Below are 144,179 nucleotides of genomic sequence, written 5' to 3'. Positions count from 1 at the left end.
TAACGCATTATAAATACATAATATGAATATTCAAGACTATGTTGAAAGCAGAGGACTTTGCTGATATATTAATATATATTATGTATAATACATATTATATGCCTCTGATTTTATGTATATATTGTAACATATCACAGATCCCAAACGTTTTTATACACATTTTCATCTGATGTGGCAAAATATCTACTGTATCCAATCAGTTACTTAATGATTAGAAAATTTTATATTTTTAAGGAGGTTCACGGACTCTTATTCTTTTTTTTTTTTTTTTTTTTTTTTTTTTTTTTTTTTTTTTTTTTTTTTTGTGAGGCGATCAGCCCTGAGCTAACATCCGCCAATCCTCCTCTTTTTTTCGCTGAGGAAGACGGCCCTGGGCTAACGTCGGTGCCCATCCTCCTCCACTTTATATGGGACGCCGCCACAGCATGGCTTACCAAGCAGTGCGTCGGTGCGCGCCCGGGATCCGAACCAGCGAACCCGGGCCGCCGCAGCGGAGCGCGCGCACTTAACCGCTTGCGCCACCGGGCCGGCCCCTCTTATTCTTTAATATAATTTTTAAAAAGCTACCCCAAGGCATTTCTGACTTGATCATTCTAAGTTCAATAACTCCCTTCTCCACTCTTCCTCATTATGTTTAAAATTCGTTGTGAGGTGATTCAAAGTGTAAGAGCCCGCAGCTATGTTTAAATGAGAGAAATATTTATATGGAGAAAGAGTTTTCTTGCCCAGTCTAAGTAACTGCCACAGTCCTCAAAATGTTGTTGTTGTTTGTAATAATCAATACAATGTGGCGGTTAATAGCCCTTTCATCGGGACTACACTTACAAGGTACAACAGAATACCCACATGCGATCACATGTGACTTTTAACATACTAATCAGGAACAGAACAATCCTCGGCAATTTTACATTCTTGAGAATGACTTCGCTTTCTGTGAAATAGCTAAACATTAGTCTCTGACAGAACACTGTTTCCTAGACACCAGCACACGCTTGACAAGAAATAGAATCACAATAAATAAGCATAAAATATCCCTCTAAATCTGTTTGTAAGTTCTGAAACTAATATGTTTTCCCAGCATCTGGTTGTCAAACAAATCGAGAGATTGCTTTTTCATTCGGTGCCTTTATTCTATATTTCCACAGCAGTATTTTGTTCCTCTTTTCTTTAGGAACTTTTTTTCTTTAGAATTGTTCTAGCTCTGCTCTAATCCATTTATACACACAAAAAATCCATTTCTACATTCAAAAAAGAAATTAAACAAAAAAGAGAAGTTAAGGGGTCGGCCCAGTGGTGCAGCGGTTAAGTGCGTGTACTCCGCTCTGGCAGCCCGGGGTTCGCAGGTTCAGATCCCAGGTGTGGATGTACGCACTGCCTGTCAAGCCATGCTGTGGCAGCATCCTATATAAAGTAAAGGAAGATGGACATGGATGTTAGCCCAGGGCCAATCTTCCTCAGCAAAAAAAGAGGAGGATTGGCTTTAGATGTTAGCTCAGGGCTGATCTTCCTCACACATACACACAAAAAAGAAGAGTTAAAACAAGTACATTTAAAAGGATATTCAATTGAATCTAAAAATCATAATTTGTATCTCTAAATATATACATTTACAAAAATTGATACATAAGAAAATATGTAAATATCTACACTAGTTAAATTTTATGCTAAAATGAAAGTGAAAAGTAGTACGTATTTTCGAATGTCTTAGAGAAAATAAGTTGGATAATGTAGAAAATAAGAAATAATACATGAAAAAGTAAGGATATTTATTCATCCTGACCACATTTCTAATCCTTCTATGACCTACTTTTTATGTTACTGGCAAAAGTCTAAGCTTTTTCCTAACAGGTGTGATTACACAGCTATCACTGATCTATAACTGTCCCAGAGCAGCCTACCAGGGTTACTTAAATTTCCCTTTGCTAGAATAAATTACCCCCAGAGAATCCCTAGCAAATGTTAAGTGTTTTATTGGAGTTCTCCCTGAACATTGTATCATTTGCTAATGTATTCCATGAGTATTATTATACATGTGAGTATTAATCAAATTTTGAATTTTTTTTAATCAGCAGAAAATTATTCAATATCCAAAGAATATTTAACAAACAGAACCTTTGAAAAGTAAAATTTTATGTAACATGCAATTAAGAGATACAGCAGTTTGATTAATGGAAGAAGCCTTGAGCCACATCAATTATCTTCCTTTTATTCAACAGCAGCCTCAGGGACACTTTAACCAAGTCCTAGACAGGGATAAAATAAGGTTTGAAAATGACTATATTAGATGTTTCGATTAGACGGCTGTTACTTAGAACAGAACAGACCTCATTCAAAAACGGATGTGTGAATGGATTGTCTAGAGACATGAAAGATACAAAAAATGTATTACCTTAGGTTATTGTTAAAAGTTAGGCCTAAGGGGGTTGATAATAGGTAGTCCTAATAAACAAAATGCTCCCCAGACATTTGAAAGAAATGTGTTTGCAGTCCATTTGACCTAGACAGCAACTGACTATTTTTGCAGTTTGCCTCCAGCCAACTTCCTCTCCTCCTGCCCACTCCTACCTCACTCTCCACAGGCAGTGCACTTCTAAATGGAGCCTTGATCAAGTCTGAAAGGTACCACTAAACAGTGCTCAGATATGAAGAGATAATCATCAAAGGATAAGCCACATAATTTTTGGAGTTCATAGTAGGATTGGATAACCCTGTCTTTAGCAAAGGAAAACACATTCACAGAATAATTGCAATATGGATGTGTAGTGTGTATGAATCATATATAAAAATATACAGAAAAGAGCCAGCCCTGATGGCCTAGTGGTTAAAGTTTGGCATGCTCTGCTTCAGCCGCCCGGGGTTCGGTTCCTGAGCATGGAACCACACCACTCATCTGTCAGTAGCTGTACTGTGGTGGTGGCTCACATAGAAGAACTAGAAAGACGCACAACTAGAGTATACAGCTATGTACTGAGGCTTTGGGGAGGGAAAAAAAGGAGGAAGATTGGCAATAGATGTTAGCTCAGTGTGAATCTTTCCCAGAAAAAAAAAAAAAAACTTACATCTATCTATCTCTATATATAAATAATATATTTAAATAATGTCTCTAAATCAGATTCTTTTTTTGACCTCCAGCCACCCCCACTTACATACTTAGGGGGAAGGACATTTAATATCACTTTTTATTGGGGCTGAGCTCCACCTCATGGACACATTAAAAAATCCAATTCTTAAATGAAGTCAGGAAACTATCAAATGGGTTTAGTCCTTGATCTATAGAGATTGTCATCCTCATAGTTGCTCCTTCAGCATCAAGACGCCATCGTTGAACAATTGTGCTCTGTAAGTCTATATAAGACTAGACTGAGAGAACTAAAAAGTACCCCCCATGGTGGTCCATCCTCTTACTGCAACTATTTCACAGAAGTCCCATACTCATCTTTTCTGCAAATGCATTGATATCAGTTTCATGGTGCACAGGGTACATCCTTTTTTCAAACTTTTTTTAGCATGCAAACCTGCCACCTGAGGGCCTATTGATACACAGATTCCTGGGACCCAGTCCCAAAAATTCAAATTCAGTAGGATGGGGAAGGACCTGAGACTGCTTTTCTAACACATCTCCCAGATAACGCTGACGCTGGAGGTGTATGGATTGTATTTTGAGTAGCCCTACTCTAGAGGAATCCTCTTACAATTCTCCATCTCGGATGATCCATGCAAGTAGGATAGAGTTTTCCGTCATGTGTAAAAACGTTTTCTTTGGTGTCTTCTCAATCTCCATCATGCCCGTGTATTACTTCAGTGTCTTTGGACACCAGGCAGTCACTATCATCTCCTTGCATTTAAAATTTTGCCCCCATCCCCTCAACTGAATCCTCTTAGATGGGTCTGAAACACAAAAGTTCTTTACCTGTTAAGGGATGAGGAGTTTTAAGGACCTTGAGAAATAAATTATTGGGCTCTTGTCAATAATGTGTGTAGGGAAAGAATATAATAGTTGAATGTTTCTTGATGAACCAAACTGTGGGATGTAGAAAATACAAAATTCAAGTAGGAGTTAGAGCTGGAAGTTAAAAATCTAAGTGCAAGAAAAACAATTTCTTCTGAAGTAAAGCTTTACATTAAAATGATCTAAAAACTATAGGGCATTAAAGAGACGGTATGAGAACAGAAAAAGAGCAAAATCATTTTAGAAATGTAAAACAATTTACAAAAAGTAATACGTAAGATCAATGCTTTTTGAAAAAAATGAATTGTTGTATAGGAAAAAAGCATAAAAATGAATAAATACAAGTGTGAGCACACTGGAATAGACTAAAGAAATAAAAGTGATAAATTAAATGTAGGTTAGACAAAACTTGTGTATAACAACTATTCCTATGGAATAGAATGCAATGAAAACTCATCACAAACTAAGGATGGTCACTTTGTATATAGAAAAAATTATAATAATTAAGTCATGAACACAGAGCTATATTGCTCATTCTCCCAATGAAACTGAGTTCCTGATATCTAAAAATACTAAACTTCTAGAAAAAAGACTGTATCTTACAGATGTCTAGGTAGAACAGATACAGTCTGTAAAGCTAGAGGGAAAATGAGACTGGCCCCGGAGTTCTCATAACATTAGACACCAGAATATAACAGGAAATCTTTTTCAGAGTTTAAAAGCAAAATGGACAAGTTGACAATTCTTCACCTAGCCAGGATAGCCCAAAAGGAGCGGGATATTGTCCATATACATGAAAGATGAATTATAGTATTCAGTACTTGAAAATTTTACTTGAATCCATGCTTCAGGAAACAGTTGAGTTGAAATAAAAATTTATAAGTGAAGTAGTCATGAAAGAGCTGGCTGCCCTTTCAAACAATATTTTCTTTAAATAATTGTGGCAATTATACTTACAAACTGAGGCCTAAAATTTATTAAGTCAAAGGTAGGGAATATATGTTTTAAAAAATTATACTACTACCAGCAGGAAATACCTATGAAAATGCACTGAAGATTACAAGGTAGAGTACTTACTGAAACAACCATATTTATTTCTATGAAAATCCATAAAACAACCAGAAGAAAAACAGTTATATCTTGTCCCTGGAGGGTATGACATACTATTTACATAAATTGTCATTTAACCTATATCAATGAGTTCAAATTTCTTAATTAAAACCAGAGAAGTTTCTAATCAAGACACATGGACATTAAGGTATGTGAGAGCTTGGTAAATAACACCCTATTTCTGTTGTTTTTTTTTCCCTTCCAATTTTGAATCCAGTTACAGATTGTGCAAATAGCCACAGCTGTTCCCTTTCTTATACCTACGTCTGGTTGCAGTGTGAATTTTCAGTTCTTCCCATAGGTAAACGGAGTCTGTTTCCACACTCCTTGACTCTAGATTGGCCTTGTGACTTGCGTTGACAGATAGAACTCATCAAAATTGATAGCTTGCTGAGCCACTCTGTGACCAAGCTCCAGCCACTCCTATTGGAAGATGAAATATTATACAGAGGAGAGGAAACCTGTCCCAGAGGAGGCCATCCTAGGCCAGCCTGCCCCAGCTGACACCAGACACACGAGCAAGCTGAGCTGAGGTCAGCCAAACCCAGCACAGACCAGAAGAACCATCTCCCAAAGCTCAGTCCAAATTTCTAACCCACAGAATTGATTTAAATAAATGATTGTTGCTTTGATCCACTAGATATTGAGATGTTCACACAACTGGTAACTGAGTCAACGGTTATCTGGCTATTTGCAAGGTTTAAAATCACAGTCACATCTGTATCCTTCCTGTGGCCATAACCACGCTATGCTTACGCTTCTAATGAGCTATGCTCATGGGAGTCTCTTTCTCAAACACAATTGAATTATCTTTTCATTATACTTTCTATACCCAATTTCTTCTTCTCCTTCAAGGTAAACATATTCTGTGATGGTTTTCTATGACCCCAGGTCACAAACGCCCATGAGTTTTTGTGCTGAAATCTGAAGGATAAAAAGAAGCAGACAAGAAAAAACCTAAAATGACGGGTAGTTGGATAAGAAATCTTCTAGCAGAGAAAACCAATACATAAAACATCCCAGGAATAGAACAAAAGGCACTGACTGCAGCAGAATGGCCTCAAGGCAGGTGACAGGAGTTCAGAAAGTTTGGCAGGGCAAAATCATACAGGTCTTTGTGGACCATGGTTAACATTTTGGTATTTATTGCGCTAGGTAGCAATTAGAACGTTTTAGATAACGGAATTTGCATGACCTAATACATATATTTCAAATATATGTCTGTGGTTGTTGTATGTTAAATGAATTTTAAGTAGAAATAGAGGAAAAGCTAAATGTCTCTTCCAGTAGTCCAAGAGAAAGAATTTGATGACAATTTGGACAAAATTTTGCCAATGACTATAAAATAACACTAAGATGTATTTTTGGAGATAGAATTGGCAAAACATGTTGGTGGATTGGATTTGTGGAATAAGAGAAAAAACAAAAAAGAATCAATTCAAGTTTCAAGCTTAAGCAAGTGGGTAAATGCTACCACTCATGCCTTAAGAACAGGTTTGGAAGTGGGAAGGACAGTCACGTAAAAGACTCAAAACAAAACTTGACCATGAAGTTGACATGTTTGCAATGTGTTCTGTGATGAATCAGGTTAATACTGCAGTCATTTGGACTTGGTCACCTATTAAACTGTCTTATTGTGGAAATGCCTCCATGGAGAGTACAAATTACATAATAGGCAACGTGCTCCACGACTGTAAACTCTGTAAGAAAAGATCTCATGTCTCTTTTATAACTATACCTAGAACATGTAATGAACAGTTGAATGTAATAGTTGATTATTGATTTTCTTTGCATGAAGGAAGGAAAATGAATGAGAAGTGTATAGATAGATAGATAGATAGACTATCTTCAACTGAAAGAGTGAAATGTTTCTCATATCTTGATTATTATTATTATTTTACTTGAAGGAGATTGCAAAATATCTATCCTATAATGATAATTTCTTTTCATCAAAACATTTGTACTGATACTTTAAAACCAATAATTAAATTGAGTTGGACTCACAGCATCAGTTTTCTATTGCCTGTCGTGAAAGCTGGTCATGGAAAATAACAATACCCAGTGAGACATTGTTTCAGTGAGAATAAATAGGACGCCTGCAGGACCCAACTTTTACTAGCAGTAGTTTAATCTGGGCAGATGAACACAATTGTCATTCATAGTGATATTTGCTAATTGTCAGGGTATATATTAAAGACCATTTTAGGACAACTTCTGTAACTATTTTATACTAAGACAGAGCAGTTAATGGTGAGCAATTGTTGATAGCACCTGTAATTCGATCCATATACGCTGTAAAATGTGTCCAAGAAGAGTCCAGTCACATGTGTTACTGTTTCTGAATCAAAGGAATTACTAAGTGTGTGAAAGTTAGTGATAAGAAATCTCCGTGTCAGAGTCTAAGTGATTGCGGGAAGGGAAGACAGAGTCTAAACGATATTCCCTTTCTGATGATGAGGGCTGGAAGTTGAGACCTTGTCAGAACACTGTGTGTAACGTTAGCCATTCTCGATGCAAGTGTGATGTGTTCCTTCTCACTGGAGAGGATTTGGTGGATGTGTTTTTTTTCTGAGAAAGCATATAGAGCCCTCAGGGTGGGCTTGTCTTTTCCAGGTGGGTACCTGGCGAGATGCTGCTGCTCAGGGGTCAGCAATACTCATTTTTCTGTGGACTTCACAGGGGAGTACTTAGCAACTACAGCATCCTTGGTTATCTCTGGACAAGGCCGTTAAGGCCATTTGTCAAACCACATTTTCTCTAAAGACTTCTTTCCCCTTCTTTTTTAACTGGAATGGCTTCAGTTCTGCAGAGCTATATAAAAATTGTTATTCTGAGACAAATAGTGTCTAGTCAGACCTATTGACCTTTTCCTCCTTCACATGCTAAGTATTAAAGTACTACCATCATGAATCCCAAATCTTTCTCATACACAAGGCCAATACTTTTATACTCAAAGAGTGCAGGACAGTAGGGTTTGGGGAAGCCCTATTATTCATAGCATGATTCTGTTTTGAATATAAAACAAGAAAACTGTATTTGCCTTAAGACTTTTAATTGGCTATAACAGTTACATAGTTTGAGTATATTTATTCTTTCAATAGCATCATAGATTCTCTCAAAACCCACGTATAATACTTTTTGTTAATTTGTCTGCTTTTCCCTTGTTCTTACATCTTCCTTGGTAGTCTAGGTAGTTGAGATTTCCTTCACTTGCTTCTGCCTCCCTTTTCTTTACTGGTCCTGAGATTTTGTGTCAATCTTTTCCTCTTTATTTATAATGAAGTGTGTAATATAGAAGTACTATTTCTCAGGACCCATTTCCTATATTTCCTCTGGTTATTGTCTTCATTTTAGCTCATCCAGTTTTCTCTTAGGAGAGAATGGAGCCCCCATTACTTTACAATTGCATTTCCATGAGCAGAGAAGAACTAATATTTGTCAAATGTCTTCTGTGTGCCAAGTTTTCTGTAATTAGCATGATAAAGTCAAAAGCCTGTGTTTTATATCTAGTCATTTATATTTTTATGTTTAATGAGATACTACTTATTCAATAAATGATTCTGGGCAAATCGGCCCATATTCCATATATTTCGGAAGCTACACTGAGCAAATCTTTACATATAAGGTGTACAGTCTGTTGCAAAGCTTAATACAGAAGTGTCACCTGGGAGCTTCCTAACATAAAAATGCCTTGACCATCCTCAGAGATTCTGATTCTGAAGCCAGAATTTTGCATTTTTAATAAATTATCCAGATGATGTATATGTGGATGGTTTAAAGCCATACCTTGTAAATATCTAAAGCCTATCATATTTGCTCTCTCTCCCACATGTCAAATTCAACTCTATTTCAATAGTGCAAGGTCATATTCGGACAATCACATGTCATGGTTTTATAGAGATCTTACACTCTCTAATCCTCCCATATACAATTGTCCAAGTAGATGGAGGGCATGGTTCAAACTTGCTATCCTGTAGTATCTTCAAACTCAGTGTTTGAACATTTCTGGGATAATTTAGGTGATCTGTAAGTTATCTCTTTATTATTGTAGCAGAATACTATTTCTCAGTATTCGAAGAGACAAATTAAACTATAGATTAGCTTCCTGGAATAGGAAGGGAATGAACATCTTGCATCTAGATATAAATTAAAATTACAGAATGTCTAGATGGATGTTTGGTAGGCAGAATACCAGCCTCCACAGATGCCCATGCCCTAACTTCCCAGAACTTGTAAATATGTTACATTACATGACAAAAGGATCTGTGCAGATGTGATTAAGATTAAGGACCTTGAGATTGGGAGATTATCCTGGATTATCCAAGTACTCACGTGAGTCCCTAAAAGTGGAAGAGGAAGGTAGAAGAGTGGGTCAGAGAGATGCGACAGAGGAAGAGGCAGAAGAGATCTGAGTATAAGAGGCACTCAACTCCATTGCTGGCTAGCTTTGGAAATGGTAGAAGGTGGCCATGAACCGAGGAACATAGTGACATCTAGAAGCTTGGAATGATCTTCAGCAGACAGCCAGCAAGGAAATGAGGACCTCAGTCCTACAACCACAAGTAACAGAGTTGCCAACAATCTGAATGAGCATAGAAATGGATTCTACCCTAGAGCCTCTAGAAAAGAATGTCAACTGCCAACACCTTGATTATAACCTGGTGAGACCTGTATTGGACTTCTGACCTACAGAATATGAGATAATAGATTTTTGTTGTATACACAACACATTTAGTGGCTTATAAGCTACTAAATTCATCATATTTTTATGGCAGAAACAGAAACCAAATACAGTGGAGGGAAAGAAATGTATTGAAATACATAATAAATGTTATGATTTTCTCTTGAGTGAAATCTTTATAGCATACTCGACAATTTAATGTCAAATGGTCAGATTCCATTTTTGTGAGGAATCAATTTCCACATCACTATTCTGTTCTTTTCCCTGTATATGGCTTTCTTTAAGTTTCTATTTAATAATTGTGGAATAAATTAGGAAAATATCTTCATCTATCATTTTGGAGCCCTTGGCATACAAAATGTTTTAGAGAATACGTAAACTGATTCTAAAGATTAAGCCAATTCTTTGAGGGAGAGGGATGGAGTTCTGAACTGAACTACGTAGAGATAAAGTGAAAAAGCCTCTGTAGCTGATACGAAATTACATTCGAATTGAATTTCAGTGCATCATCTATGTTTTACTTTTCTGGAAGTCAAAGTAGCCAATCTACTCTCTAAACAATGCAAATTGTCTTCTATATATTGTGCTTTGAGAATTAAGCTTATTCTTCACAGTGAAATAATTTGGAGAATTGTGTTATGTGGAGACATTGATTTTTTTTTTTCCTGTTTGTACATGTTGAATCATCTCTCACAGTTAGTCAAAGAGAGTAGAATTATTCATCAAGCTTCCTTTTCATTCTTCGACACTCTGGGACTTATACTTCGAAATGTCTTATTGTGTATAAATGGCATACTGCTATTTGTGCTGTAACTAAACGCTATTGTGCTTGCTACTAGTTAGAAACCAACTGGTAAAGTCAATAAATTGAAAGTAGACAATTTGAGAAGGGACAAATATATTTTATTTCTTGGCATTGCTGTTGTTTTGTCAAAAAAGTGATACATCTTAATCTGATATTTCAGTAATAAACTCAGTTTTATATCATCTCTAATTATTGTTCTATGCATACACGATTGTCTTAAGTAAAGTAAATGAGGTAATAGGCTAAAAAAAATCAGTCCTGAATGTTTAAGAACTTAAACTGCACCATTTTTTTGCTTTTCTTTTTCTTTTGAGAGATTTTGACTCTATTTTCAGAGTATTTCAAAATGAAATTTTCATTTGTAAATATTTATTTTACTTTCATTTGATGGTTACAGACTGAAACAAGGATGCTTGCTTTCACCATTTCTATTTATCATTGTATCAGAGGCCCTGGCTAGCACAATAAGGCAAGAAAAGAGATGAATGTGATAATGAAAATTGGAAAAGAAACAAAACTCTCATTACTCACTGATGCCATGATTGCCTACATTGAAAATTCAAAAGTGGACAAACTTTCAGAAATAATAAATAAATGTATCAGACTTTCTAATTACCAGGTCAATATACAAAATTTAATCATGTTTCTATATGCCAGAAGCAAACAAATAAAACCCCAAATTAACAATATCCCACTTACAATAGAATTCATCAATATCAAACATTGGCAAAAATTTTACAAAAGATGTACAAAATCTCCATATTGAAAACTCACAAAACATTGGTGAAAGAAATTAAAGAAGACCTAACTGAATAGAAGAAAAAATATATTTAAAGATTGAGAGATTAAATATTTGAAAGATGGAAATTCTTCACAAATTAATAGATTCAAAAGCATCTCAATCAAAATCCTAAGAGTTCTTTGGGGGAGGGGACACACATTAAAAAAATAATTCCAAAGTACTCATGGAAAAGCTTACATTCAAGAGCAGCCACTACAATTTTGGAGAAGAAAACTGGAACATTTATACTATGTTTCAAGGTCCTATCAATGTTAATCTCTATTGTGCAGATTTGGCACAAGGACAGACTAAGTGATCAATAGACAGTAAAAGAAAGTCTAAAAGCACGTATATTCCGTTAGATGATTTATGACAAAGGCGACACTGCAGTGCAGTAGGGAAAGTGTGATAATTTCAATAATTGACGATGGATCTATTTTCCAAATGTATCTTGACTCCCAGCTTATACCATACATAAAAAAAATCCAGATGAGCTGAAGATCCAAGTGTGCTGCCACGACTTGGTATTATGAGAATTTTATATGTTAGACATTCAAATAGGTGTGTAATGGCATTTCATTTAGTTTTAGTTTTATTTTCCCTAATAAGAAACTATATTTAGCATCTTTTCATGTAATTATTTGCCATTCACATATATTCTTTGATGAAGTGTCTTATAAAACCTTTGCCAATTCTTTTTTTTTTTAATTTTTGAGTTGTATGTTTTCTTATTTTTGTGACTGTAGAATGATTTATCTATTCTGAACACAAATCCTTTGTAAGACATATGATTTGCATATATATTCTCCCACCTGTAGCCTGACTTTTCATTTTATTGAGTGTCTTACACAGAGCAAAAGTTTTAATTGTGCTGAAGTGAAATTTATAGTTTTATTTCTTTTATAGATCATGCTTATGTCCTATTTAACTCTTTGCCTAAACCAACGTCATGAAGATTTTCTATCTATTCTTCTAAAATAGTTCATATTTTTACATTTTATAATTAATGCTATTATTCATTTGAATTGACTTTTCCTATAAGGTGTGAGGAATATGTCGATGCTCATTGCTTTCCATCTGATGTACAGTTTTTCCAGCACCACTTGAAAAAACTATCTTTCGTCCATTGAATTGTCTTTGCATTTTCTTCTCAAAAATCATTTGACCGTATTTATATAGGTCTATTTTGGGGTACTCTGTTCTTTTTCACTTATTTATTTATTTGTCCACCCTTTTACCAATACCACAAGGTCTTGATTATGGTAACTTATAGCAAGAGCTGAAATTGATTAATGTGAGCTCTATATGCTCTTCTTCTTAAGAACTGTTTTGGCTGTTCTAGTATTTTTGTCTCTCGATATACACTTTAGAATCAACTTGTAGATATTGCCAAATAGCTTGTTGGGATTTTGATTGGAATTGTGTTGAGTATATAGATCAAATCTGGGAGCATTGACATCTTACCAATATTGAGTTTTCTAACCTATGGATACAGAATGTATAGTTCTTCTTTATTTAGATAGTCTTTGATTTCTTTTATTAATGTTTTGTGATTTCCTGCATATAGTTCTTACATATATTTTGTTAGATTTATACCTAAGTACTTAATTTTTTGGAGATAGTGTGAAAGGTATATCTTTTTAATGCCAGATTCCATTTCCTCAATGCTAGCATATAGGAAGGCAATTGACTTTTTTTGGTGTGTGTGAGGAAGATCAGCCCTGAGCTAACATCCGTGCTAATCCTCCTCTTTTTGCTGAGGAAGACGGGCTCTGCGCTAATATCTATTACCAATCCTCCTCCTTTTTTTCCCCCAAAGCCCCAGTAGGTAGTTGTACATCATAGGTGCACATCCTTCTAGTTGCTGTATGTAGGACACGGCCTCAGCATGGCCGGAGAAGTGGTGCATCGGTGCGCGCCCGGGATCCGAACCCAGGCCGCCAGTAGCAGAGCGCGAGCACTTAACTGCTAAGCCACGGGGCCGGCCCGGCAATTGACTTTTATATGTTAAACTTTACCTACGACATTGCTAAATTCACTTACCAGTTTCAGGAGTAATTTTGTAGATTCTTTGGGATTTTCTACATAGACAGTCATGCCATCTACAAATAAAGACAGTTTTATCTCTTTCTTTCTGATCTGTATGACTTTTTAAAAATTTTATTTTACTTATCTTATTGCACTAATTAAGACTTTCAGTACAGTGTTGAATTGGAGTGATGAGAGGAGACATCCTTGCATTATTTCTAATCTGACAGGAAAAGCAGATTCTACCATTAAGTATGATGTTAGCTGCAGGTTTTCCACAAATATACTTTATTAGATCAAATTAAAATACCCTTCTGTTCCTAGTTTTCTGAGTTTTTATCATCATGAATGTGAATTTTGTTGACTAGTTTTACTTACGTATTAATGTAAGTTTATATAACAATTTTTTTTAGCCTTTTAAATTGGTGAATTGCATTAATAGATTTTTTTCATTTTTGAGTGAGCTTTACATTATGATGTATTGGCCTTATAATGTATTGCTTGATTCAAATTACTAATATTTTGTTAAGGATTTTTTTCATCTATGTTCTTGAGAGATAGTAGTAGTTTAAAATTTTTTTTATATTTATTTTTTGGAAAGTCTTTGTTTTGTTATAAGAATACTACTAGCTGCATAAAACAAGTTGGGGAACACTTCCTGCTTTTCTGTTTTCTGGATGAGAACGTGCAGAATTGGTATTATTCCTTCCCTAAGTGTCAGGTAGAATTCATCTGTAAACACCTGGGCCTGAAGTTTTCAAGTACATATACAATTTTTGGATGTGCTTGGAGAGCCCTGACTGCTGTTCTCCCAGCCTCCCCCAGGCCCCTAGTCGCTCAGCACACATTCTGGATAGGGGAAGGAAAACCGAATCTCTTTGGCAGTGTCCCACTGAGCTGGGGAAGCCAGGGCTCCCTCACACACTCTCACTTTCCCCCCTGGGAGAAACTGCAGGCGAGAAGGATCCTCTGGGCACTGAGCTGTGCCACCTTGGAGAAGGGGTGACACAGATTAAGTGAAACTACTTCTCTTACTCTCTTCAATGCATTTCATTTTGAAATTTTTTTTGGGGGGGGGGTGCTTCTACAGTGTTCTGAAACTTCTCTGCTGGACTCCCAGACTTCCATAAAGGCACTCTATCCATTGGTGAGAGTCAAAATCCGTGTTCTTTGGGAGAAGATGGTTGTAAACTTCTATTCTGCATTTTGCTGACCTCACGCCCCCTTACAACATCTCACTGTTAGAGATAGCAGCGTTGTAACCAGTCAGCTCCCGGTGAGGGGCATTTAGTTGTTTGCAATTTTTCTCCAGAATGAACAGTGCACCTGGAGGTAAATCCCCAGACAACTGGACCTCAGTTTGCTCTCGGTACAATGGGAACAATCAGACCGCTGGCGGGAGATCCTGGCAGAGGGAGCTGACTTATAAACGTCAGGAGTTGCTTTATTTCTCCTCTTGGTGACGGCCCCACCCTCAGCGTGGAGCCCAGAGTAGGCGCTCCAAAAACGTTTCCCTTTAATTTCTAGTTTATTTCCATTGTGGTCTCAAAGCTTGCTTTTACAATATCTGTTGTTTTAAATTTGTTAAGATATGTTTTATGTTCAGAAGATCTATCTTGATGAATGTTCCATGCGAACTTGAGAAGAACATGTATTCTGCTACCATTGGATGAAGTATTCTATAAATGTCAATTAGATTAAGTTAATCGATAGCGCTGTTCAGTCCATCTCTATCCTTACTGGTTTACATCCTGCTTTACGTATCAGGTACTGACAGAGGGTTTTGAAATCTCTATTATAGAGGATTTGTTTATTTCTCCTTTCATTTTTCTCCCTTTTAGCCTCACATATTTTGTCTCTATGTTGTAAGATTCATACACATTTAGGATTGTTATGCTTTTAAAGAATAGACCCCCCCCTTTTTTTTTTGTGAGGAAGATTAGCCCTGAGTTAACACCAGATGCCAATCCTCCTCTTTTTGCTGAGAAAGATTGGCCCTGAGCTAACATCCGTGCCCATCTTCCTCCACTTTATATGGGACACCGCCACAGCATGGCTTGACAAGCAGTGCGTTGGTGCCCACCTGGGGGGCAGAATCTGCCAATGGTGGCCGCTGCACTGGAGCACGCGCACTTAACCACTAGGCCACCGGGCTGGCCCCCAAGAATAGGAGGCTTTTATCTTTATGTTATCTCTCTTTATCTCTGATAATTTCACTTGTTCTGATGTTGGCTTTGTGAAATTAATGCAGTGATTCCACTTCCCTTTTGATTTGTGTTAGCATGGTACAGCTTTCTTGACCTCTTTACTTTTCAAGTATCCGTATCTTTGTGTTAAAGTGGGTTTCTTTTAGGTAACATGTAATTGGATCTGTTTCTTATCCATTCTGGCAATTTCTGTCTTTTAATTGATGGATTTAGAGCATTTATATCTAAAGTGATAATTGATAGATTTGGATAATAACCATGTTTGTAACTGCTTTCTATTTATTGCTAGAGGCTTCTTTTTTCTGCCTTCTCTAGTTTTAATTGACCATTTTTATGACTGCCTTTAATCTCCTCTTCCAGCATGTCAATTATACTTGTATTAAAAAACAGTGGCGGCGCTAGAGTTTATAATATACCACTTTTACGTAATCTGTGTTCACCCTCAAATCACACTGTTCCACTTCATGTGTCATGCAAGCATCCTATAACGGAGTATTCCCAATTCCTCCATCCCTCCCTCTATTATATTCTATCAATCATGTCACTGATCCATATGTTACAATAATCCAATGCGCTGTTACCATTGCTACGTGAAACAGTTATTTTTTAGATCGACTAAGAATAAGAAAGATGAAAGACTGTTTTAACCTTCATTTATTCGTCTTCTGATGCACTTCCTTTTTTTCTGTAGGCCCATGTTTCTGACCTATATGATTTTCCTTCTCCTTCATGAAAAGTCTGAGCATTTCTTACAGGGCAGGTCTTCTGGAGATTAACTCCCTCAGCTTTGGTTTGCCCAAAGATATCTTTATTTCTCCTTCATTTTTGAAGGATAGTTTCACTTCAAATGGAACTCTAGGTTGGTGTTTTGTTCTTTAAACTCTAAAATTTCATGTCCCTATTTTCTTGTTTTCATGGTTTCTGGTGGGAAGTTTACTATAATTCTTTCCTTCTGTGGTTCCCGTGTCTCCCCACTTTCAAGATTTTCTCTTTGCCTTTCCTTTTTAAACTTTTTAATTTTATTTATATTTTTGCAGTTTTAATATATGCTTACATGCAATTTTTTTAGGATTTTTTTCTGCTCTGAGCTTCCTAGATCTGTGTTTCTTGTCTGTCATTAGTTTTGGAACATTCTTGGCGATTGTTACTCCGAATATTCCTCTGTTTCATCTGTTCTTTCTTCCCCTTCTGGTATTCCAATTATGCATACACTGTATCTTTTGAAATGTTCCTGAATGTTTTCTTCTTTTTTTTTAATTATTTTTTTTCTTGCATGCTAGTTTGAGAAATTTCTGTTGACGTATCTTGACCCTCACTGATTCTTTCATTGGTTGTGTCAAATATATTCATGAGATGGCATTCTTCCTTTCTGTTACAGTGTTTCTGATTTCTGGCTTTTCTTTTTACTTTGTTTTCAGAGTCTCCATTTCTCTGCTTAACTTACCCATTTGTTCTTGCAGTTTGCCTATTTTTTTCATTAGCATCCTTAACATATTATTCATGGTTATTTTAAATCCACTTATTTTAAGTCCATTATCTGATAATCCCAACCTTTTTGTCATATCAGAGTCTGGTTTTGATACTTGCTTTGTCGCTTCAGACTGTGCTGTTTCTTGCCTTTGGTGTGTCTCGTAATTTTTGTTGTTGTTGTTGAAAGCCATATATGTTGCACTGGGTAATAGAAATCGAGGTAAATAGGCCTCTAGTGTGAGGATTTCTGTTCATCTGTCTAAGAGTTGTGTTTGTTTAGTGATTGCTCTAACTCGAGGTACCAGAGTTACCAAATTTCTCCAATGTGCTGGTTTTTGCCTCGTCCTTTGACTTTGGGCTTTCCTAAGTGCTCCTCCTCAGAGAGAGTCTGTGTCTTGCAGCTGCTCCATCTGTATCTACTATTATTATCCTGGAGCCTTGTTGTTGTAGAGGTAAAGTTTCAGGGAGGATACCAATTAAGTCCGATTAAATCTGAGTCATTCAGGGGATCTGCACCTCTGGTCTGTGACCTTCACAAGTGTTTCTTCTTGTATAGCTCTCCTCCTACCCCTACGTAAGTCTGGAATGTTAGCAGGGTCTGAGGTAAGAGGAATGCCCTTTCCCTGCAGCTCTGGGACAAGGCTTTAGAAAGTCTTTTCCCCTTGAGAGTAGGCATTTTTTTATGGAAAACACTCTGGGTGTGTTTCACAAGGATTATTCTTCTCCTTGCCAGTGACAAGAGGATATCTTTTGGGGATTTCACTGTGAAAATCTATTGGGGTTTCTGGAGGTAAAACCTATGAATGTGTGCCCCCCCCCCCAAGACTGTGGGCCCCAGGAATTTCTCATTCTCATGCTAGTTCACACTCAGCCTACAGCAATATGTCAAAATTACCATTTAAATGTTATTCCAAATTTATGACTCTAGTGGCTTCTGTTCCAGTTAAACATATCTTGTCTGTGTTTTTGTGAATTTGACTGTCTTTCCAGATTCCTAATGGTAGTTTGCCCCGGTAACTCAGTTCTCTGGTGCATCCGAGAAAAGTAATTGATTTTCAATTTGTCCAGATTTTTCTTGTTTTATGTATGGGATGGACAACTTTCAACTATTTTTCATCTCTGAGCTGTGATCTGAAGTCCCTGTAGCCTTTTGCTTTAGTTGTAGTTCATGGTAGGCTAACCACACAGAGTCTACTAGATAATTTTAGCATGTTTAAAGTCTAATTTGTTGCCTCCAATTGTAGCACTAAGAGTGGGCTCTTTTTACTTCTATCCAAGTGTACCCTAACCCAGTGGAAACTAAATGTTACAGCTTTCTCACTACTTGTTCTATATGACTGTCTGCCCAAGTAAGAAAGCTAGAGGATTTTTAAAAAATTGGGCTGAATGTAGATATCAAGACATCAACAGCATCTGGGCATTTATAAGGTGAGAACTGAAGGAACACCTACCTGGCCATTATTTAAATTTGTCATGAAAATCAATCACACTCTCAAACTCAATTTAGCATTTCAAACTAACGTAAAATATTTTACTTTAGCTAAGTCGCATCATCTTACTTGAAACCAAAAATTATAGGCCTCAAGAAATTTAGTGAATAATCTGGTAAGCAAAAGGAGAGCATATTTGTTATAGGTGCAGGACCAAAAATGGGCACTTCCCAAACATCATAAACAAAACAAGTACATAAGAGTTTTTCTACAAAAAAAATTTGTTGCCTCAACATCATATTGCAAGTATGATATATTTTGTTTATTAAATTGAAAATATGTCTTCATCATGTAGTATAATTTTGTATGGACCTGAGTCTTTCTGGGCTCTCCATTATTCTCAGAGTCTACTAGCACAGCAGTTATTTTTATATTTCATTATTTTTACGGCAGAGAAAGTCTTACCTTATTACTCATTTGTTTTCAAAACATTTTTATACCTTTTTTTTTGGAGAAACTTTGTAGACATTCCTTCAAATTCAAAATAAAAATTATATTAGGAGTGTATTGAATTTATGGGCTAATTAAAGGAGAATTATTATTCATATAACATCTTATAACAAATTGGAAATTTCCATCCTAGAGAATCACATCTCTCTCTTGACTCAAGGCCTTTTTATGTTCATTCATGCATAGATCCTTCCTCTGTTTATTGTGTTAGTTCTTGATCTGTTTTTTGATCAGGTAAAGTTTCTTCTAATGTCATTGAGTAAATACTTTCTTTAGACTGAAATTCAGAGCAACCGCATTTTGTTTTGTGGATATGTCCAAAGACTTCTCCAAAAGTGGAATATTGACAATCATACTGGACATACAAATTTCTTATGATATTTTTTCCATTATAAGAAGCCTATATTGGTTTTACTTCCCATTTGTTGTATAATATAGTCTACATGGCAGTTCTGTTTTGTCCTTATTGATGCATTTTGGCCCCTTTCTTCATCTTCTTCTTTTAGGATTTGAAGTCCATCAATAGTGCGCTGTCAATCTCATTTCTCTTGGTTTTTTGCTCTATGAATATTTCTTAATCCTCAGTTCTTACATTCTTTCTCCTGTGGACATCAGACAAAATCTCTCTGAATATTGCCCATGTACTTTTTTTTTCAAAAAGATTAGTCTGCTTCCTGCTGTGCTCTTTCTGATTGTATTTTTCTTTCATAGGCACACAGTCAATTTTCTTGGGAGTCTGAAATGGTTTCAAATATTAGATCAATTTCTAAGGCTCTTAACCTTGGACAAATTTTCTAATCCTCCTCTTGATACCTTTTCTATTTTTTCTTTTCCCCATTTATATCATAGTTTGTAGGTTCATTACTTTAAAATAATTACATATAATTTTACCTGTTACATTTCTATGAAAAACAAATTAGGCACCAATATTTTGTTCAGGAATATTATACATTATTAAAAAACCTTAGCTTTATGAAAAAATACTTTCAATCTCTTTTATATATTATAATAGCCAGCAAAATAAAATCTTTGAATTCTGTTAATTCACAATGGTAACTGATAATGTCATGTGGTTTCTTTGCATAAGTTCTAAAGTGTGTCTCTTTTTGGGAAAACTGAAGTTGACACTTCGTGATTGTTACACTTGCAGTGTAGGATAATGCTGTGACATTAAATCACACAGTCATATGAATTCAGTTATTAATATATAACCAGTACAGTAAATTTCATTATTTTTGCCCAAGATGATGGGATGTTCAAATAATTGAGCTAAAAAACTGATGATTCTCTAATTCTAGAATGGTATTGTGAAAACAATATATTTTATTCACTAAACTGAAATATTGTTTGTATCATACAATATATTTTTCCATGGACTTGAGTCTGTTTCTAGGCTCTTCATTAATCTATTAACTTGCACAACAGTTGTTTTTACAGTCTGTTAATTTTGTGCCCCATTTCATCTTTCCCTGTACTCATCTGATTTCAGTGCAACACTGGTGACATCTAATGCCAGTGTTTTGCCACAAGCAAGCTTCTGCAGCATCATTCTTCATTTTGGGGGGATCTTGAAGCCAAGGAAAGCCATCCAAGCAGCACAAAGAGACAGCCTGAAAATCTTGGAAAATTAGGACCCCCGGAGGCACCGATCAATCCAATGGGATGGGAATTAGTGGATAAATCGCTTCCTATCATATCAAAGGAAAAATGCTGAGGTGTACCCCTCATGGATCCTGAGAGGATCACCCCTAGAAATGGGCATCATCTTTCCACAGCAGTGGCCAGATCAACAATGCATGCTTTATTGTCTTTCCCCTCTTCCTGTCTCACTCTCCTGGATCTCTCCTCCAGTTCCTGAAATTACCTCCCAAATAATATACTTGAAACTAAATCCTCGTTTCAGACTCTGCTTTTGGGTGGAACCCCAAATAAGATAGTTACAATGGAAGTGGCCCAAGAAAGCAGTCCTTCAGGATGAGATTCTGACCTGGATCACTCAGAAGCCGCTGGACAAAAAGAGACAATTTACTGGTAGAAGTGAAGGCGATATGAGCTCTGGCATGCAGAGCCTCACAATTACCATGACTTTTCCCGGTGCTGAATTGGGAATAGGTACAGGTAGAAGGAGAAGCTTCGTCTTATGTAGTAGCTCTAGCACTTTAATGCTATAGAGGTAATGGTAATTTAGATTGTGGAGCTGGCTGTTTTATTAACTGCCTTAGAAGCCTTGAAAAACACAAATGTCAGGCTAAAGCGAATAACTATCAACTCAGGGCACACGGTGAAAAGGAGAAGGTCTCCAGGGAAGTATTTATGGAGACATTTAACTCTTGCAGATGGAAAGAAAACGGTGATGAAGTTTAGGGCTAGGATTTAATTATGATTTTGGAAGAACCTCAAAGGAGATTAATGTGTAGTCTCGAAAAGTTGAGGCCCCGATATGAAATGAGAAGGACCCTCAGAGTAGCAATGGAGACAGATGAATAAATGAATCTGAGCAAGCTGAACTCTGAGGTACTCCTAAAAACCCTGGGAAAGCCAAAATAGGCCCCTCCCCACTGCTAGTGCTAAGAAGGTCTCCCATTGCCTGGAGACTAACATGCATGCCTCTCCAGATAGTGATTATTTTCCTCAAGATTCATGCCTGAATGTCAGCAGTACCTCTAGATCAATAACTAGAGTCAGGTTTATGCATAGCCTCATCCAGGAAATACAGTCCCTGATATGAAAGGCAATAGCTATTTACTGAAATATTTGTAAGATTTCACACACACATACAGGCAGTCACTCAGGTTACAAATGTTCTAGTAGAACTTGAGGGTATTAGACCAAGCGATTGGGAGGAGCAGAGGTGGGGGTGGGGTGGTGTGCATTATAAGGTTGGATAGAGAAGAATTTATTTCTTCTCTATGCTCTTTCCTATGACTGGTGATTTAACATCCTGAGAAGGACATGTGGAATAAGTTCTAGTATGGCAATATGGGAGTGGTAAGGGAGCACTAGAAAGTATCACCTGCATCTTTGAGAAGCTCAGTGGTGGCTGTCCTCTGTAGGTCAGGGTTTCTTATAGCAGATGCTGATAGCAAACTGGGCTCCCTAAGGTCAAGGAGATTGACAGAATTCTAAATGAGCAGAATCCGGGTGGTGGCACTTACCTGCCAGGGGCATGGTTGACATAATTACTGTCATGATCAACAAAATTGGAAAGGCAATGAGCACAACCTGCAGGGATTCATGGCAATGTCTAATAGCCCTTGCTTGGTGTTCCTATAGTTCACGTAGATAAGCAGCCCAATAGGGTATTCCTTACCTTGTACAACCAGAAAAAAATTAATTGTTGCTAAATAAAAGACTTAAGTCATTGCTAAAATTGAAAATTGTGATTCCTTGCCCAATTTTCAGACTGATCCAGTTTTCAGGTCTGCATCCCATTGATTGTGGATTGGCTGGTTCCCTCTGAGAAAGGTCCCTGAAATACCAGTACAAATATAAACAGTAAATACTCTTCCAAATCTTACCCATATTTATCTGTGCCCATTTGTCAGTTTGACTGTACACTAGAGGGGAAAGGAATTCCAGGCTTTGTGAGAGCAGTGGATACAGAGAGAAGGGGGCCCCAAATGTCAGCATGGCCACTCAGAGCAGAGGCAGACGGAGCTCATGTGTAAATAGAGTAATAGCCTGAATATGTCTCACTGTGGGTCCTCTGTCATCATTGTAGTGGTCCTCCAGTATGTAATTGGCATGAATATATTTAGTAGCTGGTAGAGCCCTTAAATTAATTTCCTTTCTTGTAGAGTAAGAGAGCTGTCACAGTTGAAAATGCCAGTCGGAAGCCCCAGAAACTGCCCTTCCAAGCCTAGCCATGATGACAAACATAGCAATTCCTGGTACCAGTGGAATTGGAGATAGTGGCACTCAAAGATAGATTGTCCCTGTCATATCTATTCTGTGGCCCCTGCAACTACCAGATGGATTTTGGCATGAGACCATGGACTGCTGTAATCTTAACCAAGAGGTTGCTCTGATTGCAACTGTGGTGCCAGATATGTCTTTCCTAAGTCATATCAGCAGGTTAATGTGGCAAATGTGTTCTTTTCAAATCCCTCAGAAAATGGAATAAATAATTATTTGCTTTTATGTGGAAAGGGTAGCAAGGCTATTTAACTCCTCTGCTCTTTGTAACAGTGTAGTCCACAGGAACTCTGATTGTCTTGAAATTTTGAAGAACATTGTGAAATCCAACTAAATGTACCCAGTTCCACAGGAAGTGGCAAGCATCCTGGATGTCCAAGAAGGACACATTCTGGTGCTGGTGCCTGAGAGGAATTTAATTAGGCTGGTTCTTCAAGTCATATAAAAACTATAGTTAACAATTCTTACTGAAAGGAATAGCTGCCTGGGTGTAACCACGGCCTGGTGAGGGGATACCTACAGGAACAGGAGTAAATCAAATGCCAATGGAAGCAAAGAGGAAGGGGCAACTGCCTTCTTTCCCCTCCAGGCATATAGTCTCTCTCTGGCAGTCCTATTGGCAGAGCTCAACAGTGAGCAAGCTGGCAAAATAGAAATGTGGGTTGCTGAGTCCAGGCATAGTGTGCAAGGGTGGATGTGGTGCTGAGAGACAATGGCTTCATAATTGGCACAGCACAGACCACTCAATAATGTACACTTTATTGGTTTTCTCTGATTTACTGAGTCATTTTCCCCACTTCTTCACTCTTAGGTCATCTCCCAAATAAACTATGTGTACTCATGTCCTTGCTTTAGTCACTGTTTACAGGATGGAACCTGCTACAGACTAGATGTCTGTGTCACTTCGAAATTCGTATGTTGAAACCCTAATCCCCAATGTGATGGTATTAGGAGATACGGTCTTTGGCAGCTAATTAGGTCATGAAGGTGGAGTCCCCATGAATAGGATTAGCGTCCTTCTAAGAAGAGACTCAAGAACTTGCTTGCTGCCCCTCTGCTCTCTGCTGTGGGCGGATACAACAAAAAGACAGCCATCTGCAAGCCTGGAATCATGCTCTCCCCAGACACCCGACCTGCTACTACTTTCATCTTGGACTTCTCAGCATCCAGAACTGGAAGAAATCAATATTTATTGCTCAAAAGTCACCCAGTCTGTGATATATTTGTTATAGCAGCCTGAACTGACTGAGATTGAATCCAAACTAAAAATAAAACATAATAGTGATTCATATTTAAAATATGCACAATTGCATCATTCACATAAACAAAAATCACAATGAAAAATTCAGTTTTTATAAAATAATATTTTTCCTGTATAATTGCCAATCAATTATGCCTTAAGTCAATAGTCATCATTTAGTTCACTTAAGCTCTGGTTTGCCTAAAGAGATTTGCTGGAATGCAGTCTTACGTGATATTCAACCTCATCTCTTTGTAATTATGATTGAATTGATCAGTGATTTTGTGAAATTCAAGATGCATTCAAATGATGGTAAATATTAAGCTTAGCACTATTGAGTCAATACCTAACTCTGAGCTCAGCAAACCTTTATAGCAAAGCAGAAAGCTAATTCTGAACTTTGCCTTTTTCATATTATTTATATTATAAAGAACTCATAGAAAAACATTTCATTACTGTAAAATTTCTGAAGATTAAAAGTATAGTTAAAAAGCAACGAGTCTTTGCAATTGATGTACTTAATTCTACACTGTAATTGCTTTTACTGCCTGTCATAAATGCCCACTCTTTTTTCCTCTGAAGCTGCAATTCAATAGCTCAAAACTCTTAATAGGAAATAATTTTCTTTGAATCGACTTCAGCTTTTCTGTATCTTGGACTGATTTTTTTTTTAATGGAGTTAAATTCCTATATTCTATAGGTAAAATTGTTTGCCTCTCAATTTATTGAACTTAATACAATTTAGTGAACTGAAATCTTCAGAGTTTATCATAGATTTACCAATTTGACCTTTTTAAATGTGTATTTTGTGTGTACAATTAAAAGTGGAGTGGTTAAATTATTCAAACATTCAAAAAATATTTATTGATTGCCTGTCTCCAAAGGTTCATATTCTAAGTCTACTTTAATATTCTCTGTTGGCCAGAATCTTTACTTTCATAATGACTGTGATCTGATCTTTAAAAATAATTTTCTGAACAAGAAAAAATCTTAAATTTGCCATTTGAATGTTCCAATAATTTTTATAGAAAATATAACTTTCTAATATTGATTTTATTAACTCTTAGCATGTAAGTTCTATCAGGGAAGGTATTTTTTCTGTCTATATTTCACTGCTGTATTTCTAGCATCAAAAAGAGATACAACACATGCTGAGAGCTGAATAAACATAGATTTAATAAATGAATCTATGTCTCTTGTCTATAAATGAAAATTATTTTTTATAAAAATCTGCAGCAGGTGGTTGTGTGGTTGAATTAATCACATTCCTAAATTGGTGATACGTTTTTAGAAACCTCTGAAAAATTGCTTTCTATTTTTGTTTAATAATTTCTTTATACCATGCCCCTCTTCTATTTTCTTCTTGCTCTCAAACATCTGAAATCAACCCAATCAATATATTTGTTTAATATATAGCTTTTGTTTTTATGTATTCTTACAAAACGTTACATATTTTTTGTTTAGGTAAATCATACACATATACATACACGTATATATGTGTGTATGTATGTATGTCTACACATGTTTACCATCTGTTTCATTTTTTTTTTCTGGTAAGTACTGTACTATATCAGATCCAACCATGTTGCTATGTGTATATTTAATCCATTAATATTTCTTACCAAATAATATTCCACATAAAAGTTATCCAGTCTTCCAGATAGATAAATAGTTTGCCTCTAACTAATCATAACAAAAGATAATGTTGCAATAAATAATTTTTTTCATGTCATTCTATGGACCTATGAGAACTTTCTTTGAGATACATGTGCCGGAGTATAAGTCCTGGGTCATGGCTGTGTGCATACTTCATTTGAATGTCATATCAGAATATGAATCCTTACTAGTAGTTTTTCATCACCAAGGTAGTATATCTGTAAATTAATGGCAATTTTCAAGTATCTTTTAGTAATGTATTCAAAATGTGTCTCATCCAAGTGAAAAGATTTTAACATTATTATCTTTCATATATATATCTGATTCTTTCTCTTTCATCTATTTAATCCCACCAATAGTGCATTATGTCACCTCAAGAAAAATAAAGGGAATTTATTTTAAATATGTATTCCTATCAGCGTCATAAATTGCACTAATCTGAGACTAAAGTCAATATAAAAAATTTCCAGCTCATTAAAGTCAATATAAAAAAATTAAACTCAGTAAAAAACATATTATTCTTTCTTATTCTAAAACCAGTATAATTTCCTGAGCCACAGATTTTACTACTAATCTCCAGATCTTTGTATTTCTATTTTCTTCAGTGAGTAAAACAGAACATTTATAATGATTTTAATAAGCAAAGCCAGGTGAAAATATTTAACTTTTTATAATACAATAATATTTTTATTCTTGATAAATTCTAGTACTTCTCTAGATAATACCTTAATGTGTATTACAAAATTATATCTTCATTAATGAATGAATTAGTAATTCATTAATTACTTATATCTTTATTAATTATTATATTTCTATTTATAATTTTCTATTTACTTTCAGTTTCTGAAAAATAAATTAACATTTCCCAGGTTAATCAGCAATAGTTATACCATACACTATAAAATGCAGTATGACCAATTTTATTAAATTGTGTTTCATAATAAATTTTGTATTCCACTTATCCCAAAATAATCCTCTTGGGAAATGGAGACAATCCACGTGATCTCTGGGCAACAGATGAAACACCTGGAAATAAAGTGTTATAATAAATCTCTGCCAAGTTCTCATTCATCTCTTACATTTCTTATATTCCATAATTCTATGGGATTATGTATAAATCATTGAACTGACGAGAGATTGATATACATTTTTAGTTGTTATATGACAAAACATGTTTTACTATTAGTAATTAATTTTAATCAACTATAATTAATTAAATTAACTATAGTCATGTAACTAGGTTGAACTGAGATTAAACCCCAGATCTCCCCAATATAAATCCCACCTGTAATTCATTCAGTAGGTTTGTGAGTGTTCAGTAAACATTAGGCTCTATGTCAGGGGCTGAGTATTAACAGGTAAAATCTAGGTAATCCTGCTTGCAGTAAAGCAGACACGTCCACACATGTGTGTGCATCTGTGTAGCAAAGTGTGTCACTATAGGAAAAACAGAGTACTAGCTCTAGTGCTAAGTTTTCATTCTGAGGAACCCTGCTCTTTGAGTGATGCTAATAGGTCTTTTTCAAAAGAAATGTCCATAATCAAAAAGTCCTGGAGGCACTAGATAAAGCAGATGAAGCAAGGAGAGTTTCAAGAGCTTAAGAACTTGAAAGGCTGTAGGATTGCTTACTTTTAGAGGCTTTACCGTCTACCACAGAAACTGATTATTCTCTGGCATCTTATGTTCAATATACAAATTTGGCTATAAAAATAATGAAAAATTTATGCTATGTTTATAATTATCATTTTTTGTTAAGAACAAACTCACTTTCTTCTTGTTTAAACTTATTTGTATTAACAGATAAATATGCAGCGCCTGAATAGGGTCTGTTATATCTTGTAGATACATAAAATATTTATTGGTATTATTTTAGAAGGCTTTTACTAAATTATAAAGTCAATAACTATTTTTCCAGGACTTACCCATTTTTGGAGGTTCTTGAGAAACGTCAGAGTTCCAAGGGATAGTGCATATATTCCCAATGGATATAAAAGACTTACGAAAGATATTCAGGTTTCTTTCATGTAGGACTTTTCAGGGTTTTAATTGTGGTAATACTTTGTGAATAATCAAGGAAGTCCTCAAGTTCATCTGAACACAGTAATCGTTTGGAGGAGAGGAGTAACTTTGTTGCAGAATGCTCTTTGTATACTGAAGCAAACTAGTATGGTCTGTGCTCAAATATTTCCAGAGGAAATAAAACCACTTTTAGGAAGCCTAAACTACAGATGATTGTTCCCTGGAGCCTTCTGGGTAGGCTTTAAACTGCTGGAAACTTCTGCTCATGACCCAGCTTGGTTTTATATACATATATACATATATTCAAATATATATATACATTGGCTTCAAATTTTTCATACATGTAAAAATTAAGATGCATTGTAAATCATATTGTATATATTTTTGAAGCCAATTTGATGATATTATACATAGCCTGGTTCAAAGATGTTAACTATGTCCCTATTCATAGAAAATAAAGTATAAACTACTTTAGTTCTCATCATATATTTCATATGGTCTGCCTGAAATTTCTCTATATACCCCTTTAACTTCATGCCCAAATATTGTGTGGCCATAGTATTTTATGATAAAAGATCATAACTATTAAACCATTTATCATCTTGGTAACTTTATTTTCACAAGCTTATTGTGAAACTGAAGCTTGAATAGATCACATTTTTCTCTGAGAATTTAATTAATTTCACTTTCTCATTCATTTAGGCAGTTTAATTTGCTGCTGATTTTAAAGTATAGATATATGATAATTCTAATTAAATATAGCCTTGTATTGTTTGCCTTGAAAAAATAATTTATCTGTGGGAAATAAATGCTTGGTAATAAATAGTTTCTTAAAAACAAGGAGATTGAAAGTTTCATTAAGAGAAATTAAGAAAGACAGATGAAACAAATGAGTTTGAGCAAAAGATAGGTTCAGTCTTGGGAATGTGGGCTTTGAATTGTTGGTACATTTAATATGTTTATTTCTTCCAGAAATGTTTACTGAATGCCTATATTTTGTGAGAAGCTGATGTTAGAATAATTAAAAGTAAAATATTTTATCGGTCCTTATAAGTGTATTATAAATTTGGGAAGTTCGAGCAAAAATAGAAGAGGCAGAATAGTCACAGTTCTTCGGATTATTAATAAAAGGGAAACATTAAAATAAAAGAATTTTAGAGTTAGTAGAGATTAATGTTTCAACTCTCATTATTTACAGATAAGGAAAGTGGATTAATGTTTTTGTTTTGTTTCGAGTTTTCCATGCAAATAATCCCATTCTCTTACTAAAGTAGAAAAGAACAAACCTTGAAACAGAGAAAATCCAATCATGCACTTTTACTTTACCTGCTGTATTAATTTTCTATTGCTGTTGTAACAAATTACCAAAAATGTAGTGGCTTAAAACAATATTATTATCTTATAGTTTTGGAAGTCATAAATCTTTTTTCTACTTTATTTTATTTTATTTTTATTGAGGTAACATTGGTTTATAACATCATATAAATTTCAGGTGTATAACATTGTATTGCAATTTCTGTGTAGACTACATCTTGTGCACCACACAAAGACTAATTACTATCCACCACCACACACATGTGCTCTATTGCTCCTTTGCCCTCCTCCCTCCCACTTTGCCCTCTGGTAACCACCAATCCAATCTCTATATCTATGTACTTGTTGTTTTTATCTTCCACTTATGTGTGAAATCATACGGTATTTGACTTTCTCTGGGAAGTCAGAAGTATTAAAGTCAAGATTTCTGCAGGGCTGTGTTCCTTCTTCAGGCTCTACAGGAGAATCCATTTCCCTGTCTTTTCTAGCTTCTAGAGATGACCCACATTTCCTTAGCTCATGGCCCCAAACTCCATATTCAAAGTCAAAAGCATAGCATCTTCTAAGCCCTCTCTCTGACTCTGAACCTACTGCCTCCCTTTATAAGGACCCTTGTGCTTACATTGGGCCCATCATGGTAATCCAGGATATTCTCCACATTTCAAGATACTTAACTTTATCATACTGCAAAGTCCTTTTTGCCATATAGGGTAACATATTCAGCACAGATTCCAAGACTTAGGACACAGACATCTTTCTGGTCATTACTCATCCCATCACATCTGCAATATAATTAGCAACTCTATATTCAATGCATATTGATTGCTCAATTTTTATCAAAAGGCTGTTTGATCTAATAAGGTCAGAAAAAGAGCAGTTTTTGGAATATCTGGTAATAAATATTCCGTACATATCTATTATGTATGGAAATTCATTTATTATTTATTGGCTTTTATTGAGAAATTCCTCAAAATTATTATTGTGCTGATTCATCTGTTCTTGCTGATTCACGAATAGCTATTGAGTAATTGTTGGATGTGGTAACAAGTCCTTAATGTTACTATTGCAAGAGCTGTACAACCAAAGGCCAATTTTCAGGTGTCCCTGACGCTAGAGAGAAAGGCTCAAGATTGGTTTCCTCCACTTTTTATTTTTAAATAGTCACTAGAGCATAGTCACGTTTGATCTTAGACAACAGAAAGTTGCCTACAGTGGGTTAATCCATTTAAACTAAATACTAAATCTCAAAATTTCCATGACAAGTTAACTGATACATCTCAGTTTTGCACAATACTTTTGTTACAACTAGGAAGATGGTCTTCCTATCTTAGACTAACAGAGTCTTTGTAAAAGTCCCCACATGATTTGGCCGATTTTTCACCTCACGTCCCTCCATTCTACTCCATCATGCTATTTTCTGGCCACTCAGGCCTCCTTGCTATCCCTTGGTCCCTGCAGCCATGCTCTAGCTTCCCTCTCTGTGCTCAAACTATTCCCTTTACCTGGAAGGCTCATCTAACAGATATCTGCATGACTCTCTCTCATGTCCCTTGTGTCACTTTTCAAGTTCTTTGCTATGAATTATTCATTCTCTAGCTGCCCTGGATAAAATAACAGTGCCCAACCTCACAGTCCCTCTACACTTTGCCATAACTTCACAGCTTTTTGATTATTTGTATCCAGGCATCTCCTAGTTTATTTATTTATTGCCTGTCTGACTCTGTTTTATTCACTGTTTTACCACCAATGCCTAGAAAATGCTCAACTAATGTTGGTTGAATTCAGTTATTTTTTTTTCTAGCCCTTATATTAACACTGATCTTGTTTTAATATTTTAAACTCACTATGCTCATCCAACCCTCAAAACAACACTATGAGGTAGATGCTCTTGGTATCTCCATTTCATCAATGAGAAAATGAGTGAAGTGTCATGAAAGTACAATAGTGTAAAAGGTGAGTACAAAAATGATTTTCTGTAAGCCCTTTGTAGTTTAAAAGTATATCTTGATTTGCTTCTGTTGCTATTTATATAATATTTATTATTACATAAAGAGTTTTTCAAACACAGTTCACTTCTTTATTTTCTTGTTGTTAGTGCCTTCGAGTGGATGCTGACTCCTAGTGACCCTGTGCACAGCAGAGCAGAACCCTGTCCGGTTGTTTTGTGTCATCCTCTCACCTTCCGACGCGCTATCAGACAATGCTCTGCTGCTATTCAGAGGGTTTTCATGGCCAATTTTCAATTTTTTAGAAGTGAGTGGCCAGGTCCTCCTTTCTAGTCTGTCTAGTCTGGAAGCACTGCTGACACCTGTCCAACATGTGTAACCCTGCTCGTATTTGAAATCCCGGTGGCATAGCTTTCAGCATCACTGCAACACGCAGCCACCACAGTGTCACAACCGACATATAGGTGGCGTGGTTCCCTGACCAGGAAACAAACCCGGGCCATGGCAGAGAGAGCGCCAAGTCAACCACTAGACCTCCAAGGCTGGCTTCATTTTTTTCTTTAATATGTTTCTCAAAATATCTTTGTGTGCTTTTATAAAGCTTTTGGGATGGTATCGTCTTTAAAACCTTAAGGTGATAAACCTTGGGATGTTGGGCATTTGGCCCATTAACTATAACTTAGATTTTTAAATAGATTACTTTGAAAAGCTAAACTTGTCTTCTGTAACATTATACTTCTTTTTAATTAGAGGTCATTGGTCAAGTGTCTTTGATCTTTAGAACAGCTTTTTGTAAGAGGCAGAGCCTGAAGAATGTATTAGCCTTGGCTAATAGAGGGAATTAATTTTTACTTGGTTGCTTTTTCCATTTTAATTGCATTTGCAGCTGGCTGTTTTCTGTCAGGAGTCAATTTTATAAATTGCTTCAAAGTAAATAGCGAACTATGTTAAATGGAATTTTACCAGAAATTAGTGTAATAAAATGTTTCAATTATGATGACTGTGGGATTTGATAGTTAAAAATAGCTTGTGTCTTTCTTTTTCACTGGGTAGCATTAAAAAACAAAGCAAAATAGAACAAACAAGCAATAAAACCAAGTGGCTGCATTTAATGTTGTCCTTTATGATGTCCCAATAGTCACTTTCTCTTGTACACTCTTCATCAAGGATCAGAAATGTGAATGTCTAGAGATTTCATAAAGGAAACTTCAATACACGAGCCAGTTTATAAATGGAATAGAAATTGGTGAGAACTGTGGTAAAATGTAGAATGAAAACCAGAACTTAATCTCAGCAAGTTATTGTAATATTGAGATATGGTCCCAGGATTATCAGATCTTCTCATTTCTTCAAATTCATTGAGATCTGGATTTTGATGAGAAATAGTTTGTAAATCTAACAGATGCCCATTGTCAAAAGCTAATTTATGTAAGTGCTATCTAAATTGAATTCACTTCAATAAAAAATAAAAATCATTCTGTAGAGTGAAAAAAGTCTTGGTAATTTTACCTTAAACATGGAATTTTTTTTAAAGTGTAATTTGTCTCATATTTTAATAAATATATATTTTAGTTATATTTATATAATATTTACACCTCTTTAATAAGATAAAGTCAAGTTTGACAAACTAAAAATAAATTATGATATTTTGGCATAAACAGCCTCAGATTTGCACTGATCAAATCGTCAATACTTAAATAATGAAGATTGCATGAAAATTATTTTAATTTTTAATAATATGTTTGCCAATACCATAGAAGCTAAAAGATATTTACTATACTTCCCTCTTAGGGTCTCCCCCTATCATTCCCCCACCAAAAAAAAAAAAAAAACTAGGAAAATCACTGAAAAGAAAACGAGAAAACATGAGAAAACTGAAGACCATCAGAAACCACACATATAAATGGATAAACTTCATTCATCAAGAATAGAGATTTTCAGAGTTGAAACAAACCTAAAATCATTTCAGGAGAATCCAAAATAGCTTTGAATAAAATTTAGCAACTATTCATATTAAAAATTATTTGATAACTAAGGGTTTCATAAATTTACACAAAAATATGACAGAAACCTGAAGCATACATAATTTATGGTAAAATCTTAGAAGCCTTTCAATTAAAGTTAGGAGCAAGTATTTTTTTTAGCATTGCTACTATAGTTAGGTGTTAAAACAGATAAATATCAAAACTCAGTGATGTTACACAATTGAAATATGTACATCCTCCTCTCTCCCAGGCCAGTGCACATTGCGGGGATGTTTACTCCAGGTAATCATTCAGGAAACCCATCAATTTGTTTTTCACATGGTTTCAACAGATTCTAGAGCCTTATCATCCTCTACACTAGGCAGGTAGATAGAGCAAGAAAGAGAGTGAGGAGGATTGCCTGTGAAGAAGAAGGATCTGGTTGGTTAACAGCTGGCCAGACTCATCCATAATTATCAACAGGTGCCATGTTTCTGTGGTTGTAGTGAATGGCATCGAAAAGAAAAAAGAATAAACATTATCAATATTCCTGAGGAACAGGTGTATATTTGGTATACAAAGACAATTTTCCAACAACAGACTAGTCAAGTGAATCCACTAATAAAACTAGCTATTAAAACTGAAAAGAGGGTTCACAAGGATGACAAGCAAAAACAATATTAAAACAACCATATATAATTACTGTATAACAGAAAAATTCATTTATACTAGTAATAAAATTATATAAATGTATATAAACACATATATATGAATTTATAATCCAAGTATAAACTATAAGTGGAGAATTGGAGTACTCAATGTTGTAAACTGACACTTCTCATCTAACTGGGTCTCTAAATTCAGTATAGTTCTAATAAAAATTCTGAGAGGACTATTTCATGGAATGCAAATATGAAAATTCATGAGGATGAGTAAAGACATAGAATAGCCAATTATGTTTTGGAATAAATGAAAGGAAGACTGGTCATTAGTTAATTAACATGATTTATAAAGTCATAATAATTAAACATAATGACATTGGCATGGGAATTAATGAATGGATCAATCTTTTAATAACTTGGTCACCATATTAGATTACAAGAGCAGGCATATGAATATCTTGGAAAAAATGACATTTCAAGTTGATAGAGTGAAGAGAAATAACTAAATCATTGTTTATACATTAAAAACTGAATTAGAGTCTTTAACTAAGACCATTTATAAAAAATATATATTAGGTGAATTAAAGTCACAACCATAAAAATAAACACAACAATAGTATGAGAAGTATTAAAGAAGATTTTATACATATATGTGCTTAGAAGAGGGGATGATTTTGTTTACAAGAAGGTGGTCAATAGGGGAACAAGAAATAAACTGTCACATCAACACAAACAAAAAATGTCCTACACAACAAAATACACCATAAAAAAGTTGAAAATCAAGTGACAAATTAGGAGAAAATATTTCCAACATATAGAGCGGACAAATAACATACATTTATAGCAAAAATAACTTCTAAAAATCATAGAAATAAAAGTATACAAAAAATATAAATAAACAATCCAGAGACGAAGAAATAAAAATAGTAAATAAGCCTAGTAAAATGGCTCAGTCTCAGTTATCACTGGAAAGCAAATTTAGCAATAATTAGATCATATTTTTCCCAATTAAATTAGCTGAAATTCAAACCAAGTTCTCATATCAAGGACTAACAACAGACTGGGAACTAGGCACTCTCATATAACACAGGTGTGGGTAGAAATTGGTACAATTTAACACAGCATTTGGACACCATTTATTTAAATTAAAAATGTGCAAAGCTTATGAATCAGAAATAATTCACATTGATGTGCACTCAAGAACAACTCTTAGATATATAACCAAGCATCCTTTTTAGAGATGCTCATTGCAGAACATTAAACTATAGGACATTTATACTGCAGCGTGCCATTTTGTAGGTAGAAAAAAAATTAAATTAATAAAATAAATCTAAGTGTACTACTAAGAAAAGTTTGACATAATAAACTGTTGAGTACAAAAAACAAGTTACATAGCAGTACATACAGTATGAGAACTGTTAGTGTAAAAGAAACGCAACTCTCTGTTTTTCACACACACCACACACACAAATAGAAACTAATATTGATTATCTCTGTGATTGGGCCTAGTAACTGGTGTGTCACAACAGAGATTTAGCTTTTTTTTTAGTAAGTTTTTAACTAAGAATATCCATACTTTCCTTAAATAACTATAATTATACTTCAAAGGAACATTAAGCTAGACTTTTTTTTTTTTTTTTGCTGAGGAAGATTTGCCCTGAGCTAACGTCTGTTGTCAATCTTCCTCTATTTTGTATGTGAGCCATCTCCACAGCATGGCCACTGACCAGTGGTGTAGGTCACCCCCAGGAACTGAACCCGAGCTGCCAAAGCAGCACGTGCGGAACTTAACCACTAGGCCACCTGAGGTGGCCCTAGGTTTTAAGAATTTTTAAATGAAATCTTTGTGGACGATTAACTCTCAGTTATGTACAGTCAAACTTAGATGCATTGATTTATATCTATGTCATTCAAAATGTATCCTTAAGTTGTGATTATACACCAATGAATTCCACTCTCTAACAGGTTCTAACCTAGTTTTTGTTCTACGGATCACTTCAAAAGTTTAAGGAGAAACAAGATATTTACATAGCCTCAAAATATTTATTAATTGAAATATTTATTAATTTCTAAGGGAAAAGAGTAACTTTACAGTGGAGACACCTGGCAGACACCACCTTAACCAAATGATCAAAATTAACATCATCAGTAGCGATGACGTATTGGCACCTGGTGGCATCAAGCACCACCAGATGTGGTATGCTGAGCAGGGCACACTGACTCTGTGGAATTCTTTGCCCAAATCCATACCTCAATTAGATAATAAGAATATATCAGACAAACTCAAGCTGAAGGATTTCAACAACATACCTGCCAAGTACTCTTCAGAGATGTCAAGGGAACTAGAGAGAAGAGAAGGGAAGAATGATGATTGGAGATTAGAGGAGACTGAAGGAAAATGATGACTAAATGTAATGTAGGATCCTGGGTTAGATCCTGGAACAGAGAAGGCAAAAAAGTGGAAAAACTGGAGAAATTCTACTGAAGTCTGTAGTTTAGTTAATAGTAATATTCTTTACCAATGTTAACGTTTTAGTTTGGTAATAGTACCATAGTTTTATATATGGACAACACTAGGGGAAGGCGAGTGAATGGTACAAAGAAAATCTCTGTACTATTTTTGCAGTTCTTCTGTAAGTCTAAAATCATTTCAAAATAAAAAGTCAAAATTAACTCATAGAGCTCTTTAAGGAGATATGAATAAATTTCATTTCTAAAAACAAAGCTGAATTCTCAATTGAAATTAAAATTGGCTTGGAAAGATTTCCCCTACTGCTCACTTGGAGGACGCTTATTACTTAAATTAAATCTGAAGAGAAGCCCGGGTTAACTGAATTTGCTTTTGATGAGAGTAAACGCACTAAATTTGGGATACACCATGAGGCTGTAAACACTTCATGTCTGCTCTTTCGTCTGACTCGGTGCTTTCCAAATCCGTCTGGTCCGCGTGCCAACAGGAATTGCTGGCTCAGTCTGGGGCAAACTTTTTTTTCTTCTGCTATAGAAAGCCATTTCTCTTCCGTATGCAAAAAAAAAAAAAAAAAAAGAATCTTTGAATCAGTTCACTGGAGTTTAAAAGTAGCTTTTCTCACTGGTACGCATAATTTCGTGTCAACTTTCTGCCAGACAACTGTCCTTCATCTGTTTTATCAGCTCTTGTATAACTCATCATAACAGACGGAAAACGTGGCCAAATTCAATTCATATTTCCTTGGTTAAAAATGTCTGTTAACAGCTCATTACATTTCTTTCCAACTCCACACATCACAGCTACATCCAATTTGTGGCAAATACATTTTTGTCAAAATTTCTGCTGAATGTTTTACATTTGTCTGAAGCTGTAGCTGTTATACTTAATTAGGTTGCACTTTCATTGGAAGAGCTGGAGCTTAAAATCAATGTATTCTACTCATTTAAACCTTGACCTCCTTTGCTTATAAAACCAAAGACAAAAAAATCTTGCATTGTATTTGGTAACTTTATAGTTGTCGTGTTAAATATTAATAACGTGAATTGTGGCTCTCAATGCTGAATGCACTTATAATTGGTTATAATTAATCAAATTTGCATGATGAATGGAAGACTTTTTTAAATACTGTATCCTTTTCTCTTAAATTATTGAAAAATTATTATTTTACTTAAGAATCTAAAACTAATTGTATTAATTTTTTTCCTATTGATAAGTCACAGTTAGCTAATTGGTTTAACATAAACTAGGAGGAAGATCTGTGGTGGAATGACATGCCAGTGGCACCCCAAGAACCCTCCATGTTTCCTGGTGATACTGCACTTTGCCAGCCTCAATACCACAATCTTAATACAACTAGGATGACCAAGAAGGGATCCTTCAAGCTCTATGAATTACTGGTAAGATTCTGTCCTCTCTCCACCCACCCCACAGTTTTAGCTTCTCCACCATAATTTGCCTCAGAGATCCTTCTTACTTATTCTGATGTTTCCTACATTCCAGGAAACGCTACATCCCAGGTACTCCCTTATTGCAGCAGACATTCGTCTCCATATAGCTCTGTGCCCCTCCCAATATGAGCCACCTTCACGAAAATCCCTAAATCACCAAACTTTCCACTGAGTCTGCAGAAGACTCTATCACTCTGTGTTTTTCACATTCTTTTCCTAACTACTGTCTCCATTTATCCTCAAGGACACAGCTATCCCTGAAAACATCTCCAGTGATGCTCTTTTCTCTCCCATGTTTCAGATTTCAAACAGCTGCAGATGGGAATGATGTTTTCCTTGCTCCTGGTTGCCAATTTAATATTCTTTTCCTTCTTTCTTTCCTATTATATGGCTTCTCTAATTTTCTAGCATTTCACAACCAAATCATTCACAATTACTGTTGCCCTTTCTATAAAAATATCCATAATCTGGCCCTTTCTCACCATTTCCACCGTGTTACTCTAAAACACCATCATTCTTCACCAAAAATTTTGAAATAGAATCCTAATTGGTTTCTCTGCTCCTATATTCAACCAAGCCAGACCTGGTAGTCTAAGGTTAAGCATCAGCCCTCTTACTGCTGAGGCCTGGGTTCATTTACCCATCAGGAATCCACACCACCCGCCTGTTGGTTGTCAGACTGTGGTGGCTGCATGTTGCTGTGGTGCTGAAGGCTACGCCACCGGTATTTCAAATACCAGCAGGGTCACCCATGGTGGACAGGTTTCAGTGGAGCTTCCAGACTAAGACAGACTAGGAAGAAGGACCTGGATCCCCAATTCCAGGGGTGGCCCAAGGGACATTTGACAATGCCTGAAAACATTTTTTGGATGTCACAACGAGGGATGAGGGTGCTACAGGCATCTGTCTAGTGGGTAGAGGCCAGAGATGCTGCTAAACTTCTGAAAAAACACTAGACAACTGCCCACAGTTATCTGCTTAAATGTCAATAGTGCTGAGGTAGAAAAACCCTGATATAGACTATTTCAAAATATTTTGCTCCTCTCCTCAAAAATTCGTAATGATTCCTCATCCCTCTCAGAGGTAAATCAAAACTAAAAGGCTTTATAAGATCATGGCCCTCACCATCTCTCTAATACCCCCACCAGGCCCACTCTTGACCGAGAGCCTTTATATCTGCTGTTCCCTGGGCCTAGATGGATGGCTCTCCCTTTAGATATCTATTTCAATAATCCCCTTGATTAATTCAGGCCTATGTTTAACTATCACCTTCTCTGAGCATATTTATCCTTAACAGTTATGGAACCTCTCTATCACTTGCTCATGGCTATCTGGTGTCACCTCTCAAAACTGGAATGTAATCTCTGTGAAGACAAGGACTAGTTTGTTTTGTTTTTGCTTCTATAGTTTTAGAAAGTAACTAGAACATATTGAATGATCAATACATTTTTGTGTATGAACTATTATTTAGTTTAATAGACAATTTAGAAGATATAAAAAGTAGAATTCTTGGACTTAACAGCACATTTTCTTTTCATAAAGAAGAGATGATCATATATTAAATAATACAAGAACTTTAAAAACGATATAATTGTGGCCAGCCCAGTGGTGTAGTGGTTAAGTTCACGTGCTCTGCTTCGGTGACCTGGGGTTCTCAGGTTCGGATCCTGGGCATGGACCTATGCACTGCTTATCAAGTCATGCCATGGCAGGTGTCCCACATGTAAAGTAGAGGAAAATGGGCACATATTTTAGCCCAGGGCCAATCTTCCTCAGCAAAAAAAAAGGAGGATTGGCAACAGATCTTAGCTCAGGGCTGACCTTTCTCACCAAAAAAAAAAAAAAGATATAATTTCCAGGCAAATGATATGTGTAAGGATACAGGATACAAGTATTTAGGTATTCAGAGAAACCAGAGTTAAATCTGGGTTGAAATATCAAAAGGTGATATTGTTGAAGAATCATAGTATTTTAGAAATGGCTATTTTGGAGATTATCTAGCCAAATAACCTCATTTTTGAAATGAAGTAACTCAAGGCAAAGTGTTTTGACAAATTTCTGACATTGATGTAACTCAATTCCATGACTAACCCCTCTCTCCATTTATCCCCATCAGAGGGCTATGGAACTTTCAGTAAGAACAAAAATTTTTTTTATTTTTGGTGAGGGAGATCAGCCCTGAGCTAACATCCACGCCAATCCTCCTCTTTTTGCTGAGGAAGACCGGCTCTGAGCTAACATCTATTGCCAATCCTCCTCCTTTTTTTTCTTCCCCAAAGCCCCAGTAGATAGTTGTATGTCATAGCTGCCCATCCTTCTAGTTGCTGTGTGTGGGATGTGGCCTCAGTATGGCCGGAGAGGCGGTGCGTCGGTGCGATCCGAACCTGGGCCGCCAGTAGCCGAGCGCACGCACTTAACCACTAAGCCACGGGGCCGGCCCAGGAACAAAAATTTTATGAGGAAAGAAAAGCGTATTTGTTGCTGAAGGAATTCAGAGCGTGTTTCCCCAAACTACGCCATTTGGGTGTATTGATTATTTTCAGTTAAAGGCACTTGAGAAACAGCAGATGCAAGAAGGGCACTCTGACCCTCCTTTTTATTATCAAAAGCAAGAGATACGACTGCCCCGAGAAAGGCTCCCTCTCTGTCCCAGGAGGAAGGAAGACCTTCTTATCACCAGAGATGAGGAACAGAGGCTGAGAAAAATCTGTGTAAAGAAAACTTGTTAAATAACGCTTATCTTCCTAGTCCCTTCTTCACAATTTACTGACCCTAGCCCAAACCCCTCTGTCTTGTCAGTCCCTTACAAATTTGTTGTTTCTTTATCTCAAAGGTATAAAGACTTTCTTCTCCGGTCACTTTGAGGCTTACTTCTCTCGTAAGGACTCCCATGTAAGTGTAAAAATTTTAATAAAACGTGTATGCTTTTCTCCCGTTGATCTGTCTTATGTCAGTTTAATTCTTAGGCCCAACCAGAGACCCTAAAAGGATAAAGGAGAATTTTTCCTTCCCTACACCATTGAAATTTCTAATGGATCCCACTATCAAAATGATCCTTCTATAATAATTGATCTCCTTATTTTTACTTTTTTTTTTATTTTTTGTGAGGAGATCAGCCCTGTGCTAACAACTACTAATCCTCCTCTTGTTTTGCTGAGGAAGACTGGCCCTGGGCTAACATCCGTGCCCATCTTCCCCCACTTTATATGGGACACCGCCACAGCATGGCTTGACAAGCTGTGCATTGGTGCGCGCCAGGGATCTTAACCGGCGAACCCCAGGCTGCCGCAGCAGAGGGCATGCACTTAACCACTTGTGCCACCAAGCCAGCCCCCAGATCTCCTTATTTTTAGCTAGACATCTTTCCCAGCTTCTCTTTCCACTTGTGACCAAGTGACTCAGTGATGGTCAATGTCTTATAAATAGAAATGGATTTTGCAACTTCTTGGAAATATCCTTAAACAGACCATTGGTGCTTTTCTTCTTCTATTTTCTATCTTTCTGCTGGCTAAAATGAGGACTGCACTGAACCGGCCATCTTGGACAATGAGTTCCTCTTGGGAATAGAGGCAAACAGTGCACAAAATCAAAATGCAGGATGCTTGGATCCATGACATAATGGAGTACCATGCTGGTTTTGGGCTACCCGTGTCTAGACTTTCATATGAGAAATAATTACACTTCTCTCTTATTCAAACAACTTATATTTTGGATTTCCTATCAATTGCAGTTAATCCTACCACTAACACAAGGGAAAGCATGAGAGAAAGATGCTAATGTAAGCCTGAAGGTAGATATGATGTCATATATATGTGGAGTAAAATTAATGAATAGAAAAGGTTATTATTTCGTGTTCTTGAATTTCACCTGTACTTTCAAGAATTTTAGAACTACAGAATTACCAAGAACAAACAAAATTATCAAGAACAAAGAAGAAAACTAAAGATAAATTAGAGATATTTTTTACAGTAAAATACATATGAACTGATAAAGATACGAATTAAGTTGGTGATACTGGGGTTAAAGAGTTAGGGATAATTCTAAAGATTTGATGAAATTTAAAAGGAAAGAAAAGTGGAAAAGAGATAAAGAAGATAAAAATGCCAATATTTTGAGTCGTCATAACCAGGATATGGTAGTATCAAAAAAGAAAGGGAAAGTTTATGTAAAAATTCCTGAACGTCGGTGAATCTCAGTCCTGTTTGGATGCCTTGACCTTGAGATCTCAAGCATTTGTGGAATACCATAACCAATGCTAAATGCCATGGAATTAGGGAATATGTATGTAATTCTATCATGAAATTTTCTAACATTATTATAATTTAAAAGAAACTATTATTTTCTTAGTTTCTGCAATAAATTACAGAATGAACAATTTCTAACTAATGAGAACAGACAAGGAAATTTTTCAACTTAAATTGATTGGTTCTTTTATAACGTTTCCATTATATTTATTATATACTATATATTGATTAGTTTTGTCACATGCTAGCACTAATTTTCAGAAATATATGAGTAGTTTCCAATAATTAAAAGAAAATTATGTAAGAGAATCTCTATAATAAGAAAAATTTTTGAAAATTTATAAATTATTACCATTATACTAGGTTAGAAATAGAACAGCATTATATAAATATTATAGAACCAGTGTTCCACAAGAGAAGAATTGGAATATCAATTTTTAAAATATTTTAAATTATTTAGCCAAGTGGTTTAGTTAACACTCTGAGCTTTCTCGGTATAATTTGGGTCAGATTCTATGAGATAATATTGTTGTTCGTTAGATATGACAGACAGTAGTTTTATTCACACAGTCATTCAACAACATTTACTCAGAGCTTGCATTGTTGAACATAATGGGATAGATAGAAAGAGACTCTGGGGATGTAATCCTCTTTAAGTCTCAGCCTTGATCTCAAAGTACTCACACTGTTTCATGAAACTCACTAGGTGATAATCCAAGATAAGTTATTTTGAAATCTATAGCTCTTTATTATTAACAGAATGAACAGTAATTCAGCAGGATATAAGACAGAGAGTTAAACAAAATGAAAAGTCATATTGTTTGAGTCAAGCACTTATTTATTTGCAATAATTTTACAACATAGTATTTTCAAGGTCCTGTGATGAGCTCTATGGCAGATGCAAAATATAAAGCTCTCAGATATTTCAGATTTAAGGGAAACATGGTATAGTTTCCTTCAAGTTGGTTAAGTCTTCACTACAAATTAGTAAATGTCATAAAAGTGTTACTTTCATAATCACAGGAAATTCATGGAGAGTGTTGTTTTCACATGGGATTTGAAGACTTAAGTGGGGATTGTATATAATAAAATGATCAGTGGGAATAGCGAGAGTTAAGCGTGGATTGAGAAAGCTAAGATAAATAAGGAAAAACTTAGTAATTTGCATTGACCTGAATATAAAGTCTGAAGAAATGAATTAAAGAGGAACCTATGATAAATTAGATAGGGACAGGTCATGGAAGACCTTAAATATCAGTCACTAAAGAGCAACAAATATTTTCCAGCAGAAAAGTGATTTAAAAAATACTGTTTTTTGGAAAATTAATCTGACAACATTTTAGAAAATAAATTAGTTTGGAAGAATCTGGAAGTGAGATATGCAGGTAGAATGATTTATGTTGCTGTGGTAAACTCAACAGAACTTGGTAAGAGATATAAATATAAAAGATACATTAATAATTATAAATAGAAGGTGCTCAGTTTATCTGACTCTTCTACTTCTAATAGTGGTTTGACCAAGACTCAGCTTTCCTATTTTTCTGTGGAAACTTTTTAACAGTTAGAAAACCAACTTTCTTGCTCATGTTTGGCCCCATGGCATTGCAATTGAAAAATTCACATTACTTCTTTTCCCCTCATCTGCTCAAATCTAAGGTTTTTCCATAACCTAGACAGTAAATTACGGTGAATAAAACTCCCCACTTTCTCCATACCTTGACAGTACAAGCTGTGAGAGAAACTGTCCCTCAACTTGACAGGCTTTTCTAGATTTACATGCATTTACCAGCTCTAAAGTGGCCATTGCATTTCTAAGAAGCTGATCAGAGGGAAACGCTGTGGAAACCCAGCTCTTGATTACAGCCCTGATGGTTTACGTTCCTTACACTCGGTGCTTGCAGAGCTGCTGACATTTCCCCAGCCTGCTGCTTCCTGTGCCAAGACTTGTCTCTTGATCTTATTTTCTCATAAGATTTTCTCTCTCAAAATCTACGCCCCCAACTATTACTCAACATTTTACTCTTCTTGACTCTACCATCTTTGTCTCTCCCTCGGCTTCTGGACCCTTGCTGTGACAAGTCTTCTATGAAAATTGCTTGAGAGCTCCTAAGAGTTTCTTCAGTCTTGAAATATCCTCTCTCTCTTTTGTTTGTCTTACTGTATATGCTCAGCTCTGAGTTTTTTCACAATAATTCAGGACGATTGTTGACATTTATTCACCCTGGCTTTCTAACACACTATATTACTAATGATGAATTCCCAAAGTAGTCACTGTTTAAATCATTTAGTCAACAAATATAGGTTAAGTATCTTCCAAGCATATGCGGGCACTCTTAAGTGCTAAAGAGGATATAAAAATGATTAACTTATGATCAAGGACCTCAAGAACAATACTAAACAGATGAGAAGTTCAAAGTTTAAAAGAAAATATTTTGAATACAAAATGGTATTTGTGAAGCAGATAATTCTTCTAGCATTCATTAGATGCCTTATGTGGCCCAAGAAATGTGCTAAAATCAGGGTGAAAAAATATCAATTAGACGTAATCCATTATCTGAAGGAGCTCGCATCTTGTAGAAGACATTGCATGTGAATCCCATACATTCAGCTCAATGGTTCTGTTCTCTATGCTCTTTATTTTACTTTATTTTTTTATTGAGGTAACATTGGTTTATAACAGTATATGAATTTCAGGTGTACATCATATTTCAACTTCTGTGTAGACTACATCATGTTCACCACCAAAGACTACCCCTTTCGCCTGCCTCCCTCCCCACTTCCCATCTGGTAACCACCGATCTACTCTCTGTATCTATGTGTTTGTTGTTGTTTGTGTTTATCTTCCACTTATGAGTGAAATCATATTGTATTTGACCTTCTCTGTCTGACTTATTTTGCTTAGCATAATACTCGCAAGCTCCATCCATGTTGTCGCAAATGGCAAGATTTCATCTTTTTTTATGGCAGAGTAGTAGATTCCATTGTGTATATATACCACATCTTCTTTATCCATTCATCCTTTGATCACTTAGGTTGTTTCCAAGTCTTGGCTATTGTGAATAATGCCACAATGAACATAAGGGTGCAAATATCTTTTCCTATCTGTATTTTTGTGTTCTTTGGATAAATACCTAGTGGAATAGCTGGATCATATGGTAGTTCTATTCTTAATTTTTTGAGGAATCTCCATACTGTTTTCCTTAGTAGCTACATCAGTTTACATTCCCGCCAGAAGTGTATGAGCGTTTCCTTTCCTGCACATCTTCTCCAACATTTGTTATTTCTTGTCTTCTTAATTATAGCCATTCTGACAGGCATGAGGTGATATCTCATGCTGTTTTGATTTGCATCTCTGTAACAATTAGTGATGTTGGATGTTATTTCACGTGCCTTTGACCATGTGTATATCTTCCTTGGAAAAATGTCTATTCAGATCTTTTCCTCATTTTTTAATTGGGTTGTTAGTTTTTTGTTGTTGAGATATATGAGTTCTTTACGTATTTTGGATATTAACCCCTTATCAGATATATGATTTGCAAATATCTTCCCCCAATTGTTAGGTTGTCTTTTTGTTTTGTTGATAGTTTCCTTTGCTGTGCAGAAGACTTTTAGTTTGGTGTAGCCTATTTGTTTATTTTTTCTTTTGTTTTTCTTGCCTGGTGAGATATGGTATTCAAAAAGATACTGCTAAGACCGATATCAAAAAGCACACTACCTATGTTTTCTTCTAGAAGTTTTATCATTTTAGGTCTTACATTCAAGTCTTTAAACGATTTTCAGTTAATTTTTGTGTAGGGAGTAAGATAATGATCTGTTTTCATTCTTTTGCATGTGGCTGTCCAGTTTTCCCAACACCATTTATTGAGGACTTTCTCCATTGTATATTATTGCCTCCCTTGTTGAAAATTAACTGGCCATAGATATGCAGCTTTATTTCTGGGCTCTCAATTCTGTTCCATTGATCTGTGTGTCTGTTTTTGTGCCAGTACCATGCTGTTTTGGTTACTATAGTTTTGTAGTATATTTTGAAATCAGGGAGTGTGCTACCTCCAGCTTTGTTCTTTTTTCTCAGGATTCCTTTGGCTATTCAGGGCCTTTTGTTGGTCCATATAAATTTTAGGATTCTTTGTTCTATTTCCATGAAAAATGTCATTGGGACTGTGATAGATATTGCATTGAATATGTAAATTGCCTTAGGAAGTATGGACATTTTAACTATGTTAATTCTTCCAATCCATGAGTGTGGAATATCTTTCCATTTCTTTGTGTCTTCTTCAATTTCTTTTTTTTTTTTTCCCTTTTTCTCCCCAAAGCCCCAGTAGATAGTTGTATGTCATAGTTCCACATCCCTCTAGTTGCTGTATGTGGGACGCCGCCTCAGCATGGCTGGACAAGCGGTGCATCAGTGTGCGCCCGGGATCCGAACCTGGGCCACCAGTGGCTGAGCGCATGCACTTAACCACTAAGCCATGGGGTCAACCCCCTTCTTCGATTTCTTTAAACAATATTTTATAGTTTTCAGTGTATAGGTCTTCCACCTCTTTGGTTAGGTTTATTCCTAGGTATTTTATTCTTTTTGTTGCAATTGTAAATGGGATTGTATTCTTAATTTCTCTTTCTGCTATTTCATTGTTAGTGTATAGAAATGAAATTGATTTTTGTATGCTGATTTTGTGCCCTGTAACTGTACTATATTCGTTCATTATTTCTAATAGTTTCTTGGTGGATTCTTTAGGGTTTTCTTTTTTTTTTTTTCTTTTTTTGCTGAGGAAGATTTTCCCTGAGCTAAAATCTGTGCCAATCTTCCTCTATTTTGTATGTGGGTCACCGCCACAGCATGGCTGATGAGTGGTATAGGTCAGTGCCCAGGATCCAAACCCAGGCTGCTGAGGTGGAGAATGCTGAACCTAACCACTGTGCCTCAGGGTTGGCCCAGGGTTTTCTTTATATAAAAGCATGTCATCTGCAAATAGTGGCAGTTTTACTTCTTCCTTTCCAATTTGGATCCTTTTTATTTCTTTTTCTTGACTGACTGCTCTGGTTAGGACTTCCAATCCTATGTTAAATAAAAGTGGCAAGAGGGGTCATCCTTGTCTTGTTCCTGTTGTTAAAGGGATAGCTTTTGGTTTTTCACCTTTGAATATGATGTTAGCTGTGGTGGGTTTGTCATGTACAGCTTTTATTATGTTGAAGTACTTTCCTTCTAAACCCATTTTATTCAGAGATTTTATCGTAAATATATGCTATATCTTGTTGAATGCTTTCTCTGCACCTGTTGAGATGATCATGTGATTTTTATTCTTCATTTTGTTAATGTGATGTATCACATTGATTGATTTGTGGATTTTGAACCATCCCTGCATCCGTGGAATAAATTCCTCTTGATCACTGTGTATTACTTTTTTAATGTACTGTTGTATTTGATTTGCTAGTATTTTGTTGAGGATATTCTCTATTTTCTTGAATTTATATGATCCGTAGAATATTTATAAGGAGGTTTTCAATAAACTTAGTGTGTATTAAGATAAAACAATAAAATGTGTGTTTAAATGACTTTAACTTTCCATTTTGAGTTTGATTTTGTTTTACAATCTTAGTATTTCTTATCATACTACAGAGAATTTGGCACTGACTAGAATAAATCTCTCCTAAAGGGTTTTTCTTTTGTCATAAGTAAGTTTTGTCAAAAAGGGTAACTGGATTGTCTGATTGCTCTGCATTAAAATTATTTAACCCAGTTTTTCACAAAAGTCTCCAGCATATTAAAAAAAAAACTTGTGTTTGGGAGAGGAAAGCTTTCAGTGATGAAATAAATTTGAGAACATTAAAGAATTTCTATAACAAATTCAGGGCTAGAAATTTTTTGGTATATTAATACAATTCCAAGAGGGAGATGAGTTATACAGAATTTCCCAAACTTATTTTACCATGGGGATATTTCCCGGGATTTATGTTCCTCAGAACATTAGCGGTGGAAAGTTACAGTGTACTGTAATAGGATATTCAATGGGGTTAATGGGAACAGGGTAGGATGAGGTACCATAGGCAGGATTCCTAATGCTGCTTTGGATTACTAGGGAATTATTCCCAAAGATGACTACTCTCTAAGAGTAGTCTTAATTAAAATAGTAAATTGCCTCTTTTCAATATTAAATCTTTCAAAGTAATAGATTTGCTAAAAAGTGGATAAGAACATATGTGAACAGAATATAGCTTAAATGGATTATTTAAACACAAATATAAAAATAATTATCTTTTTTCTGATCATCAAGATTTTGAGAATAGCAAATTCAAGTCTGTTGCCTTCTCTTTCTCATTTGTGTGGCCATAAATGACATGGAGATGATCTGCAAAATAACAAACCTATGTTTGTGTGAAAATTTATAAACAGGTGGTGTGGATACTGTTGAGTAACAAGAGGGTCTTTTCTTCTGGGCCTAGTAGAGATGGCACTTCTGACAAGGAGATAAAGTAATCAGAATGCCACCTCGTAAGGTAGGTGGGCTCAGCCTCCAAGCATTCTAAGATGGGCATGGTATATCAGCCATTGGACAGGACAGTGGCAGAAGATACAGTAAAGCAGACTGCCATGTTTATTCACCATTGTCACACTGACACCACTCCTTCAATTCACACTGTGAATGTCCAGTTGACTCAGGTGAAAACATTCTGTGGCTGGTTAATAGATGAATCTGTCTGGTATGTGGTTACAAGTTAAAAATACAATGCTGCTAAACTAAATCTTACTCAGGGGTGACGTTGAAAAATAGCAGTGAGCGTAAATCCTCCCAATGACAAAGCTTCTGGAGGTGCACCTGTCATCCCCTCCATGGGAAAAAAGTGTGGTCTCAGATAAGAACATACAGTGAGTGGTGACATGGCTAGATGTTCTGGCCTCCAGAAAAAGGGAATAGCAAGATTGGGGACAAGGATGTCTGGAGAAGAGGATGGATCTATGGGAGTAGGTGCTATATTAATATTCCATCACAAAGCATCCACTATAAAAGAGACACTACTCAATCAATCAAGTAGACAGAATGACTTGGCCAGTTGATATCAATCTGTTATGTCGTCGTCCACTTTGGGCTGGAACAATGGATAGAGAAATGAGTTCCATGGGGGTAGGAATGAAGGCTAAGCACGAGCCAAACTGCATTGTTCACTCACCAAGACTGATGTGGCTACTGCTCCTACCAGCTATATAGACTGCTGGTAACACAGTCGTATGCTGAGCACCCCTCATGGCAGCTTACTAGGAGGAGACCAACCAGCCCCTTATGGGCAAACTAATCACATTAGACCCCTTCCATCCTAAACATGGCAACAATTCATCTGGACAGGAATTGTTCATATACCAGGAGTTGGTTTACCTTTCCTACCCACAGGGATTCAGCCAGCACCAGTACCAGTGGTCTACAGAGTGTTTGATACACCAACATGAGATACAGCATAACGTCACTGTGGACAAAGGGACACACTATACAGCAAAGGAAGTGCAGCAGTGGTTATATCACTGTGGAATTCACAGACCCTAGCACATATGACCCTATGCAGAAGTTGCCATGTGATAAAGTAGCAGAATGGCTTCTCGAAGGTGCACTGAGGTGCCAGATTGGAGAGGACGCCCTACATGTATACAGCTTCATCCTCCAGGGCACAGTATACATCTTAAATCACTGATCGTTATGTGATACTATACCAGCAAACAGAATACACGAGTCTGGGAAATAAGGAGTGAAAATAGTGGCCTTATTTATCATCGCTCTCAATAACCCACTGGGAGTTCTGTGCATCCTCTCCCTGTTGCTTCAGATTTGCTTGGTCTAGACATTCTGGTTCCTAGAAATGCAAAACTGCCACTGGGAGGCACTGTAAGAGCCCTATTACATGTTAAGCTACAGCTGCCAGGTCACTTGAAGCTCCTTGTGCCAAGTCAGTAGAAAAGGAAAGGAGTGTGAATCTGGCAGAATTAATTGTCCCTGATCATCAGAAAGAAATACAGCTACTGTTACATAACGGGGAAAGGAAGAACACCCTGGCATGTTGGCAATTCACCAGCCTGTCCTTTGCCCAATTTTGATGGCAAATGGTCAAGGAAGCTGCGATAACTTGGGAAACACCTGTTGATTAGGGGGTCTGACCCCTTAGGAATGAAGTACTAGCCACTCCACCAGGGCAATCACCTTAATTAACAGAGATGCTAGTTGAGGGTGAGAGCAATCTGGAATGGGTAGTAAAAGAAGGAGTTGATGAGCACCAGTGGCAGCTTCTAGACCGGCTGTAGTCCTGAAGACTTTAGTTGGCTCACTGTCTTGTAAGTTAATCCAGGAATAAAGACCAAACAGAAAATAAGTTTCCAGATGTGGTAAACTTACTAAGTGGATTTGAGCAGTGGAAGAGAAGGACTGTTATGAATGTTGTGGTATACCACTGAGATCCCTTTTCTCAGGAGCAAAACACTCCCCGAGCGGCTGAGAACATAGGCTCTTGACAGCTCACAACCAAGTCCTTATCTGAGAATGGCCTTAGGCAAAAGGAACATGCATTGCTTAAGTGGTAGGTTGGAGGTAGCTCATATCTAAAGACTTCCTGATAGGAGGGTACAAAGGCCTGACCTCTATGCCCCAATACAGGGCAGTTCTGAAGGGCCCTGTTGGATTTAGTGTTTCCATGGATTCAGAAGGGGTCTCCTGAGTACAAATATCATCTCAGAGTGTGGTTCCTGAGGTATCTCATCTAAGGCAAGAACTGTGGGTCATAAATCTAAGGATTTTAAATTTACAAGACGTAACATGATCTGATTTAATTTTTTGTTTAATTTGCTTTATATTTATTTTTTAAACAGCTTTTTGAGGCATGATTGACATACAGGAAAGTGCACATATTTCACATTTGTAATTTGGTAAGTTTTACATAGGAATATACCCATGAAACCATCACGAATTAATGATGGTGAGCATATCCTCTGCCCAACGTGTTTGTAATCCCTTTGTGATTACTTCTTCTCTTACCTCCCTACCTATATCCCCAGGCAACCACTGACTGATTTTTGTCTCTGTAGACTGGCTTGTATTTTCTAGAGTTCCCATGAATGGAACCGTAATGTATGCACTCTCTTTTCTCAGGCTTCCCTCATTCAGCATAATTATTTTGATATTCATCCATGTTGCATGCATCAATAGTTTGGAGTTTATATTAAATTGCTATTATTTCTTCTTTAAATGTTTTATAAAGTACACCCTTAAAGCCATCTGGACTTGGGGTTCTTTTCATACAAAGCCTTCTAACTACAAATTTAATTTCTATATTAGCTATACGACTATGTAGGTTATCTGTTTCTACTTGATAAGCTTTTATAGTTTATATCTTTCAAGAAATTTGTCTATTTCGTATAAGTCAAACTCAGATTCCTGACCGCCCAAAACTGTGAGATAATAAATGTTTGTCTTTTTAATCTGCTAAATTTGGGGGTAATTTGTTGAATAACAGTATATAACTAATGCAGTTCATCTGAAAACTATCACTTTCCATTCTTCTTGCAATAAGTTGATGTGATCGTTAGGGTAAATTTTAAATGACTGCGAGGGAAATATTTTGATATATGTCCAATGTACTTAAAAAAATAGTTGCTCTGAGCACAGCAGGACCATATTTAACAATAGATGGAATACAAATTGTTAAACCCAATTGCTCACTTCTGGTTGCATTATTAGTAGCCAATTCCTTGGCCTTTTGCTCAGGCTCTCAGTCCATACCTGGCCTTAAAATTAACACTTTGGAAGCAATTCATATTTCACTGGCTCTAAGACACTGTTAACTGTAAGATGCATCAAAATTTTAGAAATGTACAATGTGAAAAAAATTTATCTTAGAAATGATTAAATACGAGTACATCATTATAGATAGGCATGGTGGAGTCCAATTTAAATGCTTTGAGAATTTAGGAAAATATTTAGCTAAAGACCTTTTGAAATTTCAGAATGCCAATGTTATAATGCCAAATGAAGGCTATTTTAAAAAAATAACATTTCGTATGTGGGTTGTTTCAATCTTACTTTCAACATCAGAAATACAAATAAATATTATTTTATTGAAATAATTAACTTTTAAAAATCAGTTTGTATTTAATACATTTAGATTATATTTTATCTTTTGAGGGGGTGCTATTATGAATAATGGTGCTATATACATTTTCATTTAAGTCTTTGTGTGGCTGTATATTTTTATTTTTCTTGAGTAATACATAATTAACAATTGGATTGTTGGATCATGGTATAAGTTTACATTTAAATTTATAAGAAACCACCAAATTAGATTTTAATTTTACTTGAGTAATTACCTTGTACAACATTCACATGCTGAAAACTTTAAAACAGTTATAAGAGAAATTAAAGAAGAGATATTTACTGCACTCATAGATCAGAAAGCTCAATATCGTTTGGATGTCAATTTTCGCAAAATTGATCTAATGAACAATTCATCCAACATAATGCAATTATAATCCAATCAGGCTTTTTCTCCATGGTTTCAAAATAATGTAACTAGAAAGCACTTTACAGTTGCAGCCTTTAGCTACACTGGTCACTAAAGAACTTAGTGTTATCATGTGGTCTTCCAGATGACCTGCTTTTTCACAATCCCAGTGGAAGGTAACTCAAACACACTGAGGAGAATCAAGATAATCAGGCAAGAAAGTTCTCGTTCTTGCTATAACCTCGAATAACCCACAACCGTAGGCCTGCATATGGGAGGATGGGCTTTAGAAGTATCATGTATGGAGGAGCTGTAGAAAATATACGATCGTGGCGTGCTCCATGAATATATCAGGAGAAACAAAAATGAGGTCCCTTTCAAAAATGTGTGGAAATGATGCTACTGAGGTATTGGCCAAAACTGAATAGAATAAAATTTGTAGCATTCCCCGGTTCCTTGTAGTCAATTCCTGTTGTATAAAGATGTAAGAATTTAGTGCACTGAAGCATTTGGTGCTGAGAGAGCTGCCCTTCTGGTAGAGTCAAGGAGTTGAAAGGAAGACTCCATAGTGTTTGAACACTTCCAGATAATTAGCAAATGATGAGACCACCAACTCTAGCAGTGAATGTACCAGATTGTGTCTCCTTGACCCCAAAAGCCATATATGACCAGTCAAACCTTAGTGGTCCTCAGACCTTGCTGCCAACTAATGAAGAGCTGGTGGAAAACATGAGGTGAGGGTGCATTCTCACCCTCATCATGAGGTCATATCTGTATACTGGAACACCACCTGGAAGACAGACACTCAAGTACGGGGACCCTGAAAAAGTGAACATGTATGCAAGTGTTTCCAACAAGACTGAGATGCCTTCAGAGACCGTGAAAAATGTTGGATCTGAACCTAGGTCAACCAATTAGCATAAATTCTCTTTTCCATTTCTTTCCCCACTGTCCAGTGATAATGAGACTGACAAGGAAATCAGATCACTAGGGAATTAAAAAACGAAGTTGAAATCCACAGGAAAAAAAGGATCTATAAGTTCTTTACACAATAGAAAATACTGTGAAAATATTTTGACCTATAAAAGAAAATTATGTTTTAAGTATTCTGCATTTTTTTTCCTTCAGAGGTAATCAGAGAATGCTTTTTCTTACCAATGCTTGAAGCTTGCATCAACCAATGCGCTAGGTAAGGAATATGAAATAAACTCTATGTTTTCAGGAAGCTTGTATAGCAGGGAACAGGTATAAAATTACTTCCTTACTTGCTTTTAATAAATTAATCTATAAATAAATAATAGCCAATGCTACATTCTTTATGTTCCAAGCTGGGATTTTTTTTTTAACTGAATATTTCTTTTTCAGTTGGGATAAAACATCACAGTAACCTTTTTTTTTTTTTTTCTTTTTTGAGCTATTCCTAGTTTCAAGCATTTTAAATTAGCATACTCTCTTGAACAAAGGTTATATTTGCAATCTGCATGGGAGAGCAGAGTCTTCCTGGTACTAAAGACATTGATATACAGTAGCATATTTACACTGTCAAAGAGACTACACCAATTATGTTGATTATAAAGGTCACTTGGATGGTTCCCTAGTCAGTTCAGGAAGCATAAGATTTCCTAACACCATTCTGTTTAACATGGTTAGTCTCTGAAGTATTATCAATTTTATTTTATTTAAAATAGAATAATGTATTGAGAATGCCTTTAAACACAGAGAAAGTGCATTTTTGAAATGCTCATGGAGGTATATGATGGGAATTTCATCCACTATATCCATTCAATTGTTTACGTAACTTAAGAAATATTTTGGATATATTGAATAGATTAAATTAATTTTAATAAAAGTTTATCTCGATTATTTCAAGCTTAGAGTGGAACATAATATTGAATACATCAACATGCACAAAAGATATTACAAAGGGTTTTAGCAGTTAGTATCAAACATTAAATGTTAATTTTTCCCCCTTAGAAGTGCTTAACTTTTACAGCACATTACCTCATTTTATGGAAACTGATGAAATTAAGTGAATGCTATCTATTTCCATTAAGTGAGACAATGTGCCTTAAAATAATACTATCAAATAGTTTTTCATAGTGTGATTTTTTTTTACTGCTTTTTGTTTGCAATCCCCTTTTAAGACTTTAAACCGGATTTGGTTCCCTACTAATTTTATCCTTTTCAATTGGAAAACAGTAGCTTTTCCTCACCCTGTGTTTCTAATGGAGCTTGAAATTAACATTGTGCTTTTGATGTAATTTACTTTTTATTATAGTGGTGCTGAAAATTGGAAAATGTTCACAGAGTTTTTCAAAAACATTGCTTAGTGTTAAAGTATGTCAACTAAAAGAGAGAATTTTTTGAAAAGCTAGACACTGTGAACAGATTGTGACTTTGATTTTATCAAATTACTTTAATTGATTTCTTCAGAAATAAAATGTAAATGACAACCAGAAATCCATGAATAGGTTGGTTACATTAATTAACCTTTGGGTGAATTCCTCTTCTTTAAAATGAAGAACTTGGGCTCCTTTAAATTAAAAGGGAAATAATCTCATTCCCATTCCTCTATTCATTTATTCTGCCTGTATCTAGCAAAATATGAACACTGACCTTCAGAAGCAAATATTCATTCTACACTGGCTATGTTGAGGCTGCTGTTTATAGCATTTTGATTAGTATGTACTTAGTCTATGCGGAGGAGACGAGACCAAATGTGACTGAGTGTCTATTCGATACTACATCTACTCCTCCTTCATTTTCTTTCACTTGTATTGAAAACCCTAATTCCTCAATCTCTTCAACTGGCTGAAAAGTGAAACAAAAATCACTCTCTAGTATGGAGATTCTGGTTTATTCTTGATAATGTATTACTATGTTCTAACATTTAAAACTCAATGGATAGAAAGTAAAAGGCTGTAATATCAATGGGGTATTTACTCTGACTTCTATTAGAAAATGTGTTGGGGCCTCTGATTTTGCCAAAGGTTGTTAAGTGTAGTTTTAATCAATCTAAAGACAGATCCTCAGTCCTGGTGCACATTAAAACCACCTGGAACTTCAGTAAATTCTCATGCCTAGGTCCCACTGACTGAAAATCCAACGTAATTGATCTGGGATAGAGTGGGCTGTGGTACATATATATTTATTTAGGTATCATATTCAGGTATTAGGTATTATCACTATCATGCAGTAAGTTTTGAGAATCTCTGTCATAAAATATTAATAGCTTTTCTTAGCATCTAAAGGAAACTTAGTGAATGCTGGACTGAATGTCTGTGATCTTGGTGATATAAGTACAGAGCCCTCCACCTTGCCCATTTGGGAAAAATCTTGCCTACTATTTTGGCCTTTTTAAAGTTGGAGTGGCTACATCTGTTCTTGACTTGAAATGGGTACAAGATTTCTAGAGAACTATTGTTAGATCCATGACACTTTGGGGACTTATCAGCTGTCCCTTGGGGACTGGTTGACAGTTCCTGCTACACAAAACAACATTCCCAGCAAGGCTGCGAACATGACTTTTGTCTTCCTAATTTATTTTGAACATTTACCCAGAGAGAACTTTTAACTGAGGCACTTTGTACAGTTTGATAGAATCCATACATAATGTCCTTTAAAGCATTTAAATAAGGCAAATTTTTCAAGTAAATTTTGCCTAATGGCTTTAACAGCTGTCCATTCATTATCGACATGGTCTATGGAGACAAGGAGGAGATGATCAATGAGGTAATTATAGTGAAGGTGCAGCAGTTTAAAGTTCAAGTAGGTGTCCTTGCAAGACCTAAATTGTAGTTAATTACTCCTTTCCATCTCAATATGCTAAGTAAGTGAGAACCATCCCAGTGTCCTTGTTTTGCCTGCTGGCATGCCTGTGCTATACTGGTCAGGTGATGGTAGGGCAGGGTATTGAGGGCTAAAGGTAAAGAGCAGCCAGGTGATTAGCTAGGACATGAATCTGCATATATGATGAGGCACACATTCACACTTTGCTTCTTCATTAGGAATGCCCTCCTCCTTTTTCACCGGCCTTGCTTATTATTTTATTTTCTTCATAACTATATTAATGACTCTTCACTTCTAGATAAATTTTGTTAACACTTCCAAGTTATATTCTTTAATTCCAATTATTCTGGTAATTTTGGAATGGCTTCATACAGAATACAGCTATGTAATTCAGATATAAAGTACAATAATTTTTTTTTACTTTTTATTTGCAAATTTCTCTCTTGTCAGATGGAAGACACTTGAAAAGAAAGATTGTAGGTCTCCCATTGTTAAGACATAGTATGTTGTCTGTACTTCATTACTGAGGACAATTTATGGGAGTGTCAAGGGAATATTGTAGAAAGAATGTAGAAATTTGAGGTTACCTCTAAGTGGTTTTGTGATCTTTACTGTAGCAACCTAATGTCCTCAGATATCAATTTTCTCACCTGTAAAATACACTTCTCAGGTTCACTGACAATACTCTGTTGTGTGTTAGGAGCCGTTCCTCTGAGATTAGTTCTATGATGTTATCTACTAGATTTTATACAATTATACATTAGTGCATATACATCACACAGTGGACTGTGATGTCCATCAGGAAATAGGCAGACTTATTTCTGAATCTCTAGCACTAATATGGTTCTCAAATCAAACCTGAAGCTCAAAAAATTATTCACAAAGAAAGTATGCCTTTTTTATGATTCTGTGGTTCAAGGCTTTGTTGATTATAAAAACGTACTTGAAATTTCCAAATCTTTCTTAATTTATTCCTGGTTTATAAGGTCAAACCACACCTTTTACAATAAATTTGCACTCCAATTTCTTGTTAGGATTGAAGCCTTAACGTATACTTGAACCTTTTCGACTGCAGTCTGCAAAACCTGCAGTTTCCAAAAGAACTTTTCTCAGGTGCTGGAGCGATCCCGGCCCCTTCTCTAGTCACTGGCAGGCAATGGGTTAAATCACAGGTGTCCTTTGGAAACTCTAAAGCAAAGACTTGATTCTGTCACAGCCAGGTCCGTCTTACAAGTTGTTACCCCACACAGTCCCAACCTTCTTCTTTTCATTAAAGTCACTATTATACGTGCTATATCTGTATAAATGTCATCCTTAAAGCAAGCCTTGTTTCTCCAAGTCCTGGCTCCTCATTCAAAGCCTGGGCTGGGCTGGAGGGTGACTAGGAAAATGAGTATCTGGTCCTTGTGCTTATAAATGAACAAATGAATGAGCCACATGAAGTGGGTAATTTCCATATTCTCTACACCACTTCCTATCACCAAAATTTTCTGTCAGAAGGAAATTAATGGTTTCAATTGGATGGGAATCATTATGTAAAAATGAAACAGAAACTATTGTTTATGAATTAGTTTGTCCTTACATTAACAAAATGCTACCTACTAAACTGCCCTACTACTTATTATAAGAGCTGCAAACATCTTAGGAAAGATCATTGATATTGAAGCAAACAGATGATTTAAATCTAATTAGCTGGAGCACTCTAATTTGCATCATACTACCAGAAGTTGTGGTACCAATTTACCTCAAGGATAATCATGTATTTGATTTTCTTTTGAATTTAGGATTGTTTCTAGGACCTTTAGCTTTAATTTTCCTCAAGAATGTTGCCATGGTTTAAACATTAGGAATTTATGGCCACCAAAGACGTATTTCTCACTGAGACAAATAAAAATTATGTAACAACACATCTTAATTTTTCAAATAATTCTACACTTCTGCTTGCTTTTCCCATATGGTGTATGGAAAAATATGAAAATGCAGTACTTCATCAAATATGAAAGCAGAATAACTTTAATACTTAAAGCTACATAACCTCTTTTTCCTCCCTAATATGGCAAGGCGGTTTATATTTTCTCTAGTTAGTCTTGAGAATCCAAAGATGTTTTGAGCATTTTTCAAGGAAAATCATGTCTAAATCAATTTATTTTTATTTAATTGTATTTTGTTTGATTTTTATCTATCTACCCATCCATCCATCTATGAAACAAGTGCTCACGGTAAAAATATGCAAACAATCCTAAAAGGTATAGAGTAAAAGGTAAGAGTTTTTGACCAAGCTCCTATTCCACACACCCCACAACATGCACGACTTTCTCCAACCTTAGTTCCACTTTACTGACACCATCACTTCACTAACTTCTGATAGAAAAGCATACAAAGCTATTCAGGCTTCTCCCACCATGTTACCAAATACACACGTTTCTTACGGACAAGGTGAGAATCTGTTTTGCCAGATATCAAGACATATTATAAAGCTATACTAATTAAAACAGTGTGATATGGGCATAAACATAGAAAAATATACCACCAGAATAGAAAAAAGCCCAGAAACAGACACCCATATGTTGACACTTGATTTTTGACAAAGATAACACCATATACTAATGGGTAAAGAATAGTCTTTTTAAGCTGTTTCAGTTGGTTATCCATTTTTAATAATATATGTAATAACAGACTAATACAACATGACTTCTATCTCACACCATATACCAAAACAAATTCCAAATGTAATAGAGATTTAAAGGGAAAAAGGAACCGACTGATCAAATGAAGGAACCGACTGATCAAATCAACTGTATTGGAATTAAGAACTTCTGTTCATTATAAGACACTATTAAAAGAATGAAAATACAAGACACAGAGTTGCAAAGACATTTGCAACATATATAATCCACAAAGGGTTCACATCAAGAATGCATAAAGAAGTCACAAATCAACAAGATAAGGGGCAGACAACACAACAGAAAAACGAGCAGTTGACTTGACTGTGCCCTTTGCAAAATAGATTTTGCAAATGACCAGTAAACATATGAAAATGATGCTCACATTCATCAGGAGGAAAATTCCAATCAAAATAAAAAGCTACTGTTACAAACCCGCTGAAATGGCTATGATGAAGAAGAATGACAATATCAAATATTGGTAAGGATGTGGAGTGATTGAAACTCTCATAGAAACAAACCCTTAAAATAATTCACGTGTAGCAAGAGTCATGCACAAAAATATCCTGTAATAGTTTCAAACTGAAACAATCCAAATGTTCTTCAAGAGAATAATGAAGACATATAAGATGGTAAATTCATAAATTGGAATGTTATACTTCAGTGGAAATTATAGTCATATGTACAAACAGCAATGTGGAAAGCACATAGCATAATTTGAGATATATATACATTTCAGAAAATAAGAAAGATTAAACTGTAATGCTTACAAATACGTACTTTGGTGGTAAAACTGCAAAACAAAAAACCGAGATGTGATTACCCTAAAAGTCAGGATAGCGATTACCTTTTGAGAGGAAAGAAGGATTTGGTGAATTAGAATAGGTATGAAGTGGCTTTGGAGGGTCTCATAATGATGTGAATATTTACTTTACGGTAAACATGGAGAAGTATATCCTATTTGTACTAGTTTCCTAAGGCTGCCATTACAAATTACCACAAAGAAGATGGCTTACCACAGAAATATACTCTCTCATGGTTCTGGAGACTAGAAGTCTGAAGTCAAGGTATTGTCAGGGCATGCTCCTTCTGAAGCCTTGAAGGGAAAGTCCTTCTTTTCATCTTCCAACTTCTGGTAGCCCCAGGCATTCCTCGGCTTGTGGCAGCATAACTCCAGTCTCTGCCGCATCTTCACAGGACATCTTCTCTCTGTGTCTTTGTCTCTTCTCTCCTTATAAGGACACCAGCCTTATTGGATTAAGGCCTACCTATTCAGTAGTACCTCTTCTTAACTTGATCACATTTACAAAAACTCTATTTCCAAATAAGGTTACTTTCACAGATATTGGAGGTTAGGACTTCAATGTAGCTTTTTGGGGACATAATTCAACCTATAACACTATTTTTGTGTGTGTTCCTATGTGTATTTTTCTAACAAAAAGTTTAAAAGTATTAGTTTATTGAAATTATTATTTTTAATTGAAACAAATTTTAATTTTTAAATCAAATCTCAGACTATAATGAAAGATGGAGATTTCTATATATATTGTTAAAATAGTTATTAGCATCATGAGGTTGATACTTTTGTGTTTATTGCTTATTCAGAAGAACCATACTCATATCTACTTATGTATCAACTCACATTTCTAAAATACATTTTAATTTACGTGGTATTTTCTTATTAACACAAAACAGTTTGAATTAGAATGAATGTACAGCCAATTAAGAAATAGTTTGACTTAGGATGAATGTACATCCAATTAAGAAACATTACTAATTTTTATTTTGGCAAATTAGTACTTCTGACATTTTCTGCAAATGACATTGCATGAGAAAATCATTAAAATTATGATTATTGAGGAATTGGTTTGATTTAAAACTTAAAAAAAAACATTAAACCATGAATTTAAAAATTATACATTAAGCAGAATGATTCTTTCTAAAACAAATACAAGTTAAAAAGCATATATCTGTTTATGGTATGTTTTTATGTTTTAAACCTATGTACAGAGAGAGTATACACACATTTGGAGAATTAATGGAATATGAAGTCCCTTTAATATTAAGAATATAAATGTAACTTATTATCCTTTTGCTTATGATTCAAACTCTTTGTTTAACTGGCATTATGTTTTCCTACAAGCTGTATTCCAGCAATTGAGTTTAAATCTTACGCACTTCTACATGTCTTCTAGAAAATATAATAAACTATAAAGTCTTTGCATTTGAGAGCATTTAAAAAAATATTGCTCAATTATTGAGATGAATCTCTTTTAGGGTAACACCACATAATATGTGAAAATGTGGCAGAGCATAAATTCTCAGGGGCCCATAAGTATTCCAACAAAAATGTTTTACTTTAATGTTTATATTTTAATAATCAATATAATTTATCATATAGAAAAACTGATAAAATGTTAAATTCACAAAGATGATGCAGTTCTAAACTTGTATGCACCTAATAGCATGGCCTTAAAATATGTAAAGCAGACATTGACGAGACTTCAAGGAAAATTGACCAATCCTGTGTGGCCCAGCATTTAGGCTATTCATGAAGTATTTATCTCCATTTCTTCCAAAGTAATAAAATTGTCACTGGACACAGAGCCTCTCCCCCTTGCAGGATATTGAGGCCATATGACGAAGTTCTTGATAATTGAATGTGAGGAGGATTGATTTGTGCTGCCTCCAGGCAAATAATAAAATTTCCATCATGTTCTTTCCAATTTCCTTGAACCACAACAAAACAGACATGTCATAGTTTCTCTAAATCTTTTTGGTTGCCATAAATTCATTTTCTAATCCATTCCTCAGGAAGGCTCATGGGTACAATATTCCTGAAGTTTTGCATATTTATAACTGATTTTACTGTGCCCTTTGTAATTGAAGGACAGCCTAGCTGAATCGCAAATCCTTCGCTTGTGTTTTTCTTTGCTTGAGCAGCTTGTAAATGTTACTCGTTTGCTTTCTGGCATAACGTTACTGTCAGAAGTCTGATGACAACCTGATTTTCCTGCTCTTAGCAGGAACTTGGGAAGATTGTTCTACTGCTGAATATTGTAGGTTGAGTTCTCATTTGCACAGTGTGCCTTCCAGTATGTAGGTTCAATTTTTATTTTCAGGGAAGTTTTAAGTAATTATTTTTTCAAATACTTATTCTGTTCTGTTTATTTGGTTTTCTGCTTTGAGGACTCCAATTAACTAGGGCCTGGTTGTAATCTTGATCTAGGGTCAGCTTGCTGGATGTGCAAGCAATGCAATTGCACAGAGACCCACGCTCAGAAGGACCTTGCTCTTGGGGTTTAATGCTCGAAGGTGCTGTCTTGAATGTCTCAAGAATTTTATCTTTCAATTTGTATTTTACAAGTGAAGCCTGATGGAACAATCAAATAGGTGCCCTAGGCATGGGGCTTGTTTCACCAGACCCATTTGGGCCAACCCCCCAGACTCCCTGCCTCCCTGGAACGAGTTCTTGGCCACTAGCTCCTCCACCCCTGGCACTCCTCAGCACAGCACAGCCTTCCCCTCCCACACTCACCCAGTTATTGCTGCCTCCCCTGCACTTTGTAGGGGACTGAGCAGGAGCAGGGAAGGTCATGGCAGGCACACACATCTCTGCGTCTTGGAGCGTGGCAGAGCAGTGACCATTTCTACCCAGGCTGGAAGCTGCATGGCATGTTGGGCATGTGGCTGGCTGGCTGGGTGAGCCTCTTGCCCATCCCTTCCTGTTACCTAGTGAGTCTGGCAGAGAGACTGCATATTCCTGGGTTCACCTCTCTGCTGTAAGATAGATCAGCTGGTCATGGGAAGAGGTGATGCTTGGCTGGATTTTGCTGACCCATCAGGCAGCTTGTTGGTCCATCAGCTGGAAAGGCGGGGAATCAGCATCGACGGACTATATGTAGCAAGGTGTAAGATGGAACACGGGGAACTGTGAGGGTCTGCACTGCCCTCTCGAACACCCCCTGCCCAAGAGAGTGCGACATTAGGTAGCAAATAAAAAACATCACAAGTTGAGAAAGAGACCACAGAAGAAATTTTAAAAGCTATGTATTTCAATACCTTTAACAGGAATTTTTTACTACTTTTTGAACAAGAGCCCCAGTATTTTCATTTTGTACCAGACCCCACAAATCATGTAGCTTACCCTAATAGGACTTTCTTTGCCCATCTTCTATAGCATTCACTTCCCCCCAGAAGCCTTTTTAATTTATTTTTTATTTATGTTTATGTTCTTCACTTTTCTCTTTTGTACTCTTTATTTTACCACCTGCAGTTTTTGCAGTGTCAGTTTGCTCATTGTGTTCCTTCTAATTTAGTTTCCACTCTTGAAATGTTTTAATTTTTCATTGGTGTGCCTGTTGATGCAAATAATCCATAACCAATCTATAAATCAAAATTGGAGTGAGTTTATTATGAGCCATATCTGAGGACCAGATAGCCCAGGAGAGTCCTTTCACAAAGGAATGGAGCACTCCAAAGAAGTAGGGGTGTGCAGAGTGGTTATACACCATCAAAGAACATGTATCACATATGATTGGAATGTCCCTTTTACAACAGTCACAAGATTGCTTTGCTGACACAGCAATTTGGTAAACACAGTGGGTTGGTGGTCTCAAAGTGGGTGGTCACAAGATGAGTATAGCAGGTCAGAAATCAATCCTTAGTTTAGGGAGAGATGCTTACCCTTAGGGAAATGCTGATGTGGGGGAAGTTACATACTTATCTTTAAGGGCATTGTTCTTGTCTTTGGAACATAGTAAATACTTAAAGCAGATATACAATGCATGCTCAAAGGCCATGTCAGGCCCTTTTGGAAAAACAAATTCAGGCTTAATTAGTTTTACACCAAATGGCTTCCTCATATATTCCAATATATCCTATTGCTTGCCATTTGTTCATCAGCCCCCAAACGTTCCTCATATCTTCCCTTTTAATAAGTCATTGCCCCTAATTACCAGTGTGAATTGCTCCTGTGAAGTAAGCTATCTGGAAAAGGAGGGAAGAGAGTGGTTCAGTTCTGAACCACTTCATAATTTTGTCAGTCTATGGTTCTCTCTTTGGCATATTTTGCCTGTTTGCATGGACTTTAATACACATAAACCAAGAAACTGTTATAGAGCTTTGAAATACATTTTCAGTGACATCTTGGGTGTTGTTTTAAGTCTCTATATTGTAATGATGAGAAAAATGGAAATTACTTAAATTCTCCTAATGAGTCATGTAATTATAAATACACTCAATCTAAAAAGGTAAATATTGTTTTCATTGCACATTTGTTATAAAATAAGCAAAGAAGAGACATTATCCTTTTGGAAGTACTGAGTGGAAATTTATTCTCAAATGCTTCAAATTTATTATTATTTGTTTCTAAAACGATTTCAAGAGAATATTCCATCTTAAATTAACCACAGGAAACATAGGCGTATATGCTTCTATGCAACATGTAGAGACACTGCAATATATATAAATACAAGATAAATCATATTGACAGCAGGCTATTCTCAGTATAAAAGGCCCTTAATGGTGGTTCTTTGCATATGCATCAAATTGCCTTAAAAGACTATTTGGACATTACATTTTTAGTCACTGCAAAGCTTGTCAAAAAGATTGTATGGCAATATTTCAAAGGATCACTAGAAACAAAGTAAATAAGAAGTTGCCTGAGGGATGAGGCTCTTAATGGATGAACATTACATATGTTAGACTCTGGAGTAGAAATAATCAGGACAATTCAGCATTTCAAAGCACGCATAGCTATTACAGCTGTAAGACTGAATTTAGATGAGGACAACAAAGCAATCTCTATCCTGCAATAATTTAGATTAAAATACATGAATTTTTCTCTTCGTGAGATGATTTACAATAAATACTAAGAATATCGTGTTGACATTGTTATTTTATTAATATCTACCACAAATAGAAGATGGAATATTAAAGAAGCAAATAACATATATAACAATACAACGTAATATTTTCTTCTCATTTTTAAAAGAGTTACCTTAGAGTTATATTGTTGACTGTTTTGTAGATTACTATATTGAGAGATCTTTACTTTTTGAAGATGGATTTTTTTCTTTTTATTGTAATATAAAAATAAAACCCAACTCAAAATGGGAAATCTTAACTCGTGTTAGAGAAATAAAAGGAAAAATCACATTTAAATCGATGACTGTTCAATCAAGAATTCCCACGTGGTGCTTACTGTGGGGAATATCCGGCAGATATAAAATGCACCTCCTCTTTTGTTCAAAGAGCTAACAATCTAGTTGTTGAGACATATTATCACACTTACCTGAAATTACTACATTCTTTGAATAATGGTAAGAACCTTAGGAGAAACGAATATTCTTTAGTCATTAGCCAATCCCTAACACATTCACTGTAAAGGATAGACAACCATACAGCATATACTAATCTCACAACGTACATGTAAAGACGTAATACTTAATATTTTAGGAATGGGATAATTATTAAAAAACAAAGTGCAAAACACTTTGATTTTCAAAAGCAATATTTACAAGAAAACAACTCTGCTAGTGCAGTAACGAACATGGAGTAACAAATAGTTCTTTATAGAGCTGAAGCATTTTATTGACCCTGTTTCATAATTCAGGAGTTGCAAAACTAGGCCTGTATGCCAAATCCAGCCCTGCCAACTGGTTTCACAAATAAAGTTTTATTGAAACACAGCCATGACAATCTGTTTATGTATAGTATGGTTGCTTTTATGCTACAGCAGAATTGAATTGTTGTAACAGAGACGGTGTCACCGTAATGCATAAAATATTTACTCTCTGGCCTGTTACTGAAAGAGTGTGCCTATCTATCCCTTTTCTAAATCATTAAAGTGTGTTAGGGGAACAACAACAGTGCAGACAGCTAAGGTTGAACTGTAATGCACTAGTAGATCTACCAAAATCTTATCAGAATAATTTTATTTATATTTTATACTGGTTTGTAAAATTTACATTCTGACTGCAGACTGAACATTTGTCTCTATGTGACAAGTCATTTATCTTAAGTTCTGCAATTTATTTTTTTTAAAAAGTGTCCTTTGCTTATGAAATCTTCTGGATATGTGTTGTGGAGAGTGGGATTCTAATGTTTAAATCTATGTAGTATGTGTCATATTTACCCCACCTTTCCTTTCTTTATGTTCTGTAGACTTGGGATTTTGTTTTAAGTGAACCTTGTGAAAATTTCTTGTTTAGAACAATGATATGAATCTACTCCAGAATAATAATTTATTATTTTAAATTTCTTAATGCTGCTGGAAACTGGTCTTGAGGAAAGATAGAAAAGTTAGAAAATATATACTAACTTTGACATGCCATCATCAATGGGATTACCTATAAAGCTGTTCTCAGTGGAAAAGAGAGCATCATCTCATATAGGAGGAAGCGTTCAAAACACGGTGATACAAGAAGATGCTCCGACATGTTCTTACTGGAGCTTAACAATCAAAAAGAGAATTTCTTGGGAAAAGCTAAAACTTATTTCTACACAGAGGAGAGAGAGGATGTACCTAGCTGGGTAATTATAAACATACAGTTGGTCAGTTTGAATATTTAAATGAAAAGATTTTTCTGTGAAGAAAAAGACAAGTAAAAGTAGTAAAGTAGGTTGAGAAGGAAACCTCAAGACACTAGAATATTATTAAATATAAATAATAAAGAGAGGGCCAGCCCCGGTGGACTGGTGGTTAGGTTCAGTGCACTCTGCTTCAGTGGCCCAGGTCCAGTTCCTGGGCGCAGACCTACACCACTTGTCTGTCAGTGGCCATGCTGTGGTGGCAGCTGGCATGCAAAAAGAGGATGGTTGGCAGTAGATGTTAGCTCAAGGCAAATATTTCTCGGCAAAAAAAAAAAGAGACTCAGAAAGGAAGGACGTATTGGAGAGACATGAATAAAGAGTCAAGTGTGATAATGGCCACAGGATGGAGTCTGGCCAATTGTCAAGGAGAAGAACACCTTACTCAATACACACTGGGCAAGAAGTGTATAACACAAGGGAAAACATAGAAACACTTCCGTTGTGGTGTGGAGAGGAGCAGGAGTTTGAATATCCTCGTGGAACCATAGAGAAAATAACTGTGAAGTTCACAGTTAGGGATTTCTAGGCAAGTTTCATTGAAACTGGGTTAATGAACAAACCTTTTAAGTTAAAGGGTGATTAGATGATCAGAAATCTCTGAAGAAATTCGCTTCCTTAGAGGTATGTGCTCACATTTCAAGGGAAGATGAGACTTGGAGCCATGGAAACATTCCAGGGATCATGAATCTTAAGATGTTGCTGCTATTTCTATCCTGGAAACGTTTATTTGCATTCCATGGAGCAACAGCCCGGGATTATCCTTTTTTTTTTAATCTTTTTTCATTCTATACCATTTTCTATTACATTAGTACACAAAGGTTTCTATCCTTCCCTCAGGAGGAAAAAGTAACAGCCGTTACTCTCCTACCTAAGCTCCCAGAGTTGACCTCAGGGCTCATCACCTAAGTAGTACAGAGAAGTCAGGTGAAATCTGGTTTGTATCATATTGCTGCAGGACAGGGAAGGATTGAGGTCAAGGGCAACCAGTGTATTAATGATGGGTAGTAATTTTTCTGTCCCTGCCCAAATTCATCTATGTTTATAGTAATGTAAACACATATAGACATTAAAAACATATCATTTCCTTGGTAGACATTGTTTTTCCCACAAATTAAGTTGTGAGGTCATGGTCTGGGAATGAGGAGGAGCTGGTAAATTAGGGGAGCTTAAGGTCAGAAGTCTAGGTTTCAACACTGAACCCCATGGTGAGGGTAGAGATCATGTATCTGGGACAGAGCTTTCCAGTGGTTTAAGAGGTTTGGTTGAAGATGAAAGTGCTCAGAGCTATTTAGATTTGTGGATTTTCTCCAGCAGCTCTCAGACTAGAACTACTAAATCTTAAAACCTGCTTACTCGTGGTGTTCAGCAATTTCTTTTTCAAGGTTTATCTAACATCAATTTAATAATTCTTTCTAGAATATAGCAGAAGACTGATTTGCATTAGCCAGTTTGTGTAATCTGAAATTTTCCTTCTATGAAATTTGCCTTTTATTCCTTATTGAAAATCAGAAATTTTGCCCTTTTAATTTGTTTCCTGTGATCCTCTAAATTTTGAAAATATTTTCCATTTCATTCAATAATGGGGACTTAAATAGTTAAAGCAATGACCTCATTTAAAAGTCTCTCTTTCTACTGTTCAACTCACTTGTCCTTCAATTATATTCTAACTTTGTCCTTTGCAATTTGGAGGTCATTCATTATGTTTTCTTCAGGAGACAGAAGCTACATGGAAGCTTATTGGCTCTGTCTCATTACCTCCACCAAGTAGCAGTTTTTTCCAATTTTTTCTTGTTGTTTAAAGGAGAGTTAAAGTCTCTCTTTTTAAATTACCTGTTAACTTCTCATAAATTTTATATCATTAGTTAAGCTTTGAAAATTATCCCTGTCTATGCCTAGCTTTTGCTTTTATTCTTCATTATTGATTCTTCTTCTTGTATTTTGGTCAAGTTCATTTTACAATCATAGAGCTACTTCTGTAGCCTCATTGAGTGTTTTCTCTCCTTCCTCCTTCCTTTATTACAGAGATTATTTTGCTTGCATTTTCTTTTTGTTTTTTTTTTGGTGAGGAAGATTGGCCCTGAGCTAACATCTGTGCCCATCTTCCTCTATTTTGTGTGTGGGTCACCACCATAGCATGGCTTGATGAGTGGTGTAGGTCCATGCCCGAGATCTGAACCCCTTACTTCCATTTTATGAATTTTACTGTTTATTTGTGATTATATTTTATGACCCTTTATTCTGTTTTTATTCTGACCATAGAGTCACTCTCATTTGTTGTCTAAACTTTTTGTTACCAACTTTTCTAAATTTAAGCTAAATGTCTGGGTAGGTCTTGTGTTTTCTTTCTTGTCTGCTGTAAATTCTTCATCAAAGACTCATCAGCCACAATACGTGATTTTGCTTCTTTGGAATTTAAGCATTTATGATTCTTAGAGACTAATTTCCTGTGCTTGCTCCTCGTTGCTTATTCTCAAGTCTGCACTCAGGCCAGATGGGTACAAACTTGCCTATTGGGCTGTTGGCGAGTGCATGCTCCCTTCTCTCTCTGTACTCTGCCATGTTCTTCCATTCACTCATGACATTTAAATTGATTGACGGTCCAAGAAAATTAACCAGGTTTCCTTAATCCAGGATTTCTGAGAGCCTTTGATCTTTTATTGTGCAAAAGGGAGAGAAAGTGTGCCACGGTGTTTCCAAATATATTGGAAGAATGGTTCTTTCTGAGAGAGGCAGATCTAGTAGCAGAGCTCACCAAATTACACTCTGAGAAAAGAAGACTTAGGTGTTTTCCTGGAGTCCTCCTCCTCCTAAAGCTAATCTTCGCTGATTTGCTGAAATCTAAAAAATGATCACTTACAAAGCTTCTTTTATTTGGCAGTCATCTTTTAGTAGCTATATTTTCCTTCTTTCTTCATTACTGTGTTTTCTAAATTTCCTGTGAAGAGTTTGCATTAATTTTATAATATAAAAAAGTAAAGTTACTTTAAGAATCTAAAGGGAACCTTCTTTTTGATATCTTTGTTGGATTTTTTTTCTTCCCACTCTGTAGAACTTCATTTTTTCCACTAAACCTGAGTGTGGAGATACATTCCTAAGTGATATTCCTCCTTCCACCAGAAGGAGAAACAGGCGTTTATAAGATATATAATAGTTGTGACTTACTTCCACAACCCATGAACTCTGCTATACACAATGTAACTTTACAAAAATTTTTAGCAGATCTTAATTATTTCAAAAGTCTCATTTATCCCAGAAAGCCAAAAATGAATCTGGACCCTTCAGGGTAAAATCCAATCAATTCAGACTTTTTCTTTTATTTCTTTCTTTTTTTTTTTTTAAGTTACTGAAAGTTTAATTCAGTCAATTAGGATTTTCTCCACACCATTCCCTTCTCTGAATTGATTCCAAGCTCTGTGAAGTGGGGAAACCCAGTCAACAATCTTGAACTGTCTGTGTAAGCATCTGCCAAGATGTAAATGATTTCAGATGCCTTCTGAAACCTCTGGGTTTGCAGCTCTCTGGTGCCTGCCACCAGGATTAGGGCAATCTCTTTGCAAATTCTTTTTCTTTATGCAAGTTAGGATCCATCTCCAATTTTTTGATTTTTAGGAATCCATAGGTCAGTGCTTTAGCAACAATATAATCTTGAATGCTCACACTCTGTTCTTAAAACTAGATGTTAAATGTTCTCACCACAAAAAAGAAACGGTAATTGTGTCATGGGATGGAGGTTTTAGCTAAAGCTAGGGTAGTAATAATATTGCAACATACAAATATGTCAAATCGACACGTTGTACACTTTAAATGTATACAATGTTATATGTCAAACATAACTCAATAAAAAAATGAGGAAATGTAGTTGTTTCTTCACATTTTCCTTGGGACTAGTCGTATTTCTTCCTTCCTATGGTCCTGCCTCAGGGATCTTTGTTTTCTGGACATTGTGTTCTATCTGGTTCTCATCATTGCTCCTAGGGATGAGTCCTTGATTATTGTTTAGGAACTCTCAGATTGCCATTCACTGTGTGCCAACACTTTTCCTTGTGACAGAGCTATGACTCATTTGTTATATCTTTTCTCTTCTGTTTTGCCCAGTTTGTATTTGAAGCCATTAACTCATTGAGAGACTGACTAGACAAACAGACAATGACCAGATCCTGTATAAAAACAGAACTCTGACCCACAATCTCTGCGGCAGCTAGCCACAGATTACCAGGACTTGATCAAAAACTGCTGGCTTCCCTAAATTTTGCCCCCACTTCCTATTTAGGACTAACCAGAGAAAATGAAATATATACCCCTAAAAAATCACATAAGATGGCCTGCTTCTAGTTAACCCTCTTCCAGCTTCCCTACGCCAACAGCTCCAATCAGGGGAGACCTGATGCTTTCCCTGTTTTTTTTTTTTTTCACTTTAAGACCTTCTCACTTTCCTGCTGCCTTTGGGACTTTGTCTAACGTGAGGGATGGTGGCTGCCTTCCCTGCTCTAGCAATCTCCTAATAAATAGTCTGTTTGTTCTCATTCGGGTGGTCTTTTTTATTCCCACCTCACACATAAGATTCCAGCCCATCGCAGGCTATGACGCTAATAATGGGGACTAGCCTGGGTCAGGGTAACAGTGACTGCCAATCAGCTTCACTCTGGTGTCCTAATTTAACGGTTTGGTTCTTGTGTAATTCCCTATGGCCAAACACTTGCTTTGTAACACAGTTTTAGAAAATGTATCTTGGTCTGAGAAGGTTCATGTCTGACTCTTTTTTTTGTCCTTGTTACATCAGGACTGGAATTATGTTTTGCCTCCTTATAATTACAAGGACTGGCATTCAATCTCTGCGTTGCACCTCCAGTGACCATAGTCCACATCCAGACCTCCCTGAAACTAATTTCCTGATTACTTTGGATTTAGACAATTACTTTTTTTCTAGAGCTTTCTAATACTATCTTGTTTCTTATTTTGGAGGTTTGGCTACACTGTGGACTTTCGGAACACCTGATTTCGTTTACAGATCTACATAATTTTGCACTGATTTAATAACCAACACTTTAGAGTTTGCTCGTTAGTCATTTCCATTTTCATTTATATCTTCTGATTTAGGTTCTCTGGCTACTCTGAGTATCTGTTAGCTGAACAATGATATTTTCTGGTCATTCCTCACTCCACAAATATTTATCTGTCTACTAAATTGTTTTAACTTGACTTTAAATTTCCTAAGACCTATTATTTATTTCTGAGGATTCGTCTACAATTTTGTTACTCCAATACAAAAGTATTCTTGCTTCCTGTTTAACTCTTTATAAGATATACCATTAGCCTTTTATTCAATTGCTACTATAGTAATACAAGCATTCTATGTATTGAAACATTTTTCAACTTCAGAATGAAGTAGCAATCTCCATGCCAGGCATTGATAACATTCCTTATTATTAAACTTAACTAAGTTTCTGGCTATTAGCTTTTTCTCATCGAATCTGTCATAGGAAGGCAATCTCTGATTGAGAATCTATAAAGTAAATAACAAAAGTTTGTGGTTTTAACAGAAAACTTAATAAAACGCACGATCTAGACATTTATAGAGGTAAGTCTGTATATTTTCAACGCCAAAGATTGACTTTCAGAAAAACTATCCCCCATTTGACTCTCCAGATGCTTTCTCTTGGCTGTACCATACAGTTTATTAGTGCAAGACATACGGTTTCTAGGAATCATTTTTTTTCTTGAGCTAGATTGTAAAACATGCATAAATTCAACTTGGGGTTTTAATATATGTTAATAGGCAAGTGATATTTATCATCTTAAATAACTACAGATGTGAAACAATAACAAAATTATCATTATTATTTTAATATTAGTATTGTAAAGAATGAGTTGGCTCAATCCATTGGGGATTGAGTCAACCCAGACAATTCCTCAGTGCATACAACATCAGGAAGGGAAACTCTGTGAAAACAACCACGCTTCTGATTCAGTCTTTCTTGTCTTTTCTCAAAGATGCCCACATTCAGAAGTCAATCATCACTGACTTTTCCTTCTTTTTTTCCCATATTCTAGCCATCTCACACATACCAAGACTCATTGGAAAGAGAACCCAATATGTATAGCTACTTCTTGATATATCGGCCACTAATAACTAGTCATATTGCTTATGGAATGATGATAAAGTCTATTCAAAATATTTCTCTAGTAAGTAGGATGCTTCTGTGGAGGTGATGGAAGTGGGATAAACAACTCTAGGAGTTTTCTCATAGCTGTAAACATTATGAGTGTGGCTTTCAAAGATGGTCTTAATTTGTAAATCAGTTATTGTTGAATGTAAATTAAAAATCAGATTGTAGGGGCCGGCCCCCTGGCTTAGCGGTTAACTGCCCGTGCTCCGCTGCTGGCGGCCCGGGTTCGGATCCCGGGCGCGCACCGACGCACCGCTTGTCCGGCCATGCTGAGGCCACGTCCCACATACAGCAACTAGAAGGCTGTGCAACTATGACATACAACTATCTGCTGGGGCTTTGGGGGAAAAAATAAATAAATAGAAATTAAAAAAAAAATCAGATTGTTGATAGTAAATTATGAAGCAGATATGCATATGAATGTTAACGTAGTGTTTTTAAATAGTTGACATTCAGGTGCAGTGAGACTTGTGTAATTTAATGTCTTTAGACATCTATGCACATTTTTTATTGTAGATCAGTTCAAAATGTCTTAGCACATGAATCTCTATAATTATAAATCTTGTCAAAATTCATCACCAAATGATTCTCAAATACTTTTCATTGATTCCCTTTGAACCAAACAATTCCTTTCTATCTGATGGCAAAATAAGTGATTTCTATGTAAAAGTTTTCTCAAATAATATGCATTATTCTCAACTATAGGAAATCACAGATGCAAATAAATTGCTTTCTGAAATTTCCCATTCTTTTATTTTCACAAGACAATTTCAAACTATAAAAACAGCATGATTTGAAGTGTCTGTACTCTTTTCCTGGGGTCACACAGGTTTCCTGTTGATGCCAATGCTTTACATCGTGGTAAAGCACCCTCACACACACTTACTGACCTACATTTTTTTCCTTTTAAAATAAATGAGAAGAAAGTAAATAAATAAATAAATAAAATGAGAAGCTTTATCCTGACATCTTCTGATCCAGACACAGGGCCTGACATTGTTAAATTCTAAATAAATGTCTATGAAATGGAATAAACAGCATATACTCTAAAAATAATACTTTCAGTGAGATGTTTTCTATTTACTTTATTAATTGTATGATGAAATGCTTCCCCATATTAACAAAGATTACCTAATTTGTTTTCTATTTACTTATATCTGTTATTATGTATAATTGTGTGTCTGATGGGTACACGTAAATCATTTGTTTAGAAACTGAGAGCCTGCAAGGAGATACTTCACTCAGGTAATACATGTTAACTTTGACTGTACTTTGGAAATTGCACCGTAGATTTTCCTAATAGCAATATTTTAAACAAAACCTGGTTTAAGAATATAAGGAGCAGAGAGTGTTCTGTTGTGGAAGCCAGTATAGAAAGCTACGAACTTCAAAAGGACCCTGAACTTCTCATGCTGGGAACAGGAACGCTGGAGGGGGAAAAAGAGAAAACTCCATAGGAGTATCACAAGAGAATCTCTGAGATTTGATTCAGGTTTGTACAAACTTCACAAAGCTATTCTTTTTTCTGTAATAAAAAATTTAGACCTGAAAGAGTGATATAAGATTAATTAATAATAACTTTAATTTTGCTGACTCAAACACCTCTAGAAAAATAAAGAAAAAATATGCTTTGAGACTTAATTTCCTGAAGATTTGTAAAGACACAGTTTTGGAAGAGGGCACAGATTAGAAGCAATGTGAAATAACAATAACTAGATATGGGAAAGATTCAAAGTGTACAAAGTATGAAGGCTGGAACAAAAAGCATTGTATAGGGAGAAAACCCAGATCATAAGATACAAAAACAAAAGTGTCGTTATGGAGCAAAAAACCCAAACTCCTTGTGTTTGTCCATGAAATTTACTAGAAAATTACCAATGCCTTCCTCATTTTGCGGTGGACATGTACAAACTAAGTCACTGTGGGTAAACAGATCTTTCCTAAAATTAACTCCAGTTCCCCTGGCTTAATTTAGTCCTTGGTAGAATAGTCTACATCAACCTTATTAAGTAGCAAAAGGTCTTGATTTAATTGGGCAGAAGTCAGGTAGGGAAGCCACGCTTCCTTCCTTGCTTCCTTCCTTGCTTCCTTCTCTCTTTTCTTTTCTTTTTCCCCGTACTTGATTATATGAAACTAGTTTTGGTTAAAGTATACACTTTAGATCATAGAGCATGGTTCACCTCTGTACCAGAGAACCCAAACCTTGGACAGTCAACTCAGGATTTTCATCCTTTTAATCAAGGCGTTGAGATGATAATTTCTTTTTTTTATCTTTATTTTATTGCACATTTGCTTATTGCTTTAGGTGACTGTACTATACACAAGACTTCTTTCTGAATCATTGATGGATTCCAGAGTTTTTTAAATTGTGTCCGTAACACATCAGAGTTTTTAGGGACTACTGTGTGAAAACACTTTCCAAGGTTTTATGAGGAATATAAAGAAGAAGAAGACTGTGAAATTCTTGCCTTTGAACTGTTCAGAATTTAGTAAAAAAGACAGAAATGACTCATAAAACAGCAGGGGAAAATACTGGGAATTCAATAATTCTCTTTTTTCTCCAGTACTCTGAGAATCTTCATTGTATTACAGAAAGACATAAAAGCCAACATCACTTTGCTGTGTATTTATAAAAATTACAGAATTAACTGTCAGCATAGATCTCTATGTCACAAAGCTTTTTGCAAAGAGCCAGTTTAAAGAAAGTATTTTAACTTGGTCACATTATGATAGCAAATTCCCTCTTTGTGTTCTGTAGATCCATACTCTGAAATCTGAGTGACAGGAAAGTATTACTTGCACCTGTAATTGCTTTTCAGAAAACAAAGAATTCATTTAAAAACATATATCAAGAGCTAGAGCTAAATGATTTTTTTTTACATTCAGCTCAGATTAAAATGGCTTTGAATGTAATAAAAACTCCTTTAATACCATATATTTCTATGCCTGACTTTAAAGCCAAATTCAAAGTAATGAATAAACATCACAGAACACAGACAATAAAGGAATGTAGACTATGGAGCAATAGCAATATCATTATGATCCAGCTGCAGTCTTTGAGAAAATATAAAATAAAAAATATAGGTATGAGTTATTTAGAAAATTTAAGTAGAAGTTTTATAACTTATTGTCAGAATTTTAAAAATTGAATCTTCAATATTTTGGTCATTCCAATTATTATATATCTTATATCTGTAAATTTATTTGTAATGCAATAAAATAAATTAAGTACAAGTAAAGAGGAATAGTGAAGAATGGTGCCAGTAAATTTTGAATTTTTATTTGGCTGAATAATAAAATTACTTAAGATAGCCATATATCCAGAATATATACATTTATATTTATTTTTCTTTCATCTCTGGTTGCATTATATCTCAGATTTATGGTTCAACTTTTGCATTAATGTTTTTTCCATAAGACTGTGTAGAAACAAATACAGAAAAGACAAAATCAGTGACTTATAGAGAAACAACTTATTTTTCTTTGAAGTTTCAGCTTTTGAGCTTAAGATCCTTACTTTTCTGCCATATGAGATAGTTACTCTGAAATATTCTGCATGGGTCAATAGTCCATCTTTTAAGGGCTTTCAGAAGTGGGATTAGACACCTGATATTTCAGAGAATCTAAGTTTCATGCTACTTTTTTGCATTTTAAAGATTATCTCACCCCTATCTTTATATCCATTCATTCAACAAATATTTATTGAGCATGTAATTGGTAGTAGGAGCATATAGCTCGTGGATTCTGTGTTTGCATTGTGTATGTCATATAAGAAAGAAAGGATGTGCAACAGTAAATACATATAATGCCAGTGTAAAGGAGGTAAGCATCAGAAACAGACTACCCCTTCCAAAACTTGTTCACCCTGTCTATGACTGCTAGACTCATTCTTTCAAGGCAGTAGGCAATTAAATAAATTAGGTAAACTCATTCTTGTTGATATGCTATTAGGAAAAAAATCTCTTCTCCTCCCACACTTAAATCTGTCCCATTTTCCATATAAATAAACAATATAGATTATCTGGGATCTTTGACTGGCAAGTCGGAAAACTCAGCTCAAACCAGCTGAAACAGATGTGTCTGTGTGTGTTTTATTTGTTTTTTTTAAATATCTGAGAAGGGCCTTGCTGGATCCATGAACTCACGTTATGTCATTCACTATGTTCTTCTGTCTCTCTCTCCCGCTCTGGCTCTCACTCTTATTCTACACCCTCCACCCAGAATATGTCCCTGTTCCTTTCTGCATAATGGTCTTATACTTTCTTTCTGCAGAGAAATCTTCTCTGGGTGTCAGCAAACATAATTGCAGGTTTATGTTATCCCACCTTAAGGCCTCAGTGAAGAGAGTTTATTTCATCCACTAAACAGATAGAAAGACCTAGAGAAAGACTCGGTACTGACCTGGATTGAATTACATGCCCAATGCTTGGACCAATCACTTTGGTCAGTTACCGGGGATACTCTGACTGGCTAGCCATGGGCTAAGCACCCTTGCCTGTGGCCAAAGAGAATGGGGGTAATGTGATTAGCAAACATGCATGGTGTAAGTGAAGAATAGTTGCTCGAAGGAGGTGGAAATTTGATTACTGGGATAAAAGAGTTATGTCTTAAGTCGGATCCATCAGAAACTTACCCTGAGATCAGGCTCTGAATTATGTCATTTATTTGGGAAGGTGTCTTCGTCTGCAGAGGCAAATGGGCCATAACAAATTGGCACGTGACCAGAATGTCTAGCTAATGACCGCCACCACCACCATGGGTCATTCTTCTCTTGCTTTGACTTGCTAATCTACTTCACAGCAAGCATGCACTTGAACCGGTCTGCTGCGTAGCTTGTGCTTTGAGCTGTGCTTCCTTGTGTTGCATTGTTGAGTCCTGCCAAGCCTCTGTTATATATTTAGCAAACTAAGTCAGCAGTTTTGATAATTACTTGGCATTCAAGTACAGGAGTATGGGATTGGAGCCTTCCTTAAAGTGACATTGGGTCGTATGTCTTGGCCAAAACCTGCCTGTTATGTTGTAGAATGAGGCTGTGACTGACACTAGGCTCACGGGAAAACTATACCCTGTGACCAGTTGGTTGTGTGATTCAATCAGGTGTTGGTCCCCGGGCTATAGAGCGCTCAGAGGAGAAACTGTGCCTGTGGGAGACACGGACTCATTGAGTGATCGCTCATGAAGGAGCAATCTTTAGAGTGGAGAGAGAGAGAAAGAGAGAAAGGGAGGAAAAGCCTCCAGTAGGTGGCATTTTGAGACCTATATTCTTAATCACAGATGGTTCACCAGGACCTTGAGTGCCCGGGCTGCTACTGCTGCTGATGTACAAACATACATACATACTTCTGTCTCAACAAAGATCTTGATCCTTAGGGTTATGCAGAAAAACACTCTAGCATCGCAGTGAAGAAGTTAATTCAAATCCAACTTAGGGTTGGGGACTTTAAGCCCTATAAAGCACCTATTGCCATGGGGAAGGTCCCTAAACCTGACAATACTGACTTGTGGGTTCCTGGAGGAAGAAAATTTTAAAGGCAAGTAGGGTAGAGAGGATCTCCCTGGAGTTTACCAAGTGATAAAAAAAGAGAGAAAGAGAGAGAAATGAATGAAAAGCAGAAAGAGACCCAGATACAGAGGAAAGAAACAATAAAAACTGAAAAAGAAGTCCATGATTTTACCCAAATGGAAATTCAAAATTTAAAAAAATTACACAACAAAAAGACACAAGAGTGCTGAATGGCTTTTACACCCTATAATACAGGTTTTGAATTGACTTTAACATCTGTAGAAAATGCACCAACTGCAAACCTTCAGGGCGTTAATCAATACTGGGACTCAAAGTTAGACCTGGAGATTCCACTACATTTAAACATGATACCCTCTATTAACTTAGAGGAGTTACTGGATACAAAATAGAGGACAAATAGGTATGCCTTCTCAGTACTATTGCCTTGCTTAAATTTCCCACAGTTGTAGCATCCATTGCCCTAAAATATCTCGTAGAAGGGAAGGACACTCTGACCTAATGAATAATAGATTAAAATTAAATTAAGTCTTTGGCACTTACAAACTGGTTTGACAAAAGGGGACCCCATGGACCTTACCTACCAGTTAAAATAGTTAATATGGTCCTATTAATATATTAATTTTAATATATATTAAACAGGGCCTTCAAGGTTTGAAACTTATTGTATAAGTACTAATTAGTTAAGGGGTAAATAACTCCACTGCTTCTTCAGTTAACAACCCAACTTGGCTTATTTTTAAACCTAGAAATAAATGGAAGGTGCCTCAAAGTGGATGACCTCAACTTTAATACTGTGGCATCCATTAAGGTTTCCACATTCAATATTACTGAAATTACTGACTCCTTCCAATTAGCAAGCAGTAAATATTCTGCTATTATATATTTGGCTAATATATTCTTTTTGGTACCTATTTCAATAACCTCTTAGCTGCAAGTTGCCTTCCTTGCCAAAGGGACACAATATACCTTTACTAGGCTACCAATAGGGAACCTCAACAGCTTTGCCATCTCGCACAAACTCCACAGGAAAGATTTTAAATGCATCAAACTTTCTTCGGGAGCATAGATGTGACACTATGTTGATGAGATCCTCCTCTAAGGAGATCCATTTGACACACTTACTAAGGTCATACAAATATTCACAAAAGAGCCTACAAAAGGGGATGAACCATTGCTCCACACCTAGTGCAAGCCCCCTCCCCCAGTCAAATTCCTGAAAATGTTGTAAACGGAAGGATCCTCCATCCCTGACACTGTCAAGAAACAACTATGGACCCTCTGAGCACCCACACAGTGATCAAAGCACTCATTCAACAGAGCATTCATCTCCCTTACTGGCCTCAGGCTGCAGGTCTCAGGGACACCGTAATCACTCACCTAAATAAGTTTAAATGCAATTAAATAAAACATGTCACATTTCAGTCTTCAGCCAAACATCGGGGTGAATTGTAATAACGAGTCTGACCTCATTTTTTGATGTCTGAATGCTGACAACCTTTACACCTCGCCCCCTCTCTTCTTTTGTGTCACATGTGTGCAAGATGATGAGAAAGACTGGGTGCTCCCTCCTCTGGCATCGCAGGAAGATTCAAACCACGCAGGTCCTTGCAAGCCTCTACTATTTGGGATTCCTCACCTTGGCCCCACTCTTAAACACAATAAAAATCCAGGCCAGTTTCCTTCCCTTGCTCTCTCAAGCCATTTCTGACCTGCTTGAGAGGGTTGTCCCACTCTCCCCACAGACCTCAGTTATGTAAATATTAATTTTTTCATACAATATTGATACGTGTGAGACATCATCAGCATTGACATTGGAACCAAACTTTTGGGGGGGGGGGTCCATTTGCCTCTGTGGATGACCATAACAGAGGGGATCTCACAGAGCTTAGGTATGAGAGTAGGAAAATGAGACTGGAAGGGAAGCTAGAAAATGCACAAGGTGCTAATGAGCAGTTAAACTGTGGTCAACTGGATCTCTATCTTGCTGGGACCTATAAGCAACCATGCAGAGTATGTCTCAGAGGTCTCCACCGAGGGGGGAAGAATCATGAGACTTATCTACCAACTTCCGTATTCCATTAGGGCTGCTCACCTGGGAATTACAATTTGCCCTCCACACTGGGTGGAGCTTACCGCCATGACCAGAGAGAGCCTTCATGAAGAAAGTTGTAGATACTTGAGTAAAAGGCTTCTACTGTGCAGAGGTATGGTGATGACTGAGAAGATAGAAGGTGAGGTACAAATAGCATTCGTTACAGAGAGTGATGCTGCTCAAAATGCATATATATGTCACCACTTTCAGACCATGATGGCCAATTTAAAGAAGGAACTCTTAGGAGAGAAATTTCAAATACTCTGACTTTTAGATATGTATATATTCATAACGTTCATTTCAGCTCGTAACTTTTAAGCTTTACCAGTAAGACCAGTCCCAAAGGGTGAATCTGTTTAGCACCTAGAAGACACAGGTGTTAGGAATTGCCTCCTTCTTTACCAAGTATACTCTTTTGACTAGCTTCAAGCTCAGAATCTTTCCTCAGGACCCCAGTACCCCTATGTTAAATTGAGTGTGAGGTTATTAGTAACCCTGGCTAGCTTACATACCTCATAAAGCTTACATCCTTTATAAAGAGATTCATTTGCATTGCAGAATCTTAGCAAAAAGACTCTAATATGGTTCACTATCCCTAACAACCACTCCACTGATACACAGTCTCAACAGCTTTGCCATCTTGCACAAACTCCACAGGAAAGATATGTGGGACGCGGCCTCAGCATGTGTGTCAGTGGAGTCCCACCAGCATCAAATGTGGGGAGGGGAGAGATCTCACTTTACATCCTCGTGCATTCACCAGGATTAGTGGTGTAATCCATTAATTATTTTCAAGGAAATTTGGATATCCAAGAAGCAACATATTATTTTGGAAGTAAAACTTTTATTTTGAATCTTTCTGTAGAATTAGCCACATTACCTCTTCTGAGATCAACCAAAGGGGCTTTTGGACGCGAACTGTTTGTTAATTATTTCTGTTCCCCAATAGAAATGTTGATTACAGGGCCTGTCCCAGAAGCAGTCAATAAATGTGTGTTAAATAAATTTTGGGATGTCTTCTGGGTGAATACTAAACCACTGATAAATGCAGTTAACCCAATCTAGGAGAGTACTCCTGACAAATTTCTTGAAGTAGATTTATGCAATTTGAATGAAAACCCTGTGGGTGTGAGAGATACTTCTTGGAGTATACTTATAAATACTTGTGAGGAAGACCTACATAACATTTTATTAAGGAACTCAGACGTGATTTCTCCCCATTCCTCCATTTTCACCAAATTAGGTAAACAAACTAATGGTGCATGAACTGGGACAGTATGTGTTGATGCAAATAATCCACAACCAATCTATAAATCAAAATTAGGGTGAGTTTATTATGAGCCAGATCTGAGGACCATATAGCCCAGGAGAGTCCTTTCACAAAGGAAAGGAGCACTCCAAAGAAGTGGGGTGTGCAGAGTGGTTATATACCATCAAAGAGCATGCATCACATATGATTACAATGTCCCTTTTACAATAGCCATGAGATTGCCTTGCCAGCACAGCAATTCACACAGCAATTGATGAACACAGCAGGTAGCAGGAGTTGGGTGGTCACAGGGTGAGCACAGCAAGCCAGCAATCAATCCTTAGCCTAGGGAGAGATGCTTATCCTTAAGGCAATGCCGATGTGGAGGAAGTTATTTTATCTTTAAGGGCATTGTTCTTGCCTTTGGTACATAGTAAATACTTAAACCAGATATACAGTGCATGCTCAACAGCCATGCTAGACCCTTTTGCAAAAACAAGTTCAGGCTGAATTAGTTTTATACCAAATGGCTTCCTCATATACTCCAATATGTCCTATTGCTTGTCATTTATTTATCAGATGCTTATTGTCATTATGGAAGACCACAAGGAGGAAACCGTACTTACACCAGTCTCAGTAATAAGGAAGAAACCCAGCATGAAGGATGCTCCTCCTATAAAGGAGGATGTGCTGGATTGAGGCCTATGCTTGGATTCTCACCTAACTAGAGGAATTTCAAAGACTATGAAAAAGTGTGAGGCTACAAAGCTATCTTTCCCTTCAGCGGATATGAAATCTGAGACTGTGTGCAAAAGAAAGCATTCTCCCTTCCTTTATTTTACTGTGCTTTATTTCAAGGGTGTGTGTGCATGTGTTTGAACCAAAGTCACTTTAAAATCCAAAGAACATATAGATCATGGAATATATCAACATACGGCTCAGTGAAATAGATAGAGAATCTAGAAATTAAGTACTAATATCTACTTCAATATAAACGATCTCTGAGACATTGCGCTAAGTGAAAAAAGCCAGACAAAAGACAACATGTTGTATAATCCTATTCATATAAAACGTCCAGAATAGGTAATCCATAGAGACAGAAATCAGATTATTGGTTGCCAGAGGCTGGGAGGAGGGAGGAATAGGGAGTGACTACTTAACTGGTACAGTGCTTCCTTTTGGGGTGATGAAAATGTTTGGGGAACTAGATAGAAGTGATGATTGTACAATATTGTGAATGCACTAAATGCCACTGAGTTGTACACTTTCAAATGGTTAATTTTATTTTCTGTGAATTTTACCTCAATTAAAATCAAACCTAAAGAGTAAAACAGAAGACAGCCAGTATATAATGGGAAGACCAGCTGGAATTAGGCAAATCTGGGTGTGACTGAGCACTTGTCACTGACAGCTGTTGTAAATATCAATTACCTGTAAAATGAGGAATAGAGTACCCCACTTATAGAAGTATTCAATACATGTTGAATTACTACTGTAAGTTAAAACTTTTGAGTAAAAAGGCATTGACAGCAAATAATAGTTTGTCTCTGATAGGATTTTCTAAACATTTAAAAATATATATCTTTTGTCTGTCCTTTAAAAGTATACAGCGTGACAATGTACCCCAGTGGAATGGTGCACAGGTTTACAGTTCAGATGTCTGTGCTTCACTGTGGAATTTTCAGCTAAGTTATTGAGAAAAAATGTACAATTTAGTGAACAATTCTAGGCCTTCATTTTGTCTTCTATACAATTAATATTGCATCAAAGGAACACTTTGTTTTCTCCCAAGTTTAATATTATAGGATTCAACCACGTAAAGTATTTGGGAAAAAATTAAGGAGCAATTCTTATGATTTAGAATTTAATTTCCTGAAAGGATGAAGACAGCGGAGGGATAGCACCTTTGAGGTCAGAAATAATCTGGGTGATTTAAGAAAGATGCAAAATAACTTGTGTCTCCTGTGCCAACTCTGGTTGACGGGAAATAGCTCATCATCCTGGAGGATTGTTCTGGGAAGGACACCATATTCAGCAGGAAATGGTGCTGTGAGGAAACACTGGTATCTACCATGAGGGGTGGAGCCTGGAAAAGGGGGGACAGGCCTGGAGGGGCTAGCCATACAGGTGTCACCTATTTGGTTTCCCTGACTGAAGATGAAAAATAAGCCAATCTAGGACAGAAACAACAAATATGGTCCCCTAAAGGAAAAATAGTTGAGCTTTATTGTAGCTATTCCCATTGATCAAGCATAATAAGTTGTACTTTATTCCTAATTTCACATTAACTGGTGTCTGACTGTGAAAATTCCAAAAGGATAAATAGATGTCTTTTTTATTATAGAAATACTAGAAATTTCTCTAGTTATTGTTTTGTTCTTGTCTCAAAAGAAAAGATAATTTTATGTTCATCAAAATTTCATTTCTGTAATTTTTGGGTTTGAATGTGTGTGTGTGTGCGTCCATAAGATTTGAGTCTGATTTCTGATTTTCTTACCTCCAGTGAGCACAGCTTAAACCCAATAAGACTTAGCGGGCATGCCAAGCCATCCCTAGTTTTTCTTGCAGTTTGGTGTTTAGTGAAAAGGTCCAATGGCATTACGCAAATTGAAAACAATTTTGAAAATGCCATATGGCAATCCCTGCTAAAGAGAGGTTTTGAGCCACAGTGGGTAATAAGACCTCCTCCGTCAGAAAGGAAAGAAATGTTAATCATGTTCAGGATGATGTGAAAATTGGGGAGCACTGAGGTGGGAAAACAAAAGGGGGCAAAGGGTGAGCAGGAAGATACCGTAATGGAGGGAAAGTTCCTTGTGAGCAGAATTCTCTGATGTGTTACCCTCACCAATGTCAAAGAGCCAGTGCTGTGGGAGAAGGATTTATTAATTTTTCAGGCTCTTTCTCACATCATAATTAATAAAATATGCTACTTTTATTATAGGAAAGTTTACGAAACTCAGCTTTCAATAGTCTTCTTAATTTCTTAAGGAAAAAATATATGTGATATGTTTAAGTTAGCAGAATGCAGGATTGGAAAATCCTGGGGGTGGGGGGGGTGTCAAATGTGGTTGTATCTATGCCGAGGGAGCAATGGTCTCTTAGCCCAGGTCTGTCCCTTTAGCCACAGCCGAAGATAGATGGTCCTCTAGAGAGAAACATATGCTCTGGATTTCTAATTAGAGCCATGAGAAAGACAGTTTTTAAATTTTTTTTCCTCCTCAAACTCAGGTTTAATAATGACTTAGGAACTCTTGCAGAACCTTTACTGGAAACCTTTGAGCACGGTTTTGTGGCATTGGCTTGAATCTTTGGAATATTTCCCTTGCAATTTTGAGTTTTTGGCAATTATACAGCTCCAGATGGCACATGCCTGCCCAGAGGCGTGAGACTCTTTGTCAATGAAGTGAATATGAAGTGATACATATTCATGGATAGTCACGTCTTTTCACATCACCTTGTAAGTTGTTTAAAATCTTAAAAACCAATAAGCAGTAAACTTTTTCAAAAAAATAAATGGGGGCCAATCAAAATAAATGATCTCTTTTATACAATAAAAGAAGCTCTATTAAATTGCATTCTATGGGGGAAGAAATTCTACAGTTCTGTTGACTCACCACCAGCTCTTGCCCACTCCCTTCGAGAGGACCCCTGCATACTGTGGCTGGGGGGTGTCGTCTACAGTCATCTTGGGCATGTGCGCAGATGCTCCCCACTATGGCAATTCCAATATCACGGAGCCCACTAACGTTTTTGACAGCTTTCTTGTGGTTTTATTTCTTCTACACATTTTTAACTAAGAAATGGCAATAAAAAAACAATAGACAAAGAAATAAGAATTATATCCCTTTGACACACACACAAAAATACCCATTGGAGTTATTTTATAAATAACTGACATTTTTATTGTGTTCTTCCAGCTTATAAAACTCACTCAAATACATGATTTCCTTGATTGTCAAGACAACGTGTAACTTGAGTATGGTTGATGCAATCACTTATCACATGTCTGTCGTAACGCATATGGACTCGGGCAGGAGGCATCTTGGGACCTCAGTAGTGGTGGAGGGTAGAGGAAATAAGTCAGGACTAAAGTAACTGAGCCAGCTACAGACTTGGTTCCCTAGACAAGTTAGTAATCCTTAGGCTAAGTCACAATATCTAATGAACACTAGCTTTTATCTAGACCAGTGTCAGGATCCAATGATTTCAGATATAGTAGTTGGGGTTTTGCAGAAATCTCTGAAAAGTAATAACACTTGAAATTGGATAGGAGCATTAAATGCACCTGACAGGTCCAATAAGTGTGATGAAAATAGTCAAAGATAAAAGGCACAATATCAAGTCATCAGGGAAAATGACTCTTCAGAAAGGTTGCCAAGGCTTCAGCCAGGTGGGCAGGTTTCAGAAATGTACATATATCTCTCCAATCAAGCAACTGAAATATTTATTGAAAAGTAAGGCAGAGACCCAGTTATGTAGATTGGACAAACATGAAAGGAATTAAAGATAAACTTAAAAATACTGAGTACGTAGGAGAAAATAATTCAAATTAGGTACCCTCTGTATGAGTAATAATACCCTCCAACTAAAGGGGCTTTGCCTTCCTATTTGATATATTGATAGCCTTAAATAGAAATGGCTTAGCCACGTGATAAATTATGGCTTTCAGATGGAAGGTATTGGTGTTTACAATCAAGAGGAGCTGGGAAAAACAGATTAATTCTGCACAGGGCACGTAATATTTTAGGGCAGCCAATATGACGTACATGGTATGACACAGCTGTTTTGAGAATGGGATATTTGATATAATATTAAAAAACAACCCTTAAACTGAACTCCTTTTAAGCTATAAAGTTATTCATTTTCATTATTTTTATAAGCTTCAGATCTCTTCTCTGAGATCAGCTCCTTTATAATTTCTATCCTTGTTGAAAGTTTTGTATATTGTGTGATTTTTTTTCTCTTTGTGATAAGTGACAATAACACTTAAGTAAAACATTTGTTTTATTTAATAAATCTCAAGTCATAACAGATTTTAGTAATTTTGATTTTATGGTTATGTTCTATATTGATTTAACTTTTATTTTTGTTCTTTAAATGGTGAAAATTACACATACTACATAGCAGAATCACACTTGTCCTACTCTTGTGTACAGGCCTGTCTATAACTTTACTTCATGATTTTCTTAAAAACATACAGTCATTTATGATTGATAGTACCTTTTATAGAAAGTGAAAACTTGTATCCAGGTAAGAAGAGTAAAGTGTCTTTTATTTTAAAACAAATATTATTAAGTATTCCTTTTGTGAGAATAATAAGTATTCCTTATTATTAAGTATTCCTGTATATAGCTGAAATGTTGGGAATATTTTTATTTTTCTTCATAATTTTATAATAGTGGAGTTCACTGACATCACTTAATATTAAAAGTCAGTGGGTTAAAATCTATTTCACTGTTGAACTTGGAAAGTATGTTAATTCAAAAAAGAACAGCTATGGGGTCTGGCCTGATGGTGTAGCGGTTAAGTTCATGCACTCTGCTTCAGTGGCCCAGGGTTCGCAGGTTCGGATCCTGGGTGCAGACAGATGCACCACTTGTCAAGCCATGCTGTGGTGGTGTCCCATATAAAGTAGAGGAAGATGGGCATGGATGTTAGCCCAGGGCCAATCTTCGTCAAGCAAAAAGAGGAGGATTAGCAATGGATATTAGCTCAGGGCTAATCTTCCTCTCACACACACACACACACACACACACACACAGCTATGGAAGAACAGCTATGGAAGAAAATAAGGCTGTTTTCATTTTTTGATAATTTCAACAAATTAGCAATGGAAAATTGACTCAACCTTAGGTTGTGAACTCATTTTACAATGCTGACATATTTCTAGAGCCCTCAGCAACTGGCAGCTTCAAATAAAATCCCTCTCTGAAGCCTGAAACAAGCTCTACTAATGATTTTTCTAGCACAATGAGCATCAATAGTGATTTACCACACATTTCCTCTCGTCCATTGCTCTTTTTTTTTTTTTTATAATTTTTTTTCTTTCTTTCTTTCTTTCCCCCAAAGCTCCAGTAGATAGTTGTATGTCATAGCTGCACATCCTTCTAGTTGCTGCATGTGGGACGCAGCCTCAGCATGGCAGGAGAAGCGATGCGTCGGTGCGCGCCCGGGATCCAAACCCGGGCAGCCAACAGCGGAGCGCGCGCACTCAACTGCCAAGCCATGGGGCTGGCCCCCATCCATTGCTCTTAATTCCTTTCCCATCTCCTAGCTTCCACCTGATGTTATTTTGTTTATGCTGAGGAAAACCCTTTGATATTTCTTTCAGTAAAGGTCTGTTGCTTATGTTGTCTGTGTGGGTCTCCAACCCAAGAGGAGAATTTTGTTTTGATGATAACAGACAAGAGCTACTACTGAGAAAGTCTAATGCACATGTAATTGGATTTTCAGACAGAGAGAAAGGAGATGAAGAAAAGAAGTACTATTTGAAGAGATAAGGACTAAGAATTTGTTAAAACTCATGAAAGACATCAATTTACATATTCATAAACATCTACAGACCCTTAAGCAGGATAAATAAAAAGAAATTTATAGCTAGGCACAACATAGAATACAATTAAAATGCAAAGAAGGCAATTACATTTTAAACTAGCCAGAAGAGTGAAAATCACATGTATTGTTATGCCTGTTCAGAATGATGCAAAAAGTTCCCTCCTAGCTGGTTCTGAGTCAGTTCTTAACTATCGTCTCTTTCTGAAACTGTTCTCTTCTCCATAACCCGTCACACTAATCCACTCTTCCCTTCACCTCATAAAAACTTTTCTCAGTAGACTCATCAATATTAAATATTAAATAGATTGATATGCCTTTCTCAGTGATGTTTAATCACTAAATTTATTTTTTCTCTTTCAAATGCAAATTATTTCTCTCAGCTGTGGGGATATTAAGCAAAGACCAACAAGGCTTAAATTAAAATGGTACCCTGATTGTTAACGCTTTTCTTGTCTTGCTTATGCATCCTCTATCTAAAGGATTGAGGGGAGTTCTTAAAAAGTAGGGCTCATCACATCATATAATATGGATTGTAGACCTGTTTCCCAAAGGAGAAACAGCTGGAAATCTTTCCTGGGCATACAATATTTCCTATAACTGCTCTAACCTTCTCCTTTCTCTTAATTTACATTTCTCCCTACTCTCATGCTCCTTCATTACCTGAATAGTGAGAGCATATGCCCTCACTATTCAGTGAGACAGTCAACAGAATTATAGATTCTAATCTGAGTGAGTTAACTGAACTTTGGCCCATTAAAACAAGATAAAATGTACAGCAGAGTGACTCTATAACTCTAGTTTTTAGGAAAGCTACCATTTTTTTCATTTTTAGAGATAATCCTTTCAACTCTGAAGTTTACCTTGTCTGGTGCTCCTACCATAGTGTGTACACAGCTTCCTCAGGATGAATGCTGTGTTTAAATTTCATAAAGTAAGTTTGTCACTCTGTAACGTTTTGAATTAGTAGTCGCTTGTTAAATTATGCATCTTCTCTACAATAATGACATCCCAGCTTGTAGAGGCAGAAAACAAGACTTGTCTCTTGTTAATGCTGAAACTTTCTGTGCACAGTGGAAGCTATCTGCTAGCCACAGCAGGTGGCCTGTCTGTGATGGCCAACTGCTGAAGAAGTCTTCTGCTGAAGACCCCTGGATCTATGCTGCCTCGAATATAATTTCATTTAAAATATATAATCATTTCACTAAACAAAAAGACCTTTGAACTGGATAAAGGTAGGTGTGAATTACAGTAGTGCAGATAATGACAAGGTTATTAAATTGTGAAAAAAATCAATCTTTAGGAAATTACATATTTTGGTATATAAAAATTGCTAACAAATGGTTTTCGAAATCTTTTATGAAAGACAATATAAGAAGTACCTATATGTAGGTGATCATACCGATACAGTACATATAGGACATGGCCACTAACACAAATTCAGTTAATTTTGAACATATTCTTCTGCATAGTTTTAATACTATGTCATTCACGTTCTTTTGCCACCCCTGTCCAAATCTTATTATATTTGATTTTTTTTTTTGCATTTTTAATGCTAAATTTTGGTAATCGATAACCACATTGGTGACCAGAACTAAGCACAAAATTTAGCTCCAAAATATATTGGATTCTGAACTTATTTGCAAAATTTAATCAAATTATATAAAAATAAATGCATAGAATAAGCAAAGTCTAATATCTAGAAGGTAAGATTCAAAATTAAATAACAACCGGAGTTGAAAAGTGGCAAGTGCCAATAGAGATTTTCAGGTTTGTGCCAATCAAACCAATATCAAGTTGGTAAAATATTGCTATATTTTCAGACAATTTGGCCACTGCTCCAGGCTTTCAATGTGTTTTTCTTCCAAAGTCCTTGCCCAGGGTATCACCAACTTCTCCACAATCAATTGTCACATACAACACACCTATAAATGGAGGGTGGCTCCGAAGACACACAGGACCTTTGAGGTACTCTAGAGATGGAGGACCCCTAGGTTATCTATGCAGGGTCTTTTTTCATCATCTTATTAAACTTCACCTCCATTTTGCATTAACAATTCGTCACAACTCACAGATTGGGTGATTATGAACAGCAACAACAACATTTAAAACCATAAAAACCATAAAACCATAAAAAACTATTTATTAATTTTACTTACCGTTTCCAACTTTACTTAATTTATTAATTACCAATGCAATTAATTTTATTTATAAAAAGAAGAACTAAATATTGTATATTGTGCCAAGCACCATTTAAAATATATCTAAATTCACATAAGTAAAGCTGGGACTTAGATGTCAAAGAGGATGAATTTCAGCGACATATTTTGTCATCTTAGTTAGGACATGTGGTTAATATCTGAAGCAGGGAAACCTGAAGGGAGTCAGAAAAGGGATACTAGGGTGTACTTAAAACACTTCCAGGGGCCAGCCCGGTGGCGCAAGCGGTTAGGTGCGCACGCTCCGCTGCGGCGGCCCGGGGTTCGCCGGTTCGGATCCCGGGTGCGCACCGACGCACCGCTTGTTAAGCCATGCTGTGGTGGCGTCCCATGTAAAGTAGAGGAAGATGGGCATGGATGTTAGCCCAGGGCCAGTCTTCCTCAGCAAAAAGAGGAGGATTGGCATTGGATGTTAGCTCAGGGCTGGTCCTCCTCACAAAAAAAAAAAAAAAACACTTCCAAACCTCCCAAAACCTGTTAATGTACCTAATATCTATTGATTAAGTAGCTAAGAACCCAGCTCAGCCAGGTTTATTAGATAATAAATAAATCAAATTATTTTTAAGAGGAGCATTGTCTATTGATTATTTCTCCTGACTGAGATTTTCAGAGCACTTACCTAAAGACCTTCCTGGACGTGCCGGCCCTGTCGTGTAGCAGTTAAGTGTGTGTGCTCCGCTGCTGGTGGCCCGGGTTCAGATCCTGGGTGCACACCAATGCACTGCTTGTCAGGCCATGGTGTGGGAGCGTCCCATATAAAGTGGAGGAAGACGGGCACAAGTGTTAGCTCAGGGCCAGTCTTCCTCAGCAAAAGGAGGAGGATTGGCAGATGTTAGCTCAGGGCTGATCTTCCTCATAAAAAAAAAAAAGAAAAAAAACCTTCCTGGAAAGTTTCTCATGCCTGAGTTTCCATTAAATCTGTAATCATTTAGGAAAAATAAATATGAATTTTGGAAAGTACCAATTGTATTAGATACCTGCTACCTAGAAGCATTTTCAGCAGCATTATTTTCATTCTTCATGTTATTTACAGAGCCCCTGGCATGGAAGAAATAGAATATAAGGCAAATAAGTTTTATAATAGATTTAGGGTATGGCAGTACTAAAGCCTCCTGAAGGCTCTGAGCTAGGAGTAGTTTTATAAAACGAAGAGATTCTTGGGGAGGGTACTTTGGGGTTAGGAAAGTCATTAAGGAAAAGTTTTATGTTGATTAGATACATAGGACACATCTGAGAAAACTTGAGAAAGTGCTAAATCCACTGAATCCTCACAAGACATATACAAAAATTACAAAATCAGACATATTATTCTAGCCTGAACACTGGCATACTTGTAATCAACTTGTATGTTGATTTTATTTACGAATTATGCATAAAACTATAAAAGTTTTTTAGCAGAGTCTAGTTTCAGTCAATGATTTGTGAGCCAGTGATACTTTCCAAAATTTGAAAATGTTTTAATCAAGTATTATTTCAGAGTAACTATGAGCTTAAAAATGAGCTTCAAGTATTTAAGCTCATTATGCATCTGGATTACATGATAAAGTTTTGAGAAATGCATACATCATTCTTTAATAACTTCACATTTATTTCTTTCCTCTGTAAACTGAAGAGTTCACAGACTAGTGTTCTTCACCAGAATCATACTGTGATACATACATACATATAGAAGATATGATCTGTATCTTCTCTCTTTATTAGTTTAGGTCGTAAATCATGTAAGTCCAGATATGATTATTCTCCGGTAGTAAAAACCAGTATTTAAGCTGATTTTTAAAAGAGATTTTTTAGTCAGAGGTGAAGGGTTTATTTCAGATTTAATGTTATTATCATTGATAAAACTTGCAACATATTATGCTATTGTAATATATAATATGCATTGTATGTATGTAATAAGATGTGAAAAGCAAATCCAGGAAGACTTTTTTAGTCTATACCACTCAAATCAATATCTATTTTGGTGTTCAAAATTTCTTGTTCCAATTATGACTTTTTTTCAGGCAAAGCAAATTGTCCAGTAAATAGCCGTTTTTAAATGGATTTAACTATTTGTCCTTGGAGTTTTGAGGAAGGTTTTATTTTTTATGAAAATAAACAATGAACAGTATTCTAACAATAACAAAATTGAGCAAATATGTTAGGCAATCTTTTGGATGTACAGGAAACAAAAAGACAAGTCTTATTTTGTCTTCTAATCAAGAAATTAAGGGAATATAGTCATTAATATTGTAATAACTGGTGAGGGATGGTAACTAGACTTATTGTGGAGGTCATTTCATAATGTATGTAAATATTGAATCATAATGTAGGTAAATATGATGTACACCTGAAGCTAATAGGATATTGTATGTCAATTATACTTCAGCAAAAGAAATTAAAAAAATAAAGATAGTTTAATCTAAAAAGCTAAATTGAATATTATAGAAAATAGGATAAAAGTTGCTTTTCATTCTAGTGGGACTGGTTTCTCCATTTGCCATTACCCTTTGTCGTGATGGTTGTTTTTTAAATTCTGAACTTTAGAATGATAACCAAGATTTGAGTATAATTAAACTCTTTATAGGATAAAAATGTTTGGGGTAGTTAATTTACACATAAACAGAAAACAACGAACTGCAAATGACATATAGAATGATACACTTGATATCTCCAGTCTCACCTTCCTAAGGAATTAATGACATGCTTGACTATGTGGGGCTAAGAATATTATTTCTGTCTTGATAATATCCACATTCTCTTCCATTATTGGTCTTCATTATTCATTGAGCTTCCTCTGTCCTTATCGGTCTGTGTCGGAAGAGTTTTAGGGCATTTTGAGTAGCTGCAGAGCATTTGGAATTTGTCTGCAGTTGTTCAAAGAGAAACTTTGAGTTCATAGCCCTTATCTACTCTTTAGATAAACTCTGAGAGTTTATGGTGGTTTACTCCCCTCCATTTTATTCTACAAACAATTCTTGCTACAACTGTCTTTAACTAGAAATTCCACCCAAGTGGTGAGACAAGATTATACATGCTACTTAATAGGTTTGTTTTTTGATGAGGAAGATTGTCCCTGAGCTAACATCCATTGCCAATCCTCCTCGTTTGCTGAGGAAGGTTGACCCTGGGCTAATGTCTGTGCCCATCTTCCTCCACTTTATATGGGCCGCCGCCACAGCATAGCTTGACAATCGGTGTGTCGGTCCATGCCCGGGATCTGAACCTGTGAACCAAGGTCCACCGAAGCAGAGCACACAAATTTAATCACTAGGCCACTGGGCTGGCCCCTCCCTTAATAGTTTTTGTAACAGAAGAGAACAACCTGAACTCTAACGTGAAAGCATCTCTCCATATGCAAAATCGTCTACTCTGTATCACCTTATATCGTATTATCGACCTTCTTACCTGTATGCTGCTACCTATTTCACCACCACTTCAAACACATAACTTCAATTCCAAACTTTTCAACTCAGTAGAACCAAAATAAAACCTTAAATTCCTTCCCCTTAAAACTATTCATATCTGAGACTTTTCCTTGTCACTTAATGACCTCCCAAAGCACATTGTCAATTAGGTAAAAATTCTAAAGATCATCTTATTTTTTGTTTTACTAATAAACACAGTTTTCAATCCAGTGGCAAGTCCTGGTGACTTTACAGACACTTCTACCTCTAATCCCATTGTATTAACCTTCCATCACCTGCACAGGCCACTCCAGCGTTCCTCCTATCAGCTCGCACTACCTCTAGAAATCGTGACTCAGGCAGTACCTTCGCAAAGTATACCAAGTCACACTATTACTATCTTAAATTCCTCAGGTGACTTCCTAGTGCAATTATATCATGCTAGATGAGTTAACTCATGCTTAGCTTTCTGATGTCTTCTATAACGAGATGTTTTTCTCTCCCTTATATATGCCATGGTTGTTCAATTCTCAGAGCTCTGCAAAGGCTGATCCCACCCTTTGGAATTCTTTTACTACAGACCTCACACGTAACTCATTTTCATTATTCAGGTCACAAATCACATGACACCTTCTCATGTTGCCTTCCATGTCCAACACATAGAAATTGATTTTTCCCATACTACCTTAATCGTCTTTCCTGTGACCCTATTTTATTTTTCTTCGAGAACTTATTATGACTAAAAGTAATATTATTTGTACGTTTATTGGCCACCTATTCCAACCGGAGAATAAGTATGGTCATTGACCTTTTCTAACTAATTTATCAAGATCTTCAAAAGAATTTATTACACAGTAATGTTCAATAAACACTTGAATGAATGAATGAATGGCCAATTACGTAGATTACTTTGTGATTCAGAAACTAAATAATTTTAAACAAATTAGAAATCATAAACATTCCTTTCATAATAAGTTTATATGATTTTTATTGTTTTACAACTAAATAGAGGATATATGCTGGATCTGAGAGTGCCATCATTAATATAGAATTTGATAGCATTATAATCACTCTTCTAAATCCAAAGGAGGTTATTATCCACCTAAATATAATTAAAGTGATAATAGTATCTACTGAATGCTTTCAAAATCAGTCTAGGTTACCAATTTCCTTTTACGTGACAGACACTAGAACTCTACAATCACATGCATTTTAGTACAAAAGATATAGGTGTGTATGCATGTGTGTGTGTTCATGCATGTGCACAATATTTCTTGCCCTGTTATGGGTAATGACAAAGAGCTAGGCTTATTTCCAAATGGATATATTTGAGTTATAAAGCACTTTACAATCTATTTTGAAAAATATCACTTAAATATTTATGAAACCATACAGGATTTTAAAAAGTTGTGGTTAAGAATTTTAACGAATTCTTTTTATTATGAAATATTTCAGACATAAAAGGTGTGATGCATAACATAATAAATACCCATGCATCTAACTCGAAGCTTAAGGAAACAAAAGTTATAAATAGAACAGAAGCCCTTTGTACATCCCTTTACAATCACAACTTTTCTTTAACCCTGAGAAGGTAGGCATTATTCTGAATTTAGTATGTTTCATTCCCATTCTAGTCTTAAAATTTTACTACCTATTTATCAGTAAACTACTTATCATATTGTTTTGCATACTTTTAGATTCTCTATGTATACTTTCCTTTTATTTTTTGCTCAAAAATTTCAAAGATTTATATATATTGATAGACGGAGTCCATTCGCTTACACTCAGCGTTCCATGTTACACCTTCAGTTAACCTTAGCTAATTTTATAATTAAATATTAATGAACATCTAGATTGTTTCTAATTTTCACTGCTACAACAATGCTGCTATTAGCATTCTCGTACATGTTTCAATCACACCCCCTAGAGTTTCTCTAGGATACACACTTAACAATGGGGTCTTCACTTACTTGTCATTGTTGAGTTGTTCTCCAAAATGATTGTTCAATTTACACCTTTATCAAAAATGTAGTAGATTTTCTATTCCTCCACACTCTTGGGAAAAGTGTTATTCTAAAGCTTTTTAATTTTTGTCTATCTGAAGATTTTAAAATGTATCTGGGTGATTTTAATTCTTATTATCCCAGTTACCAGGAAAGTTGAATATTTTTTCATGTTTACTGGCATCATGTTTTTTCTTCTATAAATTGCCTATTCATTTATTGTCCTTATTCTATATGGGATTATATATCTTTTATGTTAGTTTATAGAAGTTATCTATTTTTTTTTTTTTTTGGTGAGGAAGATAGGCCTTGAGCTAACATCCGTTGCCAATCTTCCTCTTTTTGCTGAGGAAAATTAGCCCTGAGCTAACATCTGTGCCCATCTTCCTCTATTTTGTATATAGGATGCCGCCACAGCATGGCTTGATGAGCGGTGCATAGGTTCGCTCCCAGGATCTAAACCTGCAAACTCCAGGCCGCTAAAGCAGAGTGTGCAAACTCAACCACTATGCCACTGGGCCGGCCTCAGAAGTTCTCTATATGTTTGAATAGCAATTTTTTGTTCAGTACTATTGCAAGTATCTTCTAGTATGTGATTTCTTTATTTTTAAAGTGTTTTTGAATGAACAGAAGTTTTCTTTTAATATAGTGGAAATAAATTTCACAATATTTTTTCTTTATTTGGCATGTGCTCATTAAGAAATTCTTCTATATCTTGTTATCATAAAGACAAGCATATGACAATATAATTGAAATTGATTTTGTGTGTGGTATGAGATAGTAACCCCATGTTTCTCCATACGGCTAATAAATTTGTGCCAGCTTATTTCCTCACCCATTTGAAATGAACTTTTTGCTTATATTTCAAATATCTATACATATATATGACTGTCTATTTTGATGTTTTTTCTTGTTTTCGTCTATTTATTTATTCTTGCAGCTACTAGTGCTTTGATTAGTATAGTTTTATAATTAATCTTGATATTTGAAAGGATATATCACATAGCATTAAATTATTTCCAAATTTTCCTTAGTACTTTGAGCTTTTTGATGTCCTGTATAAGTTTAAAAATCAGCTTATCAAATTCCACTAAAACAAAACAAAACTCTCTAATGGAGTTTTGATTGAAGTTTTATTAACTTGAGAAGCAATGAAGTTTTTGCTTGTGTTAGACTTTTCTCCGCATTTATTTAGATACATTTAAAAATGTGGCTTAGTAGTTTTATATCTTTTCCTGTATACTTTTGTTATATTGTTATATTCTTTTTATTATATTTATTCATATGAACTTTATTAACTTTAAATAGTTGCATTTTTTATATTCATTTTATATTGACTTTGGCATATGGATATATACAGAGTCTTTGCTGCACTTTTAATTATTTTCAATTATTTGTATATTCTCTTCAGTTTTCTGTCAATGATCACATTTTATGTAACTAATTGTCGCTTGCTTGTAATTTCCTAATCTTGGCATTCTAACATTTTCTGTTTATTCTCGCCACACTTCCCCGTGACACTACTGCACTTTTGCAGAGTTAGGATATTAGGTAGTCAGGACTAATTTCTGACTTTTAAGGTCAACATCTACACAGTACAACATATAATACATTATAGTACAACAAAATTAAGTATAATACTTTTATATGGTGTGGTAAATTCTCTATATCCATTAAATAATTTCTTTGTGTTACAATGTTGCTAAGAATGTTTTACTTTTTTTTTTTATCATTAGTTGGAGTGGAATTTTATTCAATTTTTTTTCCTGCATTTATTACCATGGTCACAGGGATTTTGTTCCTTTATCCTATTACTCTGAGGAATAATTTTAATAGATTTTCTAATAACGAACCATCCTTAAATTTATGTGATTTTACCCAGTTATATCTTTATAGATTTTTTTAAATACAAACTGTAAGATTCAATTTACTAACATTGTATTGAGAGTTATTGCCTCTGTGTTATTGAATGAAATTAGCCTGCAATTTTCTTTTATTAGAATTTCCTTGTATGTTTTTCATATTAATATTGTATAATATATAGAATAAGTTGGGAACGTTCCCTCTTTATATTCAACTGTAGAATTAATAGCTTGAATTTATCTCTTCCTTGCATCGTGAGCAGAAATTTCCTGGATAATTATTCAGGCCTGATGTACATGTTTGTTTTAATCTTGTTAGATTTTAAACTTCTCGCTCAGTTTATTTCTTCTTGAGTCAATTTTATTGAGTTAGATTTTTCTATGAAATTATCCATGCCATCATAAGATACACATGTATTGGCATAAATTTGGAGACAATATTATTGTTATTTTCATCTCCACTATAATTGTACCTGTACGCATTTCCTTCCTAAAATATGATTTTAGTGCCTTCTCTCTAGCTCTCTTTTCTAAAGATAAATCTTAGGGAGTGTTTCAATTATATTTTTTTCAGAGAATCTCATTTTGGTTTTGTGAACGCTCATTTTATTGGATTGTAAAATAATTGAGTTGATCCTTTATTTGTGGGAATATTCTAAGGCCTGTTTTAAGGGTGTGTCCTTATAGAAACAATATCTAGCTAGCTAATGAATATGTGTATAGTCATATAAATCAATTTTAGTTTTCCTGACTAGGCCCTTCTCTGTGTCTGTGTGTGTGTGTGTGTGTGTGTGTGTTTCTTTTTAAACTTAACATGCTTGAGGGAAACCTAGATTTTTTTCCTTCGAATCAGAGCACAGACCTCATCAGTGTAATTTCCTTTTTGCTGATTATACATAGTCTATGCTTTCACTGAAAATGGAAGATTTCTGGCTTATCTGGGGCATTGCTTGTATTGTATTATGGGGACCGAAAGCCTATCTCCTGTCTTTTGACAGACATTAAACTTCAAATTGTAAGTTACAAAGATCAAGAAATTCTCAAATAACAATTGGGGAGTGAAAACAATCTCTATAATGTGGTTTTTGACTCTCATTGTTTTTGGACTGCAGTAATTTCTCGTACTTTTGTTGCAACCTTCTCTGTATATTTAAAATAGATGTGTTTTTGTATCTTCTCCCACATTTGTGTGACTTTTAGGAGAAGAATATTTAGATTGAATTGTTGACCACATTGCTAAAAATTGCACTCAACCTACACTGACATATAATTTCTTTTCTTAGATAAGAGAATATGAAATGCAAAACATCAATAACTCTCAAAATTTATATTTTAACTAACTATTTTTTTAAATAATGGACATTATTCTCCGATGTCCATTTTTTAAAAATTTCATTTTGTTCCTCTATGCTTTTTGCCTTCAGATTATGTTCTAATTTTCAACCAATTTGTGATTTTCAACTTTTCATATTAAACTTCATACTTAAATTTAAGTCCACTTTTTATCATTTAAGATATTCCTACTGCTTCATATATTAAACACACACACACAAGCACACCCGCACACGGTTTCATTTATATGCACTACCAGATTACACCACACAGGGATATTCCTAAGAATTTTATAGCCTCTCATTCAGATGTTCCATTTGGTGCTATGCCCTTATCACATATATTTGTGTCATTACCTCTATTTTGAATTAGTTTATAATTGAAGCTTTTATGCATATGCTGTCCTACTTTAAATGGCAGAAATACTCAGAATACTGAAATCCTGTGGTCTAGTGCTGTTGTGTTTTATATGATTGAAGACAATTGTTTGTAACTTCTGGTTATTAACCTTTCATCCAGGCAGCTTTTCAGTTTATTAGAAGTTTGACATCTGGAATTTTATTATGTCTTAACGTTTTTTCAGCATGGCAAGTACAATAGAATATTTTCATTATAAATTGACTTACACATGATATAAGAAAAACCCTAAATTTGCATCCATTAATTTTTTTTGGATTCATGTAAACTTTTCTAATTTCCTATATCTCTAATTATTAATGTGAACTCCACCTTGTGTATAAACAAATTTACTTTTTAAAAGTAATACATTGTTTAGTTAAAACTTCATACTTATTTCTATTTTTTTGGTGTGATTACAGATTTTCTTACGTATTGTTTGATATCAGGTTCTGTTTTCTTAACTATTACTCCAGGAGTTTTCAAACTTCGTCATGCTCAAGTACGCCTGAATTGTTTAAAAATGCCAGCTCTAGCTACATCACCAAAGACTCTGTTTTCATACATCTGAATGAGTCACATTAATCTCCATTTTCAATGAACATCGAGATTATTCAGCTGGTGATGATGTTTCATGCCAACACTGCACTATACACAAATTGTGAAGAAATCTTATAATGAATTGGTATTTTGGTTAAAATTTAGCAAAGACTGCCAATACTAATTAATTCCACAACATTGGAAAAATTCATTGAATAACCACCACTTGCTGGCAATTTATAAATCTGACATTTCTCTAACTTAATTTGAAATATTATTAGAGATTAGCATAGACAGAAAACAAGAGATTATGCATTCATCTTGCTTAGCATTAATTTTTTTTCTCAGTGATTATTCTTACTTAAATTGAACAACGTTGCTGGAATGAACTTCATAAAAACAAGTAAAATTTTTAAAATATGCTAAAATTCAATATTAATTTTGACTAAATATTTAACTTAGCATTTAATAGAGTATAATAACCCATTTTTAAAGGAATGGTAGCTTTCTTATTTTCCATATTTTTGAGAGTTGTCAATGTATTATTTAAATGATATAATTATAGACAATAAATTTAAATATATGGAATCAATTTTGCATTTGTCTTTCATGAAAATTAGGTATAAAACCAAAAATAACCCCAAAAATCAATCTCTTTTATAAAACAATCTCTTATAGGGATCCTTATTTGGAGCAGAGGATGAGTTCTAACGGTCTTCCACCTGTAAGCTGTTACTTCCAAAATGGCTGTACACACTTCTTCCAAACTTCTCATTCCATCCTTTTAAATAGACTATGGGAATTTGGAAAGAAATCACTTTACTGAGCTATGTTGTGATACTTTGAAAGATATTACTATACTGAATATTGGTGTCCCTCCAAAATTCACATGTTGAAATCTAATGCCCAATGTGGTGGTGTTAGGATGTGGGGCCTTTGGGAGGTGATTAGGTCATGAAGCTGGAGCCCTCATGAATAGGGTTGGTGCCCTGATAAAAGAAACCCCAGAAAACTCCCTTACCCCTTCAGCTATGTGAAGATAAAGCAAAAAGATGGCATCCATGAACCAAGAAGTGGGCTCTCAACAGACAACCAATGTGCCAGGGCCTTGATATTGGACTTCTCAGTCTCCAGAACTGTGAGAAATAAATTTGTGTTGTTTATGAGCCACCAGTCTATGGTTTTCTGTTATAATTAATCCAAAATTAGCACTAGTTCCACTAAAATACACAACTTTTTACACTAAATAGACAATAACCTGTCAAACTACCCTACCTGATTTCATTGTAGTATATTGAGCTTGCAGGTCCCAGGATATTTTAGCTGATAAAAAAACAAAAAGCAAACAAACAAACATAACCAAAAAAAACTTCCCCTTTTCCTTTTTATAACTGCACTCATTTTACTATGTTTTAAAATCAATCTCAAATGGATGTAAAGGCACGAATACAAACAATTATAACATGTACCTAAAATATAATGTCAAAAGAAATGCATTATTTTACATCATGTAACACTGAACCTATATGGAGTTGCCATCTTAACTTTTAAGTCCTACTGAGGTTTTTATATACTGTAGTAAAATGCATTTTAGGACTGTAAATTAATAGATTGTAATGATCCTCAGGATATGCCTGCAGTACTCTTGTGTAATTAAGTCAAATTCAAGGTAGGAAAACAATGTGTACGTATTCCTGATCCACTTGGTTCTCTCTGCCTGCCTTGCTGTCAGGATTAATTCTTTTCAATCATCACTCAGCTCACCTTATGTCTCAGGAAAAAAAAAAAATTGTGTAATGAGTAACGTTTTATTTGGGGAGGGGAGAAAAAAAGCCATGCAGTGTTAATACTGTCATGTTGAGCTCCTGTCTAATGCGTGTGAACATCCTCCTTTGGATCTTATAGTAGAGGTCAGTGTTGGGAAGAATAGACTTCAAATCTATTTACGCTAAATTAAATCTCAGTGGAATATTCCAAATTCTGCACTCTCAGGCTTGAAACACAGATCTGGCAGTTCTGTTTCTCCCTGTCTGTAAAACTTAACATTAATTCAAACCGCGTCAAGACCCCTAAATAGTAACATCTACATGTTTTGCTATTCAAAGATCCTATTTGCCTCTTCTCTGGGAAAGCATATCTTAAGCTTAATAAGAGAATACATTTTTTCCGGCATCTAAGCATGTTGGCCTATGTGCCTAAAAGCAGTCTCTGCTGCAAATGGTGATAATGCACACATTTTGATTTAATAAAATAACCTTACATCTTACATATATCATATTACACTCAGGGATAAAAATAGCTGAGGAACCTAATTGCATATCTCTTAAATACTCATGCAAATCTTAGTAGTAATGTTATAAGAATAATAGAATTACAAGGCAATGCAATTTAAAAGAATAAGATTAGTTTTATTATACTTTTACAGTTATATTATTGCTTATATTTCTAAGACTATCTCTTTAAGAATATAAAATATTGCCTTTAATTATAACTGATTAATTTAGGCTGCAATAATAGATTTTTATTTAACCGGAAAAAATAATTTGTAAAATTAGCTTATTTAATATGCTTTTGAGACTTCCACTCCTAGAATCTTTGACTTTGCAATGCAGTTTCCTCGACTTTCCTCTTACCTGCCTCTCCCCTCAGATCAAGAGGAACCTGTTCATTTTTCTTGTAGAGTCATGCGCTCTTTTAGCCAGATAGGAGAATTGCAAGACTATGTAGTAAATATTTCTTTACTGATATTTACTGTATTTTAATCCCACATAGGCAATTTGCATAAAATGTATCGTATCATATCATATGCCTGTTCTATTATTTTTATTATAAATTTATTCTTATAGAAGAATCAATATTAGCAATAATATATTTCTAGGTGAGGTAGATATAATAATTTTCTTCATACAACCTTTTTTTTTAGCTCTTTATTCCTGCATTCAAAACCGAAAAACCAAAAACTACTGAAATTAAATTTTAGGGATCAATGCTGTATCATTCTTAATGTAAATTAGTTTCGTCAATATAATGAAGTGTACAAAACATTCTTTTGTGAGAAGAGATTGTAGCTGGAGCCTTAATTTAATACCAGAAATCAAAGAAAAAAATATGATAGCATACACTTCATGGTGCAGAATTGTTGAATGAGCCATTCTGCCTTAGCAAACAGATGTGTCCCTTATCAGTAGCCTTGAAAGCTTTATTTGGGAGAATGTTTTGTAATTATAAAAGCATTAATGTTGAGTTTTAAAACTTTTTATCTATTTAATCCATCACGGAAAGTTGAAACAAGAAACTCTACCCGATTTCTATTTTATAATTTTACATCTGAGCTAACAACCAGAGAACGGCTTTTAAAATTTCCCATGGATGGAGATCATCAGGCTCCGTGTAGGACAATGCTGCTAAGAAACAGAACAAAATGCTGTCCCTTCTAATAGCTATACTAAAAACCGAAAAACCAAAACAGCAGTTGTGTCTTACGTGCATATTTTTCATAAATATAAATGACTAGGTCTTTCAAAAATGCAAAGGTGTGCTGGCCCAGTGGCGTAGTGGTTAAGTGCGTGCACTCCTCTTCCGTGGCCCGGGGTTTGCGGGTTCAGATCCTGGGGTGCACACTGACGCACTGCTTGTCAAGCCATGCTGTGGCGGCATCCCATATAAAGTAGAGGAAGATGGGCACGGATGTTAGCCCAGAACCAATCTTTCTCAGCAAAAAGAGGAGGATTGGCATTGGATGTTAACCCAGGGCTGATCTTCCTCGCAAAAAAAAAAAAAAAAAAAAACGCAAAGCCAATCAAAGCATTAACAAATTACTAAGTAAAAAGAGAGAGGAATGAAGGTGGGACATGTAAACAGATAAAGTACGGAACACAACTAATTCTGTAATGGAAGTGCAAAGATGAGGCATTTTTAAAGCAAGACTTGAAAGTTGAGTTAGAATTTGTCTGATGAAAAATGATGAAGCATTCCAGGCATACCAACAAGCATATGGGTGAAGAGGCTTAGAAAAGCTTGTTATGTTCATGAACAGTGAGAATTTCAATGTCTGTGATGCTGTCAAAAATCCAGAAATAGCAAAACTAAAACCACTAAATCAATAAGTGGTATTTAGTAAGTGTTTATTGTATATATAAGAACAGTTCGCCAAATGGGAGCTTTCAAATTCAGACTGATATGACGCTCAGGGGTATGAAGTTATGAGATGGCTTATAAAGGGAAATGAGGTTGTTGTTTACCCTTTATAATGATTGGTTATTACTACGGGAGTTTCCAGACTACAGGGGATTGGCTAAAAGTGATTTCTCATACCATTTTTAGGAGGATGATCTAAGTTTCTTTTGTGATTGTCAGAGGCATTTACAAGAAATTACCTAAGTTCAGGTTCACTTATGTTTATGAAATAAGATAGATTTAGTTTTGCTTATGTGGCTTAAATGGTTTTGTCTGCTCAGGGAATTCTGATGTCTTGTCTCTATTTTGTATTTAATTTTAACAATGCTTAAGGGGAAATTGTATATTGTAAGTTATATCTATATATTTAATGACTCCAAATTGAGTTATCATAATTATTTTTAGTACACTATTGACTAAAGCATGAATTTTACAACTTTTATGATTATTAAACCTACAACGTAGTACATCATTGAAATATATGTCAATAAGATAGATAGGGCTCCCCCCATTTATGTATTTAGGAATACTAGCCTATTTTTTATTCCCAAAATAGGAGTCAGATGGATTTGCCACATCCTCCAATCTCGCTCCACAACTATTTGTTTCTAGATAGTAAAAAACTATTCTGTTTGATTGTCTTCCAAGAGCCCAATGCCCTGTCTGCAATTTTTGATGCTGCTGCTCTTATGTTAGTTAATACACGTATAAACTCTGAAACCTGTTCACAGCATAAGAAACCACTGATTGTTAAACACATCCCGATTCCCCCATGGAGGATGGGGTTCTCATTGCCAGCTGGCCAGTAAACCATCCAACCCATAATCTCATCCTAGGACCACTCCTCACCGTCTTAGGCTGGGTCCCCTAAACGCAGAGCCTACGATGAAGATTTGGGTACACACAGCTAGCCCCAGAAGCTGCCTACAGAGCTCTGAACATGAACTGCACCAGAGTTTGTCTCACCATGTGACAAGTGGCTGGTCTTTTGTTCCCTATGTCAGTTAGCTGAAGGCTGCCCCAGGAGTGGTGTGTGTGCAATAACCTCCAGACAAAGTGGTTCCAGGAGGAGAAAGCTGAGAGCTATTAGCAGCTGATGCTGAGAAGAGGTTGGAAAGGATGCAGTGGCCCAGTAAAATGGATCTAGTACGGTAGCAACAGTGTCCACTGCTTGAATAATTAAGTTGCAATTCACAGTGCCATTTATTATTTTTAACAGAGTCTACATTTGTCCGTATGAATATTTTTGGTATGACAAGAACTTTTGGCCTTTGATGTATGGTATGACTTCATTTTAAAGTAAAATATGGGAGAAGAAATATCTAACTCTATTTTAAGATTAAATATAAAAGAAACATGGGCCAAGAGCTAGATGGTCTAAATGGAGTGATATGGCATTGTCGGTAATTTTCCTGAAATATTTGAGAAAATAAGCATTTCGGAAGAAATATTGTTGATCTTAAATTTTTCATTGTTAGATGTTACAATTTTTCCTCTCTGGATATAAAAATTATATACATTACAGTTTTATTATGCTGTGTTTCCCTGATTACCAATTATGTTTGATTATGTCTTTGACTACATTTCTATTAGAATGTTTATTTCTTTTGTATTGATTGTAGAATTTCTTTCTGTATTCTAGATACAAATACTTTCTTACTCATACCTGCTGCAAATATCATATCTCAGTTCCTGGCTTACTTTTAATTACCTTATGGTAAATTTTGATGAAGAGAAGTTCTTAATATATTTAAATTTATTACTTTATTAATCTTTTTTCCATAGTTTTGATTTTCTATCTTAAGAAATCTCTCCCTATTCAAAGATGAGAACAGCAGTCTCCTGTATGCACTTCTAAACGTTTTAAAATTTTGCTTACATATTTTTTGACCTAGAATATTTTTTGGTATAGTATAAAGTAGGAGTAAAATGCAAATTATTTTTCATAGGGAAATTAGCTACTTCACTATCCTATTTTAAGTGGTTCCCTGTTTCGTATATCAAATTTCCATTTACATATTGGTCTTTTTCTGTACTCTCTAAACTGTTCCAGTGTTCAATTTGTTTATCTTCTAATAGTGCTCTTCTCTTAACACTAAGATTATAGAATCTTGGTGTCTGGTGGAAAATGAAATATTTGCTTGAAGATCACATAGATAGTAAAAACCAAAATCAATGTCAAGGAGAACTAGAAGTGAAGCTCAGCATTAGTTTGCCTAACCTTCAAATTCATTGAATCAACCCTCCTTTCTTTCAAGCAGTGCATTTTTACCAAAGCCTGGTGCAAGAGAGAATGTTTCCATACAGAGGAGAATTCTTCAGTTAGGAAAGCAAAGAGCAACTATTCTCTAGGAGAGTCAAGACCCTTCTTGGCAGGAAATTGCAATTCTTCAGCTCTGACTTGCACATCAGAAGCAGGGCAGGTCAGAAGCACTACAGGACCATGTAGGAGTTTAGAAAGAGTCTGTGTGGGGTCAATGTTAGATCCTGGTCCAAGAGCAGGATAGGCATCTTAAAGCACCAAAGGAAATAAAGTTTTCATACCACGCAAAATATGCAGGAGGCAATATTTGCCCTCTCTACTTTCTAAACTGATACTTTACATTATGCTGAATGCCTTTTACTCTCTAAAGGTAGGAAAGGTAGGCACAATGAAAAATAATCTAAAAATTATTACTGATCAAGAACGTGGCTATATCTGTCCTCTTAAATTATATCATTAGTTGGATTATTCTTTTCAGCATGCTCTAGTACCTCCCATTAAATATACACAAAACAGAGTCAGTAAACCAACCAAACAAATAAGCAACAATAAATTAAAAAACCTGCTTCTCTTGACCACAGCAACCTCCATCCACTGCCCCAATTTCTCTGTCTCTCCTTATAGAAAGACTTCTGTGTTGTTCTATACTGGCTGTCTCTTTCTACCTCCACTCTCTCTTGAAGTAATTGCAGTCAGGCTTTTCCCTAATACTCCAATAAAAATTCCCTGATCCAGGTCACTAATTACCTCCACATCATCATACCCAATAGTTAACGCTCAGCCTTCACGTTATTCCAACCATAAGTTGATGAAATTGATCACCTTTCTTTCTTGAAATATTTTCTTTACTTTGCTCCTATGATACCACATTCTCTTGATTTTCCTTTTCTTGCTTTTCCTGTCTTTTTAGTCTTCATTATGAGTCTCCACTTCTCAAAAGGTTTTCCTTTTTTCTCCCATATTATTTACCACAGGGTATATCAGCCAGTTCCATGACCTTGAACAAAATCATTCCTAATGAGAGGAGTGATAGTTGCCCAGAATCTATCCAGGGCCTAATATAGGAATTTTCGTTCATATATTCAGAATCTCTTTTTCCTTCTTAACCATCATGTTCCTTCCCGGTTACTAAAGTCCTTTAAACATTTCTGTTCAATATATCACTAGAATACAGACTTATCTTGTTAGTTAACCCTGTATTCATTCAGTTTCAATGAGATAATTTACTACTTATTGTAAAATTAAATTTCCGGAAGTTAATATAAAGGAGATATCGTGAGTATTATGCAGATAGAGGCAGGTTGAAATTTTGACAAAAGAGTTATCAAATTAAACTATTTTTAATAATCACATTGCTCTGAATATGAAAAAACTTTTTAAAAAACATTCTTCAACTGTACGGAAAACTCAGTTTATGATTAAGATTCACTGTGAGCATGTGGTAATTTCATATGTAAAATTTGTAGATGCAAGCATAGTATTTCCATTTTCCAGGACTCATTTTTGCAACTAATGTCCAGTGGTTCTTGAATAGCATTCTAAATTATACAAAAAATCACCAATAAAATGATAGAAGATAACATCATAGACATAAACTATAAATTTATGGTATTTCAAATATGCAGTGGTTACCTTATATAGGAAACTTTAATGTTAACACATTTAAACAAAAATAGAGTTATTTCCATGCACATAAATTGACAAATTACTTTGTGACACTTCTAATTTACAGCAGTCCTGGTATAAAAGTGAGAAATGTGAATGTCTCTTTCTTCCTACTCTTGGATCTACGTAAAGATTAATCTCCCTGCTAAGTAGGGTGGAGTTATCAATCATTCACGCCTCTAAATGTCAGATGCTAAGAACACACTATGCAATACGCTTGTAGTCTTTTGTTGTTTAAAGTAAAACGAATTTCATCTCTTTGAAAAAGAATAAAAAGAAAACATTTTTAAATAGCACTCATTTTAAAAAAGCACTTAAGAATAGGAAAATTCCTATCACAATAAAGCAATTCTTTCTCCGGAAAATAAAGAAATACATTTATAGAAAGATCCAGACATAGATTAACTCTATTTAGATGATGTTTTGTTACATAAAATAAAGTTTGAATTTGACGGTGAGATGACATGCACATCTTGGTTGATCAGCCTCTGTGATCTTCCATTTACTTTTGTTGATGTTATAACATTTGTATATTTAGCTCTCTCTTCTTACCTGTGAATAGGATTTGGCAAATATTTTATTGCTTCTGTAACTAATGATGCTGGCTATTTTGTTTGGATGTTTTAAGTAACTAAAAAGGAGCTCAGCAGGGGGTTAGCATTTTACCAATATGTCGGTTCAAAACACTGCCTTTCTTTTGTCCTCATAGAATTCTGTTAATGGGGAACTATGCTTTGATGAAACAAAAATGTCAAGATCTTGATTTTTTGTTGCGTTTAAAGAAGTCACAACCCTTTTCACTAGAAAACAATCGTTTGCTAAATTTGACAACTTAACTTTAACATAAGTAACCGTATTCTCTTTTAATTTTTTTTTTTTTGGGGGTGAGGAGGATTAGCCCTGAGCTAACATCTGTTGCCAATCCTCCTCTTTTCCCTGAGGAAGATTGGCCCTTGGCTAACGTCTGTGCCCATCTTCCTCTACTTTATATGTGGGATGCCTGCCACAGCATGGCTTGGTAAGTGGTGTGTAGGTCCACGCTCAGGATCCAAACCTGCAAACCCTGGGCCACCAAAGTGGAGCTGGCTAATTTAACCACTATGCCACCAGGCCAGCCCCTCTTTCAATTTTTTTTTTATCAGTCTCAATATTGTATTATTTATTTACCAGCAGGTTTCATGTCAGGATAACCTTATATAACCTACGCCTAATGTTTTCTATATTTTAGTTATCTAAAATAGATTGATGAGATTATGAGTTTTAAGACAAACTGGATTTAAAAATGGAGTTCAGTCATACTATAACCTTATTTTTGTTCTTTTTATATTTCTTGGTAAATAGAAAATATCTGAATATAGTATAATCTTGTATATCTAGATGGTTCGTGTCTAGATTCCAACTGGAATTGGAAATCTTGAATTGACAGTTTGGGAATTTTCTGATTCACGATAGAATAAGCAAAGGTCCAAGGCAGATATGTTGCTTGTAGGTTGACACTCTGGCATCAAACCTGGATATGATACAAGAGCAATAAGCACTTAACTCCTGTGAGAACGGGCAGCTGATGAGGCAAAACAATATGAATAAATTATTAATGCAGAAAAAAATAGAACCAGAAGGAATGCATTTATCTGACAACAATGGTCTACTCTTTAAGCTACACTCATATAGTCAGGCACACAAATAAAATGTGATTGTTAGTTCTGAAAAAAATTAAAACAGACCTCTATACTTCAAACGTTTTTTTCTTATTGATGCCATTACATTACCTAGTTGATCATCATCATAGAGTTCTTGGGTTAAGATTTTGAAATTATTGGAGTAATCTATTTGTAAAGATGCCCACAGTTAAAGGCTATGCTTTGGCTTAGTCACCGGTCGGTTAGCAATAATTTACTGGAATCTGCCTCAGTAAGTACTCTGATAAATCTCTTCCTCCTTTATGATCTCACATCAACCTCATGATAACCCATCAAGACAGACTCTGATATTTGTATTTTTCAGATGAGGGACTATATGTTGTTAAGTTAAATAACTTACCCTCTAAATTAGAAAATTCCTGAAACAGCATCACTCCAAACAGCTATGTTATTATTAATTTTATCTTTATTATAATATAGAAGATGTCAGAGAATAGCCTCTACCCCATTCTGCTTATCTTTTCTGCCACGAGGCAGTAAGGTTGGTACTGGCCTGCCTGTTTTATGTCTCTGCAGGACCAACATCGCCTGTTCCACAAGCTGCTCAGTCAACCTGAAGATTTTGGATTCCAAACCACTCCTCTGCCCACTGACATGACTCCCGGCTTCCTACCCCTTTCAGATCATCTGTTGGAGCTTCTCTGTCTTACTGACACTGCAATAGAACGCCTTCTTCAGGCTTCCTGACACCATCAAGCTGGAAAGGGAGCCTAGAATAGATACAGACCCACTTTTTGCTGTATTTCTTGATGGTTTTAATCTATACTTAACCACTCAAGAAGATTATGTTGAACTTTAGTCTGTGTATTCAATTATACAAGCAGTTCTTGGGCATATATTATACATAAAGCACTGTGCTAGACAGTGATTAAACGTAACAGATATGTTCCCTTCCTTATGAAGCTTATAATTTAGTAGAGAAGAAAGTGTTTTTGTAGTGAATAACACTTTTCATAGTAAAACAGTAGCCTCACGTATAAAAGCAATTCAGAATGTTATTCACTTCTCAAATGCAAAAAACATGTTATAATATTGAATAGGAGGTTTTATTTTGCTTATTTTTATGCAGAAACCTTTACCCTCTCATCCTCCCTTTATGAAACACAACTCTTAAGACTTCACTTTGAGAATCACTACGATTAGACTATGCGTGTCTCTCAAGCAAGAGGCTAAATTTAACACTTTTGTATACACCATTCCTTACGATATTGGAAAATAGTTACCCAGAATTTCTTCCCAGTTTTAAGTGTTTACAACTGTACAGAAGCATCACATATTCGTGACTGTGATAAAATCCATGATATATAACTCAATTTCTAAATGAGTTTAGTTTTAACAGATAGACCTTTTTTCTGACACTCTATTTCAACATTTCATATATGATGGTCAATTAGATAATATTTATTGTTGATCTACATACTCCATGGCACATCATGGTGAAAGGTAAGGATGTGATGTTATCTGTTATTCTTAATTAGCATTTTTCCCCAATAATCTCGTGTCTTTGTTGTATTTGTTAAAGGCATGGAATAAATATATATTGCGTATGAACCCAAATCAACGTACTAGAAAGAAAAACACTTTTATAGAATTAATTATACACAGATAATGTTCAATTGAAATTATGTTAAAAGTTCCTTAAGCTAAAAAGTAATTGATATCACATGTAAATAAGACTAAAACTAAGTGGAACACAGCCTACACCCTGATGATCTATAGTGAATAGAATGAGGGTAATAAGAAATTGATTTGGTAAATCAATATTCAGGTACTCTAAACTGGTGAGATTATAATTCGTATGTTCTAAAGTTCATAGAAGAAACTATTATTTATTGTGTAATACTCAAAATTTCTGTTCCTAATACAATAGGCCTTAAAAATTGCGTTAGATATTTAAATTCCGGCTCTCCCATTTAATCACCATGTCGTCTTAAGACAATAAACATTAATTAATTTAATATTTGCGTAAATATATAAAAAATAGAGATTTCATGAAAAAACAAGTCCAACATGAGGAAGTGTACAAGAGACACAACTAAAACAAATCGATATAGGAAGGGTAAAGTTAAATAATCGAGACAATACAAGAGGGAGATGCAAAAACAAAGCAGAGTTACCTTTAGATAGAGTATATTTTAAGTCAAAAGGAAATATGTGGGAAGAGAGATTTTCTGACCTTTTTTTTTTTAATGTAGAAGGAAATTATCCATAATAGTGCCATAGTTACTAAATTCACTTACTAACCATGTGATGTAGCTTCAACATATAGAAAGGGTATCGACAGAAAAATAGACAGACATGGACATAAACAAAATAGTCGTGGGACAATTTAGCATATCTTCCATCTTTGACGTAACAAACAGTAAATAAATGATAAAATGGACTCAAATAAAGTTGTTTGCAGATGAAAGAAGCATGTATCAGAGACTGTATTCTCTATACCTTGTTTTTTGAGCACCTTTTTAAAAAATAACAAAGATAACAAACAAGAGTTAAAATTCAACATACCAAAAATTGTAAGACTGCAATATTATGAAAATTCAATAAGTCTTGATCCCAACTAAAAATTATAAAGAGCAAACAAGAGCAACAAAAATAACAATAAATATACCAATCATAAAGGAATTTTTTAAAGGATTATTTTAGATTAAAGAGAAAAAAATATGATTACAGAATAGTTTGAAATAAACAATAATGAGAGCATCACAAATAAAAACTAATAAAGTCTATCTAACAAACATCTTTAGGTTAAATTTCTTATATCAAATGAATATATCCACATTGTACTAAACTATGAATCAAATATGTACAACTTGAAACCCTATGCACACCACCAAAAGTCTTCTTCTAGGTTTACCTTGTTCTTGTAATGCTTTCTAAGTTTTAAAAACATGTTTTAGAAAGCTATGAATTAATTAAATTATAGGAAGTTAAAAAGTAGAACATATTTGGTTCCTGCTCAGAAATGTTTTAATTCACATGTGTAATAAACACATACAGATATTACTGAAAGTAAATTTAACTGATTTAAAACTGTTTCAAAGTTCACCCTGATTTAAAGTTTTGAAAAATTGTTCAGTTGAAAATAAACTGAAAAATTAAGTTAAGGGTGTCACATACTCTGAAGGTGAGATCTCCGAGGTACAGGATTCCATGGACAAATTATTCTAGGAAAAAGAAAGCTTTGATTCAAGCAAAACCATTTCAAATTTCGATAGAGAAAAGCATGCTGTATTTCACTTAATTACAGTTCTCCATCTCATCCACAAGAAAATTAGGAGTTACTTTATAAATGCCTTTCAGAAGTCAGGATTGAGAATGCTTATGGCTCATTTTAGTATTTCAACCTTAACAAAAGCAATGCTATTTTTGTTACACATGGCTTAACCAGTGAAACAGCCATTAATATACCATCATCATTTAATTATTGATGTTTAACAGTCTATTAACATATGGCCATCATTTAATTATTGATGATTTCCTAAAGTATTTATTAACCTAACCTAAGTTTCTAAAATGGAATTAAAGAAAAAAAAGACATATTTGTATGATGTCTTGGGAGCTTTTCTCTCTAATATTCATTATTTCTGTTTTTTTTTTCAGTGTCTTAGGTTTCTTTCATGATTATTTTTGTTTTATTTTTAGCACTGAGGAAATAAGTCATCTTTCATTTAAAGCAATGCCAAGTTGAAGTGGCAAAGAGACTATAGGAGTGTGTTATATATCAGAATGCAAACAAAAAGGAAGAAGCAAAGTTTGAAAAAGTATATTCAATAAACCATATAATGCTATATTAAAGAAAAAAACATTAAAAAGTGTTATGTTCTGTATTACAAACTACAGAAATAGATCCACAAAAATCATCTTTTCTGATAGACATGTAAGGAGGAGCAGAAGTTCTCAACTGGGGCATATCGAGGATCCATATTCAGAGTGTAGAGGTAAAAAAAATTAAAGGTTTATCAAAAGGCTGTAAAACAAAAGTCCCGTATTCATTTAAGTTTCATAGATCATTTATTGTGAATAAAGATTTCCAGCCCTCTTCCTGAACACTCCTCCCTTACGTATCATTTTTGTATCACTTTTGTGTCTAGCTCAAATGTTGAGCTCCATCATATTATAAATCATCACATAAATGCTCCATCTTCCTGGAAATTACTGTATTCATTATTTCTAGAATTGCCGTATTTTATAAATCTATCCTCTCTTGTGTTTTTGGAGCATATTAAGACTATTTATTTTAAAGTCATACTTGATATTCCTATCATCTGAAAGCCCTATGGATTGTTTATAATGTGTGTTGTCTTAGTTTTTGGTCACATTGTCTTGTCTCTTGATATGCCTGGTTATTTTTGCTTGGGTGACTGACATTGTGAAAGAAAGAGTTTGAAGATCACTTGAGATATAGGATGATTTTTCTTTCTCTCTCTCCATGGTTTCTAAACCATGAGCTGAGACAAACTAGGGTGCTGCAGCAAGCTCATAGTGGTATCTTTGGATATTTTAAACATTTGTGTGAAACACAGCAGCTTCTGACAGATGATGCACAAATTACTAGTTTGAAGTATTTCATTGCTCAAACATTAAATCTCACTAAATAGTTTTAATGATATTTTTGTGGAACTAAGCTTTTGGTGGTTGTCATAAACAAAAGCAAGTATTGCACAAAAATCATTGTGAAACAGGAGATGAACATGATGGTGTTTAAACTGATTCCAAGGTTTGAAAAATGTGCTGCGCCCTACAGGGACAATCATGCTGTTAGTATGTAATATTAGTGTGTATATTGTTTATGAAGAATGATAAGATATTTTAATAAAATATATACACAATGAATTAAACAAAATAAATCATACGTGGGTAAATATAACTATTTTTTATAAAATGTTATTTTTATTTCAAATTAAGTGCATTATTTTTCCAAATGAATATTAAGTCATTATACAATCTTTTTTTTTCTTTGATGAGGAAGATTGCCACTGAGCTAGCATCTGTTGCCAATCTTCCTCTTTTTGCTTGAGGAAGATAGACGCTGAGCTAACACCTGTGCCAGTCTTTCTCTCTTTTGTATGTGGGACCCACCACAGCATGGCTTGATGAGTAGTGTGTAGGTCTGCGCCCAGGATCCAAACCTGCAAACCCCAGGCCACCAAAGTGGAGCACACCAACTTAACCATTATGCCACCAGGCTGGCCCCTATGACATACATTCTTAATTGGGTTTTTTGACCTAACTGCTAAATAAATGGAATCATTAAGTACATCTTTTAACATAGAAGAAACAGGAAAAAATTACTCAAACACTAAGAACTCTCTGAAGCAAAAAGAAGATTGGGATCTCTGCTCTAGCCTCTTTAGTCTGTTAAAACTTGCTGTGAAACTTGCTTCACTGAGCAATTATGAACATACTTAGAAATAATGCAAAAACAGAAAGCTTCATCAAAGAATTAGAACATCTCAGCAAGAAATAGAAGAATGAAAGAAGAACCAAATTAAATGTTAGAAATATAAAATACAATAACCTAAATAAAAAGCTCAGTGTATGGGCTCAACTGTACAACAGAAGACATAGAAGAAAAACATCAATACACCGAAAGACAGAACAATAGAAATTCCTCAATATGATCAACAGAGAGAAAATAGACTAAAAAAGTTGAAGAGAGCCCCAGGGATCTGTGGGATTATAACAAAAAATGTAACATTCATGTCACTGAAGTCCATAAATATAGGAGAAAGAAGACAGGGCTGAAAAGCTACTTGAAGAAATAATAGCTGAAAATAAAAAGCTCAAATTTGGCACGAGACAGACCTACAGATTCAAGAGGCTGAGTATCAACAGGATAATCTAAATAAATCCATGCCAGGACACATCATAACATAATTTTTGAAAACTAAAGACAAAGAAAAACCTTGAAAGCAGCCAGTGAAAAATGACATCTTGCCTATAGGGGGTAAAAAAATGAGAATGACGGACGATTTTTCAAGGAGAAAAGAAGAAAGTGGCACAATATTTGTTAAATGTTGCAATAAAAGAAATGTCAACCCACAATCTTACAGCCAGCAAAAATATTATTCAAGAATGAAGAGGAAATCGTGACATTCTCTGAGAAAGGAAAACTAAGAAAATTTGTCACCAGCAGATTTACCTAAAAGAATGGCCAAAGGAAGTTCTCTAACTGGAGAGGAAACTATTAAAAAAAGAAACTTTGGAGTAGTAGGAAGAAAGAAAGTACAAGGTAAGGAAAAATATGGGTAAATAAAATAGGCCTTCCTTTTCCTATTGAGATTTCTAAATTATATTTAATAGTTGAAGCAAAAAATGACACTCTTTGGTGTGATTATAATTGTATGTAGAGCAAATATTTAAGACAATTCATTCAACAGAAAAATGGATGACATCAGTAGACTGTCATAAGTTATATACAAATAATATGTATGAATTCAGTAAAAAAAAAAAAAGACAAGCAATACAAAGAGATACACTCAAAAACACTATAGAGAAATGAAAATGGGATTCTAAAACATGTTCAAGTAGAAAAAAGAACGAAGCTGGAGGTATCACAATCCCTGACCTCAAAATATACTACAAAGCTATACTACATCAAAACAGCATGGTACTGGCACAAAAACAGACACATAGATCAATGGAATACAATTGAAAGCCCAGAAATACAACCACACATATACGGACAGCTAATCTTTGATAAAGGAGCTAAGAACATACAATGGACATAGGAAAGTCTCTTCAATAAACGGTTGGGAAAACTGGACACCCACACGCAAAAGAATGAAAGTAGACCATTATCTTTCACCACACATAAAAATTAACTCAAAATGGATTAAAGACTTGAAGGTAAGACATGAAACAATAAAATTCCTAGAAGAAAATACAGACAGTACACTCTCTGACATCAGTCTTAGGAGGATCTTTTCGAATGCCGTATCTACTGGGGCAAGGGAAACAAAAGAAAAATAAACAAATAGGACTTCATCAGACTAAAGAGCTTCTTCAAGGCAAAGGGAACTATGGACAAAACGAAAAGACAATCCACCAAGTGGGAGAAAATATTTGAAAATCATATATCTGACAAGGAGTTAATATCCAAAATATATAAAGAACTCATACAACTCAACAACAACAAAAACACAAAAAACCTGATCAAAAAATGGGCATATATGAACAGATACTTTTCCAAAGAAGGTATATGGATGGCCAACAGGCACATGAAAAGGTGTTCAATATCACTAATCACCAGGGAAATGCAAATCAATACTACAATGAGATATCACCTTTCACCTATTAGAATGGTTATAATTACCAGGACAAAAAACGGCAAATGTTGGAGCAGATATGGAGAAAAAAGAATCTTCATACACTGTTGGTGGGAATACAAACTGGTACAGCCATTATGGAAAACAGTATGGAGATTTCTCAAAAAACTAAAATTGAAATACCATATGACCTAGCTATACCACTACTGGGTATTTATCCAAAGAACTTGAAATCAACAATTCAAAGAAGCTTAGCACCCCTATGTTCATTGCAGCATTATTCACCACAGCCAAGATGTTGAAGCAACCTGAGTGCCCAAAGACTGATGACTGGATAAAGAAAGTGTGGTATATATATGTAATGGAATACTATTCAGCCATAAAAAAGACAAAATCATCCCATTCACAACAACATGGATGGAACTTGAGGGCATTATGTTAAGTGAGATAAGCCAGACAGAGAAAGACAAACACTGTATGATTTCACTCATATGTGGAAAATAAACAAATACATGGACAAAGAGAACAGATTGGTGGTTACTACAGGGGAAGGGGGTTTGAGGGTGAGTATTAGGGACAAAAGGGCACATATATATGCTGACTGACAAATAATAATGTATAACTGAAATTTCACTATGTTATATACTACTATGACACCAAAAAAAAAAAAAAAATGTTCAGGTAACTCATAAGATGTCAGGAAAAAAACCCAGAAAAACAAAATGTAGAAATCAAGCATTAACTTGCATTTCAAAGTAATCTATTGATTAAAGGAGAAGTCACAATGAAAATAAGAAAAATTTTTAAACTGAATAATATTGGAAATGCAACATAGCAAAACTTGTGTGAAGCATTAAAGCCGTACTTAGAGATAAATTAGTAATGTTAAATGTTTACATTGCAAAAGAAGAAAGAGTAGAAATCCATTAAGTAAGGATCTATTCCAATAAGTTTGTATGCATAAACAAACAAACCTGAAGAAAATACCAGTAAGGAAATAATGAAAAGGAGACTAGAAATCAATGAAATAGTAACCAAAGCAAGGAGAAGATCAACAAATTTAAAAGTATGTTGCTTGAAAACATTAATTGACATTAATTATGAAAAAATTTCATAGAACTATTTTTATACTTGCAAGATTGATCACAAATAGAAGACAAAACGCACAAGTAATAAATGTCAAAACAAAAAGGAGAATCAATACTGAATTTCTGAGTCTGTTCAGGCGGCTGTAATAAAATACCATAGACTGGGTGTCTTATAAACAGGAGAAATTTATTGCTCTAAGTTTTGGAGGCTGGGAATTCCAAGATCAAGGCACAGAAGGGGCAAGAGACTCTCTGTTGTCCCTTTTTTTTTTTTTTTAATTTTTTGTTTATTGCAGTAACATTGGTTTATAACATTGTAAAAATTTCAGATGTACATCATTGTACTTCTATTTCTGCATAGATTACATCATGTTCACCACCCAAACACTAATTACAATCCATCACCACACACATGTACCGAATTATCCCTTTCATCCTCCGCCCTCCCCACTTCCCCTCTGGTAACCACCAATCCAATCTCTGTCTCTATGTGTTTGTTTATTGTTGTTATTATCTACTACTTAATGAAGGAAATCATACGGTATTTGACCTTCTCCCTCTAACTTATTTCACTTTGCATTATACCCTCAATGTCCTTTTTATAAGAGCACTAATCCCACTCTCATGACCTAGTCACCTCTCAAAGGCCCCCCTCCAAATACCATCACATTGGGGAATAAGTTTCAACATATGTATTTTGGGGGGACACAAACATTTAGTCTATAGCACAGAACCTATATACCAGTTTTTAAGAATGGGGAATTGTTGTTCATGGTTATAAAGTTTCAGTCATACAAGGTGAGTAAGTTCTACAGATCTGCTATATAATGTAGTACATATAGATCTCAATACAGGATTGTACTCTTTAAAATATGTTAAGAGGATAGTTCTCATATTAAGTGTTCTTACCACACACACACATAAAAAACACAAGGAATTGTTTTTATTGAGGCCAAATTGGCTCTTAACATTTTTTAAATTTCAGGGGTACATTACTATGTTTCAATTTCCATATAGATTGCACTGTGTTCACCACCAATAGTGTCGTTTTTATCGGTTCACCACACACGTGTGCCCCTTTACTCATTTCGCCCTATCCCACCCCATTTTCCTCTGGTAACCACTAATTTTTTCTCCTTATTTATGTATTTGCTTGTTTCTCTTCTACATATGACTGAAATCACACCATATTTGTCTTTCTCTGTCTGACTTATTTTGCTTAGCATAATACCGTCAAAGTCCATCCATGTTGTCGAAAAAGGGATAGTTTTGTCTTTTTTTATGGCTGAGTAGTATTCCATCACATATATATACCGCATCTTCTTTATCCATTCATCCCTTCATGAGCACTTGGGTTGCTTCCACTTCTTGGTGATTGTGAATAAACCCACTTCTTGGTTATTGTGAATAATGTTGCAATGAACATAGGGGTGCATAAATCTTGTTGAATTGTTGATTGCATATTCTTTGGATAAATACACAGAAGTGGCATAGCTGGATCATATTGTATTTCCATTTTTAGTTTTTTGAGAAATCTCCATACTATTTCCTTAGTGGCTGCAATCAGTTTGCATTCCCACCAGCAGTGTATGGAGATTCCTGTTTCTCCACATCCTCTCCAAAACTTGTTATTTCTTGTCCTGTTAATTACAGCCATTCTAACAGGTGTGAGGTGTTATCTCATTGTAGTTTTGATTTGCATTTCCCTAATAGTGATGTTGAACATCTTTTTATGTACCTCTTGGTCGTCTGTATATCTTCTTTGGTAAAATGTCTGTTCACATCCTCTGGCCGTTTTTTGATTGGGTTGTTCTCTTTCTTGTTGTTGAGTTGTATGAGTTCTTTATATATTTTTGAAATTAACCCCTTGTCAGTCATATGATTTGTAAATATTTTCTCCCAGTTGGTGTGTTGTCTTTCCGTTTTGTTGATGGTTTCCTTTGCTGTTCAGAAACTTTCTAATATGATATAGTCCCATTTGTTTATTTTTTGTTTTGTTTCCCTTGCCTAAGTAGACATGGTATTCGAAAAGATACTGCTTCAACTGATGACGAAAAAGAGTGTACTGCCTATATTTTCTTCTAGGAGTTTTATGGTTTCAGGTTTTACATTCAAGTTTTTAATTCATTCTGAATTAATTTTTGTGTATGGTATAAGATAATGATCTATTTTCATTCTTTTGCATGGATGGCTGTCCAGTTTTCCCAACATTTACTGAAGAGACTTTCCTTTCTCCATTGTATGTTCTTTGCTCCTTCATCAAAGATTGGCTGTTCATAGACGTGTGGCTTTATTTCTAGGCTCTCAATTCTGTTCCACTGATCTGTGTCTTTTTTTCTGCCAGTACCATGCAGTTTTGATTACCATAGTTTTGTAGTATAATTTGAATTCAGGGAGTGTGATTACCTCCAGCTTTGTTCTTTTTTCTCAGGATTGTTTTGACTATTTAGGGTCTTTTGTTGTTTCATATAAATTTTAGAATTCTTTGTTCTACCTCCATGAAGAATGTCATTTGGATTTTGATTGGGATTGCATTAAATTTGTAGATTGCTTTAGGTAATATGGACATTTTAACTATGTTTATTCTTCCAATCTATGAGCATGGAATATCTTTCCATTTATTTATGTCTTCTTTGATTTCTTTCAACGTCATATAGTTTTCAGTGTATAGGTCTTTCATCTCTTTGGCTACATTTATTCATAGGTATTTTATTCTTTTTGTTGCAATTGTAAGTGGATTGTATTCTTAATGTTTCTTTCTGCTATTTCATTATTAGTGTATGGAAATGCAACTGATTTTTGTATGCTGATTTTGTATCTTGCACCTTTATTGTATTTGTTGATTATTTCTGATAGCTTTTTTGTGGATTGTTTAGAGTTTTCTGTATATAGAATCATATATCCACAAATACTGAAAATTTTGTTTCTTCCTTTATAGTTTGGACTCCCTTTATTTCTTTTTCTTGCCTCATTCCTCTGGCCCAAACTTCCAGTACCATGCTGAATAAAAGCAGTGAGAGTGGGCATCCTTATCTTGTTCCTCTTCTCAGAGGAATGGCTTTCAGTTTTTCACCATTGAGTATGATGCTGGCTGTGGGTATGTCATATATGGCCTTTATTACGTTAAGGTACTTCCCTTGTATTCTCATTTTGTTTTGAGTTTTTATCATAAATTGATGTTGGATCTTGTCATAATGCTTTCTCTGCATCTATTGAGATGATTGCATGATTTTTATTCTTCATTTTGTTGATGTGGTATGTCACATTGATTGATTTGCAGATGTTGAACCATCCCTGCTTCCTTTGGATAAATCCCACTTGATCATGGTGTACGATCCTTTTAATGTATTGTTGTATTCTATTTGCTAATATTTTGTTGACGTTTTTGCGTCTAGGTTCATCAGTGATATTGGCCTCTAATTTCCCTTTTTTGTGTTGTCCTTGTCTGGTTTTGGTATCAGGGTAATGTTGGTCTCATAAAATGAGTTAGGAAGCATCTCGTCCTCTTCAATTTTTTGGAATAGTTTGAGATGGATAGGAATTAAACCTTTGAATGTTTGGTAGAATTCACAGAGAAGCTCTCTGGTCCAGGAGTTTTGTTTTTTAGGGAGGTTTTTGATTACTGTTTCAATTTCTTTTTGTGTGATTGGTCTATTTGGATTCTCTATTGCTTCTTGATTCAGTTTCGGGAGGTTGTATGACTCTAAGAATTTATTTGTTTCCTCTAAGTTATCCAGTTTGTTGGTGTATAGCTTTTCATAGTATTCTCTTATAATCCTTTGTATTTCTGTGGTATCCGTTGTAATTTCTCCTCTTTCATTTCTGATTTTATTTATTTGAGTTTTCTCTCTTTTTTTCTTAGTGAGTCTGGCTAAGGATTTGTCAATATTGTTTATCTTCTCAAAGAAGTGGCTGTTAGTTTCATTGATCCTTTCTATTTTTTTTAGTCTATATTTTGTTTATTTCTGCTCTGATTTTTATTATTTCCTTCCTTCTACTAACTTTGGGCTTTGTTCTTCTTTCTATAGTTCTTTTAGGTATAGGGTAAGCTTGTTTATTTGATATTTTTCTTGTTTGTTGAGGTAGGCCCTCTTAGTACCACTTTTGCTGCATCCCATAATTTTTGGTATGTTGTGTTTCCATTTTCATTTTTCTTTAGGTATTTTTTGATTTCTCCTTTGACTTATTCATTGATCCAACAGTTGTTCAGTGGTGTGTTGCTTAGTCTCCACATATTTAGTCTCCTATGTGGAGACTTAGTCTCCACACTTAGTCTCTATCTGACATTCCCATGTTTTTTCTTGTAGTTTATTTCTAGTTTCATAGCATTGTGATCAGAAAAGATGCTTGATATGATTTCAATCTTCTTAAATTTATTGAAGCTTGCTTTATTTCCCAACATTTGGTCTATCTTTGAGAATGTTCCATGTGCACTTGAGAATAATGTGTATTCTGCCGTTTTTGGATGGAATGTTCTATATATATCTAATAAGTCCATCTGGACTAGAAAAAACACAAACAATTTTTGAGAGTGATAGATATGTTTAGTATCTTGATTGTGGTGATGGATCACAGGTGTATGCATATGTACACACTCATCAAAATGTATACAATAATTATGTGCAATTTTTTTGTGTATTTTTATACCTCAATAATCTCAAAAAAAAAAGAAAGAAAATAGAAAGCAGATTAACCCTTGAACACGTATAAAAATAAAACAATCATAACTCTATGTCTATAAATTTAAAATTTAGAAGAAACAGCCAAGTTCATAGAAAAACAGAAGCCACCAAAGTCACCCAAAAGGAACATCTGTATATTCACAAAATTATGAAACAAATTGAATGTATAATTTAAAATCTTCCCAGGAGGTCAACTTCATGTGTATGTTGCTGATTTCTATCAAATATTTAAGTAATGCTTAACATCTATTTTATATAAAGTTCTTCCAGAGAAAAGAGAAAGTAGGAATAATTCTTAATTCATTTTATGAGGCTGTTATACTCTTGGTAACAAAAATATGACAAGATTTTACATTCAAAATATAAGCCAATGAACTAATAAAAAATATTTTAAAAATACTAAAGAAAATATTAATAATCAATGCATTAAATGGATAAAACAGGATGATTAATTTGTTACAAAAATATAAAATGAATTTGACATTTGAAAAGTAATATATAAAATTCACTACATTGACAAAATAGAAGAAAAATTTTTGACTGCTCAATAGATGCAAAAAAGACATTTGATAGAATTAAATGTTTTTTTTTTAATTTTTATTTATTTATTTTTTTACTAAGGAAGATTTGCCCTGAGCTAACATCTGTTGCCAATCTTCTTCTTTTTGCTTGAGGAAAATTCACCCCAAGCTTACATCTGCTTTCAATCTTCCTCTATTTCATATGTGGGTCACTGCCACAGAATGGCTGCTGACAAGTGGTGTCGATCTGTGCCTGGGAACTGAACCCAGGCTGCTGAAGTGGAGCATGCCAAACTTAACCAGTAGGCCAAGGGGCAAGTCCCTTAAATGTTTATTTTTGGTATTTGTTTATTTATTTAACAAATGGTGTCTACAAAACTAATGTATGGTATAAATCATCCTTAAAGATGAAGTGTGAAAGTTTCCCCTCTAAAATCAATTACAAGAAGAAAAAAATGTCTATTTTTATAATTTTTTCTCAATTTTGTACTGGAGATCCTAGCAAGTATAATAAGACAAGAAAACTCAATAATTGGAGATTCTGATTTAGTTGCTTTGGTGTGTGCCTCAGGCATTGCAATTTATAAGGAGCTCCCAGGTGATTCTACTATACAGCCATGATCAAGAGTCACTGCATTCATCTTACAATTTTGTCAACTGTACTTCAATAAAGCTTAAAAAACAAAAAAAAGAGAAAGTCACTGCATTATAATCTGCCATTCCCTGCTTTTGGAGGAGGAGGTGGAAAGTCACTGACTAGGGCCCTTCTCATTTTCCTTACACCTATCCTATTGGGTGTCTGGCACAGCCAACTTGATTTTACTGCTAAACACACACACCGCAATGCTATGATCAAGATGGCTATGGCAAAGGCTGGAGAAAAGCAGAATTCACACCAATATACTAGTTCACATCAGTCTTGGTCTCCCTGAGAGTTACACACAATCTTCAGTGTATCTTCTTGTTTCTTTCCCTTGCTCCTTGAGACTAATCATGTGGAAGGAGCCTGCTCCACTGGTCACTACTAATTAGCATCTTGGAAGGAACTTGAATGTCTAATTCCAGCCTAAGGTATAGGAATTATAAATTGTCGTAGAAATGTCCGAATATTTGGTGATCACCACAGACAAGTCACTAATGTACCTATGCTTTCCGTGGAATTTTCCTATTTTTTATTTTTACTTTCTCATCTTTTCCTCCATATATATATGTTTATATGTGTTGAATCTTGTAGTAAAGGAACATGAAGATATCTGATAATTTGTTAGAAAAATAAGTATTTGAGTTTCAGCAAATTTCTATTCTTGATGTTAGCAGAGTTCTCTAAAAAAAGAGAGATGTTAATTGGTTGAAAAACTACAGATAAAAGACTTCTTTTATCTCCTATACTCTATAAAATTCAACTGAACTATATTTATGGTATTTCAAAATTATATCAAAAATATATAGCTATTTACATTCTAATGGTATAAATGGCATTCTCAATAAACATATCAGTGTCAAATTGTGATTAGCAAATAAAATATTGCAAGTGATATACGTAGATTTTCAAAATTAAGTAAACCAGAGAAGATAATGTTCAATCTACATGGATTATTATAGATCAAAATGATTGAAATTTAAAGATTAAAAAGTCCAATTAAAGATAATTTAACTTGTTATGGCCTACAATTTGAGAGGGAAACTAATTAAAATAAGAAATATTAGCATTAAGATGCTTTTGCAGAAGATCGATTTGTTCTAGTTGTTTTGACTCTGTTTATTTTGACCTTGCTTGGATGATTTAAAAAGAGCAGTTATCTTCAAGCTGTTTGATAATAACAGATGTTTAAGTATTTAAACCTTCAGAGAAAAAATACCAGATGATTAAATGTCACAATAAATTTATTGGAAATGAATGAAATTAAGTTCCATAGCTAAAAGGAAAATAATTAAGGTGATTCAAATAACTATGTTATACTTTCAATCTGGATTAGCTAAGAGAAACCTTTGCAATTTTATAATACTCATTCACAATGACCCTTACATAAATTCATTTTCTCTTTCCTTCTCCAAAGGTATCTTTAGGTATGTTCTCTGAAGAATCAGGGCTTACCCTTACACAGGGCACATCTTGGACCCTAGTGTTATTGAATCATGAGAACTTAGCTAATATGGGAAGGTAATAAGTGATGTTAAAAAAAGTAAGAAATGATATATAAAAAAGTAATAAGTTAACTCTTCCATGAAGCTAAACAGGTTGAATGTAAGCAACCTCTGATTTCATTTTGCATGCTACTAATTGCACCCTACCATGAATTGCCTCCTGTACAGAGTCAGACTCATGAAGGGTCGCTTGCAGTTCTGGAGAAGATTTCCTTTCTGTTCACTGGGTTCCAAAACTGATATACAGTCATGAGCCACATAATTACATTTCGGTTAATGATGAACTGCATATACTATGGTGGTCCCGTAAGATTAGCACCATATAGCCTAGGTGTATAGTAGGCTATATAGGCTATACCATCTAAGTTTGTGTAAGTATGTAGGGGAGGAAGAAATTTTCCTCTACCCTTCTAGGTTCTTCTGGCTGGTTTAGAATTAAAGTGACATGAAATAGATTAAAAGGAGAACAACAAAAATGTTTGATAACATGTATACATGGGAGAAACCCAGGAAAACCAAGTAACTCGGCAAAATGGCTAAAGCCCCCACCTTAAATACCTTCTTCAGCTGAAGACAAATGAAGATGTTGGGAGTGAGGAGAGTCAGGGACTTCAAAGGGAATGAAGACAAGTCACAGGTAGGTGAAAAGGAGCAAACATTTGGAAAACAAATGTTTGGCCATGCAGAAACAGAAGAACACAGAGGGGAGCCCAACAAACAGGTTTTTCTAGGTTCCTCCCTGTCCACCACCTGGTTCATGTTATGCTAAAATAATAGCTCGCTTCCTCATACAGGTTTTTTATCTAAATTCTTTTAGGCAGTTAAGGGGGAAGTAACAAGAAAAACGCTGAGTCTTTTGTTTCTTAAAAATAATCAACTTAAAATAATCATGTTAAAAAAGGCACGTTTTGGAGTGGCAAATTTTATTCCCCTTTAGTATACTCTATGATGTTCACACAAGGATAAAATTATCTGACGACACATTTCTTAGAATATACCTCTGTTGTTAAAGGATGCATGACTGTAAACACATATCATTAGTACTGTTTAGGAGTTGAGGGAAGCTTGTGACATCAGAGTTTAAATAATGGCTAATTAAGTTAAAATTGTTTTAAAAAATGCATTTTCACTTTCTTTATTTGAAAATGCACAGATTACAATACAAAAGGAAAGACCCAAATCAAGAGCACAGTAAGTGGTAATTATTACAATTCTTTCAGTCATTTGTTGACTTAACAAATGACCGTTAACTTAAAATAAGTCAGACCCAAGGCTACACGCCTATTTCTCTCGAAATTGCCCATGCACCATATACTCTGGAGTTGTCAAAAATGTGTTACTATTTTAACAGTAAAAAGAAGTAAAGGAAAATATTTAAGCCTAGATGTATGAAATCATCTATATTTGTATCAAACATTGCAGTTATTAATTTTAATATTTCTATATTTACTTTTTGGTTGCTAGATATCATTCTACTCCTTTCCTTATAATGGGTTAGCAGCATTTCTTGTGGGAAATTCATTAATTTCAAGTGTACCCAAAATGATGTCATGTAGGCCCGGAAAATGGATTATATAACCCATTTAATTCAATCACAAACTTGATGATGGCACTAGATCCCATCTAGTAAAAATTTAATCAGCAGTCAGCATGTCCTTAGTATCAATACATTGTTTCCAGGCACACTGACTAATTCCAATAGTGTTCCAGGCGCACTAACTAAAACCAATGATTTTGGGGTAATGTCTACTTATATGTCCCATTTTACCTCAAACTTGGCACATCCCAACCTGAACTTGCTGTTGGGCCAGCATCGCCCTACCTCCCTTTCCTGCTTTCTGTACCCTCCCTGATCAAAGTGTGCATTGAGGACCAGCATCACCAGCATCATCTAGGTACTTCTTAGAAATGCAGATTAGGTCTGCTCCAGGTCTAATGAGTTGGAATCTGTATTTTAACAAGATCCTCTTAAATTAAGAAGCACTAGTGTATATCTCAATGAAAGGCATGAACATCATCCAACTATAGAAACAAGCTTAGGTCTGATCCTTGAACTCTCCTCATGCTTTCCTGCTCTGTCCAATCAATCACCTCATTCTGTTCTATATATTAAATCTATTGTCTCATTTCCTTCTCCACTTTGGCAAAATCCACTTTCTTATTCCCTTCTTCATTTTTCATCTCCACTACTGTAATCCTAATTGAAGACAGACCACATTTGCCATATAAACAATAAATTCCTACTGGTTTTCTCTCTTCCATGATTCACACTCTCTTGACTTCCTCTATACATATTAATCACAGTGGGCTTCGTCAAACACACATCTGATGTTGTCTCCTCCAGGTCAAAACATTTCAATGGCCACCCATAGCTCTTATGATCATGAAAACAATTCAGAATATGGCCTCCGAGAGGCCCAGCAGGATCTGGCTTCTGCCTGCCACTCCGTCCCTTCTCTGATCCAGTCTCACCATTCTCCCTCCACAATGGTCTTCTTCCAATTCCTTGCAAGCATCAAACTATTTCCACATCAGGACTTGACGTATATGTGTGTGTGTGTGTGTGTGTGTGTGTCTGTGTGTCTGTGTTCCCCTTCTTAGAACACTTTCCTCCCTATTTTTTTCTGAGTGACTCATATTCATTCTTTCTCTCTCAGTAAAATGTAAAGTTTTTGGAGAGGTTTTCTCTGGTCCCTAATACAAAGCCAGCAAACACACAAAACAATCTTGCTATACTGTGTAACAACACACTAAACTTTTATTTTCATATATATTAAAGGATTCATTATTGAATATTTGTCTCCCTACCCGACTGTAAGCTCTCTGATGTTGGCGGCTATGTCTCTTGTTTCACCATTGTCTACTACCATGCCTTACCTGTAGCGCTCTCTGGCCACAATTTAGACACTGAAGAGCTATATCTTTCCTTTGTTCTCTTTTATTTAATTTCAATTATTTTCTTTTTCAAGACCAGATACAAAAACTCAATATCAGTTCTTTGTAACCCAGCTATCCTACCAACTTTTCCTAGGGTTGCATTTTAGTTCTGGAAGGAATACATGTTTCTAAAGAATGGTGAGGAGAAAGCTATATTTTTTTTTCCTCAAATGTCCACTATGGTCTGGGAAACCTGGTTTTTGGTAATTGATCCACAAAGACAGGCACAAAAAGATGCTTCAGTGTTTACCATCTGGATCTTTCCCCCTGGCTGCTCTCTCTGTTCCTTCTATCCAGGCTTGGAGAATCTGAATCATTTGTTACTTTGTTTCTAAGCCAAAGCACGGATCTCTCTCTGAGGCTGTGTAGCACTTGGTGCTTGGACTCACTATGCCCTTTGCTCCTTAGTGTCTTACTAAGGTACCATTAGAACCTACACTTGTGTCACTGATTTTAGCCCAGGGATAGATTGGAATCAGGGATTAAAGGCATCAGGAAACAGCTCCTGGAGCATTTCTCTACAGTGTAACTCTGTCTTCCACTTCTCTTCTTTCTCCCCAGACCCTTAGGGAATCTTAATTTTCTCTCTTATTTGAGAAGTAAATAGAAACTGTTGTTCTCAAATACTCTGTTTATACCTCTCCATTCCCCTTAGAACATTAAATTTTGGAAAACAAATGTCAGTAATAGACTCTTTTTCTCTCTGCTATCTTATATCCTTCCACCATTTAAAGTAAAATTAAACAAAACCAAACAAAATGGGAAGGCTTTCTCTGGTTTACTGACTGTCTCCCCAAGTAAGAAATATTGCTAAATTAGTGAAATGTAGAATAAATTTTCTTAACTTCCGAGGAAGTTCTTTTTTTTTTTTTTTTTATAATTTTATTTATTTATTTTTTCCCCCAAAGCCCAGTAGATAGTTGTATGTCATAGCTGCACATCCTTCTAGTTGCTGTCTGTGGGACGCGGCCTCAGCATGGCGGGAGAAGCCGTGCGTCGGTGCGCGCCCGGGATCCAAACCCGGGCTGCCAGCACTGGAGCACACGCACTTAACCTCTAAGCCACAGGGCCGCCCCCGAGGAAGTTTTAAATGACCTAGGGAGCTGTTTGTTGTGGGGCTCTCAGAGGCCGTTTTTCATTTCCCTGTGTAGGAGAAATCCTTCTGTTCCAGAAAGCTCATTCTCTCTAAGTTGCCTTATTACTTGTATCAATAACTGATTTAAAAGGCAAAGAATAGAACTATCAGCACAACTTTCCTTTACAAGCAGGAGACATTGTATGTCACATTTATTTTAAGATTATATCCTGATTTTTAACTTGCATATTCTGTTCGTTCAAGTTTGTTAACTTTAGGCTATTCTAATTTTCATGGTCATTGTGAAATGACCTCCTAAAACTGGGACACATTTCATAAATTAATGCAATATATGGAAGCAAAATTGTCACAAGGGTAATTGTTCACAATGAATAGAAATATTCTAGAGTGGCAAAATAACGCCGTTTCCTTTTATGGGAACTGTATAAATAAATTACTACAGCTTTCAGATTTTAAATACCTATGTGTAGTATATATAAAGATGCACATATTTGTGTGTTTCTACAATAACGTACAAGTCACAGGGAAATTGATAATGCTGTAATTCTAATGGATAAAAAATGTTAAGATTCTTAACTTCTAACATATGTTTCCACTTGAATGTTTTATCCTCTTTTTTATTTTAAAGGTTATTAAGCAAAGTGAAATAAGTCAGAGAGAGAAGGTCAAATACCGTATGATCTCACTCATTAAGTAGTAGATAATAACAACAACAAACAAACACATATAGACAAAGATTGGATTGGTGGTTACCAGAGGGGAAGCGGGGAGGGAGGAGGGCGAAAGGGATAATTCTGCACATGTGTGTGGTGATCGGTTGTAATTAGTATTTGAGTGGTGAACATGATGTAATCTATGCAGAAATAGAAGTATAATGATGTACACCTGAAACTTATATAATGTTATAAACCGATGTTACTGCAATAAACAAACAAATAAATAAATAAAGGTTATTTTAAATTCTGCCCCCTGTGTGTTAGAAATTCTCACGCATGGATAATGCTAACAAAATGTTCTGACTGGTGTAATTAGCATCCAGGGCCCAGTGTACTGCAATAAAATGCTGCTTTCAATTAGTCACCAGGGTCCCACATTGTCCCCTTGAGTGAACAGCATCAAAATTCAACTTTCTAATCTCTTTATTAAAAGATTCTCTGGGGTTAGAGAAGCATATTAAAGATTACTTTATTAAATATGTTTTTAGTCTGCCTAATGTGTTTTGCCAATCTAAAATGCAAAAAAAAAAGAAGAAAAATTAGAAAAAAATACTTTATACATTGTTAGATGCATTAAAAGTACAGTAAAATGCAATTCAATTAATATTTATTGAGCAAATATTGTACACAAGAGATTTTTTTCAGGCACTGGATAGACTTCCAAAACTTAATATTTTGTTTCTCATCTTGAAAACCTTATAATCTAATAGCGAAAAAAAGACAAATATAAGCTTACAGGAATACAGGCATGCTACAATCTAGGTAATATCAAAAAGCCACAGGGGTACAGAAAAATAAGCTATATTCCCATAGGGTGTACTAGAAAGCATTTCTGCTTTAGAATGTGTTCTTTTCATTCAGTTGATGTTTTCTCTGTTTTTCTAACTTCTAGGAGTTACTATTTGTAACTCACAGAAACCTTATAATAAATTGTTATTGTGTTGTTAAAAATATACAAAAGACAATAGATCTCTCTACCCTCTTAGAAAAATTGACACTGCATGCACTTTGCAGGTTTACTAATCTGTATAATCTGTTCAGCCTATGGTAGCAGAACTATATCTGCAATACCACTTGTCATAGCAGTGCTATGACACTGAGGAGGAAAGGAGTGGGTAATTGCTTTCTGATACAAACATTTAATATCATAAACACATGATGTTTGTGTTTATGAATCTATGTTGTGTAATTCTGAAAAATACATTTATACTTTCAAAATTTATATTATGCCTTCCAAAATGGTAAAATATCTTAATTAATGTCTTTCCCACTTATTTTGCTAGCCGTTAATGTGTACTTTACATGCCAAAAGACTTCAAAAATTGAGTGTGTGTATGTGAGTGTCCACGCATGTGTATGTGTGTGTGAAAAAAGCATGAGATCCTCTCCAGCATCACTAGATACAAACTAGATATAAAATCTTTTGAGGAAGGAATTGTAACTTTGATTATTATTAAGATCTACTTTCTTTCAAATTTTACAAAACATGCAACTGCTTAATGCATTTCTAATTTCAATGTGTAATGTTATAATTATTACCTTTTAAAGAACAATTTTAAAATTTTACTTAATTCTAGGACATTTTGATATGAATAGATTTAACGTCACACTATTTATAAGTTAAACAACTGAAACAGTGTCAGAATAAGAAGCACAATTCTGGGAGAGGTGGACATGGACTCAAAAAAATTCCCAGGTGTGGAAGAATAGTCTCTGAATCAGTATAGAGATGATGCCATAGGAATTCTACTTGAATACATAAATAGAATAAATAAAGTACGAGTTTAGGAGGTACAGCTTTGAACACAACAATGGTAATTCACAATAGTGTTCATCATCTCATGAGCTCTGTTATTTCCTTCATTTGCCTTCGCTAGAACTTCTTGACTTATGGTATTGGGGACAATTATGCCAGTGCAATATAACACCAATATAAAATGTAAATCAGTGACTAAATAAGGTATGTCTTTAAAAATATCATTCTACACACAATTAATCTGAAAATGTTGGTCTACTAAAATGAGAGATTTTTTATAGTCACTGGATCACACAATCTCAATGCTGAAAAGAAACTTAAAATGAGTTTATCTTAGACCAAACACTGTCAAATCCCAGACATATGTCTGTCACATCACGGCTAATGAATTGCCCAGCTAATCCTTCTGTAGCCTTCTTCACTGCTCCCACCTCCCAACTGTCCCTGTCACTGCCCAGCCCATCTTGGGCAGCTTTGACTACAAGATGGTTTGTCATGTTTTCATTGAGTGAAAATTGGTCTCCCTCTAATTTCCATGCATCAGTCTCTTTTATTATTTTGTTTTGTTTGCTGATAATCCTAAAACCAATATGGCAAAATATAATTCATTTTCTATTTAATAACTCTTCGTGAACACCTTGTTGTGTTTTCTCTCTATATACTAAATTTATCTTCAGTTTCTAATTTTTTTATCAGAAGTCTGAGGCAAAACTGTATTTTTATTCTAGGATCATGGAAACAAATATCTTAGGAAGTTGCTATAATGAAATGCGAAAAAATGACTATATCATTATTTTTAAAAATAAAGACATAGAATTGTAAATTTTTAATCAAGTTATGAAATACCTTTGTGACTATTGTTTTAATGTATCTATGATAGCACATACACAAGCATAAATTATTGCTCTGATGGAAAGGAGAAATGCCAACCAGTACCCACTGTGGTAGCACAGATGTAATCTATGAACAAATTTGCTAACACATTATCAATGACCAACTTCTGTAAATCCATGTATATTATGATACATACATTATTGATATCCTCTCATTCTGCAAAAGTATGTGTGACAAATAACTGGGCTTATGGAAAAAAATGAGATCGCAACGGACTATTCAGCCCTAGGCACCTTTGCTACCAGTCCACTACAAAACTACTTCAAAATACATTATTAAAAGAATGAAAAGGAAAGTCACGTAGTGGGCAAGGGAATTCTAATACATATATCTGACTGAATATTCATATCTATAATGTGTAAAAACTCCCCCACTGCATTTACTCAATAGAAAAGTCAGAAAAATAGACAAAAAACTTGAAAAGCTACTTCACAAAAAAGGGTGTGCCAATGCCAATGGATAAATGTCAAGTTGCTCGACTTCTTTAGTCATCAGGAAAATGTGTGTTAAAACAACATGATTTTAACTAAAATGAAAAGATGTAGTGTACGAATCATCGACAAGGATCTTGAGCAAGTGGATCTCACATACATGGTTGGTGGAATGTAATAATTTTGGAAAATTATTTGACAGTATCTACTAAAGTTTAACAAATCTATGTCCCATCATCAGAAACACCACTCCAGAGCATTTATGCAGGAAAAATACATGTAGATATTCACCAGTGACATGTACAAGAATGCCCATTAATAATGGAATGGAAAATAAATGAGTATTTCAGTACAAAGGATATGGTACAGCCTATGCATGAAAGAACTACTGATTCATGGAACGCTATCAATGAAACTCAGAATCACGATGTTGAAAGAAAGAAGCTAGACACAGAAAGCAACATACTGTGTGATTACATTTTTTATAAAATTAATAAACGACACAACTACAGTATGTTGTTAGAAGCACGGATCATGAGTAACTTTGGAAGAGGGCATTGACAGGAAGAAGCTTCTCTAGTACTGGAAATATTCTATTTATCCACCTGGGTTTTAGTTACACAGGGCTGTTCAAGTTACAAAAATTCATCAAGTTAAATTCTGCATTTTTTTATGTGTTGGACTTGAATATATATATACATATATATAATTTAAAGGTAATTTGAAAGTAACTTGATGGAATGAGGCTAAAGGAAGGATTAAGGCTCATATGGAAACCCAAACAAAACACAAATATTCAAGAGACTTGTACAATATGCATTCCCACGACAGGACACTGTGCGAAACAGAGTCACGATGCATCGGGTATTGTCTGATTTTCCCCTGAGTGTCGCTGTGGTCAACTGCTGATTTGGTTACCAGCTGTCCCACTGCATTAACATGCTGGAGAAAAGCATCACTTAATCCACGCAACTTGTGTATAAGACTGACATTATTCTCTTATTTACTAATTATGTATGAACTTTTCATATTTCAGAAATACGTATTATAGCAGTAAAATGACTGTACTTACCAAGCAATTGGAGTTCCTTTTAATGAGTGACTAGAGAAGTAAGGTCAGAGACTAACATGAACTCTTTTGACAATAACGCTGACTAGCCTTGATTAGGTCTCTGCTTTCAGCCAGACAGTATGTTAGGCACTTTACGTACGCCATGCCATTGAATTCTTACAGCAGCTGTTATACACCTTTCACAAGGTACAATACTTGTTCAGGGAAGTAGCCATATGCCTAATTTTCCAAAGCGAGGAGGTAATAGAGCCCAGATTTGAATGCATGCTTTACTATTATATAGGTTTTACTACTATACACTGATGCAATATATATTGAAAAGAAAACAAACAAAAAAAGAAGCTATTATTCCCTTTAGTAGTGTAGGTGGGGAGGCTTGATAAGGAGGGCTCTCTGCACTTAGATAATAATCAGTGAAGAGCTCATTGCACATACATTTGTGACAGAAATATAAGCAAGAAAAATACACTTAAACTTCCTGAGAGTAAATCAGTCAAGATTACCCAAATATCATCTCTCACCAATGAAAATAGCAACATCACCACCCCCACCTGCTGCTCCTCAGGCAGAGCTGATAAGCAAATAGGAAAAAGATGGTACATGCAGGGGCAAGCAAGATGTTCCCTCTCCTGCCTGAGGAGACAGGGCAGAAGTTTTGGTTTAAGTTTCCTCAGATACAATCCAGCGTGAGAAATTGAGAAGGGGAGGATGAACAAGTTTTCACATTTACATTTTACATCATATTGCCTGCAAGTAGTGCTAATATAGTTATTGCAAATTATTGGGAAGAAACAGAGCTGCATGTAATAAATAAATAATTATTTTCTGTCAAACAAAGGCAAAATGATATTGCATCACAGAAATGAAGGTTTCACAGTAGGTGAAGTAGGAAAAATTAGTAGGAGAATAGAGATACCACATGACATATATCCATACCTGCACAAGCAGCAAAGTCACTTAAAATCCCATCTAGCACAGTAAATGAGCACTACTAAAATGGATTGCATTGTTTTATGATTTTAAATTTAATTCTATAATCGTACAAGATTGATAGCATATCACCTATGAATCTAGGCTTATGTTTTTAATTATTTAAGTAACAACACAAAATCATCATAACTGGTAGCCCTCAAGAAATTCATAACTTTAAGATGTGTATATATTATTCAAGTTTGAGGAAACTCTGGCCATAGCAAATGCATAGGGAAAGCCACGGTTCAGTCAATATTTAGGGAACAGCGATCAGCACAGGGATCGTGAGGGTGCTATACAGAGACAGGAAATTTGTATTTTAAGTAATGGGTAAATTTTATGTAGGCAAGTAATAGAGCTATCATATATATTATATATAATATACATATTACGTATGATAGTAGTGTGGGTTTTCTTATACAGAGAAAAATAAAATGGGAGCATATATCAGTTGGAATCAGGCAGCACCAAACCAAAGGTGGTTAGGACCGCTCCACCAATAGAAACTAAGGGAGAGGTGTTTATAGAGAAAACCAGGAAGCAAAGCCAGAAAATTATTTGATTGGATGTAGCCTAAGCAGTTGCCTCATTTGGGAAAGCCTAATTGGCTGTGATTTGTTGTTCTTAATTTCACTTTCTTGGATTTGGGTGCATGGACTCTGGCTTGGTTTTGGTTTGCTGACAGACTGCCAAGACATCAGAGCCATTCCAGTCTAACGGCCTCCTTGTTAATTATTTTATACACATCATTTAACCTTTATAAATGTCAGTTTTTCCACTTATAAATGGGTTTATTATGTGTCTTAACTTATTAAAGTCATTTTAAAGATATGTTTTCTATATCAGTGAATGTGGACAAGCTGAGAAGAGGGAGGAAATAAACACTGCAGAACTGGTCAAAATGAACATCTGACATTGGAGCAGAAATTATTTTGTATTCAACAGAAGCTTTTTGATAAGGTTTTTAGATTTGGGGTTTGGAGAAAGGACTTAAAGGAAATGCTTAAATAAAAGTAAAGCCATCTTTAATCTTTCTAATACATGGTTTACGTTAGGCTTAAATAACTGAAATTAGAAGAAGCAGTGTGATGTTCTTGGAAGAGAATAGGCTTTTAAATTAATCAAACATGGGTTTGAACCCTAGGTCTGTTTCTTCTTCACATTGTGAATTTAGAGTACATGTGTAAATGTGTATAAAATAATGTATAAAGGTGAAGTGCCTGGCACAATTCCTGGCCCATGATTAGTGTCTGGTGAGAGGAAGCTGTTGGGCATATGAAGCCTTGGGCAGCGTGCTGGCCATGTTGTTGCTGGTTGCTCAATCCTAACTACTGTTCTTATCCCAAGAAGTTTCAATCAACAACCTGACATGGGGCTGTGGCCTTATATCATTTTTATTAATTGACACACAAGAAAAAGATTGATGATAGTGATCACTAACCTGCTAATTTTTCATCTGATTCTAAGCACATTTTATATGCTTAGAGTTTTTGTTTAATATTAAACAAAAACAAACTCTATATTAAAACAATATAGAGTTTTTGTTTAAATAACTGATTTAACATGTAATTTACATTTTGACGTAAGAAACTGTCCTTGACGTATTTGGATGATTAAATTACTTGCCTTCATTCGATGATAATACTAATTGATAATATATGGATTTTTCTCAGCTAGTGTACAAAGAATATGTGAAAAATTGTTCATTATGTCGATAAAGTACATTTTATATGTGAGAACATTATGAATTCTATAGTTTGTTTAACAATGAATGTGCCTTGTTGACTTATGATCTCCTATCGGCATCACAGTGTTACCTCAAAGATAGGAAGTTGTGAAACTTCCTGTTTCTTTCTATTTGTCCTACAGAGCCAGCCCTTTTTAGGATATAAAGATGGAGCAACTGCTGTGACCGAAATCAATTCTGAGCTATAAAAGTCAACAGGTCTCCTTAGACAGCAATTTTTTCTTCTTCTTGTCAGTCTACAAAACTGTGGAAGATTGCAGTTAAACATTGTTCTTGGTCATCTTAAGAGATGTCACAGTGTCTTGCATTATATATCATTCTAGTCAATTGGTTACAGTCACATCTGTCACTACAAAGCTCACCCTTGGGAAAGAACAATGTAGGTCAAACTTGCTTCTATTATTTATACACTACTGGCTTCTTTAAATGTATATTGCATATCTAGAAGTAATGACACACCATCCTGTGGAATATTCAGAGTGACATATGTGCCTCAATTCCTCATTGTTTCTCTCCAAGATGGGAGGTTGCTTTTAGAATGTCGATGAGCACAGATTAGACCATTTGGAGATAAAACGGCAGTAGTGTTTATCCCTTTAACACAATTTCAAGGGTAACATAAAATATCAGTGTTGAACCTCTTAAGCATTTGATTCTTGACAAATATGTTTATTTTCGTCTTATATATTAACATAAACAGATGGCTCATAACAGTCCAATGAGATGTGTGTGTTTTCCAAATGATGTTACGATTGTATTCAGATTATATGACTATATATTTTCCAGAGAGTAGGCACTAAATACAATCAAACATAAAGTATAAGCCTTAAGTTATGCAAACCTATAATATAAAATATGTATGATTGGTCTCACTAAGAAATTTGATTCCTTTCTCAGTCTATTTCCAGCATTATGGGAATGAAAGTGATAAATGTACTTTCTGATGTGCTCCTAGAGCATAGCAAATGACTATAAACACCTAATTACTTTTTAAACTGAATCTTTCTACTCCAAAATGTTTAATGTTTTCAAATTTAAATTTCCACATGGCTTGATTATGCTATTTTGAATGTATATATTGAATATATATATGAGAATGTGTAGCTCGAGAGAATTTTCTGAGGATAGTGCATGCATAATTCTACGTCTATATTCTGGTCCATGAGTAAGCTCGCTATGAGCATTTAACAATTCTTGCAAAAGATGAAACTATTTAAGGGTTAAATGATCCAGCCACACCAGTTGTACAATCAAAAGAAGGAGTAGTATCATGAAATTTGACATATGAATGTGAGTTAAATATTAGGAAATTTGTGTACTCTTAAAAATTGGAGCTCTAACACAAGTAGAGAATTTCTTGGCATCATTATGAGTTCCCTGTAGTTGAAGAAATGTTTACCTTTAAAAAAAAATCTATTTGCACTCATAAATAATCTATTATCAATTAAATAACGTATATAAGCTGAACTGTGGAAGTGAATATAAAACTAAGATATTCTTAGGATTCTTTGCATTTAAGACCTTTACGAGTGTGGCAACATTGATTAAGAATGAGAATATTTGGGGGCCGGCCCGGTGGCGCAAGTGGTTAAGTGCGCACGTTCCGCTGCGGCGGCCTGGGGTTCGCCGGTTCGGATCCCGGGTGCGCACCAATGCACCGCTTGTTAAGCCATGTTGTGGCGGCGTCCCATATAAAGTAGAGGAAGATGGGCATGGATGTTAGCCCAGGGCCAGTCTTCCTCAGCAAAAAAGAGAAGGATTGGCATTGGATGTTAGCTCAGGGCTGGTCCTCCTCACAAAAAAAAAAAAAAAAAAAAAAAGAATGAGAATATTTGAAGGAGTTATGATTGTTCTTTTTTTATATAAGGGTAATACATAAATAAACTGATACATTAGCTGATTGAGACATTAATGTAAATGATGCAGTGTGAGACCATAGGTAGACCATAAGATCACATAAGCTTAAATTCCACATGATTTTGTTGGTTATAGCTGAAAAACAGGACAACGGATGTTGTAGATTTTCATTCTTTGAGATTTGTTAGGTCAGATTATTAATCCCTCAAATTGCTTTGTTTTAATTTAAAATGCAAGTGTTTTATTGCAAGATACTTTTTATGTGTTAAAAGAATACAAAGACAAAACAAATAGATTGACTTCCAGGAGCTAACCAGCCTTTAGGAACCTGAACCCAATACCTATTGGTCTTAGATTTCTTACTCTTTAGGACAGATTTGTAGAGCAGTAGACTGGTGAAAAATCTTTCCAGATTGTCCAGACATATCTATGATTCTAGAAATTAAAGTTTTTGAAACTATTTTTGTTTAAGCCTATTGGAATATCTATTCTGAATGTCTAGCATTATGAATCTGATATCTTTTATATCATAAATGATAATGGAAGCTTTATGGCACTTATTTTATTACCTTCTTCCATGATGGTATCTGTTATCCTGGGCTTTATTTACCACTGGGCTAAAATGTGAAAAATAAATAAGTTCAATTAAAAACCTGTCACTCTTAAAAGAAGATGATATGTTAATAAGACCATAAGAAGCCACAATTATATTTCTAATGGCTTGCAACACCCATAATATTGCAATGGAGAAAATAGAAGGACACCATATATTTGCTTTTCTTTTTTATTATCTTTTTGTTTTTTCTGAGAAAGATTTGCCGTGAGCTAATATCTGTGCCAGTATTCCTCTATTTTTTTGTGTGTAGGACACCACCATAGCGTGGCTGGTGAGTAGAGCATGTCTGCACCTGGGATCTGAACTTGAAAACCCGGGCCACTGAAGCAGAGCCTGCAGAAACTCAACCACTCGGTCACGGGACCAGGCCCTTCCTTTTTATTTCTCTTGTGCACTCTCAAAAATCTGGTAGTGGTAAATTTTACCCTACCGTCTATTTACTTTCTAACTCAAGAATATCACACTTGGCCATCATCTCAAATGAACTCAGTAACAAATATATCTTATATTTGAATAGGACACAGAAAAAATCTTATCCAACCCTCCAATTAATGCATGGAAAAACATAAAAAAAATCTAAGTTAGTGGAGAGATACACTATGTGTATAAATAGGAAAGCTCAGTGTAGTACAGTTGTGAATTCTCTCCAAATTGATTTACCAGTTTAGTAGTATCTAGTCAAAATTTCCTACAGGACTTTATATGGAAATTGACAAACTTATTATAAACTCACATAAGAGATGAAATGGTCAAGAACATGAGAGAGAGTTTTCTATAAGAACAAAGCAGAATGACTTACTCTGGCAAATACCAAGATTAATTATAAAAACTACAGTTATTGAGATAATATGTTAAAAAGTTTAAGAACAGAAGTGATTTTTTTTATTAGATTTCTATTATGAAAGAAAGTGAAGAGAAACATCTGTGACTCTCAAAACACAGTAAATTTTCTCTATACCATCTGCCACTTTTGATTTGTTGTTTTAACTTTTTTTTTTGTCATGGACTCAAAATTGTAATTCCATCCTCTGGCCACTACATATGTCACAGTAGCAGATCCCGGCTTTGTCAGTAGGGTCATAGAGTTGCCTCCATTTTCAACTACATGAGGTCAGACTCTATGTCTATTTTAATCCCTGCTCTGTACCCATCACCTAACACAATCTCTTCTGTATGTTTAACCAAAATACCTATTTTTGAACATATGTTTTTAATAATTTTCTAAGAAAAAAAGTATGCTTAATTTACTCAATAATTTAGATGCTGAAAAATACAGAGCTCTTTAGTCATAGAAAATAGAGCGCTCTGCATTTTTTCATCAAGGAAGGTGTATCTGCACACATATAATAACGTTTCTACAGAGTCATTAAGATTTTAGAGTGTGGTAGAAAAAGTGAAAAAACTCTCTCCATTACAGGGGGAATGTATACACATATACATGTATACCCTCTGTCTCTGTGTGTATATGTGTGTACATATATATATATATATATATATAGCCTCACTGCCAACATGTTCCTTGCTTTGTTTCCCTTAAAAAATAGTGGCTTTATTTCCCTTAATGCATATTCAGTGAGTGGTCTGAAAAAATATCTATGTTTCAAAGCATATATGTGGAGGACATCAGGGCTGCGGGTAGTATTCTATTTCTTGATTTGGTTGTATTCACTTCATGGTATTTCATTGAGATGTACATTTTAAAACTTGTGTACATTTTTGTTTGATATAACTTAATAAAGGTGTTTAAAAAATAAAAAAATGGGAAGATGGAATCCTATTTATGGGATCAAACTATGAAAACCTCATGTTATAGGAAATTGAATCTGCTTGTTTATTTTCTCCTTTTTATTCACCTTCTAAGTATTTTGACTTTAGCACATCTATTTCCACCATAACTCTATTCTTAGGTGAATCTCTGATTTCATAATTTGCATGACTATAGAGGACCCTGATGGTTACTTTATATAGGACCCTGCACATGCGGGTAAAGTTCACAGGGATCCAAATATACTAGAATTTGAGGCCTTAGGGCTTGTTAGATTCTTTCCTCTTGTCAAGATCAAAGCAGTATCTCTGACCCAGAATATTCTCTTGCCAGCATTATCAAAAGAGATACCACACACAAACACACACACATGCACACACATACAAAGTAACACAAGGAAACTTTTGTGGATGATAGATAAGTCCATTACCTTGATATTTTGGTGAAGTCTCATAGGTGTGTGCATATGTCCAAACTAATCAGATTGTATACATTAAATATGTGCAGAGTATTGTATATCAATTATACCTCAATGAAGCTGTTTTTAAAAAAAGGAATATGATGAAACAGGGTGTAATTACTACAAATCCACCACCACTATTGAGGATTGATAGCAGAGAAGTCTTGTAATTCTTTAATATAAAAATAGTCATAATTTTCCTTCCTAATGGCTTTATAGTTCCACAGAAGGATGATAGGGATGTTAAGGACTGTGTCCTGGAGGAACGGATCTGCTTGCTGACTCTCATCCTTGCGCTGGTGCTGTTCCTGTAGTCGTTAGCCCTCAGGCAAGCACAGATTGGGAGGAACATCCTTGCCCTCCTCACTGTTCATTCATTGACCAGATGTTGACTGAGAGTCCACTGCATTCTGGAACGGGGAGTACAGCGGTAAACACAATGGATAAAATCATTTTCATAAGGAAACTTGCATTCTAGTGAGGGAAACAAGTGAAAGTAAACAAGCAAATAAGAAAAGATATTTAAAATATGAGTTAGCAACAGTTCTGTAAAAAAATAAAGGAGAATAGAGGGATTAAAAACTTCGTAGACTGACTTCTGGCTTCAGATCTGACATGTAAAGAGTTTGGAAGACATTACTCATCCCACTTGGTAGAAGAACATTTTTCCTATTCAAGCTCTGTCATTCCTCTGGTATTCCTGTCTTAACAAAGGGAGAAGAAGTCAACAAGCAAACAAAACTAGTGAACAGGGATTCAAGGAAATAGATTAAGAACACTTTAGCCAGGAAGGGAACAGAAGATGGGGAGAAAAAAAGATGTAATATACATGTAATTAGAATTCAAGGAGAAGAATAAAGAGAACACAACAGAGGGAAGAGTCGAAGTAATAGCATGTGTGCACTCACACACACACACACACACACTTAGGCATACCATTTTCAAACTTTAGGAAATAAAAGACAATGAAAAAAATTTTGAAAGATGTGAAAGGAAAAAAACTTTATCTATAGAGAAATAAGAAGAAGAATTACAGAGGGATTCTCATCAGAAACGATACAAGCAAGAAGAGAATGGCGTGAAATATTTAAAGTGTTAAAGAAAAAAAATCCCACAAACAGAATGCGATATTCAGCAAAGCTAGCTTTCCAGTTGAAGGAAAAATAAAGACTTTCTCAGGCGAATAAAAATGGGGAATTCATTGTCAGCAGACCTGCCTTGCAAGAAATGTTAAAAGAGCTTTTTTCTGCAGAGGAAAATGTTATACGTTAGAAATTCCAATCTACATAAAGAAAGGAAGTGCTTCAGAGAAGAAGTAAATAAAAGCAAGATAGAATATTTGATTTTTCTTACTTTTAATTGATCTAGAAAGATTATGAGGAGTCCAGCTCTACTGTAACCTTCTGAGTGATGTTTCAGGCCTGACCTTGGGCAATTACAAAGGTTTTACCTGGCAGGCCTCTTGAGGAAAGCTCTTTGCCAATGTACTTGGTGCACAGCCAGTGCACTGCAGTCTCTGGAGGGAGCTGCAGTCAGAGACCCAGCCTTCCTGGCTGCTCAGGCTCTTACGCATATCTGCATTTCTAGCCTAGGTGCCTCCATTCAGAGGCCTCCTTATGGGGAGGGCCCTTGGCTGAGGACTCCTTCAGGCATTTCTGCTCAGGTCTTCTTATCTGGGGACTTGAAGACATTTTCCTCCACTCTCATTCAGCTGTTGTTGTTATGTGCCGTCAAGTCTGCTCTGACTCCTGGTGACCCTACAAATGAGTGATGTCCGCAATGTCCTGTCTTCAACAGCCCTACTCAGCTCCTGTAGACTCACACCTATGGCCTCCTTTAGGGAGTCAGTCTGACTCAACACCCAACACTTTTCCTCTCCTAACCCTTCCCTGAGCCCAGGTTCATTAACTGTGGGAGCCTTTTGCTTGGAGCTCCCTTGGCAGTGAGACAGTCCCTGTTATCCATACTGATTCATCTCAATCTCCTTCGTTGTGTTCTGTGGGGAAAAGTAGAACATTTTAGGAGTCATTTCCTACTTCATAGGTCCCTTTCTGGCTTAACGTCTTGCTTATAGCATTGCAGTTAGTGTTTCAGTTCCGCTCATTGTCTTAAGCGACCAGCTTAACACCTGGAAGCTCAGATCTTTTGACAAATAACTGTTTATTTAAAGCAATAGTAGTAACAATGTATTGGGTGATTACAGCATATGGGTAAGTAAACTGAATGAAATCCCAAGGGGAAAGAGGAAGGAATCAAGAACTCTGTTATAAGTGGCCTATACTACATGTGAAGCATTATATCGTTATTTGAAAGGGGATTGAGATTAGTTTAAAAAGTATATTGTAAACTCTAGGGCAACCACAATTTTTTTAAAAGTATAATTAATACCCTAAGAGAAGAGAAAAATGAAATTATATAGCATTCAATAAAAACCAGAGGATGCAAAAAGAGGGGAAAAAACAAAAAACAAATGCAAGAAATAGATAACAGTTACAAATATGGTAGATATTTACCCAACTATATCAATAACGACTTCAAATGTGGGTGATCTAAGTGCGCTAAATAAAAGACTGAGATTGTCAGAGTGGGAAAAAAAAGACCACACCCAATTATATGTTGTCTACAAAAAACATTTGAAGTATGAAGATTCAGATGGAGT

This window comes from Diceros bicornis, chromosome 16, assembly GCF_020826845.1.
Source record: "Diceros bicornis minor isolate mBicDic1 chromosome 16, mDicBic1.mat.cur, whole genome shotgun sequence".
Lineage (NCBI taxonomy): Eukaryota > Metazoa > Chordata > Mammalia > Perissodactyla > Rhinocerotidae > Diceros > Diceros bicornis.
Note: the sequence above shows the minus strand (reverse complement) of the source record.